Source organism: Micromys minutus (genome assembly GCF_963924665.1).
Source record: "Micromys minutus genome assembly, chromosome: 4".
In the NCBI taxonomy this organism is placed as follows: domain Eukaryota; kingdom Metazoa; phylum Chordata; class Mammalia; order Rodentia; family Muridae; genus Micromys; species Micromys minutus.
In genome coordinates this window covers 29215080-29359258 of record NC_137973.1, presented here as the reverse complement: position 1 = coordinate 29359258, position 144179 = coordinate 29215080, and the positions used below count along the sequence as shown (strand labels likewise).

At 39.7% G+C, this 144179-nt stretch overlaps 6 protein-coding genes and 6 pseudogenes across 12 annotated transcripts in view; 7 read left to right on the top strand and 5 right to left on the bottom strand.

Annotated features, from left to right (window-relative positions):
• Positions 1-15036: 15036 nt before the first annotated feature.
• Positions 15037-16149, top strand: LOC308420024 (TD and POZ domain-containing protein 4-like; the record flags this gene model as incomplete). Its single annotated transcript, XM_080915985.1, has 1 exon — positions 15037-16149. One exon carries the CDS (start codon positions 15037-15039, stop codon positions 16147-16149), a length of 1113 nt encoding a protein of 370 aa, XP_080772111.1.
• Positions 16150-28132: 11983 nt separating this feature from the next.
• LOC308420240 (chromobox protein homolog 3-like) lies at positions 28133-28683 on the bottom strand (annotated as a pseudogene). Its single transcript has one exon. The product of its transcript is annotated as a chromobox protein homolog 3-like (transcript).
• Positions 28684-29592: 909 nt separating this feature from the next.
• Positions 29593-30675, top strand: LOC308420023 (TD and POZ domain-containing protein 5-like; the record flags this gene model as incomplete). Its single annotated transcript, XM_080915984.1, has 1 exon — positions 29593-30675. One exon carries the CDS (start codon positions 29593-29595, stop codon positions 30673-30675), a length of 1083 nt encoding a protein of 360 aa, XP_080772110.1.
• A 12102-nt stretch (positions 30676-42777) lies between these two features.
• On the top strand, positions 42778-43839 carry LOC308420022 (TD and POZ domain-containing protein 2-like; the record flags this gene model as incomplete). Its single annotated transcript, XM_080915983.1, has 1 exon — positions 42778-43839. The coding sequence occupies one exon, from the start codon at positions 42778-42780 to the stop codon at positions 43837-43839; it is 1062 nt and encodes a 353-aa protein (XP_080772109.1).
• Positions 43840-57211: 13372 nt separating this feature from the next.
• On the top strand, positions 57212-59160 carry LOC308420021 (transcription initiation factor IIA subunit 2-like; annotated as a pseudogene). Its single transcript has 2 exons — positions 57212-57535; positions 58981-59160. The product of its transcript is annotated as a transcription initiation factor IIA subunit 2-like (transcript).
• A 562-nt stretch (positions 59161-59722) lies between these two features.
• LOC308420020 (transcription factor-like 5 protein) lies at positions 59723-60992 on the bottom strand (annotated as a pseudogene). Its single transcript has one exon. The product of its transcript is annotated as a transcription factor-like 5 protein (transcript).
• Positions 60993-61277: 285 nt separating this feature from the next.
• On the top strand, positions 61278-129798 carry LOC308420018 (TD and POZ domain-containing protein 5-like; the record flags this gene model as incomplete). Its single annotated transcript, XM_080915982.1, has 2 exons — positions 61278-61803; positions 129212-129798. 2 exons carry the CDS (start codon positions 61278-61280, stop codon positions 129796-129798), a joined length of 1113 nt encoding a protein of 370 aa, XP_080772108.1.
• On the top strand, positions 63444-71188 carry LOC308419565 (serine/arginine-rich splicing factor 7-like; annotated as a pseudogene). Its single transcript has 3 exons — positions 63444-63449; positions 64637-65393; positions 71161-71188. The product of its transcript is annotated as a serine/arginine-rich splicing factor 7-like (transcript).
• Positions 72378-72943, bottom strand: LOC308420235 (thioredoxin reductase-like selenoprotein T; annotated as a pseudogene). Its single transcript has one exon. The product of its transcript is annotated as a thioredoxin reductase-like selenoprotein T (transcript).
• On the bottom strand, positions 74080-129137 carry LOC308419564 (uncharacterized protein; the record flags this gene model as incomplete). Its single annotated transcript, XM_080915334.1, is given in 5 exon segments — positions 74080-74139; positions 74142-75228; positions 110761-111837; positions 113871-113944; positions 129117-129137. Coding segments are annotated over 5 exon segments (2319 nt in total).
• An 11867-nt stretch (positions 129799-141665) lies between the features above and the next one.
• LOC308420237 (chromobox protein homolog 3-like) lies at positions 141666-142217 on the bottom strand (annotated as a pseudogene). The gene has a single exon. The product of its transcript is annotated as a chromobox protein homolog 3-like (transcript).
• A 903-nt stretch (positions 142218-143120) lies between these two features.
• The window catches only part of LOC308420017 (TD and POZ domain-containing protein 5-like), a gene marked incomplete at both ends in the record, with an annotated part of 1083 nt that continues 24 nt past the window's right edge, over positions 143121-144179 (top strand). The window contains one exon of the mRNA XM_080915981.1: positions 143121-144179. This exon is cut by the window's right edge and continues 24 nt beyond it. Coding sequence (XP_080772107.1) covers positions 143121-144179 — 1059 coding nt within the window.

The following is a 144179-nucleotide window of genomic DNA, read 5'->3' as shown; positions in this document are numbered from 1 at the left end:
CTCCTATATGGTAGGCAGGATGCAGAGCCCCAAACCTCTGAATGTGGCTTTCTTCTTTCAGTAGTGTTGTTCCATTCAGACCCACAGACCTTGTGATGACTTCTCCCAATTTGGTTACTAGTCTTGTACTTCTCCCTCAGAAATTGTTCTTGGAAACCTGTTTTCAGAGTCACTTATGGGTGTGTTTTAAGAATATCCTAAATGCTTCTTAATTCAACCACTTTAGTTGTCAGGATTCACCATATCAGTACCTCATAGTCTGCATCCTCCACTGGTGAGTTCTGTCCTCTGCAGACTTGGAACTCCTATGCTTGTTCTGCTGGGGCTGAAAAGAGAGAAAAGTGGCTGTTTTCCAATGGCTGCAGCATATATTCAACAGATATCAATGATTAAGCTTTTGTTATTACTGCCCTTATGTAAAATAAGTGTAGAACTCTGCCTGTATCTCTCATCTATTCAGTTTGTGTGTTAGATATATAGTCTAAAGGACACAATAGTCCTCACAGAGATTCAATTAACTCAGCCACTACCAGCTTTCTTATAAGTCTGGCTCCAAAGGTGCTTATTCCTCAGGATAAATCAAGTGTTTCTGATTTTTGATTCATCCCTTTAACTTATTGATACTATCAGAATAAGTGACTCTTCATCATGTTCTTTTAGGTCAAGAATCAACAAATGGGACCTCATAAAGTTACAAAGCTCTGTAAGGAAAAGGACACTGTCAATAGGACAAAGTGGCAACAAACAGATTTTTACCAATCCTACATCCAACAGTGGGTTAATATTCAATATATACACAGAACCTAGATGTTAGATAGCAGAGAACCAAATAACCCTATTAAAAATTGGGTACAGAGCTAAACAAAGAATTCTCAACTAAGGATAACTGAATGGCTGAGAAGTATCAAAATGTTCAACATCCTTAGTCATTAGGGAAATGCAAATCAAACCAACCCCTAGATTCCACCTCCCCACAGTCAGAATGGCTAAGATAAAAAACTCACATGACAGTAGACGCTGGGAGGATGTAGTAAAAGATGATTACTATTTCAGTTAGCTTGTGATTACAAGCTAGTCCAACTACTGTGGAAACCAGTTCAATGATTTCTCAGAAAATTGGACATAGTACTATCTCAGGACTCAGCTATGCCACTACCCGGTTTATACCCAAAAGATGTTCCAACATACAACAAGGACACATGCTCCACTGTGTTCATAGTTCCCTTATTTATAATAGCCAGAAGCTGGAAAGAACTGAGATGTCCTTCAACATAGGAATGGATACAGAATATATGGTACATTTGCACAGTATGATACTACTTAGCTATGATAAAAAAAATGACTTCATAAAATTCTTAGGCAAGGGATGAATTAGAAAATATCCAGAATTTGGCAACCCAATCACAAAAGAACACATATGCTATGCACTTAGTGATATGTGGCCATTAGTTCCAAATCTCTGAATACCCAGGATACAGTTCATAGACCAGATGAAACTAAAGAATAAGGAAGACTAAAGTGTGTATGTATGCTTCAGTCCTTCTTAGAAGTGGAAACAAAATACTCAAAAGAATAAATAGTGAGATAAATGTGGATGCAAGACTGAAGGGAAGGCCACCCAGAAAATGCCTTACGAGGGTATCCATCCTATATATAGACACCAAATCCAGATGCTAAGGCTGATGCCAAGAAGTGCTTTGGAGCAGGAGTCTTATATGGCTGTTTCCTGGAAGGGTCTGCCAGAGCCTGACAAACACAGTTGTGGATTCTTACAGCCAACCATTGGACTGAGAACAGTGTCCCCAATATAGGAGTCAGAGAAAAGATTGGAGAAGCTGAAAGGGTTTGCAGTCTACAGTGAGAACAACACTATCAAAAAACAAGATCCTTGCCCCCACCCCGAGCTCCTAGTGACTATATAAGCAACCAAAGAGCACATATGGAGGAACCCAAGGCTCCATCCACATACATAACCAAGGTTGTCCTTGTCTGACATCAATGGGAGGAGAGGTTCTTTGCCTGTAAATGCCTGATGTCTCAGTGTAGGGGAATGCCTGGGTAGGGAATCAGAAGGGAGTGGTGGCTGGCGGGAAAGTACCTTCAGTGAAGCAGAGGGATACAATAGGAGGTTTCTGGAGAGGAAACTGGGAACAGGCATAACATTGAAATGTAAATATAAAATATCTATTAAAAATAGAATGTAGACATTTGAGAATAGCAATCAGGCTGAGTTCCAGCTAATATAACAATTGCAAAAATCAGTACTTACTTAGTCCACAAAGTTTGAGCTCTCAGCTGTTCTTCAGTATATACTGGAATCCTGTAGATGTAGTTTCTAATGCCAGTGAAGAAATGTCCTTGGTAGTAAAATGAGAACAAACAGGCAAGAACACAAAGCAGTTCCTTCTTCTATGTGCTTATATAGGCCTCCAGCAGAAGGTGTGACAGAGTTAATAGTGTGTCCTCTAGTTAAGATCTAGATTAAAGGTGTGTGTCTTTCAGCCTTAAGACTCAGATTATAGGTGTATGCTTTTCTAACCCAAGTTTGTATTTAATCTGGATCTATCTACTTCATCCTCAATGCAAAAATAAATAAATAAATAAATAAATAAATAAATAAAATAAAGGAAAGAAAAATGAAAAAAATGCCCTGCCCTCCAGTTGAGCTGGTCTTAAACTGATTCCTGCCATAATCAAACAAGGAGTGGTTTCTTGGCAGTGTGAGTGTTCACAAAATGGAGGGCAGGTAGAAGAACTCCTGCTACATGTCCAGTTTATACATCAAGTCTAATGGTCTATGTCTTTTTATTGAGGAATTGAGTCTGTTGATGCTAAGAGATATTCAGGAATAGTGATTAGTTTTTCTTGTTATTTTGTTTTTAGAGGTAGAATTATGTTTGTGTGCTTTTCTTCTTTTGGGTTTGTTGCAAGAAGATTATTTTCTTTTTTGCCCCTAGGCTGAAGTTTTCTTCCCTGTGATGGAGTTTTCCTACTATTATCTTTTGTAGGGATGGATTTGTGGACAGGTCCTGTGTAAATTTGGTTTTATCCTGGATTATCTTGGCTTCTCCATCTATGGTAATTGAGAGTTTTGCTGGATATAGTAACCTAGGCTGGCTTTGGGGTTTTTGGTGTCTGTATGACATCTGTTCAGTATCTTCTAGCTTTCATAGTCTCTATTGAGAAATGTTCTGCAATTCTGATCAGTTATCCTTTATATGTTACTTGTTCTTTCTCTCTTACTGCTTTTAGTATTCTTTCATTGTTTTGAATATTTGGCATTTTGACTAGTATTTGTCAGGAGAAATTAATTTTTGGCTACAATCTATTTGAAGTTCTTTAGGCTTCTTATATGTTTATGATTATTATTAGGTTAGGGAAGTTTTCTTCAAAATGCTGTGAAAGATACTTACTGGGCTTTAGGTTGGCATTCTGAACATGGAAGGGAGAGATTGTAGGAACATTGTCAAAAGAATGGCAATACCTTAGAGAGTCGTGATAAAGGCTCCATAAACAAAGCAAAGGCCTTTTTACCTCAAGTGCATTGTATTCTCTAGGTTGTTCTTCATGTTTATTTTTGGTATATGTAAGCACATAGCTATAGAACCTGATCTGGTGAAAGGGTATACTTAGTCCTGTTCTTAGTGTGCCCTGAATCTGCCTATGACCTCATTCTTTCTTTTATGTATTCCCAAATACAATCTATACTATGTGCCTCCCAATTGTGTTTAAATTGATCTAGTCTGAGAATGTTCTGGGAAAAGGCTGCTCTGTAGTATTTCGTATATGAGTTCTGGTGTTTATTTACATGTTTTCTGATCAAGTGTTTCTGGATCCATACTATCTTCCAAGGATCATTTCTTCTTTTGTTTCATTCTTGTATAACAATACAGTGCACCAGAAATTTATGTAACCCACACATGGAATGAACTCACTTGAAAGTGGATATTAGATGTAATGCATAGGATAATGATATGACAGAACCACAGCCTTAATATCAATGAGATCTTAAGTGTTGAATACAAGGATCATTCCAGAAAGAGACAAGGAAAGAGACTTTCTGGGACCTTGTGTAAGGTGGAAATTAATAACGCAAAGTGAGCAAATGTATTGGAAGAAGAGAGTAGGAGGAGAGATCAGCGGAATTCACAATCATTTTAGTGGTGAGAAAGAAATCCTGGGCAGTGGAAACTCCATGGAATCTACAGAGTTAAGCCTAGCAATGATCCTGAGCAGAGATATGAAGCCTGAACTAGCCATCTTCTGTAGCAAGGTAGGGCTTCTAATAGAGGGATTAGAACACCAACCCAGACCAAACAAAACCCTTAAACCTACAATCTATCCCACATGGAAGGTGTCCTAGGGTAATAATGACACAGAAGTTGTGAGAGTCGAAAACATGTGAGTGACTGGTACAACCTGAGACCCATGCTTCAAGCAGGAACCCATTCCTGGATCTGCCTGAAGGGACAGGGACTAGAGGATAGAGAGTCCAGAGACCTATGTTAGAACCAAAAACAACTGGGAAACAAGTAAATGGAGTGATTACTAATGGTTTTCGGCCACATTTACAGATGGAGCCCAGCACATACATCACCAGAGAAGCTTCATCCAGCAATGGATAGGAGCAAATGATGAGACCTACAACTAACCAAATATTAGGCAGAAGTCAGAGAATCCTGCAAAGACGGGGAGGAAGGATTTTGGGAGGTAGATGTGTCAAGGATACCACAAGTACAGAGCTCACAGAATCAACTCACCTAACCTAGTCCCATGGAAGCTCACAGAGCCTAAATGGACAATCAGAGAACTAGCATGGGTTCAGACTCTAGGCCATATGCATATATGTTATGGTTGAGTAGCTTGGTGTTCTGAGTGGGATTCCTAACAGTGGGAGAAGGGCCTGTCTTTGTTGTGGATTGCTGTTTGTATGTTCTGCCCCCTCAAAAGCACATTCAGGTACAGTCAAGTGATTTCTTAAGACTAGAGGCTGTGATTGGGCAGTGGAAATAGTGAGCAGAGCTGAATATTTTAGAGATGGGACAGACAGAGATGGAGAGGGAGAGATGAGATAGGGGGTTGAGAGAAGGTGGAGGAAAAGGTTGGACCAGAACTATGTGGCCTAAAAAAGCCAAGGGAAGTATGACTATTTTAGAAGGACAATAGAGTAATGTAGGGAACATTTGCCCCATCTAGCTTTGCAGTGTGTATCTGAGTCAGTTGAGTTTTGAGTTCTTTGTGCAGGCCTTTTGAGAGTTGAGGTTTTACTGTTATCAATCTGGCTGATAAATTATAAGCCTCTGGAGTTTTCATTTTATGGGGTTACCAGAACAGGTAGCATTGGCAAACAGCTTTCTACTAGCTAGCCAATGAGTGCAGTTTTTCTGGAAAAATCTGGGCATTTTTAGAACCTTGCTAGCCACACGAACCATGGGGTGGGTCAGACCACAGTTAGCAAGTATCTTAGTCAGTGATTCTATTTGTGTACAAACATCACAATGAAAATCAAGTTGGGGAGAAAAGTGTTTATTCAGCTTACACTTCTACATTGCTATTTATCACCAAAGGAAGTGAGGATTGGAACTCAGGCAGGTCAGGAAACAGGAGCAGACGCAGAGGCCATGGCGAGATGTTGCTTACCCATTTGCTTCCTCTGGCTTGTTCAGTTTGCTTTCTTAAAAAACCCAAGTCTACCAGCCCAGTGTTGGCACCACCCACAATGAGCTGGGTCCTCCTTTGATCATTACTTGAGAAAATTCTTTACAGCTGGATCTCATGAAGATCTTTCCTCAACTGAGGCTCTTTCTCTGTGATAACTCCAGCTTGTGTCAAGTTGACACACCAAACCAGCCAGTACACATGAGTAACCGGACATGGCATGGATTGTTTTCTATAATTACAAGATACATTTCTCTGACTCTTTGGGCTGCTTTTGGGACCTCTTCCCCTCAACAGGGTTGCTTTGCCCTGCCTTAGTACATGAATATGGGCCAGTCTTATTGTAACTCATTATGTTTGGTAGACATCCTGGTGAGGCCTGTTCTCTTCTGAACAGGAGCAAAGCAGTGGACAATGAAGAGGGAGGATTGGGGGTGGGGAAGCAACTTGGATGAAAGCAGGAAGGAAAACCTGCTGTTGGATGACATATATAAGATAAAAAAATCCTTAAAAGTGAAAATACCATTGAAAATACATTCATGTTTTAACAGACTTCTCACAAGAACACCCTACAACATTCCTGGAGGCTCAATAGAATTTCCAGAGACTACACTTTAAGACAATAAGGTCCTGAGCCCCTAAGGGCAAGGTAGAGGGCAATGGTCAAGGAATTCCAGAGGGTACTCAACTTGAGAAAAAGATTGCCAAGATTTCCCTTCTCCAGTTTGTTCCCAAAACAGTGAGGAGGAGGCTGACACCTCCACCCCAAAAGGAAACTGTTATTGCATATTTGATCATACTTTGAACACCCAAATTGTGTTGCTTACTGAAAAAAAAAAAACCTTTTTAGTTGTGGAGTGGCTCAGCTTTGGCACACACCTTTAATCACTCTGGCTGGAATACAGGCAAACTCTTACTACACACCTTTAATTCCAAACACTGAAGGTAAAGTTAGTATATAGAGTAAAGTACCAGTGTATAGAGAGAGTGAAAAATCAGAGAAGGATTAGACACGAAAGAATATGCCCAACTGTTATGAAAAGAGGGGAAAGAGAAGCTATTTAAGAGATCAGGGCAGTGAGAAAAGGAGACAAGCCAGTTTTGCTGGGATAGTGAAATGGAGAGAGGTTGAGGAGAGAGCAGGAGAGACACAGGTAAAGAAAGAACAAGACAGAGAGTGGGAAGACAGAAGATTCAAACATATTGTCAAAGTTAGTATGAGACTAAGTGAGCAATTCAAGGGGAACTGTGAAGAGCCAGACCGAATTAGATACAGTGGAGAGGAGTTTTGAGCCAGATTAAATTAGGCAGCCAGAGACCAGAAAGAACCAGAAGGTGATGGGTTTAATTAGCTGTAAGTATCAGAAGCTGAGAACATTCTAAGCCTAACATGATTTGACTCAGGCTAGAACCTTCCAGAACTAGTCCTGAGTCAGTAGACCAATGGAGAAAGCCTCAAAGAAAATAATTAGTCCATGCAAATAAAACTTTCTTTTACAGAGAAATATTTGAAAGTTGCCCGGAGGTAATTATGGCTAAGGCATCTTCAGTTCAGACATCAGTGTCCAGAAACTGAAAGATTTCAGATTTCCTTCTGTCTAGGAGTCTGGATGCGTGTGGTCACCACCAGTTGTCTGTGTAGTATCACTGTTTCTTTGTCACTCTCTCTCTCTCTCTCTCTCTCTCTCTCTCTCTCTCTCTCTCTCTCTATCTATCTATCTATCTATCTATCTATGTATCTCTCTCTCTGTATGTCTCTATCTATCATCTATCTATCTATCTATCTATCTATCTATCTATCTATCTATCATTTATCTATCTATATATATATCTGCATTTGTCAGTCTGGTTTTTATTAATGACTACTTGCTCTCTTAGGTATAAGGATGCTTCCTTCCTCTGGTGTGGTACAGAATTCTCTTGGCTCTGGAAGATCACCCATGAAATCACTCCTCCCTTCAACCTCCCTGAAAAACAACAACAAAAAAAAAAAAAAAAAAAAAAAAAAAAAAAAAAAAAAAAAAAAAACCAAAAACAAAACTTTACAGCTGTTCCCCTCTATACAGAGAGTTCATGAACTAAGCCTATAATTCCTGCCCAGGGGGATCTCAGTTCTCCTGATGCAACTTCCACCCTACAGAAGCCTGCTCCTATCAAGGCCACAAAAGAACCAGATACAGACTCACTGATGCTCATAGTTTGCAATACATCTAGCAGAGGAATCGAAATCAATTGATTGATTTATTCAATAATGAGTGATAAGCCAAATTGGACCAAACATGCAGGAAAGGTAAGAGCTGCTGATCTGATATTATTGCTGTGATTTTTCTGTGTCCTCTAGGCTCTGAGGTCTCTCTAAACATGAGAACCTGGTGAGGTGAGATATGTAGGCAGAGCTTTACATGTCATTTTACATAAGGGCACACATCACAAACCCCACTCTCTGATATCTGTTGATTATATGCTGCAACCCTTGGGAGTAAGAATACTCTCTCCCTATTCAGGACTAGCAGAGCAAGGGCTGCAGTTTCAAGTCTGAAGAGGATTTCCAAAGAGGATTTCCTGAGAGGGAAATACAGTACAAGATCACCAACCAAATTGGGAGAAGTCATCCCAAGGTCTGTGGGTGTAATTGGAATAACACAGGAAAGAAGAAAGCCACCTTCACAGGTTTGGGGCTCTGCTTCCTGTCCATCACATAGGAGTTCTTCAACTGGCCCTTCATTTTGTGATCACCCACACTTCTGACAAGTTAAGGAAAACACATCTCTCCCTATGATGTTTGAGGCAGGAATTAGTGTAAGACCAGCGCAAGGGTTAATAGTAGCTGTGCAGAGAATGACATGATCCCTTCATTTATGGAAGACTGACCACAGTAAGCCAAATACACTGATGAAGGCTACCCCTATTCCCATGTGGACTACCTCCAGTACTAATAAAGTCCAATACTGGAAGGCATACTTCTATATTTAAAAAAAATTGCTTACGTTCAGGTAGATAGATCCTGCTCATACAGACTCTTCAGGTGGAAAAACACACTCCTTTAATCTGGGTATCAAGGCAGAAAAACACAAACCTTTAATCCATATCCTGAGACTAGAAGACACACCTACAACTGGGCCATATCTTCTGCTGGAGGCCTTTATAAACATATGGAAGAAGGAAGCTTTGTGTCTTTGCCTGCTTGCTCTCAGCTTATTAGGAAGCTCATTTCTTCACTGGCATTAGAACCTTCTTCTTCAGGATTGCGGTATATACTAAAGAACTCCTGAGACTTCAAACCTTGTGGACTAAGTAAGTACTGGCTTTTGTCATTGTTGGATTAGCTGGACCTCATTCTTCAGTTTAACTTTAACTTTATATATTCTCTCTCTCTCTCTCTCTCTCTCTCTCTCTCTCTCTCTCTCTCTCTCTCTCTCTCTGTTGATGTATATAGATAGATAGGGAGGAAGTTATTCTTATGTTCATTATAGGACCTTGACTAATATAATTTATATGAAATCAGAATGTGTAACCTTTTCTAAGCTCATTCAAAGTTAGATAGAGCTTTGTACATGTACTTAGTATAGCTTTAGTATATAATCGAGGTTTTTAGAGCATAAGAAAAAAAGAAGGGGAGATGGTTAGGGAAGAGTAGAAGTAGAGAGAAGTAGAGGCAGAGAAAGAGTTGGCAAGAGATAGATATATAGAGAGATAGACATACAGACCGACAGAGAGAGAGAGAGAGAGAGAGAGAGAGAGAGAGAGAGAGAGAGAGAGAGAGAGAGACAGAGGAGACGAGAATCAGAGTTGTTGGCCAAGAACCCTGGGAGAAGGGGGGGGGAGTGGGAAAAGGAGTGAGGGAGAAATGGGTTATAGAGTCAGGGAGAGTAAGAGAAATGAAGAGATTAATAGAGTGAGAAGGGGCAAAAATCCCCTTTTATAGTGAGTCAGGCCTACCAGGCTGTTGCCAGATGTAGCCTGGAAGGAATGGTAATATTTCCTAATCTTGGATTAATTTGTAATAAAAGGAAATATTAGACAGAGACATTGGTGGGGCAGGAATAGGTTCATTATGATGTTTAGCTGCTTCCTGCAGATATAGGGAAAATGTGTCTGTTGCAGTAAATATTAAATAAAAACAAGTTTATCTATCGGCCCTGATGTCTCACTCCTCAGGCCTGACCCTGATATGGAGCCTCACGTAGACCATCCAAGCCACCACCTGGATCTCACTCTGTTCCCACAACTCCTGTCCCTTGGCCGTTTCCTACTGCATGTTCTCTGCCTCAGTCCCGGGTGTTTCTCTATCCCAAAATCCCACACAACTCTACAGCCTGATAGCTTTTCATACATGTTTATATGTTCAACACTCAATCCACAAACCCTCTACACAACAAGATTACACCAAATAGACAAAGATATAAACTGCCTTTCTATATGAGATACTAGACTTATAAAATCCTAAATATTCATAGCTATTTAATGTCAATTAACATCACCTGGGTCTAGCTGGTCCTTGGAAAACTGCATGTTGCCAAGACCTTCACCCTCCATCCTGTGACCTTCTCTGACCTCACAGCCCTCACTCTTGCCCCGCCCAGGCACTGGCTTTCCTTTATTTTACTAATTAAAATGGAAAGTTCAGGTGGAGTCAATGTGACTAGGCAGCCCTTCTTGGGGAAGCAGAATTAACATTAAAATACCAACAGCTTCAAGACAATCTACACAGGTCTTTGGGAAATCAAAGAAAATGTGGATGGAATGTTGTTCAGTCTTAAGAGAATTGGCTGTTTCCTTGCCATCCAGCAATTGCAGTACAATCTGTATTTAGAAGAAGCAGGGTGAGTTGAAGAGTCTGTGTCCGAATGTAGACTGGAGCCCTCGGTTTGCCTCTCTGGAACTGTCAGAAGTTTGATAGTATGCATAGAAATCTCACTGGTTACCATAAGCATAAAGTACATGTAGAACTGAATGTAACATGGAAACACTCAGAGGTTTTTGGTGTGTATAGATTAAACATAGTGATTTTTGAATACCAAAAATTGCCACTAGACTATATTCTTAGCTCTTGGAGTATAAATCATTTAAGGTCCAGGTGTACTACACTCTGAGAGGGTGCTAGACACTTTACTTTTCTCCTAAGAAGGACTGAGGCTTTCACTTTTTGCCCTTTAATTTTGTTGAGCAATATATGGCCTATGCGTTGTTTCTGGGCAATTCAGTGCTTTCTGGGGCTAGTATCCATTTTTCAGTGACTGCATATTTTGTCTGATCTTTTGTGACTGGGTTACCACACTCAGGATGATATTCTATAGATGCATCCACTTTCCTAGGAATTTCATAAAGTCATTGTTTCTAATAGCAGAGTAGTACTTCATTGTGTAAATATATCACATTTTTTTTTTTTAATTTAAGGACTTTATTAAAAAAAAACAAAGATAAATGTACAAATTTTAAGCATTTTTGTATAAACGTATACAAACACATTTTTGTCATTGCATGGCTTTTTTTTTATAAGGTTTGATATTGTGCATTAAGATCTTACTAGTTACAATGAGCATAAAGTACGAGTAAAACAGGATGTAACCTGGAATTAGTCAAGGTTTTCTTGGTGTGAAAGGAGTAAACATAATGTTTTTTTCTTTTCTTTCTCTCTTTTTTTGAATTTCACACAGTCTGTGGGTTGTTTCTGGCGTGTTCAGAGCTTTCTGGGATTAGTATCCAGTTATCAGTGACTGCATATTATGTCTGTTCTTTTGTAACTGGGTTATCTCACTCAGGATGATATTCTTTAGATACATCCATTTTCTTAAGAATTTCATAAAGTCATTGTTTCTGATAGTTGAGTAGTACTCCACTGTGTAAATGTACCACAATTTTTGTATCCATTCATCTACTGATGGATATCTGGGTTCTTTTCAGGTTCTGGCTATTATAAATAGAGCTGCTATAAACATTGAGGTGCATATGTCTTTGTTGTATGTTGGAGCTTTACTGGGGCATAGGCCCAGAAGTGGAATAACTGGGTCTTCAGGTAGTACTATGTCCTGTTTTCTGAGGAATCGCCAGACTGATTTCCAGAGTGGTTGTATTAGTTTTCAACCCCACCAACAGTGGAGAAGTGTTTCTCTTTCTCCACTTCCTCGCCAGCATCTGCTTTCATCTGAATTTTTGATCTTGGCCAATCTGACTGGTGTGAGGTGGAATCTCAGGGTTGTTTTGATTTGCATTTCCCTGATTGCTAATGATGTCAAGCATGCCCTTAGATGCTTCTCAGCCATTCGATATTCCTCGATTGAGAACATTTTGTTTAGCTCTGTACCCCATTTTTTAATAGGGTTGTTTGATTCTCTGGTGTCTAGCTTCTTGAGTTCATTGTATACCTTGGATATTATGCCTTTATCTGATATGGGGTTGGTAAAGATCTTCGCCCACTCTGTTGGCTGCCATTTTGTTTTTCTGACAGTGTTCTTAGCCTTGCAGAAACTTTGCAGTCTCATTTAGTCCCATTTCTCGATCCTTGGTTTTACAGCACCTGCCATTGGTGTTCTGCTCAGGAAGCTTTCCCCTGTTCCCTATGTGTACTAAGGTTTTCCCGACATTCTCATCTAATTGAGTCAGTGTACCTGGTTTAATATGGAGATCTTTGATCCACTTGCAGTAGAGCTTTTACAAAGAGATAAGAAAGGGTCTATTTTCACTCTTCTGCACGATGTGTGCCAGTTGGACCAACACCATTTGTTGAATAGGCTGTCCCTTTTCTATTGAATGTTTACAGCTACTTTGTCAAAAATCAGGTGACAATATATGTGAGGGCTCATTTCTGGATCTTCTATTTTATTCCATTGATCCACGTGCCTATTTCTGTACCAGTACAATGCAATTTTTAGCACAATTGCCTTGTAATATAGCTTGAGGTTGGGGATAGTGATTCCCCAGATATTTTCTTGTTGTTGAGGATGGATTTCACTAATCTAGGTCTTTTGTTATTCCAGATCAAATTACATATTGCTCTTTCCATCTCTATGAAGAATTGGGTTGGTGTTTTGATAGGGATTTGACTGAATCTGTAGATTGCTTTTGGCAAGATGACCATTTTTACAATGTTGATTCTTCTAATCTATGAGCATGGAGATCTTTCTATATTCTGAGATCTTCCTCGATTTCCTTCTTCAGAGATTTAAAGTTCTTGGCATACAGCTACTTCACTTGCTTAGATAGAGTCACACCAAGGTATTTCATATTATTTGTGACTATTATGAAGTGTATCTTTTCCCTAATTTCTTTCTTTGCATGTTTGTCCTCTGAGTAGAAGAAGGCTACTGATTGGTTTGAGTTAATTTTATACCCAGTCACTTTGCTGAAGTTTTTTTCATCTGTAGGAGTTCTCTGGTGGAATTTTGAGGTTACTTAAGTATACAAACATGTCATTTGCAAATAGTGATATTTGATATTTTTACTTCATTCTTTCTAATTTGTATTATTTTATATCCTTTTTCTGTCTAATTGCTCTGTCCAGGACTTCCAGTACAATGATGAATAGGTAGGGTGAGAGTTGGCAGCCTTGTTTCATCCCTGATTTTAGTGGGAATACATCAAGTTTCCCACCGTTAAGTTTGATGTTGTCTATTTGTTTGCTGCATATTGCGTTTATTATGTTTCGGTATGGGCCTTGGATTGCTGTTCTTTTCAAGACTTTTAACATGAAGGGGTGTTGAATTTTGTCAAATGCTTTTCAGCATCTAGTGAGATGACCATGTGGTTTTTTTCTTTGAGTTTGTTTATATGGTAGATTACATTGATGGATTTCTGTATATTAAAACATCCCTGCATCCCAGGGATGAAGCCTACTTGATCATGGTTAGTGACTGTATTGATGTGTTCTTGGACTTGGTTTGCAAGAATTTTGTTGAGTATTGCATCAAAGTTCATAAGTGAGATTGATCTGAAGTTCTCTTTCCTTGTGGGGTCTTTGTTGAAGAACAGCTCAACCTTCTGTGAGCAGTGCACATGCAAGGCTGAGTAAGAGAGCAAGACCTTTGGCGAACAGAGGTGGAATAAGAGCCAGGGCCTGCTTCTGTGCTCTGTCTGTCTGCCCCTCTACTCTAGAACAAGAGGGTTTGGGCCCCAAGGACTGAGTATGGCTGGGAGCCAGAAAGAAAGGGGTACATCAGAGAGAGGAGGCTAGAGTCAGTCACTGGGAAAATGGCAAGAGAAGGAAAGCCCTGTTTCTCAGTGGTTATCATACCACACTCTAGGCAGTATGTCCCTGTTCCTATGTGAGGGAGGGAGAGCAAAAAAATAAAGGGGTAAGAGAAGGAGGCTGTGATAGTGGAGCCTACTTAGAAATATTGCCATTCTTCTGGAAGGATGGAGAGAGAATTTTAAAATTCTCTATTTTTCAAGTGCCTTTAAATATCCATATAGAGTTATTGCCTAGTGGATATTGAGGCCAAAATTAGCATTAGAATTTAGATTCTTTTTGAGTGGGAGGCATCCCAGTAGGAAATCTGGGAGTGACTGTAAAGACTTACTCTGTCTAGGTTAGAGTAGATGTAATAAATTACCTCTATCAGCATGCTGTGTATAAATTACTAACTAGAAAACAGAAGGGCCAGTCACCAAGTGGTCAAGCAGGGAACTAGGGTGTTGTGAACTCAGGCCAGTTTGTAGTATGCAGAACGATTTACCCACATCACTGGTTTCAAAGCAGTGAGAAAAGGAAATGAGGCAGAGGATAGAGGAAAATCTCATTCAAGGGAAATGTCCTAAAGAAAAGTCATCAAGGAGTTCATTCATAAAGACTGTGAATGTCCTTTAGCATGAGGACACAACAGGATGGCTGCAAACTAATTACCCCTCACTTGGGACCAGGGGATATTTTCTCTGACCAGTGTGGGAGAAGGAGCTTACCAATTTGCTGGGGTATAGCGGGATAGGGCTAGGGAGCAATCTGTTCCCTAGAGTTGTTTGTTAGAGGCATTTTGTGATGAGGGTGGGAGTGGTGCTCTGGTGGGTCCATGCAGAAGTATCCTGTCTCTCTAAGATACCAACCATAGGACTGTTTTAGTATAGAATAGAGTTAAATTAGAGCATGAAAAGGGGAGAGGAGCAGGGATGAGAAATGTGGAGAGAGAGAGAGAGTGAGAAGGAGAGAGTTTTAACATGATTTAGCAGCCACAAAAGACTTACACAGTTTTCTCTAAAACTAATATTGAAGTCTAGATTAGAAATTTTAGACAGACAAGTTTTCAACATGATGGAATTGCCAATTTAAGAGAAGGTAAAATTTAAATCTAAAATTATCTATAATCGTATCTTATAGGGTAAAGAGTAAATAATTTTGAGTTCTTCCTTTCAGGTTCCATTCTGTCATCCAAGGTACCTCAAGCAGAAATGTCAGGGGACCGGGAAGCCAAGAGCTGGGACTACAGACAGAGTAGCAACCGGAAATTCTGCTATAGATGGACCATTAGCAACTATTCTTTTCTTGTTGAAGGAATGTGGGAATATATTACAAGTCCAGTGTTCTCATCAGACGCTGAAGACAAAGTGAAATGGTGTTTGAAACTATACCCAGATGGGCTTGATGAAGAAAGCAAAGGTTACCTGTCACTTCACCTGATATCGATCAGATGTGAAAAGAGCACAGTTTCAGCAAAGGTTCAAATTTGTATCTTAGATGCAAAGGGGGAAACATGCAATGTTGCAGAGACCTCAGGATTCTATAGTGTCTTGCCTAACCAAGCCTTTGGATTTAACAAGTTCATCCTTAGAGATTTCCTCTTGTCTCAAACCCATTCACTATTACTGGATGACAGACTTACCCTCCTCTGCAAGGTGAGCATGGTCCAAGACTCCTTAAGCGTTTCTGGACAGAACATAAGACTTGCAATCCATAATCCAAGGTGCACAATGGCAGGTGACCTAGGGGAGCTGTGGGAGAATTCCCTCTTCACAGACTGCTGCCTGGTGGTAGCTGGGCAGGAATTCAGGGCTCACAAGGCCATCCTAGCAGCTCGCTCTCCAGTCTTCAGAGCCATGTTTGAACATGAAATGGAAGAGAGTGTAAAGTACCGTGTTGAGATCCATGACCTGGATCCCCAAGTCTTCAAGGAGATGAAGGGCTTCATTTACACAGGGAAGGCACCATATCTCCATAGCCACTCCATGGCTACTAAATTGCTGGCTGCTGCTGACAAGTATGGCCTGGAGGGCTTGAAGTTCATTTGTGAGGATGCCCTCTGCAGGAAACTCTCGGTAGAGAATGCTGCACATACTCTCATCCTGGCTGACCTCCGTAGCATGGAACGCCTGAAGACTCAGACCCTGGATTTCATTACACTTCATGCTTCTGAGGTTTCTGATACCCTGGGGTGGAAGTCAATGGTAGAGTCCCATCCCCACTTGCTGGCTCAAGCATTCCACTCTCTGGCTTCTACAAAGAGTGTTTTCTGGACCCTCCCTTTAAAACAACTTAAGTGGTCTTTAAGACCTGGTCAGCTATGACCTATGTCTGTCTTCCAAATAACAACCAGTATTGTTCCCAGTGACTCCTGGTTAGATGGAGTGACTGCTGAAGCATTTACACTGGAGCATAAGGGAGGGGATCAAGGTGGCTCCGGGCTCACAATAGCTCTAAATAACTTGGAGTTGTGGGTGGGGGAGGGAGCAGCACTGGAGTCTGGTACATTCTACCTGACATATACCATATTGATGTTATTGCTTGACTTTTGTCTCCTGTCTTGGAATCTGGGATTCAACGTAGGTACTGGCCTGAGTGCATAGCTCAGATGGGCTTCTTCTTAGAAACCTGTCTACATTGAACTCAGTAGAACAGATGACTAGGGGCTGAGAGAAAGGAGAAATCAAACATGAATATTTAGTTTTAAGGATGGGGAAAGAAGACTTTTTGTACCCAAAAAACTGAGTTTGGTGGTATGAATATGCTTGGCCCATTGAGTATTAGGGCCAAGTATTAGGTAGTATTAGGAGGTATGGCCTATTGGAGTAGGTGTGGTTTTGATGGAGGAAGTGTCCCATTGTGGATGTGGGCTTTAATACTGCTATGCTAGCTCCCTGGAAGAAAATTTTCACCCAGAGGACTTTGTATGAAGACATAGAACTCTCAGCACTCCTGTACCATGCCTTCTTGGGTTTTCCATGTTCCAGCCTTGATGATAATGGACTGAATTTCTGAACCTGTAAGTCAGCACCAATTAAATGTTGTCCTTTTAAGAGTTGTCCTAGTCAAGGTGTTTGTTCACAGTATTAAAACCATAATTAACACAATGGCCAATATCAGCTTGACAAATCAATATCCTAATAAAATATAATATGCATATAAACATTGATATCTGTTTATTGATTTCATTGGTATTTGCCTTCAGAGGAATCAATTTTGTCTATCCAGGTTTTGGTCTGGATGAGTGGGTTGTAGGGTCTTGGGAGGCAGTATATACAGCAGGTATGAAAGTCAGCTAGTTTAGTGTAACTTTAGGGGTAGGTTTAATAGCTGGAGTAGGGGTGAGTGTTTTTTGTGGGAGGGAAGGGAAAAGGGAGGAAGTGCTAGACTCGGGAAAATTGCCTTCCAAGCTTATTAGATTAGTAAACCACTGATGGCATGTATCCAGAGAAACCAGTTCTCTGGCAAGGAAACAGAACCCTAACTGGCTTTTCTGTGACTTATTTTTGTCTCTATCCAGTTGACTAAGCACAAGGGTGATTTAGGTGACCCCATTGCTACCTTGCTCTCTGATAGAAGTTGAGGGTAAGGACAACGCCCTACTTTCCATTATCTGGCTTAAAACCCACAAAACAGCATGAAATTGGCTTAAAAGCTGACTTTTTGATCAAGGGAATCAATTTGAAGATCCAGACAAACACTCAAACAAGTATCAAGAATGTTTGTTTGGCTAAAAGCTAGAAATACGCAATGGACCATACATAGACTCTTTAACAAAATGGTGCTGGTGAAAATGGATGGCTACATGTATAAATATGCAAATATATCCATACCCATTACCCTGCACACATGAAACTCCATAAGGATCAAATACTTCAAATTAAAATCAGACAAACTGAAAAAACAAAAAGTGGAGGATAGCCTTGAACTCATTGGCACTGGAGAAAATATACTGAACAGAACATAGATAGTATTACCACTAAGACCAACATTTAGTAAGTGGGCCCTCATGAGACTGAAAAAATTTAGTAAGGCAAATGACACTGTCATTTGGACAAAGTTACAAATTGGGAAAAGATTCCATATCTGAGAGATGGTTAATATCAAAAAATGTAGTTTTTAAATCAAGAAACATAGTGTAGGTTAGTTCTCTGCTGGAGAAATGAGCCAATTAAAGTCAGATTAGATGTAAATGGCAGGCTCATTAGGAAGCAACTCTCTGAATGGTTAGTTTATTGGCCACAAGGCAGGAAGCAAGGGAAGTTCCCATGAATGAGGGATGGAGGATGAAAAAGCACATACTCTAAGGGAGGGAGGGAGAGACAGAGAGGGGGGGAGCACAAATGTCTGGGTTATACAGGAAAGAGCTCTTCTGGGGGAATGGCAGCCTAAGATCTGGCTCCACAACCAGGATCTTTATATTTATTTATTTATTTTAGATGTCAGCTCATACTATAGAATTCAACCTGGTGATAGGATATGCTGAGTCCTGTTCCCAGGGTTCCGTGAATTTGCTTATGGCCTTGTGCTTTTCTTTCATGTATTCTCAGATATAATCTACACTATGTGCCTGCCAATTGTGTTTAAATTCATGTAGTCAGAGAACACTCTGGGAAAAGGCTGCTCTGTTAATAACTAGTATATAAGTTCTGGTTTTTATTTACATATTTTCTGATCATGTGTTTCTGGATTCAAACAGCCATCCATGGATCATTACTCCCTTTGTTACATTCATATATGACAGTACTCTGGTACTAAAATAAAGTTGTATACAGCATTAGACTGTAGTCCACCACATTCTTTAAAACCCTTATTTCCAAAGACTCTCAGACAAATCTGCATAGTTCAACAACAACAACAAAAGACAGGGAAGAGGAATAATATCAGAGGAGAAGGAAGAAACTGTCTCCCAATATCTAAAGTCAGAACCAGAGTTCTGTCTCAAGAGAGAATGAATTATTCCCCCCCTTTATTCAAACTAGATACTTTTCTCATATAATATGTCCTGATATTTTCATCTCCCTCTAATTCTCCTCACCTTGATCCTTTTCCATACCTACTCCTGTTCTGTCTCTTATAAGAAAGGAACAGGCTTCTAGGAGATAACAAAATAATATAGAAGTTGAGTATGGGGAAAAACCCATCATATTGAAGTTGGAACAGGAAACAAGTGTTCTAAGAGGAGAAAAGCCAGCAAAAGAATCAGGGTCCCACTTGTTCTGACACCCAGGATTCTTATAAGATGCTCAAGGGTATAATAAATGTGCAGAGGTGCTGGCCCAGTTGAGACCTGTGTTGGCTGTTTCAGTCTCAGTGAGCTCCTATGCACCTTCCCTACTCAACTGAGAGGGTCTTTTTATACTGCTGTCCTCCATCCCTTCTTACTTCTGCACTCCTACAACCTTCTCTTCTGCAGGTGTCACTCATATCGGAGGAAGGGAACTTGATGGAGACACCCTTATAGTCTCAGTGTCTCTGTCTTTCTGTCTCTCGGTCTCTCTCTAATGTCTGATTGTGTGTCTCTGCATATATTCCCACCTGCTGCTGTAAGAAGCTTTTCTTAGATGACTAAATATTATACTCATCTATGAGTAGAACAGAGTGTCATTAGGTTGGTCTTATTGATACGTTTGAAAACAAAGACCTGTAGTATTTGGTTGTATCTTAGGTTTCTGGGCTATCTGGTCTCTGGTTCTTGGTTACCAAAGCACTGTTGAGTTTGGGTTCTGACTATGGAGTGAGCCATATCAAATCAATCATTAGCTGGGTACTCTCAGAAGTATTGGGGCACTATTGCCCTAGGGTATTTTGTGGGCAAGACAAATTGTAGGTCAAAGTTTTTGGTGTTTATGTTTCTCTTTTGGTAGTCTACAGAGTACCTTCCTGTACCAAAGACACTTGAGCATAGGGGGACAACTTCATTAAGACACTAGCAAGAATTCATGTAAAATTTTTTCTGTGTGTGTGTTTTTTTTGACATTGGTCCCGGCAGTCAGTTTGCAAAGAGCACTTCATTGTCTTAGTGATATCCTGGATCATTGGTAAGCTTCCTTGGGAGTCTCTTGATTATACAACTCAACTAAATGCAACCCAGTCACAGTACTGGACACCTCTTTTGGTCACAACAGATGTCCAATTCAGATTCCTTATCCATGATTATTAGGAGATCTCATTAGAATCACTTTGGTATATTTTAGGAAGTTTGCACTGAACTATGTTTTAAAATCATCTATCAAATGCTTAAATAACTCACTCATTTACTTAATTGCCAATTACTACATATATGACAATATATACCAATTTATCTTTCTGGGTCTGATTTAGCTAACTTAGGATAAATTTTTTTTCTGGTATCATCCATTTGGAAATTTTATGATGTCAATTTTTCAATTTTAGTGGATATTCTCTTTATTTACACTTCAAATGTTATATCCTCCCCCCACACTCCACTCCATCCTCCCCCTCAACTTGCTTCCATGAAGGTGCTTCCTCTCCTAAACACCCTCAGGTCCTCAGGGCCTTGCCTGGTTGATATTGTTGTTTTTCCCATGAGATTGCAAACCCTTCCAGAGCTTTCAGTCATTTCTCTAGCTCTTTCACTGGGGTCCCCATGTTCAGTCCAGTGTCTAGCTGCAATCATCCTCCTTCTGTATCTATATGACTCTGGCAGAGACTCTAAGGAGACATCCATATCTGGTTCCTTCCTGTAAACAACACTTCTTGGAATCAGCACTAAAAAGTGCTTGGGTTTGGTGGCTGCATATGGGGCGGTTCTCCATGTGAGGCAGTTTCTGTAGATCTTTTATCTAATCCTTGCTCCTCTATTTAACCGTGTATTTCACACCATTAGTGTTTTCTTCTCTCTTACAAGAATACGTCAGGCATCCACTTTCTTGCCTTCTTTGTCTTCTTCTTCTTCTTCTTCGTCTTCTTCTTCGTCTTCTTCTTCTTCTTCTTCTTCTTCTTCTTCTTCTTCTTCTTCTTCTTCTTCTTCTTCTTCTTCTTCTTCTTCTTCTTCTTCTTCTTCTTCTTCTTCCTCTTCTTCTTCTTCTTCGCTTCATATTTTTTCTGGATGATTTCTTGGGTATTTTGAGCTTTGGGGGCTAGTATCTGTTTACAAGTGAATATATACCATGGGTGCTCTTTTGTGACTGGGTTACCTCACTCAGGAAAGTAACTTCAAGTTCTATCCATTTGCCTAAAAACTTGTTTTTAATAGCTGATTAGTATTCCATTGTGTATATGTACCACAATTTCTGTATCCATTTGTCTGTTGACAGACATCTGGGTTCTTTCCAGCTTCTGGCTACTATAAAGAAGGCTGCTGTGAACATGGTTGAGCATGGTCCTTGTTAGATGTTGGAGCTACTTTTGGGTTTATGCCCAGAAGTAGTATAGCTGAGTTCTCAGGTAGTACTGTGCCCAATTTTCTGAGGAACCAACAGACTGATCTCCAGCGTAGTTGTGCCAGCCTATAACCCCACCAAGAGTGGAGGAGTGTTCCTCTTTCTCCACATCCTTGGCAGCTTCTGCATCACCTAAGTTTTGATCTTAGACATTCTGACTGGTTTGAGGTGGAATCTTAGGCATGTTTTGATTTGCATTTCCCTGATAACTGGGGATGTTAAACATATCTTTATGTGCTGGCAGAATTTTGGGGGTCACTTAAGTATACTATTATATTATGTGCAAATAGTGATACATTGACTTCTTCCTTCCCAATTTGTATAACTTTGACATCTTTTTGTTATTTTATTGCTCTGGATAGTACTTATAGTACTATTTTGAATAGGTAAGAAGAGAGTGGACAGCCTTAACTTGAAAGACCCCCTCCTGCTATAGTTGCAGTAATGCCATTTTGTGCTAAGCCCAGAACAGGCAGGGATAGAAAAATACTAAAACAAAAGTGAGCCAGAGGACAGCCTAGTCCCTGTCAAAACAAGATATCTGTGGTTGACCACCTGGACCAGGGTAAAGACACAATATTTTAAAGACACAATATTTTGCCATACGTGCTGAGAAAAGGACAAAAAACAGCACCCTGTCCCAGAGGAGGGGCCAAGGCCACCCTTTCTGAAGAACTTGAGGCTTGTCCCCAGCTCACCCTGGTTTCATTTAAATTAACCAATTAAAACCCTGTTGCTATGCTTCTGCTTCTGTACCTTGCTTCTGCCCCCCAAGCCCTATAAAAAGGGGACTGCCCTTTGTCCGGCGTGCAAGTCCTCCGAGAGACTGTGTGCCCACAGGTACCTGTGTAAATAAACCTCTTGCTACTTGCATCTGAAGTGAGTTGTCTTGCTGTTCCTTTGGACGGGTCTCTTCAGACGGAAGATACCCTCCGGGCGTCTTTCAAACTAGTTTCTGGTTTTAGTGGGATTGCTTCAAGTTTCTACCATTTAGTTTGATGTTGGCCTCTGCTTTGCTGTATATTGCTTTTACTATGTTTAAGTATAGCCTTGAATTCCTGACCTTTCCAAGATTTTTGACATAAAATGTTATTGAATTTAGTCAAGTGCTTTCTCAGCATCTAGAGAGATAATCAAATGACTTTTTTTTTTCTTTGAGTTTGTTTATATAGTAGGTAACATTGATGGATTTCCATGGAGTGAACCGGCTTGCATCCCTGGGACGAAGCCTACTGGAATATGGTGAATGATTGTTTTGATGTGTTCTTGGACTTAGTTTGCAAAACTTTTACTGAGTAATTTTCATCAATGTTCATGAGGGAAATCCGTCTAAAGTTCTCTTTCTTTGTAGGGTTTTGTGTGTTTTAGGTGTGAGTATAATTGTGGCTTCGAAGAATGAGTTGGGTAGTATTCCCTCTGTTTCTATTTAGTGGAGTAGTTTGGAGAGTACTGGTATTAGAAGAAGCAGATACACCCTAGAGGAGTAGACTGCAGGAAATAACTGAAATCAAGGAAGATGAAATAAAAAGAAATATAAAAACAATCACAAAAACTAGGAGCTGGTTCTTTGAGAAAATTAACAAGATTTACAAACCCTTAGCCAGATTAAATGGAGGGCACAGAGAGAGTATCCAACCTAAGAAAATCAGGACTTTTTTTCAATTTAATTGGATATTCTCTGTATTTACATTTCAAATGTTACACCCCCAGCTCCTTTCCCTCCTCCCACTCAAGTTGCATGCAGGTGCTTCTTTTCCCAATCACCCTTGCTCTCTACCTCAGTGCCTTGGCTGGTTGATGATGTTGTTCTTCTCATGACATTGCAAACCTTTCACCTCTTACAATCCTTTCTCTAGCTCTTTCATTGCTGTCCCCAAGTTCAGTCTGATGTTTAGCTGCAAGCATCCTCATCTGTATCCACACTCAAAAAAAAAAAAAAAAAAAAAAAAAAAAAAAAACCTGGAAAATCTAAAGATATGGCAAATTTTCTAAACAGATACCAGGTGCCAGAGTTAACTCAGGATTAAGTAAACAATCTAAACAAGATATAAAAAAAAAGTTTTTAGGGGCTCTGAGACTTTTCCAAAATACCAATTTTTGAGAGAGTAAACAAGGACAGAATTTACTGGCTGATAGCCACAAGGTCTCATAGAAAAGTCAGAATATACATCATCATCAGCCTAAATCTCTCAAAGTTTTAAAATATATAAAGAAGTTTCTAAAAATGTAAAATCAAAGTCTTAATGGACAGGTCAGGCTATGCTGACTAAACTGAGTTAAGATAAAACAATTTTTGGAAAATGACCTTCTACCCCTCCTGGTGATAAATTTCAAGAAAACCCACCAGGAGTCAGCCTGACCTTGCCCAACCACCTAGTTCCTCCCACTCCCTCACAGGGACTTTCACCTTGGCCCTTTTCCCCAAGGCCAAGCACAGAACAAGATAAAGGAATGACTAACTAAGCCAAGAACAGCCCCTTGAGTGGGGCTACCCAATGCCTGATCCTATGTCCTAAGATCCACCAATGAGAGTAAGCAAATTGCTCTGTGGCTGAAATCGGCCAGCTGCAAAGAATAAAAAAATCTGTGCCTTTTGTATTTGGGGCTGACTCTCCCTGTGAGGATGAGCAACTCCAAGTACATGGAATAAAAACCTCTTGTTATTACAGCGGTCTATCATTTAATTGTGTTCTGTGTGTCGAGTTCCTGAGGGTCTTGAAACATAAACAGGAACCATAACCCCTAAGGAAATAGAAGCACTCTACAAAAGCATCCCAACCAAAAGAAGCCCAGTACCAGATGGGTTTAGTGCAGAATTCTATTAAACCTTCATAGAAAACCTAATAGCAATACTCTCTAAATTATTCCACAAAATAGAAACAGCAGAACACTACCCAACACATTTCTCTAAGCCACAATTATTCTCATTTCTAAATCATACAAAAACCCTAAAAAGAAAGAAAAGTTTAGATAATTTTCCCTCATGAACCTTGATGCAAAAATTCTCAATAAAATCCCTGTGAAAACACATTAAAATAATTCACAATGATCAAGTAGGCTTCATTCTAGCAATGCAAGAATGGTTCGTAGTATTCATAGGGACAGGCAGGCGATCAATGGAAGAGAGCTGAGGTCCCAGATATGAACCCATACACCTATGGTCACTACATCTTTGACAAAGGAGCTAAAAACTTTCAATGAAAAAGAATACTTTATTCACTAAATGGTGCTGGTTCAACTGGCAGTAAGCATTTAGAAGAATGCAAACCGATCCTTTCATATCTCCTTGTACAAATCTTAAGTCCAGTGGATCAAAGCTATCCACATAAAACCAGGTACATTTGTGATAGGTATTCTTCTGGTCTGTACTAACCATGGATTTAAGTAACATTCAAAACTACAGGGCAACATCTTTTAAAATTATTTTGCTTAAGTTGAAGTACATACAGGTCAAATACAGAAATGTACACACCTTTAATCTGAGTCCTGAGGCAGAAAGACACACCTTTAATCCAAATTTTGAGACTAGGTGATACACCCTCAAATGTAACATACCTTTTGCTAGAGGCCTATATAAGCACACAGAAGGAAAGAAGCTTTGTGTCTTTGCCTGCTTTCTCTCCTCTTGCTAGCAAGCCCACTTCTTCACTGGCAATAGAATCCACTTCTTCAGATTTCCTGTATATACCAGAGGCTTCAAACCTCCTGGACTAAGTAAGTACCAGCTTTAGCCATTGTTATATCATCTGGTTGTTAGCTTGCATGTTATTCTCATATATCCTTCTTCTATTTATTTAAAGGAATTTATACTCTACATTCTCTACAGGACCCTGACTAATACAATACACTTGAGATGAAAATGTATAAAAATGTATAAAAAATAAGGTATTCAAGGAAGTCCTGAAAGTGTCATCCCTGACTTCCAAGTACCTCAAAGTCACTTTGATAAATTGCTGTCTAACAGTGCATAGAGATCTGATACATACAATTTAAAGGAAAGAGATCAGAAAGTAGATTGGTATACCTTTGACTTCCTTTTGCTGTCTAGTTGCTTTAGCTTGGACTTCCAGTACTATTTTTAATAGGTTGGGAGATAGGGAGCATGCTTGTCTAGTCCCTTATTTTCATGGAACTGCTTCAAGTTTCTCATCATTTAGTTTGATGTTGGCTACTGTTCTTTGCTTTACTATGTGTAGGTATTGACATTGAACTCCTCATTTTTCCAAAGCTTTTAACATGAAGGAGCATTAATTCTGTCATGTGCATTCTCAGCATCTAATGAGATATCTTGTGCTTTTTTTTTCTTTGAGTTTGTTTGTATGGTGGATTGTGTTGATGAATCTCCATATATTGAATCATCCCTGCATCCCTGGAGTGAAGCTTAGAGATCTTTCTGAAGTGTTCTTGTATTTGGTTTGTAAGAATTTTGTTGAGTATTTTTGTATTAATGATCATGAGGAAAATTGGTCTGAAATTCTCTTTTTTTTTTAGGGTCTTTGGTTGGTTTAGGTATGAGCATAATAGTGGCTCCGAAGAATGAGTCGGGTCCTGTTCCTTCTGTTAGTATTTTGTATAGTAGTTAGGAGAATATTGATATTAGGTCTGCTATGAAGGTCTGATAAAATCCTGCACTGAACCCATCTGGTTCTGGGCTTTCTTTTTGGATGGGAAGCTTTTAATGACTGGTTCTATTTCTTTAGGAGTTTTGGAACTCTTTAGATGGGTCATCTGGTCCTGATTTAACTTTGTTACTTGGTATCTTTCTAGAAATTTGTCCATTGCATCTAGATTTTCGAGTTTTTTTGAGGCTTTTTGTATAGGCTTTTGTAGTAGGATCTGCTGATTTCTTGAATTTCATCAGATTATGTTGTTATGTCTCCCCTATCATTTCTGAATTTGTCATTTTGGATACTCTCTATGTTCCCTCTAGTTAGTCTGGCTATAGGTTTATCAATCTTGTTAATTTTCTAAAAGGATGAGCTCCTGGTTTTGTTGATTCTTTGTACAATTATTTTTGTTTCAATTGGGTTAATTTCAGCCCTGAGGTTTTAAATTTCCTGCCATCTACTCCTCTTGGGTCTGCTTTTTTTTGTTCTTAGAGGTTTCAGGTGTGGTCAAGCTACTAGTGTATGCTCTCTCCAGTTTCTTTTTGGAGGCACTCAGAGATATGAGTTTTCATCTTAGTACTGCTTTCATTGTATCTCACAAATTTGGTATGTTGTACCTTCTTCATTTTTGTTTACTTTTTAAAAATCCTTAATTTCTTTCTTACTTGACCTTGTTATCTTTGAGTAGAGCATTGTTCAGCTTCCTCGTGTATGTGGACTTTTTGTTGTTTTTGTTATTAAAAACCAGCTTCAGTCCATGGTTTTCTGAAAGTATGCATGGAAGCATTTTGAATTTCTAATATCTGTTGAAGCCCGTTTTGTCACAACTATGTGGTCAGTTTTGGAAAAGTTACCATGAGGTTTTGAGAGGAAGGTATAGTCTTTTGTTTTATAATAATAAGTTCTAGAGATATCCTGGATAATCAGGATCTTTTGTGTTAGGACCTTTTTGATTTTTGCTATTTCTCTGACTATTCTTTCAATGTTTCCTATGTTATCTTTTGCCCATGATATCTTCTTTTCCATCCCTTGTATTCTGTTGGTGATGCTTGCATCTATGACTCCTGATCTGTTTCCTAGGTTTTCTTTTTTTAAACGGAATATAAAACTACTTATTAACCACTGTTCACCATTATTTACAATAAAGTAAGTATATAGCTGGATGACATTCTGAAACTACAAAGTTACTCTTCTGGGTCATTGAACCAGATCCCAAATATTGAAAAGATTGATCCTACCAGTAAGGAATGAGTCAGGGTAAAGAAAAAGCATGCAGGTCATTCATTGATATTAGCAAATATTGTTCACTCACTTAGTCAGCAGGTCTTAAACTGCCACATCAGCTCCAACCTGGATTCTATTTCCACATAAACAGATTCCATGAATCATAACCTTTTTGTAAAGATTTTAAATTTCAGCCAAGGAATGCTGGTTCATCAGTGGAACCTTTACAGACTGCCTGACCAGGCCCTGCCTCTAAACCAGCTGACCTCTTAAATCAGAGCTCTAAAGTGCTGGGATTAAAGGTGTGTACCACCACACTTGACCCAAGCCTTGTTACTGAATCACACTTCTACTTTGTCTAATTCCATTTTCTGAAGGGGGAGTTGATTTGGACAACATTCTGTAAATAAACTACTGTATTTACTTGATAATACATCAATTCTCATGTGGTTCCTTTTAAACTCTCCAATAATTTTGACCCTGCTTAATCTGAAAGGTTATGGTTTAGGAACATATCCACAATGGTGGAATCTCATCAACTTGTGTTTTCTTCAGTTGTTTTGAGTATTAAAAACAATACAAAATAAACAAGTTATGTGTTTTAGGTACATACCACATAAGAAAAACAACAGCAACAAAAACCAGAATGGTCCTTCTTTGTCCCAGTTAAAAATAAGTTCAGACATTAGTAATGACTGTAAAATTTCCTCAGTGTTTAAGAAAAGCTATTCTTCAAAGCAGAAGAAATACAAAATGGTATCAAATATTCTATTGTTAAAGGAAGTCACTACAGAAAGATCTTACTTAGTCAAATGAATCAGTGCAGAACAAAACACAAAAATATCCCAACTACAGCCAATACTTTCAAAACCAGCATATCAAACTTTATTTTCATTAGAATGCTATTTTTTTATACTAGTAATTCAAAACCAAAACCCAAGACAGAAGACACACACACACACATATATATGTATGTATGTATATGTATATATACATGTATACACACACACACACACACACACACACACACACATACATACATACATACATACATACATAAATACATACAATTACTGTGCTTCATCTTCAGGACAAGAATTCGAAGTCAGCCTCTCCTTGTAGAAGGCACTGACAACCTGAGGACACACCATATTTTTTACAGAGCCAGAACCTAGTCAGCCTCATCTGAGTCCTTCCATTTAACGAGAAACATTAACTCTCCACTGCTGTCTGTGGCACCAGTTATTCATTCAGGATCCAGACTCTGGTAGAGCTCCCTGGTTTGTCAGCAGCATCTTTTCCTCTTTTGATTTGCCATCATCAAATTCACTGTCAGATGAAGATTTCGGTTTTGTACCATCTTTTTTTTTTTACCAGCTTTTTGAGAATTGAGAAATGCTTCAATTAATTCTGGACAATCTATTTTTTCTTCTGGTTCCCAAGTATTGTCAGCATCTATGAACCCCTCCTACTTCAGGAAGTACTCCACCTTCCCATCCATTACAGGACAGTTCATTATTTTTTCTACCACAAATGCTTCAGGCTCTGCCTCTTCAACTTTTTTACTCTTTCCATTCTGTTTCTTTCCCATTTTTTGCAATGTAGTTTTATTGGAGGACATTTTTAAAATTAATTTATTGGAGAATTGAAGAGTTCACTGCTCACATGTTCAGGGCCGTGGATCCTGCAGTCTCCTGCCTGAGCGCTTCAGTCCAGCCAAATCCTAAAGGAGGCAGCCCGGGCGGGCAACTCCATTTCTAAGTTTTCTGTTTCCTCGGTTTTCTCTATTTATGATTTCTTTATTGTTTCTACTTCCATTTTCAATTCCTGTTTGGTTGTGTTTACCTATAGCTATTTAAGTGATTTTTGTGTTTTCCCTTTAAGGGCATCTACTTGTTTATATGAGTTCTGTAATTCTTTATGGAAGTCACTTATGTGTTTCTCAAGAATCTCCATCATCAAGTATGATTTCAAATCCATATGTTGGTTTTCTGGTGTATTGGAATATCAACTCCTTGCTGTGGCGGGAGAACTGGTTTCTGCTGTTGCCAGGTTGTCTTAGTTTCCATTGCTTAGGTTTTTGAGCTTGTCTCTTGCCATTTCATTATGTTTGTTATCTGTGATGTTAGGTGATCTTCTTGTCTGTGACTGGTGCTTGTCTTTCCTGTTGGTCTGAAGGGCCTGTGGGCTCAAGAGAGGATCTGCTCCTGGGTGTGCGGCTCTCTGCAGGCAGGCAATGAGTTCTGATGGCCATGACCAGGCTCTGTCTCTGGGTCAAACAGAACAGATCCATTCTCCACAGCACTATGCCACCAGAGCCTAGAGAGTTCCGGTGGTCTCTCCCTGGATAGTGGGGGTTGGGTAGAGGAGGCTCACTTGTGGGATCAGGTGGAAGGGTGCTTCTGATGCTCTTCTGGTCAGCGGACAACGGGCAGGCCCTTACTCCTAATGGCAGTCAGCTGGCTCTATTTCTGAACTACTAGTACTTATTTTCAGATCAACTTTAACCTCCAACCTATTTCCACCAGAAATGCCAGGGTACCTGGATGCCAAGAGCTGTGGCTACACACATGTCTGCTTTCAGAATTTCTGCTATAATTGGACCATTAGCAAGTTTTCGTTTTACATGGATGGAATTTGGAAAAAGATTTTAAGCCCGGTGTTCTCATTAGAGGACAGTGACCAAGAGGCATGGCGTTTGAAGGTACACCCAAATGGTGTTGATGAAGAAAGCCAAGATTACCTGTCAGTTTACCTGTGGCTGCTCAAGGGTTCAAAGAGCCCAGTTTGGGCAAAGTTTCAGTTCTGGATCACAAATGCCCAAGGAGAAATATGTCAAAATATGAAGAGCCACAATATTGTTAGCTTTTGTCAAAACCAACAGCGGGGATTCAAAACGTTTATTAAGCGAGATATCCTCCTCTCCCATCATCACCGGCTTCTCCCTGAAGACAAGCTCACCCTCTGCTGCCAGTTGAGTGTAGTAAGAAACTTCTTCAGCATGCCTGGACAGAACATGACACCTGCAAACAAGGATACAATGCACGTGTTGACAGATGACCTAGGAGAGCTGTGGGAAAACTCCCTCTTCACCGACTGCTGCCTGGTGGTAGCTGGGCAGAAATTCAGGGCTCACAAGGCCATCCTAGCAGCTCGCTCTCCAGTCTTCAGAGCCATGTTTGAACATGAAATAAAGGAGAGCCTAAAGGACCAAATTGAGATCCATGACCTGGATCCCCAAGTCTTCAAGGAGATGATGGCCTTTATTTACATAGGGAAGGCACCACACCTCCACAGCCACTCCATGACAGTTGGTGTACTGGCAGCTGCTGATAAGTATGGTCTGGAGGGCTTGAAGGTCATATGTGAGAATGTCCTCTGCAAGAGCCTTTCTTTGGAGAATGCTGCAAACTATCTCATCCTGGCTGACCTCCATAACACACAGCAGCTGAAGATTCAGGCCCTAGATTTCATTATACATCATGCTTTTGAGGTCTCTGAGACACCAGGGTGGAAGTCAATGGTGTTTTCACATCCCCAGTTGGTGGCAGAAGCCTTCCACTTCCTGGCTTCTGCACAAAGTGCTTTGTTGGAGCCCCCCTCAAATGCCTAAAGCAATTTTAGGAGCTGGACAGCTGTGAGCTATACCTGTCTTCCAACAGCCACAACCTGTATTGTTTCCAATGACTTTGGGTTAGACTTGAGTATTGCTGGACCATTTACAGTGTATCTGGGGGAAGACAGCATTGTGGTACAAGATTTAAAACAGCTGTAATGCACCTGCCGAAGTGCTGGAGCCAAGTACTGCTTAGTTTGGGTTCATACTGCGGCATCATCTCTCCCATCACATCCTGCCCCTGCTGCCAAGACTCTGGAGCCTTCCAGAAACAGTTTTTCCAGATGCTCTCTCCTGGAATACTGCAACATCAAAGAATGGACTGAGACAGACTGGAAATCCCAGACTGAATTTTCTTTTTTTGTCATTTGTAGTTAAAAAAATGTAAAGTTAACTAGGAAGTTATCTGTAGTTTAAATTCAGAAAACCAAACTACTGGTGCTGTGAAGATTTGGGTTGAATTGGGGTGGAACTGATTTGAATCTCTGTCTCTGACAAATCTCTAATCTACTGGGCTGAAGATTTCTCTGGATTATAAGGACTGGGTTCTTTCTGTTCTGTAAGTGTCAAAGAAACTAAAGGAAGCAATTTACCTTTAGCAACAGCACCGATTATAGGAGTAGCATTTAAAGCAACTGATTTGCCTCTACTTTTAGCGCCCCATTTTATAGCTCCACTGGACCCCAATAATTTATGCAGGACAAATCTTTGTCCTGACTCCCAAGCAAGTGCCTCTCTTAATTTTCATTTGCTGCTAGCTTTCTGTCTTAAGAATCATTAATCACAAAGAACTTGGGTGTTTTAGTGTGAGTCTCGCACCTAAGGTGGGCCCGTTTCATTAATTGTTCCAATAAACTGAGATATAGTGTGCATAATGCAATGGTGCAATAAAAAAGTAAAACAGCTGTAATAAGTTAAAATGGCAGGTGGGGCAAGGACAGCACTGGAGCCTGGACTGTTTGCTTGACATCTACCTTATCGATTTTTTTTTCATGATGATGATTTGGAAACTGGGATTCAATTTTGGTTCTGGCCCTAAGTACAGTCCAACTAAGTATTTTTAGAAGCCTGTCTCCATTGGACTGAGTAGAACAGATGAATGGGGCCAGACAAAGGAGAAATCAATCATTAATTCTTACTTTTCAGAGAAGGAGAAGGCAATAAAGATATTATCTTTAAAGACTCACAGTTTTTGGGAACTCAGTTGCAAAAGCAATTACTGCTGTCTGAGAGACCCCAGGCTCAGGTCCCAGCACACACCAGAGTGTTTTAACCACCTGTAACTGATAATCCAGAGGATCCGAGGCCCTCCTCTTGTCTCCATCTTCAAATACAACTCTGTAGACAAAAAATTTACCTAATAAAACATAATATGAGTAAAACTTTTGAAATCTGTCTATGGATTCCAGAAATGTTTATGTTCAGAGAGGTGACAGGTAGTCCAATCAGCCAAGCTCATCTGTGGATGTCTGTGCAGAACCCCTGCTGTCCTTCCAAAATTAGAAACTCTTGGTCTTTTTTCTTACCATGTAATGTTGGCATATTAGATCTCCACCATCACACTTTTATGATGACTGAGAAAAGTAGGAAAAGCAGAGGGTTTACTGGTTCTGAGACACAAGTGTTTGTGGGTCAAGGCATGCACCAATCTTTTATCTGTTTGGAAAACAAAAGGAATTGATCCATTCCAGATTCACACTCCTTAGGCCAAACTTTCGAATGCTGTGACCCCTTAATACTATTATTCATGTTGTGGTCACACAGAAACATTAAATTACTTTCTGGCTACTTTATAACTGTAATGTAGCTACAGAATATCTGCTATTCAACCAGTATGGAAGGGCCATTAGACTAAAAAAGGGATGGAAATGCACAGGTTGGGAAACATGGCTCCAGGCCATGCCTGACAGCAAACCAGGTAGACTGCTTATAGATCTTCTCTTTCTTCAGTAAGAGAATTCCAAAATCTCAACACCACCACTGTGGGATTCACTGTGTCACCTAGAGTCCACCTGGAAAGTCCAGGAGAGGGCTGCAACTTGTCCCTAGATGGCCTGGCTAAGAGCCTCACATATCCTCCCCTTTTCATTGGAGATTTTAATTTCAATCTTAAAATTTTAAGTCAGCTTGGTTTAATTGTTTATATTGCTGTCTAAGCACCATAACAGGGACTCTACTTATGTGTTCTTGATAAAAGTTAGCAAGAGACTTAAAATGCAAGTCCTGAAGGTTAAGAGCAACGAGAAAATGATCAAAGGCTCAGAATTGAAACAAAAGTCATCCCCTGCTGTAAAAACAATAGGTCTATCTCTCTCTTGTTCAGTAGCTGTACCTCTGCCAGGAAGGTGAGTGAATCCTGAAGATGGGAGGATTCCCATCTTTTATACTCTGGATATCAAGGACTATGGCTGCAAGCAAACTGGAGTAGTGGTTGTCAGTGAGGCCATTCTCCTTTTTAACTCTCCTAGGCTGGATCTCAGAAGCATACTCAGGGTTAAGGTTGTAATTGATTCTCTCTTTCTCCAGGTTAGACCCTGTCCCTCTTATAGAATCTCAAAGATCCCAGAGTCCTCATGAGATAAGAGCCAAGGCATCAATTGAACAAAAACACAAAAACACTTTGTCTGATTCAGGACCTGAAGATGTTCTCAAGGGGTCAATCTTGAATAGCAAGCCCACCAGGTATCATCAGGGGGAATCAAATACCCATCTGGTCAATCATATTCATGAGTAGAGTTACAAAGAATCTTTTTTCTCTGGGAGGACAGTGCCTATGCATAGTCCTTCTGTTAGTATCTTAGTGGGAATATCCAATGTGTCTAAACTAGCAGCCATTTTATGCAAATCAGGAGTTAATGTGGGCTACCAGGTGTAAGCAGGGGTTTCTGTTGAGGTAGATCATACTACATCTCTGATGGCTGATGAGACCACACAGTTGAGTCTATCAGGGGCATGGGTTTTGGCACAGAATGGGGGGGGGGCTAATGTACAGTACCATGAGAAGGGGGGCCTACATTATTGAAGTCTCTGTTGATTTTCAGCTTATGGGTTTTGCTGTGTTTTGGGCTGTCCAAATTTGAGGTCCTGGTGAGCTTCTGAGTCAGGGGCAGGCTTCAAGGGGTGATCCTGTTTACCTTGATTGCCACTGGAGTAGCCAACAGGAGAAAAGAGGGTCCTTTCCTTCATGGCTCGAGTTTCTCAGTACGGTGTTGTCCTGTTTAGACTGAGTCTCTAACCTGGAACTGATGGGATGTCTTAGGAGTCTCAAGCTCATAGGTAGCTGCCAGCTGTGACCATCTTTCTCTCTGCACCACATGCAGACCTTTTAGCCTAGCATATAAATTATTATTATTATTATTACTTCTATTATTACAATCAGCCACTCATTATTTACCTCTCAGAGATCTTAAACTGGCCGGTAGTCATTGTTTCTAGGTTCCTGAGCTGGTAGGAGAGGTGTGTTCCAGGCTGATTGGTACTTATGCAGAACACCGCATTGGAATGGCACGATGATGTGTGGCTTGATTCTGTCTCAGACCTTCTTTGATATGCGATACTGATGCACCACTACCATGCAGGCCCGGGGACTCAGTCCTATATGGACTGGGGACAGGTTCTTAGATTCCCCCATTCCTGCATTTACAGCCCAGGCTTTGGATTTGCCTTTAGAGTGTCCTTAAGCTTTTCATATTTAAAGGTTAATTTCACTTCTCCAAGAAGTTCTGTCTAGTATTATACTCAGGACTTTATCAAAACCTTCTCATTTTAATTAGTAAAATAAAGGCGAGGGCCAGTGTTTGGGCAGGGTAAAAGGGGAGGAGGAGAGAGAGAAGGTCAGAGGTCAGAGGATGAGGAGGACCAAGAGAAAAGTTTGAATATGGGACTCGGGAAGGATGAATTAGATCCAGGTGGGCTTAATTGGCATTAGATAGCTATGAACATTTTTAGGACTTTATTGGTCTTATTCTCATATAAAAGAGCAGTTTGTATCTTTGTATATTGGATATAATCTTATTGACTAGAATGTTTGTGGGTTGAATGTATAAAGTTGTATAAAAAGCTATTAGGCCTTAGAGTTGTGTTTTTGTTGGGATTTGGGGTAAAGAATCACCCAAGGCAGAGACAGTAGGGCAGGTGGTGTAAACCGCCAGGGAAGAGAGTTTTTTGGACTGAGTGAGACCATGGTGGCAACTTGGACCGAGAAACAGAGTCCGTGTGTGAAGCTCCATACTAGAAATGTTGCCTGAGAAGTGAATCCATAGGGCCAATGAGGAGATAAATAATTTTTTACAAAATATTTACTGCAACATACGTCTGTAACCAAAAATCTGAGGCAGGCCTTTTTGCTCAAAGAGTTGATACTCATCCTCCAACTGGATGGTTAGGACATGTATGGGTTCCCCTTTTGACCCTCTAACCTGTGATCCATCAGGATGAAAGTGTATTTGTGTACCTATCTTAGTCAGGAGGTCTCTGTCAAACGAGGGGCAGGAACAGTTTGGCATGACTATGAATGAGGGCGATACCTGGCCCACTCTGAGATCCACAGATCTTCCAGTAGACCATAAATATTGTTTGGTCCTGGTATGCCCTTGAACCCAAGACTTTTTGTTTGACCTGGGTCCCTCAGTTCCTAGCAAGACAGAGGACTGAGCCCCTGTATCTACAAGGAACAGGATAGGTTTCTCTTCTAATTTTAAGGTTACCCTGAACTTGGGGTGGGGGTCTGAACCCTATCTCCATTATTCACTCCCACACTGCATGGCCAATATCTTAGTACTCAGGGATTCTTTTTGAGGATCACAGGCCCCACTTTTCTTCATTTGTGGGCAATATCTTGCCCAGTGGCATTTTTTTTTATAGTAAGCACATTGATTCTTGTCAACAGGCTCCTTCCTAGTCCCAGACTTTGTTCATATTTTTCTGTCCATCACTACTGTGGCCAGAATCCTCTGTATATTCCTTTCCTGTCTCTTCTTCTGCTCTCCTTCCCCACCTTACATTTTTCCTTTTTCTTTCTGTGCTTCTTCTCTTCCTTTGTCTCCCTGTTAAGGTAAACTTTCTCAATAACCTGCACTAAATCCCTCAATGACTTATCTCATAGTCTGTCTAGCCTCTGAACCTTTTTTTTTCCCTGACACCTGTACTTGTCTATAAAAGGCATAGTCACAATAGGCTTGTCATCATTGCTGCTGGGGTCATAGGGTGCATATTGGAGGGATGCCCCCATGAGCTGCTCTAGAATGTTAAGGGTAACTTGCGTGGTCTTTGCTTTACCTCACATATCTTTGTCCAATTTGTGGGTCATTCTGCAACCCCCTTGAGATCTGATGTAGAGTTTCAAGCGCTCCTTACCTTCTGGCGAATTGAAGTCCAGCTAATTGAAGTCAGGGGAATGTCACTGAAATAATATCTAGACTTCTGACAAGATAGAGTGACAGAGCATTGGTTACAGAGCATATCATAACTTAATGACAGTAGCAAAAGTCATTACGTTGACAGTTTTTTAAAAGTAGATGTACTGGCTGGTTTTGTGTCAACTTGACATAAGCTGGAACCATCACAGAGAAAGGAGCCTCAGTTGAGGAAATGCCTCTATGAGATCCAGCTGTAAGACATTTTCTCAACTAAAGGCAACTTCAAGGGGGAGGGCCCAACCCATTGTGGGTGGTGCCATCCCTGAGCTGGTAGACATGGATTCCATAAAAAAGCAGGCTGAGCAAGCCTGGGGTAGCAAGCAAGTAAGTAACATCTCTCCATGGCCCCTGATTCAGCTCCTGCTTCTCGATCCTGCCCACGATCTGATTCAGACTTCCTTTGGTGATAATGTGGAAATGTGAGATTAATGAAATAGCTGTGATTTTTAGCTTTCAGCCAGTGCTACCCTACCCCTCGTTGGGGAATTGAGCCCATACCACTCCTTTAACCCCCCAACCCCCAAGTGGAAACTCTCTTCCCTGGCAGTCAGGGCCAATATGCACACTTGGCTCCTTACTGTGCCACTGACTCCAGGTTGTACAATGGATGGGTCCAGCTAACTACCTAGCTCTGCGCTGCACTGATCCACAGTGGCTCTGTCCAGAGCAGCTGTATGGGTCCACAACCAAAGACAGCAGGGACCTGCAGTTCTTTTCTTCTTTCTTTCTTTCTTTCTTTCTTTCTTTCTTTCTTTCATTCATTCTTTCTTCCTTTCTTTTCTTTCTTTCTTTCTTTTTTTTCTTTCTTTTTTAAGCGAAAGCTGGTCTTTCTGGAGTTTGAGCTGAGAAGGCAGGCTTGGCCCAGTGCCCATACATGGGAAAGCAAATCTTACAGAAGCCCAGCAGGACATAATGGGGAAGGCCAGATCCCCTCCTTATGCTGAGAACCAGGAGTGGAGGGTCCACAGCCATGCAGCATCAGTGAGGGAAGGAGAGAGGGAGTCTACAATACAAGGGAGTGCCTGCTTATTGACCATATAGAACAGACTGACTAGTTTACTCTTTTTTTCCTAACTTTTCTCTAACAGGTAACTAGGATGGTGAACAGAGTAGATTCAGTCTGTCCCATGTCAAAAAATAAGTGTATGTCTCCCCTCCCCCACACACACCAGAACCAGAAACAAAAATCCCTGGCATCTGGCCAACAGACTCCACAGGAGATAATCAAAGAAACTTGGCCACGGCCTTCTTGCCAGTGTACCCAGATCCCAGAGTTTTGGAACACAGTAAAAGCAGTTCAAAGTGGCAATTTCATAGCAATAAGTGACTACATAAAACACTGGAGAGATCTCATACTAACAACTTAAAAGCACACCTAAAAGTTCTATGTCAAAGAGACAAAAAACCAACCAACCAAACAAACAACAAAACAACCAAACAAAAACCCCACTCACTCAAAGGAGGATACAGACAGAATTAATCAAACTCAAGGTGTAAATCAATAAAGTAGAAACAAAGAAACAATACATAGGACCAATAAAACAGATTTGATTCTTTGAGAATGTCAGTAAGATCAGCCAACCCTTATCCAAATTAACTAAAAATTGGTGAGAGTAGATACAAATTAACAAAATTAGAAACAAGAAAACTGGATAGAACAACTGACACCAAACAAATCCAGATAATCCTGAGGACACATTTAATAACATGCATTCCACTAAATTGAAATCTCTAAAAGAATGAATTATTTCCTCAATAGGGACAACCTACCATAATCAAATTAAGTAAACATGAGAAGTTTAAACAGACTTATATCCCCTGGTGAAATTGAACCTGCCTTTAAAATTCACTCCCCCACATGGGGAAAAAAATCTGAGGGTAAGTTATCTTTAGCACAGAATTCTACAACCATTTCACAAAGGAGTTAATATCAGTACTCCCCGAATTATTCCACAAAATGGAAATAGAGGAAACATTTCTTCATACAATGTAGAGGAACACAGTAACCCTGATATCCAAATCACACAAAGATCCAGCAAAGCAAGAGGATTAGAAACCTATTTTCTTTATGAACACAAATGCAAATTCAATTAATAGAATATTCACAAACCAAATCCAAGATGACATCAAGAAGATGAATTCAGTTTCCTTGCAGAGATACACTGCTTGTTCTTCAGACAAAAATCAATACACGCAATGCACCATATAAACACACTGAAAGAAATACAAACATAATGATCTGATTACATGCAGAAAAGGCTTTTCACAAAAATCCAGCAACCCTTAATAACAAACGTCCTGGAGGGATTAGGGTTACAGGGTGTGGTGGCTATTCCTGGTTGTCAACATGACTATATCTGGAATGAACCACAATCCAGAATTGGGAGGCTCACCTTTGATCCTGATCTTGAGGCATAGAGGCTATGGATCTTAGGAAACTGAGGCAAGGAGATCTCTGAGCTCAGGGTCATCTGAGACTAAGAAAGTCCCAGATCTGGGTGTGGTGGTATGAAACTTTAATCTGGGACACACCTTTAATCTGGGACACACCTTCCATTGGAGACCTACATAAGGGCATTGGAAGAAGGAAGGCTCATTCTCTGTGCCTGCTTGCCTAGTGTGACTGAGCATCTTCTACATCCTTCTTCTTAGACAAACAGCTGCTGCCAACCATTGCTGGGGACTTGGACTACAGACTGTAAGTCACCAATAAATTTGCTTACTATTTAGAGACTAACCATAAGTTCTGTGACTCTAGAGAACCCGGACCAATAGAGAAGTTGGTACCAGGGGTAGTTCTAGAGGAGCAAGCATATAAGGAAGAATCTGGAATTGGCTTAATAATTCACCAGCACCTTCAACTACTGAAACCTCTCCAGATGCTCCTTGATCTGTTAAACCAGTTAGCCTTGGTCCTGGCAGGGTTTGCTGGGAGAGGTCTTTCCTTCACCCATGGGTTTCTGCCAGGTTTTCTTGATACTAGTGCTGTCATGGCTGGAGGTCTGGATCTGGTTGCAAGGTGGCTGGATTGATCCAAACGTGGATAATCTAGTCCAAGGCAGCTCAAAGGTGGTCCCATCCTCCGGGTCATTCTATTCAAAGCTGAAGATTTCTTGATTTTGAGGTGCCAAGAACAGGCAGGAGAAAGAATCTTTCATGTTTAAAACTGTGTACCAAAGTCTGGAAATTGAAAAAGAACTCAACATAGTGTAGGGGTCAGGCACTATAGGGTGGATGTCAGCTGCTCAACAGTTTACCTCCTACCTCTAGTAAATTCTGGACTATGTGATAATTGTTAGTGGCCAGCTTCTTAACTGGCAGGAGCTGTTTGTTCCAGGCCAAACAGCACTTATGCAACACCCCAAGCTGGAGGAGCCTGGAGATGTGTGACTTATCTCCTTCTTGTGCCTCCTGAGACATAGTACCCTATGTCAGAGAGAAACTGGCATAGCCTGTACCTTGAGTCTAACACCATGGGGCGATGGCACTTTGCTTTGCTCATCTCTGCTGCTTCCACCCAGGCTGAGAGGAATGTTTCCAAACACCTAGTCAACTTCTCGTTTGGAGTAAAGGTGTCTGTCATCTTTTTGTGGGCAGATAAGGTTTTCCTATGGTATTGCTTCAGTGCCATCTTAGCTAAAGCATGTCACATGACTGGCTGTAGTTTCAGTGCCACCTTAATGACAGTCCCTTAATCACATTTGTTATAGGCAGTTTCTACCTCTCTACCTCCTCAATTTACTACATCCTGATTTAGATTCTCTCATTTCTGTCTTGCCTTGGTGAATAATAATTTTAATATTAATTTAAAGATTATAACAGTAAAAAGTTAAAGATCACTGCCTCAAGTTAATTGACTCAGATATGTTTAATAGATAATTGCTTTCAGTCTTTTCAGAAATCTGCTTAATGTAACTTTTAATGTTTAAGCTTATTTTGAGAGACAGAAACTCCCAAAGCATAACAGTTACAATCCAAACCACAAGGTCTTAAAGAAGATATAGTCACAGTGACAAAACTTTACAGATAACTACTGAGAAACAGTGCTCCACTGCATTACCTCGGTGCTCAGACTTGGCATACACTGTTGTCAATCTGAGGATACCAAGAGAGTTAAATGTCTCATAATGCCTAAGATAAGGCTGAAGGACTCTTGCCAGCCTTACATCCACCTGCCCGCAGCCAAACCAGTCCAGGTTCCAGCTTCCTGCCACAGGTCAAAGCTAGGCTGAGTTCCATTCTCCACCCACAGGACCATTCTTGAGTAGAAAATTCTCAGATTCAACTGGCTGAGTCTTTCTAGCCAATAGAATTAAAGCTCAACATCCTTAGCCAATAAGGTGGTGAATTCTGTCCTCTTCAAACTTGGAATTGTGTTGCTTACCCTTGGTCCTGAAAAGCAACAAATTTTGCTATTTTCCAAGGGCTACAGCTTATGTTCAACAGATATTAAAGATTAGGGTTTTTTTTATTACTGTCCTTATGTAAAATGAAGTGTAAAACTCTGCCTACATCTTGAACTTCTACAATTCTTCATGTCTTCACAGTCTAGAGGGCACAGTAACAACTACAGTGAATCAATCGGATCTGCCTCTCCCTGATTTCCTCTAGATCTGGCCCCAATGTTTATTCCTAGGAAAAATTAAACATTCATTCTGAAATTTGACTCCTTCATTAGACTTATTGCTAATATTAGCACCAGGGCCTCTTCATCATGTTCTTGTAAGACCTTGGTTGGATGAACCACAGAATAACATCAGAGACTTCAAAAGACTAGTATCACAACTTTCACAGTTTCTGGATTCTTCTGTCTAAACTGCTGTCTAAACTAAAGATGCCTATACCAAACTTACCTCCAGAGCAGTTGATTTTCTAACAGGTTTATTGTAAAAGTAACTATTGTTCATCTATTCATTGACATCTCTGAGGCTTTCTTCCTCCACATGCCATCACATACCTAGTGTAGAAGCTTCTATGCCTAAAATGATTTTAGACTCTGAGATTTATAGCTGAATGAAATCAATTCCTAGTTATCTTTTTATTTAGATATGTGTTTATTATATATAGGTACGTTATAGTTGTTTTCAGACCCTTCAGAATAATGCCTCAGATCTTATTACAGATGGTTGTAATTTTCTGTGTGGTTGCTGAAATTAAGCTCTGGAAGAGTAGTCAGTGCGATTAACCACTGAGCCATCTCTCCAGCCCTCCCTTCCTACTTCTTTCTGAGCTTTGGCTGGCTGATTTAAATCTCCTTTCCAATGTGACTAATACAATCTGGGTTATTTAATTTTTTTCTGAAGTGCTCTGCTTGTATTCTTAGTAACTTTGACCATCTGTTACAATCTTCTGGCTCCTTCTCCTTTTCTGAATCATTCTTTCTCTTATGTGTCTTCATTGTTCTCCCTCAAACATGTGTCTGAAAAAACTCTCTTGGTAAAACTGACTCCTCTTTTCTGTTTCTCTCTGCAGTGGCTTTTTGTCCTCACTGTTTATTTTATTTATTCACACCCCAAATGTTTGTACATCCCAGTACCCCTCTCTTCTCTCCTTTGCTTCTAAGGGGGTATGTAGTGTCAGGGAAATGTTAGTGGTCCCTGAGAAAAAAAGAAGAACCACTCAGACCCCCACTGCTCACACCCCAGGGCACCACTTTAGGGAACGTGGTTTTGGTAGTGGAGGTGACCTGAATAGGTGTCTGGACTATCTATGGGCTTAGGTAACATACAAAACTGTAGAAAAGGTCTTTAAAATTTTTTGGGCTTAAGTTGAAGTAAACAGATCCTGTTTGGATAAAGAAAAACACACACATTTAATATGAGTCTTGAGGCAGGGAAACACAAACATTATCACAAATTTGGGACTAAGTGACACACCTTAACTGGATCACACCTTCTGTCAAAGGCATATATAACCACATAGAAGAAGGAATCAGTGTTTTTGCATGCTTGCTCTAATCTTACTAACAAGCCCATTTCTTTATTGTCATTAGAATACACTTCATCAGGATCCCAGCATATACTGAATTTCACCCAAGACTTCAATACAATTAAGTGCTGTCTTTAGTCTTAAGACTTCACCTTTCAGGTTTTTCTCATTGATCCACTATATATTCATAAAAAAATTCATTCTGTATTTACTCTAAAGAACCCTGAGTAATATAAGAAATATCTGAATAAAAACGTATGAAAATTTTCAAACTCTACCAAAGGTAAACTCTACCAAAGTTGGATAAAGTAGCCATCACTGGTGGTCATTAACCTAAGATTCAATAAACACACACAGAATAACACAGACTTAGAGTTGAGGAAGAAAGACAGACACATACACAAACACACAGAGATACACACACACACACACACACACACACACACACACACACACACACAGAGAGAGAGAGAGAGAGAGAGAGAGAGAGAGAGAATAAGAGATAGCAACATAAATAGAGTGACACACAGAGAGTTTCTCCAATCACTACCCATCTTTATTGTCTTCAGTAGAACAAATATTGAAGCCTAAAGAAAAAAGTACATAGAAATACAATTTTCTGACATCATATCTGGTGAAATTTAGGAGAATTTGAAACTAACATCTAAAGTGTATCTATAATTGTATCCTATGGGATATAATTCTTGTTCTTGTTTTCAGATCAACTTTAACCTCCAAACTGCCTCCTGCAAAAATGTCAGGGAAACTGGAAGCCAAGTGCTGGGGTTGCACAGATATCAGTGTTCACAAATTGTGCTACGAGTGGACCATTACCAACTTTTCATTTTTCATGGGGGAAATTCGGAAAAAGATTACAAGCCCAGCGTTCTCATTAGAGGTCAATGAGAAAAAAGTGACATGGTGTCTGAGAGTACATCCAAATGGGATTGATGAAGAAAGCAAGGATTACCTGTCAGTTTACCTGATGTTGCTCAGTCGTCCAGATCGCCCAATTTGGGCCAAGTTTCAGTTTTGGATAATAAATGACCAAGGAGAGAAATGTCAAAGTAGGAAGAGCGCCAGTGTCTTCAGCTTTATTCAAAACCAAGACTGGGGATTCAAAAAGTTCATCCTTCAAGATTTCCTCCTCTCCCAGCATAGATGTCTTCTCCCTGAAGACCATCTCACCCTCTGCTGTGAGGTGAGCATAGTAGGAAAGTTCTTAAGCATGCCTGGACAAAACAGGCCACCTGCAATCAAAGATCCAAGGCACATGTTGACAGATGATCTAGGGGAGTTGTGGGAGAAGTCCCTCTTCACAGACTGCAGCCTGGTAGTAGCTGGCCAGGAATTCAGGGCTCACAAGGCTATTGTAGCAGCTCGCTCTCCAGTTTTCAGAGCCATGTTTGAACATGAGATGGAGGAGAGGCTAAAGAACAGAGTTGAGATCCATGACCTGGATCCCAGAGTCTTCAAAGAGATGATGGGATTTATTTACACAGGGAAGGCACCACACCTCCATTGCCACTCCTTGGCCACTGGTGTCCTAGCAGCTGCTGACAAGTATTGCTTGCAGGACTTGAAGGTCATGTGCGAGGATGCCCTCTGCAGGAACCTCTCTGTGAAGAATGCTGCACACACACTCATCCTTGCTGACCTCTACTGCACAGAGAAGCTGAAGACTCAGGCCTTGGTTTTCATTAGAATTCATGCTTCTGAGGTCTGTGAGACCTTGGGGTGGCAGTTGGTGGTGGAGTCACATCCCCACTTGGTGGCTCAAGCATTCCATTCAGAAGCTTCTACACAAAGTGTTTAGTTGCTCAAATGCATATAATGTTTTTAAAGAGCTGCATAGGTATGACCTACATGTCTTCCAATAGCAACAACCAGCATTGTTACCTGTGACTTCTGTTTGGATAATGGTATGGCTGGAACATTTACATTGAATCTGGGGAAAGACAGCATGGTGGCTCAGGGTTCAAAACAGCTGCTATATGATAAATGTTATAAGTTATGTTAGAATGGTGGGTGGAAGAAGGGTAGCACTGGAATCTGGGACACTTTATTTGACATCTACCCTGCTGATGGTCTTGTCTAATGTCCTGAAAACTGGGATAAAACTGGCCTGATCCACAGCCCAACTGAGTTTTTTTTTTTTTTTTTTTTTTTTTGAGTAACTTCTCTGCATTGGACTGAGTATAATAGATGATGTAACATGTGTATTATTTTAGATGTACATCTTTTAACTAACTATGTGTGATATCTTCAAATAAATATCTTTTCTTCCAACATTCTAATTTCTCTCATGTTGATTTCCACTTGCCTTTTTGCTCTAATTAAAGTTTTAATTGTTTTATTCAGTAGCTAAAGGAGTGAAAAATCATGACTTGCTTTGATTTTTGTAAACTGGGCTTTGAGTTTCTTTCCAGTTAACTTTATGTTGATTATGGGCTTGTTATATACTACCATAACTATATTTATGTATATCAGCTATTTGCCAATATCTTGAGAACAAAAAGGGGTGCCTTTTAAAAAACATTGCCTGAACCAGGGTTAATGATCATGTTTTCCAGGTTTTGTTTGTTTAGTTTTGTTTTGATTTTGTATTTATTCCATTTCAGTTGGTTTCCGTGGTCAATTATATTTTTTAATATTTTTATTTTTATATATTGAAGCATCCCTACATATCTTGAGACAAAGCCTACTTTTGTTGTAAATGATATTTTAATGTGTTCATGAAATCTGTTTGCAAGTATTTAATGAATATTTTTGTATTAAAGACTATAAGGGAAAATGATCCATGGTTTGGGTATCAGTGTTACTGTAGTCTCATAAAAGAAATTGAGCAATGATCCTTTTGTTTTTACATTTAAATAATTTGAAGCAAAAACTCCTTCTGGGATTTTGTTTAAAAATTATCATGTCCTGGGCCTGTTTTAATGGGGAGATATTTAGTGGTTGATGTTCTTTTACTGATAATCTGCCACTATCACTGTATGAGGCCACCATGCAATTTAAACAGGAGTAGTGTTTCCCTTGCAAACTGTGCCTTTGATTTGGTGCATACACATGGTGAGATTTGAAATGTCAGCTTGGGACCTTTTTCTTTGAGTATGTAATGCCCCTGCCTATCTTTTCTGATTAGTTTTCTGTAAAATTATGTTTGATTATATCTTAGAATTTCTATAGTATCTTGCCTCTTAGGTCCATTTGCTTGGAAAATTATTTTTCTAAGCTGTTACTCTGAGATGCTCTCTATTCTTCAGTTGATTTAGATTCCTTGGATCAGCAGAAGGATGGAACCTTTTTTTCCATGTACTCTGTTACTTTGTGTCTTTATTGGGAAATCAAAACTGCTGATAATGAGAGCTATTAATGGCCAGTAGTTGTTGATACCTTGTATCTTGTTATACTTTTTTGAGTGGTGGTGGAATGTTGATATATCATTGCTATGTGATGTGATGTGGTGTGTGTGTGTGTGTGTGTGTGTGTGTGTGTGTTTCTTTCATGATTTACTCAAGCAATGAACAGTGACTTTCACTAATATAAGGATTCCTCCCTACCTACCTTAAATTTTTGTTCACACCTGTTTTGGGGGACTGAAATCATTTTGGCTCTTTCATGTCATTCCTCTATCAAGAATCCACTTGTAATTTTTCTTTTGTCCCAGGATGTTGACCCACTCTGACAGAGATATTACTTAGCCACTATATACTGGTGTTGTTACTGTTGAAAAACCAACACCTGCCATGTCTTTGTTTTGGACAACTTGGACAGGTTGTGATTATTCTTGATAATGCATTTTAATATTTTTGAGGGGTAGTCTTTAGTTTTTGGTTTGTTTCTGTTATTTAAGGAATGTTAATCTTTTTTCTATTGCTATAACTAACCATGCCCCAATGTATATATGGCTCTACTAGCTATATATGGGTTTAGTTTACCTATTTTTACTTCTGCCTCAATACCCATCTTGCACTTTTTTAAAGTTACAATTTTTAGAAGTAGACTAGTTACTTCATAAGCCAGACTCTCTGACTGCCAGGAGTTTGATGGTCCTATTTTTTAGATCTTCTCCTCTGTTTAATAAACATTCAATCTCAATGTTGTTTCTTTGTATTTTTTACCTTTGGCCTCTGCTCATTTATAACAGTTTGCTAAACTATTTGTTTTCTAGTCTGTCGTAATTTCTGTTTTAGCTACTGGAGCAGGTTTGACATTGGTAATCTCCAGAGCTAGTCTTTTAAAATTAAAAAAAATATCTTTGTGACTGTGTTTCTCTGATCATAACAGGTAATGATTGAAGTTAATATGTAGAATGCCATCTAGGGCATTATCTGATTGCAGAGTTGTGTTCCCTATTTTTTTTTTTTTCATCTGCATTTATTAGTCCAATGCCAGATTTCCTCACCTTCAGCATGTTCCAAAGGCTCAGGTCTTTTCTTTGGATCATTTCTAAGAAAACAAAAGTAGAACAAAAACAATGTTTCTAGGGATGCCTTGCTTATAGTCCTTGCTAACCACAATTAAACCATCTGTCATTTTTAACTTTACAACTATATTTAGAAATGTATTGTATCAAATTAGCACAATAACAATGCTATCTTACATCATCAGTGTCTCTAATTCATTCCTCTATTGGAGCTGAAATTGCCTGTAAAGATCTAATAACATTTATTGTGTTCTGAATTAACATTTTTAAAAGCCAAGGAACCAATCAACATTTAAAAAAATCTTGAATCAATTTAAATTTATGTCACCTGATATTTTACTCACAGCTGAATTCAATTTTGTCAAAAATCAAAGTTTTTCTTGGGGAAGGGCATGTTTAATTTTAGTAAATAATACAGACCTTTTTCCTGACTCTTCAATCTTGTCCTAAACCTTTAAAGCTGTTAAACTTCATAGTCTTAGTTTCTGTTGCCCAGAACTAGAAAGTCCAAAACATGTCAACTGCAGGAAAAAAAAAAACTACCTCTCATAGGAACTGCCAGCAGCTGCACCCAACTGGGCCTAAGCCAAACCTAAACCCCAAACGATTAATCAGAAATTCCCTAAAAGACCCCAAATTTTCTCAGAATCTTGACCAATCCCAAATTTACCCAGAGCACTGGAGACAGATCCAACTAACTGTTCAAGGGAAAGTAACATAAATGCCACCCACTCCCACCCTAGCAGGTTTTAAATTAACCCTGTAAAGTGCATACCTTTGTCTTAACCGCTGTTGTATGCCAGACCCCTGAATGCTGCATGTCTGCGACATAACATTTGGGTATGGGATATTGTTCTTCAATGAATTTTGAACCCTTATATTTGGGGGGTCATTTGTTATTTGCTGAAAACCTCTGACCCAAATTGTTGAGATTTTTCTTTTCTTTTCTTTACTGATCTGTAAGTTTGTTTCTTGTTTTGTCAATTGTCAATTTTGAGTTTTCTTATTCTGGTTCAATCTAGAGTCCAAGAGGGACAGATTAGGCATGGTTTCTGGTAGCATGCCTGGGACTATGGAGGACAAACCTAAACCTCTTCTGTAAAACTTGGTAGTGCTCATCTGATTTCTGAATCAGATGTGTGTTTGTGGACCTTTCTTGCACAGGAAGAAAGACCATCAAAAACAGCCTTTTCTTTTTGGTTTTGCTATCCTGGGAACATTATTCTGTGTTTGTCTGTGTGTATTTTATTTATGGTTTCTGTCTTTCTGTGTCTGTACTTTTCTCTGTGTGTTTTTTTCTGTGGTTTTTGTTCCTGTGTATAATATTCTTGATCCCTAAGATGGTACAGGCACAGAGTACCTCACTGGTTTGGTTCTCAGACATTTCAAAGATTTCCTCTAAGTTGTAGGAGATTCAAGTTTGGTTATTATTCCCAGCAAACAAACCATCTGTTGTAGGAATAAATAGTCCACTTATGAAGAACTATAGCATGAGGAGGGAACTTTGCATCCCCCTAACAATCTACAAGGTGAAAGTAATTGTGTATGAGGCCAAGATCAACCTGTACAAACTGTAGACAAAGGAGGATCACCTGACCACACTGACTTCCCTGACTCACATTAATAGCTCAACTCACACTCAGGCTGTACTGCCCAGAGGCTTGATTCTTCTATGAACTTCCTCCTTCAGTCTTCTGAACAACAAAATGTACTTCTGAAATAGTTTATGTCTGATGTATCATTGGCCAATGTTCACCTTTAAAATTGGAAGCTGTAACACCCTCAACCCCATTATCAAAGACTCTCACCTCTTATAGGTCTTTTAATTTCAATCATGCTGACCCCTCAACCTACCTGGGATAACTGTCAGCAACTGCTCCAGGTTCTCCTCACAACAGAAGAGATAATAGGGAGATGCTCCTAATTTGGTTCAGGGACCACATGGACTGCCCACCCAAGTCCAGGCTATTATCAATCAGCCTTAACTTTGACTGTACCCAGCTGGGATTTCTATAGCATTGAAGATGTGAGAGGCTGTGGGAGTATACCACAAGATTCTGTTCAGTGGGCCTCGGAGAAGCTGCTAGCTAGTTGGCTACAAATTTATCTAAGGAAAACCAGGTATAATAATGAGAGCACTAGAGAATATTTAGAAAGAGTGTTTTGAAGCCTATAGGACATACACTCCCTTTGACCCGGAAACAAGAGAAAATATTCAGTGGCAAACATGGCTTTTCTTTTTGTTTTTAAATTAAATTGAACAACTTTAAAAAACAAAGAGAAATGTACAGATTTTAAGCATTTTTGCATAAAAGTATGAATACATTTTTGTCAGTACTTGATTTTTTAAAGGTATGATAGTATGCATTAAAATCTTATTAGTTACAATAAGCATAAAGTAAATGTAAAACAAGATGTAACCTGGAAATAGTCAAAGTTTTCTTGGTGTGTAAAAACTAAGCATAATGGTTTTTCATTTTCTTTCTTTTCTTTGGCATTTGTTTTTCTTGAACTTCATATAGTCTGTGAGTTTTTTCTGGGGTGTTCAGAGCTTTCTTGGGTTAGAATTCAATTATCAGTGACAGCATATTATGTCTGTTCTTTTGTGACTGGGTTATATCACTCAGGATGATATTCTCTATTTTCTTAAGATGCATCCATTTTCTTAAGAATTTCATTAAGCCATTGTTTCTGATAGGTGAGTAGTACTCCATTGTGTAAATGTACCACAATTTTTGTATCCATTCATCTACTGAAGAACATCTGGGTTCTTTTCAGCTACTGACTATTATAAATAGAGCTGCAATGAACATTGTTTTGCATGTATCTTTGTTCTACATTGTAGCTTCTCTGGGGTATATGCCCAGAAGTGGAATAACTGGGTCTTCAGGTAGTACTATGTCCAATTTACTGAGAGATCACCAGACTGATTTCCAGAGTGGTTGTACCAGTTTACAACCCCACCAACAGTGGAAAAGTGTTCCTCTTTGTCCACATCCTTGCCAGCATCTGCTGTCATCTGAATTTTAAACATGGCTATTTTTAAACAAACCTCCGCTGATATTTGTCAGGATCTTCAGTGCCTGGATGTTTTTTCTTGTAAGGAACTTCCTTTAAGTTCATATAGGAATTACTATATGACTGAGTGCCTTGGGGATCAACGGCACTCACTGAGCCATGGATAACCCAAAAGTTAAGGGGAAAGTCTGGGCACAGGGGTAAAACATTGTGTTTGGAAACAGGCACTTCTTTTAATTTCAAATAAATCACCATAGATACAGGGGCAATGGGCACCAAGATCTATTCTTGGACTAACCAAATAAAGATGAACTTGGTATTAGGACAGTTGCCCACTCATTCATGGTTGTCTATGGGTGCTCACACTCCCTAATGGGAACATTTACTCACCAAAGTGGATCCCAAATACATTTTGACTCACAGGGAGTTAAATGATTGCATATAAATAACTCAATACATGCTCTCACTTTGGCGACTGAATGAAGGTACAAATTATTCCTTTAACCCAGCCACAAATCGAAGCTTCTCTTTACCTGTAGAGGTTCATGGAAGAAATACGTGAGGTCTGGGACAAAAAGAACCCAGTGGGACTTGTTCATTATCAATCCTCAGTTATGGTGCACCTGAAGCCATCCCAGTCTGAATCAGAAAATACCCAATGTACAGAGAGGCCCGAATGGGGATTACCCTAGTAGCTTGCCTAAATTGGAGACATGTCAGGAGTCCATATGACATGTGCTACAGGAGCTGAGTCAGTTGGGCAACCAAATGTATGCTAAGAAGTGTCAGGTTGTCAACTTGAAATGACCTACCTGGGGTACATACTCAAGGGGTGGGGCAATACACTGTCAGACGCCCAGATACAATCCATCCTTTATTTGCCGGTTCTATAAGTTCTGAGGCAAGTATAGGAATTTCTGAGATCTGTCGGGTTTTGCAGATTCATGGTTTCAGGGTTCTCTGAGATAGTCAAACCAATATATGAGGTCACTAAAGGACAGGAAGTTAAGATAGAATAGACCACTGAGATAGACATTGATTTTAAGACTTTGAAAAAAGCATTGTTGGAGGCACTGGCTCTTGCCATTCTGAACATAAACTGTCCTACCAGTACACTGATGAAAGATAAAGGATAGTAAAGATGGTGCTCACCAAAAATTGAGCCCATGGAATAGACCAGTGGCATATTTATCAAAAATGTTGATAATGGTTGTCCAATTCCAGATTGATGAAGTTGCAGGTACTACTTTTGAATTCCCTCACAAAAGATATAACCCATCATATGACCTAAATGAAGTCCCCATGCTATCTGACCTATCCTCAAATATACAGTATAATTTCTTATTGATTTGTGGCATGGAAAGAACGTCAGGCCAGTCTTGACTGACATACTCAGCCAAGATGTAGAGTGCACCATCTTTATGGCAGCAGCTTCATCCAGGACAGAATCAGATATGCAGTGTTGGCAGTGGTAAATTTGGACTCTGTTGTTTGGGCCCCTCCTGTACTGTCAGGCACTTCAGCCCAAAAGACTGTGTTGACAGCTCCACCTCAGGTTTTGAAGTTGACAGAGGGGTTTACAACCAACATTCGTACTGACAGCAGATATGCCTTTGCCACATCTCATGTATATAAGTCCATATATCAAGAGAGAAGATCAGTGACTGCTGAAGGAAATACTATCAATATAAGAAAGAAATACTTGCTTTTCTGGAGGTATTATGGTTTTCTCTCAAAGTGGCCAAAATTCCTTGCCCTGGGCATCAAAAATGAATATGAGGATAGCTGAAGGAAACAGAGAAGGTAATAGAGCCACAGAGAGGCCAGCCAAGCTTCCACCACAAACAGCCTGGAAGCCTTGCCACATCTGAGCTCCCCAGCCATCCCTAAATATGCTACTGAATAGTAACAAGATCAAAACAAATGCAGTGAAATTTACAGAATTAACTGATGGTTCCTTACCTTTGAGAGCCTTATCATCCTATCTAAAGAGTTTGCTAAACTATTCATCCATTAGATTTATCAAGCTTCATACATGGGTCCTTCAAAATTAAAGCCATTGCTACCAGGGAAGGATCCAACATATGTTACTCATGACAATTGATGAATCAGGCAGCCTCACACTTCCCACCTGCCAGACTGTGAACACCTCAGTCCTTAAGCAAGGAGCACCAGGAAGTAAACTTAGGGGCCAACCATCAGGGGCTAATTGATCATATAGAAATATATCCAGGAATGTGCTCATTTCTTGAATTTACAGGTAGGAAAAGTGAGTATTTTATCTGGTTTAAATATATAAGATGTGTGGTCACTTCATGTTTGATTTTGACTGGTTTTAAAAGGTATAAATGTGCTCTGAATAACTTGGTCTTACAATATTGGCCTATATCCAATTGAGTATGAATACAAATTTGCAACTTTGGTAACAAAAGTTTGTTTAAAACTAGTAAGTTGGTTGGAATCATCCTAAAGAGCAACAGGTGGCATGATCCAAGTGGTTTCTTATGTAGGGAACCTAAAGGAGCATTACAGCCTAGCTTAATGTTTCAGCTACCATTCCAGACAAAAATTATCATAGGTTTAAAAGATTGTTTTTATACTCATTTTTTTTTTTACATCCTCATGATTGTAAAGGGTTTGTTTGCTTTTGGCTTGTCTGCTTGTGGTTTTGAAGAGCCCTTAAAGCAATGAGTGGCATTGTAAAGCTTTGCCTCAGGGAAGGGTTGATAGTGTTTTTTTTTTGTTTTCTGCTGCCTTGATGGCTGTACATTGAGACTTAAAATCCTCAATGTTTACTGTTGTAGACGCTTTGTTAGTTAAACAGTCCCTATTCAGATTGTGGCATAAAAGATTCATAAAGATAATTTACTTATTTAATGTGATTTTCGAAAATCATCAGATGTTAGCTGGCTAGAACCTCACCTTAAGTTCACCAGATAAGTTATCAAACCATTGTCTGTTCTTCTCAAGGGATGCAAATCCTAGTCCCTCTACAGTTTACTGAGAGGTGAAGGGTTTTGCAGAGAATATAGAGGAAGGAATTAGTTAACAGAAGATATTATATAGATTATAATTAATTGTTGGATGTCTGTATTTTTGCCTTATACCCACAGCAGTCTTTTTCAAAAGGAATCATTAATTTGAATTCACCTTTCTTTCTAGTTAAGTAAATTCTTAATATCCTTTGCTGTGTTAATATAGAACTGTATTATAGATGATTATTTTTAAAGGGAAATGTCTTAACCTGATGATATGTTTGTTCCATATTCTGAGCAGCAATTAAATTGGTTATTGCTAGATACTGATGTTTGGCTTATTGCATGTGCTAACTTTTCAGGTAACAATTAATAAATCATTATCTACAAAACAAGTGGTTAAAGTTCGTTTCTTTATGTATGTTTTATATTTCCTTTAAATTTATGCATGCATCCCATAGATAATGCAATCGATGTATTTCTAGATGTTTCATCTATGGGAAAGCAGTATATACAATTGGATCACATGTTCATTCTCCTGAGTTGCTGCCTTCTGCAGCATAGATTATGTGCTTTAGCCACTGTTTTTAAATGTTGAAAAAATTAATTGAACTTTAAATTTATATACCTATAGCCAATATATATAGATAAATGTTTGCACCAATAGATATAGTTAATGTTTTATAATTGCTTAAATTTGTTCCTTATTTAGAAATTGCTAATTCTTGAGTTTTGCAATTGTTTATGCAAATACAACTTAATTTAAGAGAATGTACTGTTTCATCTTTTCTGGTGTATTTAAGAGATACTGGATTGCCTAGGTCCCTTAAAAAAGGCAGTGCCACTGCAGATTTGTATACCAGGCAGATTATAATCTTATTTTTTTGCTATAAAAATGCAAATGGCCTAAAACAACAATTTGAAACATGTAGAGAATATCCATGTTAAATTGTAAAAATTTGTCGTGAATGTCCTCAGTGTCTTCCTACACCACACATTGGTGTTAATCCTTGAGGACTTGTACCTAACCCATTATGACAAATAGATATTCCTCATATTTATGGTTTTATAAAATTAAAATATTTATTGAAATATTAACACATTTTCAGCTATCTAGTTGCAACTGTTTTAACATGAAAAGCAACTAAATATGTATAGCCTCTGGACAATTGTCTTTAAGAGTAACACTGATCTCATCTCTGATAGACAAATTGCAGCTCAAGCCAGAGATTGTTTACAAAAGGTCCAAAAAGTATTGGAAGGTGTTTTATGGTCACTTAAATTGTATAGATTGTCCAATACATATTCAATTATTGGTATTCCATCTGATCACACTCCAACAAGAGAGAGAGGAAGGGCCTCTTTTATGGGTACATTTACGAGCCTTACCTTTGAAAATTGTTGTTTCTTAACCCAACCTGTTATTAAATTAATAATTTTAATCCTTTCATTTAATTGGATATGCATTCAATCAGGAATGGTTAATTTGAATTAACCAGCACTGTAGCCAAGCTGTCAGCTGACAGACTAGCAGTAAGCAACCCTATAGGTAGAGCTAGGTGGAGCTTGTATAAATTAGGTGACCAGAGAATGGAAAACCCAGGGGGGGGGGTGGAGGGTGCTGCTAGACCTAAGACACACAATCCACAGGAGCTGCACTGATTATTCTAAGACAGGTAAGAGCAAGTGCTGATGCCTTGTGAGCCTAAGTCAAGTCCCTAACTTTAAAAAATACCTTTGGGAGAACTATTGTTATTATACTAACCCTCATCCGAATAGGGTTAGCTAGACTGCCTGCTTGCATGCCTTGACTGTGAGAGAGATACATACCCCCTTTTGCTATGATAATTGTCCCAGTGACAAGTCTATTCCTTACCTGGTCTTCCTGTTTCCAGTTGCTCCAGGTTACAATATGTCACCCTAGGGGGTGACTCTTCTACCCATCAGCTAGGGAAATTGCATAACTCCTTTGTAATTACCTAAGTGCACATACTGAGACTGGATTCACTCATAAGAGACTGCAGTTCAAGGTGGAGTAAACTTTCTGGTAACACAAATAGTGGAGTTTTGTCTTTCTTTCAAACCCTTAGGCCTTGTCCCACTTCAGAGTAGCTGTTTGTGGTGCAGGCACCTCATAGGAAGACAGACAATTTGTTCTTATGTTGTTTACCTGTTAGGACATAGCAGGCTACATTTATATTTTCTAGATAGAAATGTTTCATATTAATAAAATGCCAGCATGTGTTTACTCTTTTAAACATTATATCAATGTTGGATATATCTACTGATAATTTTACTTTCATTTTCAAACTTACATCTTTAACCTGTGAATAGTTTTTTCTTTCTTTTTTCTTTTTCTTTTTCTTTCTTTCTTTTTTTTTTTTTTTTTTTTTTTTCAGATCTCGAAGGCTGCCTGCAAATTTTCATTCCTATATCTTTTTTTGTTTATACTATACTGAAGCTTAAATAGAAGGAAGGCCAAAATGTGGATGCCTCAGTTTTCCTTAGAAAAAAAAAGCAAAACTTTCATGGGAGGAAATGCAAGGTTAAATAGAGGAACAGGTATTGAAGAAAAGATCACACAGAAGCTGCCTAACATTGGGACCCACCACATATGCAGTCACCAAATCCAAGCACAATTGCTGATCCCAAAAAGTACTTACTGTCAGGAGCCAGATAGAGATGCCTACTCTTGGACTATGCTAGAGTATTATGGATACAGCTGAGCATGCTTTCAGCTAACCATTGGTCTGAAATTGGGTATCCCAATGAGGTTGCTAAAGAAAGTACCTAAAAAGCTGAAAGAGGTTGCAACCTGATGGGAAAAACAACATCATCAACCAACCAAACCCTCCAAAATTCCCATGGAGTAAAACACCAACCTTTGAGAGACCTATTGATCCAGTTGCATATGTAGCTGAAGATAGCAATGTCTGCCACCAATGTAAGAAGTGAGAAGAGGCTTTTGTCCCAGGAAGAGAATATTTTCCCAAGGTAGTAGAATGCCAAGACAATGAGGTGGAGCATGTGATCAGGATCTAGTGCCCCTTTGTGAAGGTAAATGGAGGGGAGGGGATGGGAGCAGGGCAGGCTAAAAGGATCACATCTCAAATGTCAATACAGAGTATCTGATGATAAAAAAAGAGAATGAACATGTGTTCAAATTACATATACTGCCTTCTCATTATATGAGCCGTGTATAAATACAGCGAGTGAACTATCTATGGGCAGCATGCATAAATTTACAGAAAATGCAAAAGCATGCATAAAGAAAAAAATTTGAACCACTTGTCTTTTGGATAATGATTATCAAGTTTGCCTGAAAAGTTTGCACACACAATAGGCCGAGTATCAGTATTTTGCAATAACCAATTGCTGTTTGGAATAAGGAAGAAATACCTCTTCATATTCTTTTCAAAATACTTTTATGATTCTATCCTAAAATTCTATGTTAATGTGGGAACAGTTTCATAATAGGGTATTTAAACTTTACTTGAAGGGGAAGAAAAATGAATCTACATTAATCATCTCTTTTGGCAGATGACTGTTGTAGGTGCAAAGCAATCCAGAATTTATAAAGATCTTGGACAAATGTAAAGAGGAGAATAGGTCCATGTTTGGTAGTACATGTCTTTAATCAAAACATTCAGAAGACAGAGGATACAGATTTTGAACTACAATGCCACTTTACAGAACAAGTTCTAAGAAATCTAAGCCAAGGCAGTGAAAGATGTAATAGAAAAAAGGAGACATGTTCCAGTCCCAGTAAGCATCAGTTGTGAGTAGCTTGGCCCATGTTGCTCTTTGTTCGAGTCATGTTTTGATGAAGATTCAGAACTATTGGCTCTTCCAGCACCAAGCCTTACTGCATGATGGCATGCTTCTGACCATGGTGATAATGGACTAAACCTCCAATGGGGCAAGCCAGCCTCAACTAAATGTTTGCCATAAGAATTACTTTGTACTGAACCAAAATGCTATTTTTTAAATTTTTTCTAGCAATTCTTAAAAGGTTGTATGTTTCTGAGTATGTAAACTTTGTCTCTAGAGCACTGTCTCTCAACACGGAAGCACAGTAGAATCACTTGGGAACTTATATAAAGGAAAAACAATTCCTGAGGCTTTGCAGAGTCACCCTTCTTGCCAATGCCTAGAAATGCTTGTTGAAAAGAGCCTGATATGGATGTATCTTGAGAAACTCTGCCAGAGCCTTACTGGTACAAATGAGAATGTTTGCAGCTAACCATTGGATTGAACATGGAGAACCTAATAGAGGAGTTAAGGAAAGAACTGAAGGACCTGAAGTGGTTTGTAACCCCAGAGGAAAAAAAAAACAATATTAACCAAAAAGACATCCCCTCCCCCCACACACCTAGAGCACTCAGAGACTTCACCACCAAACAATCAGCACACATAGAGGGACTCATGGCTGTAGCTGCATATGTCTCGGAGGATGGCATTGTCTGGCATCAATAGGAGGAGATACTCTTGGTCCTGTGAAGGCTCATTTTCTCAGTGTATGGGAATTCCTGCATGTTGGGGTGGTAATGGTTGGGTTGAAGTTGGAGCATCCTTAGAGAAGAAGCGGAGGGAACAGGGGGTATGGGAGAAAGGGGAAAGAGGATAATATTAGAAATATAATTACATAAAATATTTAATAAAAAAAGAATCAGGTTTTCCTCTTCTGAGGAGAAGGGTGAAGAAGGCTCCCCAACTCAGGACATCAATGCAAGCCTGAAGAAAAAGCAATTGCCTTCTTTTAAGCCATGGCATATAAGCTATGCAGAAATAAAACTTTGGAAATCAGTCTTCAAGAGAGCCTTAATGAACTCATACAGTCTGAACAGATCACCCCCTATCTTGCCCTTCCAGTTCTACTTCCATTTGACAAAGCTAAAAATTCAGCATTGGCTCAGATTCAGCAACAGAGTCATTTCTAGGGGCTCTCTAAATACAGATTCTGTGATAATATTTGGACTTTTGTATTGCATGATGTTAAATATAAACAGGTGACAGTGGATAAAGTGAAAATTGTAGCCTGTGATGGTAAAAATACTGGCACCAATACTATCGAACAAATAGAGAAATGGGTCTTTTTGATGCTCTCTTCTGTAGATATCACAGTTTTAGAAGGAACAGATAGAAGAGACTTTAAACAATTTATTCTCATGGTGCAAAATGACAACATTGTGCTTAATATACTACCCAAGAGTCCCACTGATAGAAGCATGAGATCCTGTTCTTTTAAGGGACCTTTAGTACTCATAATAAGGAAATGGAACTTTTTAAAAAAATGACAAATCAAATGTGGTAGCCTTCATAAGAATAAGACTCTCTGTGTGACTTGCAGTTAGTCTGTCTAAGGCTTTGAAAATCTTGTTGATTTTCTCAAAGAACAAGCTCTTGGTTTTGTTGATTCTCTGTGCAGTTCTTTGGTTTCTATTTGGATGATTTCAGCTGTGAGTTTGACTATTTCCTGCCCTCTACTCCTCTTGGGTGTATCTTCTTCATTTTGTTCTAGAGGTTTCAGGTGTGCTGTCAAGGTGTTACTGAATGCTTTCTCCAGTTTCTTTTTTGAAGCACTTAGAGTTATGAGTTTTTCTCTTACCACTGCTTTCATTGCATTCCATAAGTTTGAGTTGGTTGTGTATTCATTTTCATATATTCTAAAATGTCTTTAATTTCTTTTTTTTTGACCAAGCTATCACTGAATAGAGCATTGTTAATCTTCCATGTGTATGTGGGCTTTTTGTTGCTTTTGTTGTTATTGAAGACCAGTCTTAGTCCATGGTGATCTGATAGGATGCATGGGAGAATTTTGATCTTCTTATATCACTTGAGGCCTGTTTTGTGATGCTCTATATGGTCAGTTTTGGAGAAGGTGTCCCCAAAAACCTGAGTCTTGATACAGTCTCTAGGGTAATCCCCAGTACATGACTTTCAGCAGGAGCCAATTATCTTACAGGTCAGAGTCCCTTTCAATTAGATGCTTGTACATTTATCACCCACTTGCTCCTTAGTATAAAGACTTTCACCAGTAGAAATTTGAGGCTCTCCCACCCCCCAAAAAATCAGTACTGCATGTCATAACTAGATTGGAAAGGGAAGTGAGATGAGTGGAATGAAGACACTGCTATGAGTTTCCTCGGATCTGATCCTGTCTGTGTTTTGGGAGGATCACTGATATTTCTCTGGTACTACAAAAGTTATTTTGAGGCCAAGCTGAGCAATTCAGGAAAAGCTGAAATAACCCAGATTCAATCAGTAACAGCTCATAGGAGTTTTAAGTCATCCAGCCAGAGCTCAGAATAAACTAGGAAGGAGTGAGTTTATTCAGCTAAATGTCTCGATGACTAAAATGATCTAGGCCTAGAAAAGATTTTCCAGAGGCATTCCAGGCCTAGGTTGGCTGGTAGAGGTTGAAAGTACCAAAGATGACAATAAATAGAGGTGAACAATATTACTTTTATAATAAATACATTAAATTCAACTTCTCTGTCAATTCTGGAGGTAAGTCTGGTTAATGTATCTTCAGGTTAGATTCCAGTGTCCAGAAAATGTGAAAGATATTATTCAAGACTTTCCAGGACTCAGAACTGAGGCTTGGGTTTCTCCCACGAAGGTCTTGAAAAAAGGAGAAACAGTCAGTGATGTACCACCTGTGCCCGGAGAATTCTCGATGGTCTCTCCATGGATAGTCAGTGGGGAGAGATAGTGGCTGTCCACCAGTGTGCTCAGGTGGGAGAGAGTGCTTCTGAGGCTCCTCAGCTCTCTGTAGGCAGGCCCCGAGTCTTTTTTTTTTTTTTTTTTTTTTTTTTTTTTTTTTTTTTTTTTTCATTTTTGCTATTCTTGCTTTCATTTCTTTCAAAGTATTTTTTTTTCCTTCCCTGGGGCTTCATAAACACTAAGCAAGTACTCTGCTACGAAACTACATCTGCTGACCTTACCAAGTCCGTGGAGGAAAAAATCATGTCCTGAATGCTGTTCAGACCCAACATAACAGACTGTGCACAACAGGTACAATTTGGTATTTGACAATTGAACTTAACAGTCATATATTTCATAAGCATATCGTGAAAGTCCTGGTTGTGACTATGACTTCAATAAATGACATCAGCAGGGAGAACTCCCTTCATACTAGACTTCACTTCTGGCCTCAGAACCCAGGATACCCAGCGCAGTCTAGCAAGAGGGATCAGAGGCAACACTGACAAATAACAGAAAATTCTCAAGCTCTGCCCACCTGCTCAGTCACCACAGCAAGAGAATCCACATTTTCACTGAGCAAACTGAGGAATACCAAAGTCCACTTCACGAACACTCACCTTTTTAAGAGAATCCCCATGTCTTTCCTGAATGTACTTGAGGAATGCTGTGGTCCACTGAAGGGTTGTTGCTTTATCTGTCTCTGCATTGCAGAATGGAACTAAAAGATTCAGCTCATCACAGCAAATGCGGATTCTGTGCCTTCTATCTCGTTCCATTCGGTTATGTCTCTCGTGAAGCTGAGACCATCCTCCCTGGGGTCCGCTCTGAGTCTGCTCCCCCAAGTTTGACTGTGAGGACTCTGAAGACTGCCAGGTGCCCCGTGAGGCTGCAGCGCCTTCGCCCACGTTCTGAATCTCTCCAAGGGCTCCTCGCTCCACGCCTGTGTCCAGCTGGAGGATTCTACTCTGATTCCGCTTATTGATAGCTTGCTTACATAGCACTTCTTCTCCTACTTTAATCCAAACCTGCTCCAGCAAGGCTTTGTTTCTATCCCCTCCTGTTTGTTTGGTGGACTCAATCTCTTACTGGTAACAGAAAGAAAATGCTCTAGGCAGTCCAATATCCTGGTGCTTGGCAGCTTCCAGTATAGAACATGAGTTACTAGAACTCTGAGTCTGTCCCAGGCTGGCGTTCCCACCCGTGGAGCAGGCACTTGTAAACAGTGGGTAGGTGAACTGCAAAGCAGTGGTGGCAGCAGCAGTTTTATTTTTCACTAAGGTCGTACATTTTGTTGCTGGTGAAGAGGAACATTCATTAATTCAGATGGATGTCGAATAAGAGTTACCAAATTGTTGAGCGCCACGCCCGACTCAGCGGGCTCCGCACCGCGCGGCATGGGGGGCTTTGCCTGCACACTGTTGAAGCGGTCCTCCAGGCGGATGCGTACAGTCTGCTTGGCCCGGACCTCGGGTGCGCCTTCGGGCCCCGCGCCGCCCGCGCCTTCCTTGGCCGCGCCGTCTGCCCGCGTCCGCGTCCAGTCCGCACCACCAGGCGTCTTCTCCCTCGCGCCCGCCTCGCCAAGCAGCATCATACGCAGCTCCTGGAAATCTATGTGGCCCAGGCACGGCGCGCCGGCCGCCAGCGGCGGGCACAGCACTGGATACACCAGCAGCCGGAGTGCAGGCGCGCCTCGAGCTCGCCTTCAGCCGCATCCATGTGTGAATAGAGAATGTGCTGCAGCTGCGTGTACTCCACTTCCCTCATCTCCACCAGGCTCAGGTGCCTGGTCGTGAACCTCAGCCCTGGCTCTCCCAAAACTGTGTCCCCGCCGCCCGCGCCCTAGGGGCCCGCCTCGCCGCCCGTCACGCCCTCCTCAGGCGGCAGCTCCCGCGCCCAGGGCCCGACATGCCAGCGCGGCGTGGCCCAACGACGGGGCGCCGGCACCGGGAAGGCGACACGGATATGGGCGGGCGACGAGGAGGGGTGGCGGCCTCCTCAGACTTTGCGCCGGCCACCGCCAGCTCACCAATGAGGGAGGGAAACTGCTCAGGCCCTGAGTAGTACTCAGGACTACTAGTTCTTATTTTCAGATCCACTTTAACCTCCAATCTTCTTCAAGCAGAAATGCCAGGGGACCTGGATCCCAATAGCTGTGGCTACACACATATCTGTGTTCATGAATTCGGCTACAAATGTACTATTAGCAACTATTCATTTTGCATGGATGGAATTTGGACAAACTCTGCAAGCCCTGTGTTCTCATTAGAGGACACGGACCAAGAAGCATGGTGTTTGAAGGAACACGCAAATGGTTTTGACGAAGAAAGTAAAGATTACCGGTCAGTTTACCTGACACTGCTCAGGTGCCCAAATAGCCCAATTTGGGCCAAGTTTCAGTTCTGTATCACAAATGCCCAAGGAGAGAAATTCCAAAGTAGGATGAGGTCTAACATTATATGCTTTCGGCAAAACCAACACCGAGGACACAAAAAGTTTATTCACGGAGATTTCCTTCTCTCCTATCATCAGTGTTTTCGCCCTGAAAACCAACTCACCCTCTGCTTCCGGTTGAGCATAGTAGGAAACTTCTTTAGCATGCCTGGACAGAACATGATTCCTGCAAACAAGGATACAAAGCACATGTTGACTGATGACATGTGGACTGAGCAGAACAGATGACTGGAGCCAGAGCAAAGTAGTAATTGCACATGAATGCTTACTCTTCATAGAAGGAGAGGCAATAAGACATTTCTAAAGACTCAATTTGTGGAAACTCAGGTGCCAAAGCAATCACTGCTATCTGAGAGGCCTCTGGTTCAGTTCCCAGCCCCCACTGGAGAGTTTTTAACCACCTGTAACCGGTATTCCAGAGGATCTGAGACTCTCCTCTGTTCCCCATGGTCACAAACAACTCCATAGACAAAAAATTCACTTAATAAAAAATAATAAAAGTAAAACTTTTGAAATCAGTCTGTGGATTCCAGAAATGTTTATGATCAGAGAGGTCACAGGTAGTCCAATCAGCCAAGCTCATGTGTGGATGTCTGTGCAGAAAGAACCCTTGATGTCCCACCAACATTAGAAAATTTTAGTCTTTTTTTTTTTTGCATATAGTGTTGGCACATTAGATCTCCACCATCACACTTTTATGATGGCTAGAAGAGTAGGCAAAAGCAGAGGGTGTCTAATTCTGAGACAGAAGTCTTTGTGGGTCAAGACATCCAAACATTTTTATCTGTTTTAAAAACAGAAGGAATTGATTATTTTCAAATTCATAAGTCTTAGGCCAAACTTCTTATGCTCTGACCCTTAATACAATTATTCAAGTTGTGATCGACCACAAATATTTAATTATTCTCTGTCTACTTCATAACTATAATATAGCTACAGAATATCTGACATTCAACCACTATGAAAGGGCCATTTGACTGAAAGGAGATAAAAATGCACACTTTGAGATACATGGCTTTAGGTCATGATTGGGAACAAATCAGGTAGACTGCTTACAGATAGTCTCTTACTTCAGTAAGAGAATTCCAAAATCTGAATTCCACCTCTGTGTCACTTAGAGATGACTCCTGAAGAACGATAGGATAAATCACCATCTTCAGGTGTTAGTAGAAGACACGTGTAAGGAATAACTGGATTTAATTAAAATTATATTGTTATTATCATAATTATTAAGTACCATAATATTCTTTGTACTCGTAACAAGCTTTAGAAATTGCTGGGCACTGTGGGTATTTGTTTTTATTGCTTTTTTGTTTTTATTGCTTTTTTGTTTTTATTTGATATTTTATCTATTTACCACTGTTATGTTCTTTCTTCACTTGCCCATTTCCCCTCCACCATTCTTCTGTTTTGTTGAAGATACTTTTATTGCCATCCACTCACTCACACCTCAACAACCTGGCATTTAACTACACTGGGGAAAGAAGCCTTCACAGGATCTAGGGCTGTTCCTCCTATTGATGTCATCCTCTGTACATATGTGGCTGGAGCCATGTGTCTCTCCATGTGTACTCTTTGATTGTTGGTTTAGTCCCTGGGAATTCTGAGGGGTCTTGTTGGTTGATATTGTTGTTCTTCCTATGGGGTTGTAAACCCCTGAAGCTCTTTAAGTCCTTGATGTAACTCTGTCATTGTGGCCCATGTGATCAGTTCGATGGTTGGTGCAAGTATTCTCATGTGTATAGGCAAGGCTCTGTGAGAGCCTCTCTGGAGATATCCATATCAGACTCATGGTATTTGGGCCTTTTCCCAGTGGTTATAGTTGTACACAGCTGACTTATGAAGGTAAAGGTATTTTTTTTAGGTAAACAGAAAGGGTGATGTGTAGATTTACCTTAAGGCAATACATGATTGGACAGTAGAAAAGTAGGGAAGGACTAGGAAAGCAGAAGAGGAAGTGGTAGGCTGAGATCACAGGAAGAGTGGAAGACAGATTCATATGTTTCTCTTGACACATATCTAGCTTTATGAAGTTGTCATGATTTAATCTAAGGGTTTGTAATAGGTCTAATTTATCTCCTATAGATGGTGAGTTTATATCTTTGTCCATTCCTTTAATTCTTATTGTGTAAAGGGTTTATGGATTGAGATTTTAACATATAAACATGTTTGATAAGTTTATAGATATAAGTGTTTTTTTTCCCGGGCTGTGGAGAATGTGAGATACTTTTCAGCTGGTAGAGTAGTAGTTGGTGGGAGTGGTTCCATCGTGCTGGCCTGTGGCTTTTGTAGAACTAGCAACCACAGCTCTACTCTGGAGTATCTCCTACAGAGAGACACCTAGCAGGACTGGTAGCAGCAGATTACTTTTAAATATTTACCTACAACACATGTTTTCATATAGTCTTTCACCAAAAGGTGTAGCACAGATTAATGGTGTATTTTATTTCACAATATCTGGATCACTAGTGGGAGTTCCTACATCAAAGCACTAGATTACAAAGAGATTTAAATACTAAAAACCAGTCAGTAAAAGTTGCATATGTCTGTTCTCCATTTTTTAAATAATAATTAAATCCAGATACCCTCAAACTTTTTACCAAGAATAGCCATCACAGTCCATGAGGACTACCATTCAATTTAAGCTGGAGCAGTGTTTTCCTTGCAAACTTAGGTGCCATTGGTCTTGGGGCACACATGGTACGAGTTAAAATGTCAGTTTGGGGCATTCTGGCCCAGCAAGAGGGCTGGGTCACTGACATTAAGACTCAGGACCTACCTGCAGATGGCTGAGACCCCAGAACTGTCTTATAATCACTCTTCTGCCTGAGCCCATAGGAAGATTGCCACATACCATTCAGGATCCAAATAACAGGAAATAAAAATCACTGTTACATAATTTCTCTGAAAATTAATGGACTCAACTCCCCAATAAAAAGACATAGACTGGTCATGCCGCCGGGATCATTCACAGAGGAGTTTTATCAGCCGCTTCTCTCCCTGCTACTTGCTCTGTGAGTCTTGCAAGCTAGAGCCGAGTATGCCGGCCGGCCATCCTGTCATGTTACGGGCTGTATGGAGGAGAAACCAAGGTGTATTTTGGCAATCTGGGTACTGTTGCTGGTAAAGGAGAATTAGGAAGGGCATTCAGTTACTATGGGCTCTTAAGAACTGTATGAATTGCCAGAAATCCTCCAGGATTTGCCTTTGTGGAATTTGGAGACCCAAGAGATGCGGAGGATGCTGTTCAAGGATTGGATGGGAAAGTGATTCTTGGTTCTCGAGTGAAGGTTGAATTATCAACAGGCATGCCTCAGAGATCTACTTTTAATAGGCCATCTGCGCGCCGTCCCTTTAATCCTAATGTTAGATGTTATGCATATGGTAAAAAGGGACATTATACTTATGACTGTCATCACTATAGCCTATGAAGAAGAAGCAGTTCATGATCTAGTTCACATTCCTGATCCAGCTGAAGGCGATATTTCGCTCATGCAGTAGGAGCCATGGAAGGAGGTCAAGATCACCATCTCCTCGGGGATCCAGGTCTGTGTCTTTTCCTAGATCAAGTTCAGCTTCACTCAGAAGATCTAGGTTCGGTTCTATAATACGATTGAAGTATTTCCAATTCCGCTCAAGGTCAAGATCTAGATCCAGGTCTATTTCACCACCAAGAAGCAGCCGATCACAATCCAGATCTCCATCTCCTAAAAGAAGTCGTTCCTCATCAGGAAGTCCACACCGAATTGCAAGTCCAGAAAGAATGGACTTAAGGTCTCAAGTTCAATGGTTAGGGAAAAGTTATTTTGTTTACATTGTTATAAGGGGTTTTATTATGTCTGTAATGTGTAACCTAGTAAGAATCATCAACCATCTAATAAAAATGGATCTGGATTATTACTCTGTGAATTTCACAGCAGTAAATATTGTTTTTCTTGACTGTATTAACACATTTTGGCCTGAAAATGTGGGTTTTTATTTGACACATTTAAATAAAATGTTTCGAACTAAAAAAAAAAAAAAAAAAAAAAAAAAAGACATAGACTATCAGGCCTGATACATAAACAGGTTCTAGCATTTTGCTGCCAGCAGGAAACTCATCTCAGAGAAAAAAAGACACTACCTCAGGGTAAAAGGCTGAGAAAAAACTTCCAAGTAAATGGGCCCATGAAACAAGCTGGAGTAGCTATTCTAATGTCTAATAAAATAGATTTTTCAAACAAAAGTTATCAATAGAGTTAAGGAAGCATACTTTTTACTCATCACTGGAAAATTCCATCAAGACGAACTGTCAATCTTGAACATCTATGCCTTAAATACAAGAGCACCCACATTTATAAAAGAAATCTTATTAAAGTTCAAAGCATAAATTACACAATGTACAATAAGAGTGTGAGACTTTAACACCCCACACTCATCAATGGACATAACATGGATACAGAAACTGAACATAGACACCACACAACTAGCAGAGGTTATGAACCAACTGGATTTAACAGAGATCTACAGGACATTTCATCAAAAAATACAGAATTTATGTAATTCTCATCACATCATGGTACCTTCTCCAAAACTGACCATACATTTGGTCACAAAACAGACCTCAAGAGATACAAGAAGATCAAAGTATTCCTATACATTCTATCAGATTACCATGGACTAAGGCTTGTCTTTAATGACAAAAATAAACAAAACCAAAACAAACAAAAGCTTCCATACACATGGAAGCTGAACAATGCTCTGCACAATGATAACATGGCCAAGAAATAAATTTAAAAACATATGGATTTTTTAGAATTTAACAAAAATGACACCACTAAATAACCAAACTTTTGGGATGTAATGAAGCAGTACTGAGAGGCATACTCATGGCTCTGAGTCCCTCCAAAAAGAAGCTGGAGAGCACAAACACTAGCAGCTTGATAGCACAGCAGAAAGTCCTTGAACAAAAAAAAGCAGACACACCCATGAAGAGTATACTGCAGGAAATGATCAAACTCAGAGCATAAATCAACAAAATAGAGACAAAAAGAACTATACAAGGAATCAATGAAACCAAGAGCTGTTTTTTTTTTTTTTTTTGTTTTGTTTTGTTTTTTTGTTATTTTTATTTTTGAGAAAATCATCAAGATCAATAAACCATTATTCAGATTAACTAGAGGGCACAGAAAGAGACTCCAAATTAAGAAAATCAGAAATGATGGGGGAGACATAACAACAGAAACTGAGAAAATGCAAGAAATAATCAGATCCTACTACAAATGCTTATACTCAACAAAACTGGAAAATCTGGAGGAAATGAATAAATTTCTAGAGAGATGCCAGTTACCAAAGTTAAATGAGGATGAGATAAACCATCTAAAAAGTCCCATAACAAATAAAGGAATAGAAGAAGTCATCAAAGGATCCCAATCAAAAAAATCCCAGGACCAGATGGGTTTAGTTGAGAAATCTATCAAACTTTTATAGAAGACTTAATACCTATACTCTCCAAACTATTCCACAAAATAGAAACAGAAGAAACACTACCCAACTCCTTCTTCAAAATTACAATTATGCTGATACCTAAACCACACAAAGACACCACAAAGGAACAGAACTTCAGAACATTTTCTCTCATGAACACCGATGCAAAAATACTCAATAAAATTCTTACAAACTGAAACCAAATACACATGTAAAACATCATCCACAATGACTGTGTAGGGTTTATCCCAGGGATGCAGGAATGGTTCACCATATGGAAATCTATCAAAGTAATCCACCATATAAACAAACTCAAAGAGAAACACCACATGATCCTCTCACAAGACACTGAGAAAGCATTAGACAAAATTCAACACCCTTTTATAATAAAAGTCTTGGAAAGATGAGTAATCCAAAGCCCATAACTTAACATAGTAAATGCAATGTACAGCAAACCAATAGCCAACATCAAACTAAATGGAGAGAAACTTGAAGCAATCCCATTAAAATCTGGACTAGACCAGGCTGCCCACTGTTCCCCTACCTATTCAATATAGGAAGTCCTGGCCAGAACAATTAGGCAACAAAAAGAAATCAAATGGATTCATATCAGATAGGAAAGAAGTCCAAATAACACTATTTGCAGATGATATGATAGTATACTTAAGTGACTCCAAAATATCACCTGAGATCTTTTTTCCTTAATATTTATTTTAGAAAAATCATAGAAAAATGTACAGATTATTAAAAGGATTTTAGTGTAAATACATAGAAAAATATTTTTGTCAGTACTTGATTTTTTTAAATGTTTGATAGAATGCAGAGAAATCTTACTATGTACAAAGATCATAAAGTATATGTAAAAGAAGATATAACATGGAAATAGTCAATGTTTACTTGATGGGTAAAGATTGAACATAATAATTTTTATTTACCAAAAACTGCCATAAGGCTTTCTTCTTAGCTCTTGAGTTATTAATGATTTAAGGTCTAGGTGTACATAATTTTGTGAGGGTGCTATAGACTTAATGATTTTTTATTGTGAATAACTGAGGCTTCTAATTTTTGGTCGTTTTTTTTTTTTTTTTTTTTTTTTTTTTTTTTTTTTTTGATATGATCTGTGAGTTGTTTCTTGGGTATTCAGAGCTATCTGGGGCTAGTAACCAATCATCAGTGACTGCCTATTGTGTCTGTTCTTTTGTGACTGGGTTACCTCAGTAAGGATGATATTCTCTAGATTTATCTGTATTTTTCCACCATTCTCTCCTTTGTTCTGTCCTTTGTCAACAGCCTGGGATCCAAACACATGCTTCCAATTCATTTGCCTCTGAGATTGACCTTAGTTTTTCTAAGGATAAATGTGTGTGTGAGTGTATGTGTGTGTGCAGGGGAGGGCTTTAGGGAGCAGTTGATCTGGCTAGAGTCTACATCACTCTCTCCTGTGGAGGTGGGGTTTGGGGCATGGCTAGTGTTTTGCACAGATGCCTAATAGTGGTGTGTCCAGGAAAAGTGGATTTACAATCTGATTTCAGAAAGCACCTACTGGTTCATGATGATTTGCATAACCATTCTTCAGTGCTTCTACTGATCTCACAGCATTTACCTTTGTGTTTTGTATTTACAGCATTTACCTATCTGCCCCACGATTTTAGTTGCATTTCTTTAAGTTTCTCTCCATTTTAGTTGATGTTGGCTATAGAATTGCTCTAAGTTGCTTTCATTACAGTCATTTACATTCCTTGTGTCTCTTCAGTCTTTTGTCATATGTATCAATGATTTTCACCAAGGCTTTTTCTAAATCTAATGAGATGATTGTGGCTTTTGACTTTCAGTTTGTTCATAGGGAAGATTGTAGTATTAGTGTTGAAGATCCTATGCCAAATGCTCCAGCTCATCTTATACCAAGAATGGTAGATAATACTATAGAATGAACAGCAAAACTTTTTACACTGTGAGCTGGAAATCTGTTGGCATAAGCACCTTCTTTTCTTTTATACCCTCTTAATACCATATTATAGCCTGAATCCCTTCTGGTGACTTATTCTCTTTTTTTCAATGAAGACAAGTGTCAGTTTGTTATGAAGTTAGTATTTATTAGAGAAACAGTGTTTTCTGCATTTCTAACTTGCTTGAAGAAATCGATTTAAACCAGGGTTCCAGTAGATGGAGCCTGTGCTTTCATAATCCCACTGTGCACAGTAGTAGCCCGAGGCTCCATCCCAGTCTCTCTGATGGGCCTGATAGTATGCGTGAACACAAACATATTGATTTAGGATGTATTTTTCTCTCCTAGGGATCTAACTGGTGATACAACAAATTTTCCACATCAAAGTATTAAGTATATCAAATGTCTTAGTCAGGATAAGGGTACCTATTCCTGCACAAAGATCATGATCAAGAAGTATGTTGGGGAGAAAGGGTTTATTCAGCTTACACTTCCCCATGCTGTTTTTCACCAAACGTATTGAGGACTGAACATCAAGCAGGTCAGGAAGCAGGAGGTGGAGTCGGGGCCATGGGGGAATGTTACTTACAGGCTCATTTCCCCTCATTTTTTCAGCTTGCTTTATTATAGAACCAAGATCTACCAGCCCAGTGATGGCAGCACCCACAATGGGATAGGTGCTTCCCACTTGATCACTAGTTTAGAAAATGCCTTACAGCTGGATCTCATGGAGGCATTTCCTCAACTGAGGCTTTTTTCTGGGATAACTCTAGCTTGTGTTAAGTTGACATAAAATCAGCCAGTACAATTGACCCCTTCTCAATTTGACACACAAACATATGACTATTAATCCTCAACCCTTACTTTCCTGTTCTCTGCGAAGATCTAAATAACAATTTTTTCCTTTCACATTGGCTTAGTTATTTTCACAATACCACTAAGAAGTCCCAAATCTTTACAATTCTTTACCTGCTCTCATTTATTTAAAAAAGGCCCCTAGAATATCAAATTATGTTTAAAAAATTTAACTGAAATTATTTAAGTTATGACAATGATAGAATGTGCCAGTCAATCAAAATTCCAAACTATTAAACCTCTGAATTAAGAATGAACCATGACTGGATCTCACCCTGTTTCACAGCTCTGCCAGCTGAGCACCTATCACTAATGCTAGTGCTCGGCCATGCCATTCACATTCTGATAGCATGTGTCTATATTTGACACGCTGAGGTGTAAAGCAATGTCTTACCAACTTTTTATTTCTGCAAAAATCCTCACACAATGGCAACTGTGTTGAAAACTCCAGTAAAACTAGCAGGCCTGTGATAGATCCACGATCATCTTGTTAACAGAGCACAGATATTTTGTAACTATACAATTTATAAGAAACTAATAAATTTTGAAATATTTGTAATATAATGAAGTTATAAATAGTTTATCTTCTTCTTTTCCTTATATATTTCTATTTTCATGCACCTCATTTATCTGTCTAGTAGACTATTAAACTCTGGATTTAAATATGACTAAGCATAAAATAAAAGAGATGAGTGTGACTGTCTAAGCCAGTAAAAGCTACTAACTTGGAGACAAATTCAACCTAAGGCAAACATTGAGAAAGCTGGATTTGCCATTGGGTTCTTCATAGTTCGATCTGTCAAGTATACATGGACATCCATGGCTGAAATTATGAACTTCTATGTGCCATAAAGCTAACTCCATCACAAATGGAATGTCTACTACTTGAAAAAAGGCCCCTCCAATGTTAAACTTTGCAGGATGTGGAGTCTGAAATGGTAGGCAACCATATTAGCAAGGTTTTAAGACCTAGTCAACATACACATATATGTGGAATTTCCATTTAAATTACAATGTCTATACCAAAAGAACCTAGGCTAGCTGTGCTACAGTGCTAACCAAAAGGTACCATTCCATCCGTTCAATCACTAGACTGTTTTCCTGTCATCTGAAGGCAATGGCAGACTCCACTTTGGGCTGTAAGAGGCTCTGCCTGGATGCACACAGGGTGCATCCAGTGGTCAAGCTGCTCTCAGCATCAAGTCCCCACGCTGTGTCCCTTAAGCTCATAACCTCCACTCACAACCAGGTCATAGCGGCCTCTTCCACTTTACCCTTCTGTTGCCACAGGTGCTATGTAACTGCTACTCAAAACTAGTCTCTAGTTCCGGAAAATCATTCTTATTGTCTTTGTCAACTCTAAGTTTCTTTTTAGAATTCTGGAACAATATGAAAACATTAAAAATATTTTAATTTTGTCTTTCAAATACAATAAAATTCGGATATATGATGTTTTAAGATAATTCAATTACTAGATGAATGATCTCCATTTACATAATACATACTTTGTAAAGAGGTTTCATTGAATTGCTCTTTAGTGAGGTGAGTTTCAACTCTTCTAAAACAGTAAATTAGCTCATTACTTGTGTGTAAATCTGAAGTGTGTCTGTTAGGACATTATCTTTTAAGTCAAAAACAAATAAATTAGGCAGATGTTTATTTAAAACAATGCTAACAGATACACTGAGCAATAAACTTTTTCATTTAACTTAATGTCTGCTCAGTTTCTTAAAATTAGTTTAGTATAAAGAGCCCATTAATTAACTCATTAGATTGGTCAAGGCAGGGCATTTGAACTAGAATATAGGATTTTTAAAGCAGTTGGTTTTGCTGTTCTTGATAATCAATCTCTCTTTCCCTCTCTCACTCTCTCTCTCTCACACACATGCATGCGCACCACACTTGCTAGGCAACATACACACACACACACACACACACACACACACACAAACACACATAGTATTCTGGATATTGGATTTCCTCCCATAATCCTGTATAATTTACTGTTCGCAATCTTCAGTGTTTTCAAAACTATGTATTAAACATGGCCAATTAGATCTATCTGAGGAACTCTTAAAAATTATTTGGGAACTTCAGTTCAGAAAACTGATGATTAACTATTTAAAAAATGAAAATTCATATAAAAACACAACCGACTTAACACAGGTGTTGAAAAAAAAACTCAAGTTGTAACTCAATTCTGTACTTTCTCAAACATGACGGAAAAAGAATTACAAGTAGTAATACTATGTAAGAAGAAACTATTAACAGTGGGCTTGGGGTGCTACACAGTATCACTGCACTACAAGTATGTGCAGAATTCAGCATGTGCCAGCATGGAAAACTGTCTTGCACTGAGGTTTTCCAAGAGGTACAATGAACCTGCCAAGAAACATCTGGTCTGTACTAATAGCTTGCTGTCTTCAGTACAGGCCTTCATAATGTCAGCCACGCTGCTCTTGCAAAATCCCTTAGTGTAAAAGAGTTTTCAGTGCTGATAGGCAGGACTATGATCGATGATGTGGAATTGAATCCAATGCACATTGAGTTTCATTTCATTGTCAAGAATCTGAACAAGTTGTTGCCTTGTTGGAAGATGTTCAGACTCCAGCTTAGACCACACTGGCACCTCATTTAAAGTTATCTCAAATGCACCTGTTTACATATACTGGTTCTCAATCATGTTGCTCAAGGTGAAAACCATTATACATGCATAAGCCTTATTTTCTTTGTCCCACTGCCAGATGTTAGGAGCTTGCATGCTGAAAAAAGCAAAAGGATCTTTGTCAACTACTATTAAGCCTATTAATACTAGTTTGAAGTGTCTATAAATTGGTTGAGGAAGATAATTCTCCCCTTCAATGTGGATGTCTGGATACCGCTGGCTAGTAACCCGAATGTACTCCTCAAAAACCTGCCTGTACCCTCAGGATACACAAATCTGGAACTTGAGCAGCAGCCCCGTGGCATACTGCATCCTTAATCTCTTGCTGGGCACGCTGCCCAGGTTGGCAGAGGCCTCGCTGCTGACCACCGCCAACACCACCACCAGCAGAAGCAGCAAGAGCCTCATCTTAACTGAGACAGCCTCTCCGGCCGCTTCAGACCAAGACTGCAGCCCAAAACCTTAAATAACATTTTTTTTTAATTGAATAATCTTTGTGTTTACAATTCAGGTGTTATCCCCTTTCCACCAATCCCCTCCCCCTCCTACTGCCTCCTTGAAGGTGCTCCCTCTACCAAACTCCCTCTTCTACCTCATCATTTCCCTACACTGGGAAAGGAACCTTTGCTGGCTCAAAGTCCTCTATCACTGATGCCAGAGAATGATATCCTCTGCTACCTATGCACCTAAAGCCACAGATCTCTTTAACAACACTTTAGTTAGTGTTTTAGTCCCTGGGAGCTGCGGTGTGTTTGGTTAGTTAATAATTTTATTTTTCCCATGAGGTTGTAGACCCTGTCAGCTCCTTCCACCCTTTCTGTGTTTCCTTTATTGAGGTCCCTGTGTTCAATCTAGTGATTAGCTGCAAGCATCTTCCTCTGTATCAGTCTGTCTCTGGCTGCATATGTGGGTGAGCCCCCAGGTGAGGCAGTGTCTGGATTGTCTTTTCTTCAATCCTTGCTCCTCTATTTGTCCCATTATTTCCTCCCGTGAGTTTTGTTCTCCCTTCTAAGAAAGACTGAGGCATCCACCTGTTGGACTTCATTCTCTTTGAGCCTCATAATTTCTGTTAATTATTTCTTGGGTACAATTTAAATCTTATTTAGAGCAATAAGGCAACTGACAATAAAAAGGACAAACACTGGAAAGTTGGAAGAAAGCATATTTATTTGCAGATAATACACATAAGTTAGGTCAAATATTGTAAATGTAATATAGTAAACACGAATTAGGTCTTCTGTTCTGCTCAATCAAATGCAGACAAGTCTCTCCAAAAATAAATCAGTTGGGTTGTGCTTCAGGACAGTTGAATTCTAGTTTCCAAGACATCAGACAAGAATATTAACAGGGTAGATGTCAAGAAGTGTCTGATACTTCAATGCTGCACTTCCTTCAGCCACCATTTTAACATATTACAAGTATTTTATTGTGAGTCACCATGTTGCCTTTCCCCAGATTCACTGCAGATGTTCCAGTCATACCACTGTCTAAACATAAATCATTGGTAACAACACTAGTTGTGGCTGTTGGAAGACCGGTGTGGCTCACCGATGTCCAGCTCTTAACATTGCTTTAGGCGTTTGCATGGGGGCTCCAAGGAAACACTCTGTGCAGAAGCCAGTGATTGGAATTCTTGAGACACCAAGTAGGCATGTGACTCCACCATTGACTTCCAGCCTGAGGTCTCAGAGACCGTAGAAGCATGAAGTGTAATAAAATCCAGGGCCTGAGTCTTTAGGTGTTTTGTGCTGTGGAGGTCAGCCAGGATGAGAGTGTGTGCAGCATTCTCCACAGAGAGGTTCTTGCAGAGGGCATCCTCACACAAGTCCTTCAAGTCCTCCAGTCCATACCTGTCAGCAGCTGCCAGGACACCAGTAGCCACCGAGTGGTTGTTGAGGTGTGGGGCCTTCCCTGTGTAAATGAAGCCCATCATCTCCTTGAACACTTGAACATCCAAGTCATGGATCTTAACTCGGTTCGTTAGCCTCTCTTCCATTTCATGTTCAAACATGGCTCTGAAGACTGGAGAGCGAGCAGCTAGGATGGCCTTGTGAGCCCTGAATTCCTGGCCAGCTACCACCAGGCAGCAGTCTGTGAAGAGGGAATTCTCCCACAGTTTTCCTAGGTCATCTGACAACATATGGCTTGGATTGTTGATTGCAGGTGGCCTGTTCTGTCCAGGAATGCTAAAGAATTTTTCTACTACACTGACCTTGCAGCACAGGGTGAGCCGGTCTTCAGGAAGAAGCCAATGCTGCTGGGAGAGAAGTAAATCTCGAAGGATGAACTTTTTGAATCCCCTTCCTTCGTTTTTTAGAAAGCTGAAGACACTGGAGCTTTCCCTAGTTAGATATTTCTCTCCTTGGGCATTTATGATCCAGAACTGGAACTTTGCCCAAACTGGGCTATCTGGACAGCTGAGCAACATCAGGTAAACTGACAGGTAATCTTTGCTTTTTTCATCAATACCATCTGGACGTATTCTCAAACACCATTCCACTTCTTTCTCATTGACCTCTAATGAGAACGTTGGGCTTGAAATTGTTTGCTGAATTCCCTTCATGCAAAATGAAAAGTTGGTAATGGTCCACTTATAGCAGACTTTCTTAATACTGATATCAGTGCAGCCCCAGCGCTGGGCTTCCAGTTGCCCTGACATTTCTGCTGGAGGTAGTTTGGAGGTTAACGTTGATCTGAAAAGAAGAACTTGAATTATATCCTGTAGGATAAGTAGTATAGATACACTTTCCATTTTACTTTCAATTTCTCCTAAATTTCACCAGCTATGATCTCAAAAGCTGACCCGAAAAACAAGGTTTTTTTGGGGGGGGGGGTTAGACTTTTTCAAAACTCCCCAATTCAATGTGAGACCCTAAAGACACAGAAATGGTTAAAATCAGATCTCATCAGTCATCACAAGACTATGAGATCCTGCTTGTGCCTGACAAATAAAAACAATGGCCCAGAGTAATTATCGGAGAAAAAAAAACCCCATAGAGTATACTGATTAATAGCCACCTGGCTTTCTAGAAAGCCCTAAAAAGGATCCTGACACATGCCATAGTTAACTCATGCTCTAATCACCCAGTTTTGAGAAACAAAACAAGGACAAAACCCCTCAATGTTTTAAAATATATAAACAAGTTTCTGAAAATATAAAAACAACGTTTTAGTAGACAGGTCAATCTATATTGACCAAGCTGAGTTAAGAAAAAACAAAAATGACTGCTTTAGGGACAGTTCCCCTACCCCTCCCTGTACTGAATTTCAAGGAGAATGCAAATTGTCCACAACCTTACTGCAAATGTTTCTCCCCCACCCCCATGTTTCCTCCTCCTTCCTCTCCTTTTTCTAAAAATTATACTGCTGACCAATGGTAAAATAGTACTTCACAGCCCTCACATAAAAGTATAAAAGATGTATACTTTTTGAGTTTGGGGTTGCTCATCCTCACAGGAAGAGCAACCCCATGTACATGGAAATAAACATCTTGCCATTGCAGTGGTCTATGGTTTAATTGTGTTCTGTGGGTTGCACTCCTGAGCTAAGACTGCTTGGGTTCTTACAACAAAACATTTACTTCTTTGTACTTTTTAGGTTTCAATATTTATTCTACTTAAGACAATACAGACCAGTAGTGGTTGGTGAAACTCTATCTTTGTCTCTCTCTTTCTCTATCCATGTCTCTGCCTCTCTGTCTGTGTTTCTGTGTCTCTTTCTGTGTGTGTTTCTGTGTGTGTCTCTCTCTCTACCCCCACTCTGTGTCTGTGTTCTTCTCTGTGTTTATTGAATCTTAGGTCAATGGTACCTAGTTTTGGCTATTTTATCCATCTTTGGAAGAACTTGGAAAAATTTTTATGTTCCTATTCAAATAGGTATTAGTCAGCATCCTGTGGAATAAATACAGAATGAGTTTCGATCTATAGAGTGGAAAACAAGAAAAATCTGAAAGGTGAAGTCCTAAGACTAAAGCCAGTACTTACTTATTTGAGTAGGTTTGAAATCTCAAGTGCTTTTCAGTATATACCGGAATCCTGTAGACGTAGGTTCTTCCAGTGAAGAAATGGGCTTGCTAATAAGATGAGAGCAAGCAGACAAAGACTCAGAGCTTCCTTCTTCTGTGTGCTTATATAGGCCTCCAGAGGAAGGTGTGATCCAGTTAAGGGTGTGTCACCTAATCTCAAAATCTGGATTAAAGGTGTGTGTTTTCCTGCCTCAAGGCACAGATTAAAGGTGTGTGTTTTTTCTGTATTCAAACTGGATCTATCTACTTCAACTTAAGCCAAAAAATTTAAGAGACCTGTTTTCCAGTTTTGTTTGTTACCTAAGTCCTTAGGTAGTCCAGACAGTTAGATATTGAGGGCTCCTCTACTACCAAAACCATGCTTCTTTAAGGTGGTACACTGAGATGGGGGATGCAGGGGTCTCAGTGGCTCCCCCTCCCCATTTTTTTTGGGCAGGTATCACTAACCTTTCCCTGACACCTCATACTTCCTCAGAAGCAAAGGCCAAGCAGAGCAGTTCATGAAAAAAATGAAAGAACCAAGATTTAATCAGTTACACTGGAGAGGATTTTATAGTAATAAATTGTAAAAAAAGAACTAGGAAGGAGTGAGCCCATTTAGCTATGAACCCAAGATTCTAAAATCATTTTAGGCCTAGAATAGATTTTACAGAGGCTAGGCTCTTCTGGGACTATGCATAGGTTGGCATGTGAAGGAAGAAAGCCTCAGATATGTCAATAAATAGATGACCAATAGTTACTTTTACAATAAACATATTAGAAAATCAACTGCTCTGTCACCTCTGGAGGTAAGTCTGGTAAAAGCATCTTCAGTTTAGAAACCAATTTAGACACCAGGATCCTGAAACTGTGAAAGATTTGATTCTAGTCTTTTTAGGACTGTGATGTAAGCCTGGGTTTCATCCAACCAAGGTCATACAAGACCCTGATGAAGTGACCCTGATGCTAATAGTAGCAATAATTCTAAGGGAGGTATCAAAACTCAAAACCAATTGATTAATTTATCCTGAGGGAAAAGCAGCATTGCAGCCAGACACACAGGAGAGCTGGGAGTGGCTGAGCTGATTGAATCACTGTAGTTATGAATGTGTCCTCTAGACTGTAGGACTAAGACGAAAAACTCTAGAGATGAGAGATGTAGGCAGAATATTACATTTCATTTTATATAAGGGCAGTAATAACAAAGCCTAATCATTGATATCTTCTGGGTACATGCTACAGCCCTTGGGAAACAGCAAATTTTCTCTATTTTCAGGACTTACAGAGTAAGTGTGGCAGTTTCAAATCTGAAGAGGTCAGAACTCTCCAGTGGATGATGCAGTCTATGAAATATTGATAAGCTAAATCTTGCCAAATAAAATGATTGAATTGAGAAGCATTTAGGATATTCTTGAACCACACCCTTATGTGACCCTGAAAAGAATTTCCAAGGAGGGTTTCCTGAGGGGAATTTCAAGACGACCACCAAATTAGGAGGAGTCATCACAAAGTCTGTGGTTCTGTACTGAATGAAACTCCAGAAAGAAGAAAGCCATCTTCAAAGGTTTGGGACTCTGCTTCCTCTCCCCCTCCCCCCATATAGGAGCTCTTCCACTTGGCCTCCATTTTGTGAGCACTCAGACTTCAGACAAAATAAGGACAAAACCTCCTTCCTGCCTATGTTTATGGCAGGAATCAGTATAAGGCCAGCACAAGAAAAATACCAGCTGTGCAGAGATTGACTTGGTCCCTTCATTTATGGAAGATTGACCCCAGTAAGCAAAGGGCACTGGTGATAGCTCTTCTTCCTGTGTGGAGTACAGTGGATTTAAGTAACTTACAAAACTGGAGGTCAAGCCTTTCAAATGTTTTTGACTTATGTTGAAGTATTTAGATACAGTTCAAATACAGACACTTCTAATAGAAAAGCTTTGATATGAGTCTTTTAAATTTTATTTTTAAATTGGATATTATCTGTATTTACATTTCAAATGCTATACACTTTTCCCTCTCTCCTATGCCCCCTCCCCCTCCTCTTGCTTTCATGAAAGTACTTGCTCTCCCAACCACTCTCTCCATCTCAGTGCCTTGGCAATCCTCTACTCTGGGTAAATGCACCTTCACTGGACCATTAATGGCAGACAATGCTATCCTCTGCTCCATATGCAACCAGAGCCATGGGTCTCTCCAGGTGTGCTCACTGGTTGGTGTTTTAGTCCCTAGGAGTTCTGGAGGGTTTGGTCAGTTGATAATGTTCTTCCCATGGGGTTGCAAACACTTTCAGCTCCTTCAGTCCTTTCTCTAGCTCCTTCATTTGGGTCCCTGTGTTTAGTCCAATGGATATCTGCAAGCATCCTCACATGTATCTGTATGACTCTGGCAGAGCTTCTGAGGAGGCATCAATAGCTGGCTCCTGCCAGTAAGCACTTTTTAGTATCAGCAATGTTCCTTGAGTTTGCTGACTGTATATGGGGTGCATTCCCAGGTAAGGCAGTCCCTGATTAAATTTGCTAAATACAGATTCCGCAATAATGTTTGGACTTTTGTAATGCATGATGTTGAATTCAGAGGGGCAATAGTAGATAAAGCGAAAATTGTAGCCTGTGATGATAAATACACTGGGTATATATATATTCCCCAAGAGTCCCACAGGTAGAAGCATGTGACTCTCTGTTCTTTTAAGTAACCTTTAGTACACAGTATAAGGAAATGCAACATTTTTAAGAATATGACAAATCAAAAGTGGTTGTCTTCATAAGAATAAGAGTCTATCTGCCCTCCAGTTAATCTGTCTAAATGTTTATCTATCTTGTTGATTCTCTCAAAAAACCAGCTCTTGGCTTAGTTGATTCTTTGTATAGTTTTTTGGTTTCTATTTGGTTGATTTCAGCTTTGAATTTGGTAATTTCCTACCATCTATTCTTCTTGGGTGTATCTGCTTCATTTTGTTCTAGAGCTTTCAGGTGTGCTGTCAAGGTGTCAGTGAATGATCTCTCCAGTTTCTTTTTGTTTATAGAAAGTATCATTTCTTTTTTTTAATTGAACAAGTTTATTTTACAAAACAAAGATAAATGTACAGATTTTAAGAGCATATTTGCATAAAAGTATATGAATACATTTTATCAGTACTTGATATATCTTAAACTTTATTTTAATAAACAAAGATAAAAGAAAAAATTTTAAACATTTTTGCATAAATGTATACAAATATAATTGTGTCAGTGCTTGGCTTTTTTTCTTTTTTTTAAGTTTTGATACTCTGAATTAAGGACTTACTAGTTACAATGAGCAAAAAGTACATGTAAAACAGGATGAAACCCGGAATTAGTCAACGCTAGTCAAAGCTTTCTTGGTGTGTAAGGATTGAGCATGACATTTTTTTTTGTTTTTTGTTTTTTGTTTTGTTTTGTTTTGTTTTTTTTTTCTTGAACTTCACACAGTCTGTGAATTGTTTCTGGGGCAGTCCGAGCCTCTGGGATTAGCATCCCGAGCCTCTGGGATTAGCATCCCAATATCAGTGACTGCATATTATGTCTGTTCTTTGTGACTGGGTTATCTCACTCAGGATGATATTTTCTAGATGCATCCATTTTCTTAAGAATTTGGTTAAGTCATTGTTTCTGATGGCTGAGTAGTACTCCGTTGTGTAAATATAACACAATTTTTGTATCCATTCATCTACTGAAGGACACTTGGGTTGTTTCCAGCTTCTGGCTATTATAAATAGAGCTGCTGTGAACATTGTGGTGCATGTATCTTTGTTGTATATTGGAGTGTCTCTGGGGTATATGCCCAGAAGTGGAATAGCTGGATCTTCAGGTAAGTACTTGATATTTTTAAAGTTTGATAGTATACCTCAAAATCTGACTAGTTACAATGAGCATATAATTCATGTAAAATAAGATGTAACTTGGAAACAGTCAAAGTTTTCTTGGTGTGTAAAGATCAAGCATAATAATTTTTCTTTTCTTTTCTTTTTTTCTTTGGCCGTTGTTTTTCTTGAACGTCATATAGTCTGTAAGTTGTTTCTGGGGTGTTCAGAGCTTTTTGGGGTTAGTGTCCAATTATCAGTTACTGCATATTGTGTCTTTTCTTTTGTGACTGGGTTACCTCACTCAGAATGATATTCTCTAGATGCATCCATTTTCTTAAGAATTTCCTAAGGTCATTGTTTCTGATAGCTGAGTAGTACTCCATTGTATAAATGTACCACAATTTTTGTATCCATTCATCTACTGAAGGACATCTGGGTTCTTTCCAGCTTCTGGCTATTATAAATAGGGCTGCTATGAACATTGTGGTGGATGTGTCTCTGTTGTATGTTGGAGCATCTCTGGGGTGTATGCCCAGAACTGGAATAACTGGGTCTTCAGGTTGTACAATGTCCAATTTTCTGAGGAATCACCAGACTGATTTCCAGAGTGGTTGTACCAGTTTACAACCCAACCAACTGTGGAGAAGTGTTCCTCTTTTTTCTGCATCCTCGTCAGCATCTGCTGTTATCTGAATTTTTGATCTTAGCCATTCTGGCTGGTGTGAGGTGGAATCTCAGGGTTGTTTTGATTTGCATTTCCTTGATGGCTAAGGATGTGGAGCACTTCCTTAGATGCTTCTCTGCCATTCGATATTTCTTGATTGAGAACTTTTTGTTTAGCTCTGTACCCCAATTTTTAATAGCACTGTTTGATTATCTGGTGTCTAACTTCTAAGTTCTTTGTATACCTTGGATATTAGGCTTCTATCAGATGTGGGGTTGTTAAAGATCTTTCCTCAATCTGTTGGCTGCTGTGTATAATCACAGACAACAGATGGCAAGAGGAAATCAAAAGAACTTACCCCAGGAAAACCAAGACAACCTGGCAAAACCAGAACCCAGGTCTCCCCTCACAGCAAACAGTGGAATGCCAAACACTCCAGAAAAAAAAGAGTCAGACCTGAAATCATACCTCAAGATGATGATAGAGATCCTTAAACAAGAACGGGAGGAAAAGCATAATGAAATAGAAGCTTTTTTTAATTTAAAAACTTTATTTTACAATACAAAGATAAATGTACAAATTTTCAGCATTTTTTGCATAAAAGTATACCAGAACATTTTTAAGGTTGTAATTAAGTATTTGTGGGTACATATACATAGTCACACCTGAAATCATACCTCAAGATGATGATAGAGATCCTTAAAAAAGAACAGGAGGAAAAGCGTAAAGAAACAGAAGCTTTTAAAGAGGAAACAAGAAAAACACTCAAAGAAATCAAAGAACTAGAGGAAAACAGAACCAAAGAGATGAAGGCATTGATGAAGGAATTTAAAATGGAAATGGAAACAATACAGAAAACAGTAAAAGAGACAACCCTGTAGGTAGAAAACCTAAAAAAAAATTAGTAGTCACAGATGCAAACATCTCTCCAGTTTCTTTTTGGCAGTGCTCAGAGTTATGAGTTTTTCTCTTAGCATTGCTTTCATTGCATTCCATGTGTTTGGGTTGGTGGTGCACTCATTTTTATAAATTCTAAAATGTCTTTAATTTCTTTCTGTCTTTATTCTTTGACCAAGCTATCACTGAATAGAGCATTGTTAAGCTTCCATGTGTATGTGGGTTGTTTGTTGCTTTTGTTGTTATTGAAGACCAGTCTTAGTCCGTGGTGATCTGATAGGATGCATGGGAGCATTTTGATCTTCTTAAATCTGTTGAGGCCTGTTTTGTGATGCACTATATGGTCAATTTTGGAGAATGTGCCTTGAGGTGCTGGGAAGAAAGTGTGTTCTTTTGTTCTTGGTAAAGCTAGATGATCTTGTTTTCTCTTAGTGGAGCTTGTCTCCCCTGTGGATTGTGTTCTAGAGGGAGATTGCTCCTGGGTGTTCTGCTCTCTGGGTAGCCTGTGAGTTCCAAAGGCAGTGCCCAGTCCAGATGCAAGTGGACTTGGTCTGGAAGTGTCTGTTTCCAGGTAGCACCACTCCCTGCACCATGTACTCTGAGAGTACTGGGCTGTCCCTCCCAGGATAGACAGTGGGAAGAGAATTTGGACATGACCCTGCACTCAGGAGTGAGAGTCCTACTGTGTTTCTATCAGATGCCCAGCAAGTCCTGATGAAACTGAGTCAGGTCTGCCCTTGGGCTGGGAGTGTGCACTCCCAGGAAGCACCTTCACTTGTGCCCTGTGAGTTCCAGGTGGCTTCTTCCTCTATAGACAGTGGGGAGGGAACATGAATTCACCTCTGCTCTGGGAGTAAGAGCCATTCTGTGGCTCTTCAGAGTGCTCAACAACCTGTGGGCAGACCACCATTCCTAACTGGTGTTCAGCTCTTTATGAGCAGTCTGTGAGATCTGATGGCAATGGGCAGGAACTAGCAGAGCTTGCAGATTAAGACTCCTCACCTCTGTAGGGGAGTGCTCCTGCATATTCACTGGGCACTCAGTTCTCTGCATTAGGCAGAGAGTCCTGATGACTGTTTCTGATCTTCCTGTGACTCTGGGCTGAGAGAGAGAATGGACCAGTCAGATCTCAGACTGTACTGTGATCCCTGCTCCCCTCAAGAGTTTCCAGAGATCCTCCCCCAGACAATCAGTGGAGAGAGAGTTTGGGTTCACCAGTGGGTTCATTGGGTAAAGCTTTCCTGTGACTCCCCTGGGTGCTCATTCCTCTGCAGGCATTCCTGATGGCAGTGTGGCTGACAACATACTTTGTCTTTGATCGATATATCCTTAGATTGAGAGTAGTTCTCATAACTCTTTTAGAAATGTGATACCTGTGACAAAACATCTTTAAGGAAATAATATATGGAAATTACCAAATTTGTTGGTGTGTTTCTATCAATATGTGAATTATAACAAACATATCAAACCCATGCATGTGTCCCTAGAGGACACAGAAATGAAACAAAAACCCAGAATCTCTTAGAGTACCTGAAATATACAAATTCTTGAGCCTATGAAAAGAAGGACTTCTTACTATGCCAACTACAGGTGGCCTCCCTAGACCTAGGGGACTCAGGACCTGGTGTCAGTTAGTCAATAGCCAGTCTGTCATCAACTGCTAGCATTCCCCTCTCCTCTTGTTCACACATTAGTGCAGGAATGACATCCTGGTTAGAGAGGATGCCAGAAGATTCATTACCAGGCTCTCTTCTTGAATGCCTCCAGAATAACATTTCAGCTCCTCTGCTGTCTGAACCTGAGCTTGATCAATGGCTACATGACTTATTTGTTTTTGCAGAGGAACATTGTTAACCTATAACAACAGTCTCATTTAGAATGGACTGAGGTATGCTGGGGCAGCAGTGGTCCCAAGCACTAAGATTTATGGGTGGAGTAACTCCTGACAGAAATGTCAGCTCAGAAAGATGAACTGAAAGCTCTCACCAAGGGATTAGAGATGACAAAACCTAAGAGACACAGATAGCCAGTGTCCCTTTGCTACTGCTCATAACCTTGGGGCTATTTTATGGAAAGAGAACTTCTGACTACAGAAGGAAGGATTAACTCCTATCCAGAGGGTAACAAGACCACCCCCTGGTGGTCCTAAAATTGGACCTCTCTTCTTCTTGATTGTCCTAGACCTAGGATATTTCATATTCTCTGACCAGAGAGAAAATGTGATCTGGGCTAAAATCCTGCCCATTTCTCAGTGTCATAATAGTTTATGGAGAGCAGATGAGTAGAAACTAATTGCACCAGTGAAAATATGTATTGAAAACAATCCATCATTTTTCACACATGGAACCCTGGAACATGCAGGACTTAGTCTGCCAGTCTCACATCAATTTTAGAAATACCAATTTGAAAATAGCTGAAGTTATTAAAAATAGCTAGCAGGACTGTCAGTTGACCAATGTGGCTGCCAATGACAAAAAACCCAGTACTCAAAACCACAGCACCAAGCCAGGAGACTTTCAGGACATAGATTTCACAGAGGTAAAACTAAGAAAATTCTGATACAAATATTTGAAAATACTTATAGACAAATTTTCAGGATAGAATTGTGAGGTTCAATTTGGACCTTTACCTGGACCTCCTTAAATGAGAGTCTCAGAGACAGTGACACATACAAAAGTAGAAGGAGGTTAATTATTCGAACATGTCAGGATCATTCATTTCCAGGGTAAGCTGACTCTGAGCCTATTCTATCAGGGGATTATATACCTTCAATTTGGGCAGAAATTGCATAATGATCAGTAGACAGGGTACTTGCATATTTGGTGGAAAGAAAAACTGTCAAACCAATTCAGTGTGCCATTCAGAAATGTTCAAGGGAGAGTAGGTTGGGAGTCACAGGAAGCTTTGTTTGAGAGTTTGGCTTGCAGCTGTTCCAGGAACTAAACTCACAATTCTTTTTCTTCCTAGAAGGGAGGGGTCTTTGTGCTCAGAGATTTCTTTGGCATATTCCTACTGGACTTAGATTGATCACAATTCTGGCTTTTTCAGACTGAGACTTCCACAACTAGGCTTGAGACTGTGGAGACAGTCACCAAGAAATTACTAAATAATTTCTCACAAGGTATGGTTTCTCTAAGCTCATAGGATCAGATAATAGACCTACATTTGCATCCCAGGTTAGTTAGAGGTTAGCTAATATTTGGGCTTTGACTGGAAATTCCATTGTGCTTATAGACCTCAGAGCTCAGGACAGGTATAAAAGATAATAGAACCCTAAAAGAAACCTTAACTACATTGAGCTTAGAGGCTGATGGTGACTGACTGACTCTTCTCTGCTTCTTTCTTTACAGAGTACAGAACACACATTTTAGATAGGACTCACCCTTTTGAAGCTATATTTGGTTCACCTAATGACAAAAGTTATTACATAATCTCTAGGGTGTCCAGAGGTTACACAAAGCAGTTTGGCTTAAATTTTGTACATCCATAACACAGGACCACCTCTGGAGCTCCACCCACTTTATCCCAGATATTGGAGAATTCAACCTCAAAACTCCCTCCTATCTCCCATTGATGGGCTCCTACCCTTGCCTCAGGGACAGCACAAAGAGGTAGCCTTTTTGCTATTTCCATGAAGCTTCAGAAAGACCTTGTAGGGCCTTACAGTCACAAGAGAAAAAAGAAGGGAGATGAGAGGCCAAAACTTTTAAATACAGACTTCATTTTTAAAGAACTTTACCTACATTTGAATTCAGGTGAACTAACAGGCTGCTACCTAGCATTACTTAACCAGTTGCCCCCAAAATCTCTAGGGTTAACACAGTCTCTAGGCTAATCCCCAACATATGAATTTCAGCAGGAGCCAATTATCTTAAAGGCCAGAGTAGCTTTCAACTAAACCTTTATACATTTACCACTCACTTGCTCCTTAGTAAAAAGACTTTCACAAGTAGATATTTGGGGCTTTCCCATCCCCCCCCCAAAAAAAAACCAGTCCAGCATGTCAGTCATAACTGGTTGGGAAAGGGGAGTGAGATACTCGAATTAAGACACTGCTATGAGTTGCATCAGATCTGATCCTGTCTGTGTTTTCAGAGGATCACTGATATCTCCTTGGTACTACAAAAATTAGTATGAAGCCAAGCAGAGCAATTAAGGAAAAACTGAAAGAACCCAGATTGAATTAGTTACAGCTGGTAGGAGTTTTGGGTTACCCAGCTAGAGCTCAGAAAAAAAATGAGGAAGGAGTGAGTTCATCCAGCTATGTCTCATTGTCTAAAAGGGTCTAGGCCTAGAAAAGATTTTCCAGAGGTTTTCAGGGCCTAGGTTGGGCCTAGGTTGGCAGGCAGAGGTTGAAAGAGCCAGAGCTGACAGCAAGTAAAGATGAACAATATTACTTTTACAATTATTTTGCTTGTGTTGAAGCAGTTTCAGTTCAAATACAGAAATGCACACACCTTCAATCTGAGTCCTGAGGCAGGAAAACACACACCTTTAATTCAGATTTTGAGACTAAGTGACATACACTTTTTGGATTACACCTTCTGCTGGAGGCCTATGTAAATTTACAGAAGCAGGAAGCTTTGTCTTTGCCTGCTTGGTATCTTCTTGGTAGCACTTATTCGCTGGCAATAGAACCTACATTTTCATATTTACTGTATATCCCAACTAGCACCAGTGATGTCATACCTCGTGGAATAAGTAAGTATAGCCTTCAGCCATTGCTGTATTATCTGGACCTGAGCCTGTACCTTATTCTCATATATCCTCTTTCTATTTCCTTAGCGAAATTGATACTGCATATTTTGTACAGGACCCTGACTAATACAACACACTTGAGATGAAAATCTGTAAAATTTTACAAAATCTGCCAAAGTTAGATAGAACAGCTAAAACTTGTTAAAATACACTTACCTAAATACACAGACCTAAAATCATACCTCAAGACGATGATAGCGATCCTTAAACAAGAATGGGAGGAAAAGCAAAAAGAATCAGAAGCTTTTAAAGAGGAAACAAGAAAAATACTCAAAGAACTAGAGGAAAACAGAACCAAAGAGATGAGGGAATGGAAGAAGGAATTTAAAACGGAAATTGACACAATAAAGAAAACACTAAAAGAGATAACCCTAGAGGTAGAACACTTTAAAAAGAAATCAGGAGTCACAGAAGCAAGCATTTCCAATAGACTACAAGAGATGGAAGAGAGAATCTCGGGGGCAAAGACAACATTGTAAACATACACAAAACAGCCAGAGAAGATGCAAAAACCAAAAAGCCTCTAACCCAAAATGTCCACGAAATCCAGGACACAATGAGAAGAACAAACCTAAGGACAGTAGGAATAGAAGAGGGAGAAGAATATCAACCAAGAGGCACAGTAAATATCTTCAACAAAATTGTAGAAGAAAAGTTTCCTACCCTTAAGAATTAGATTACCATGAGCATAAAAGATGCCTACAGAACTCCAAATAGGTTGGACCAGAAAAGAAATTCCTCCCGACACATAATAGTCAAAACACCAAGTGCCCAAAGGAAAGAAAGAATACTAAAAGCAGTAAGAGAAAAAGGTCATGTAACATATAAAGGCAGACCAATCAGAATCACACCCAATTTCTCAACAGAGATTATGAAAGCTAGAAGAGCCTGGACAGACATCATGCAGAACCAGAGAGAGCACAAGTGCCAGCCCAAGCTACTATCCTCAGCAGAACTCTCAATCACCATAGATGGAAAGACTAAGATATTCCAAGACAAAACAAAATTTACACAGTATATGACCACAAACCCAGCACTACAACAAATTATAGGTGGAAAACCCAACACAATGAGGGGAACTACCTCATAGTAAAATCAAGTAAACTCCTAAGCAAGAAAAACAAAACAAGAAAGACACACAGGCAAAATTCAACCTACAAAAACAATAATAGCAGGAAACAGCAGCCACTATTCCTTGATATCTATTAACATAAAGGGACTCAACTCCCCAACAAAAAGATATAGGCTATCAGAGTGGATATATAAACAAAACCCAGCATTTTGCTGCATATAGGAAACTCATCTCAGAGACAGAGACAGACAGTATCTCAGAATAAAAGGTTGGAAAAAAACCTTCCAAACAAATGGCCCCAAGAATCAAGCTGGAGTGGCTATTCTATTATCAAATAAAGTAGATTTTCAACACAAAGTTATCAAAAAAGATAAGGAAGGACACTTTTTACTCATTACAAGGGGAAACCTGAAAGGAGGAACTCTAGATCCTTAACATATATGCTCCAAATACAAAAGCACCAATATTCATAAAAGAAACCCTACTAAAGCTCAAAAAATACATTTTACCCCACACAATAATAGTGGGAGAGTATAGTACCCCACTCTCACCAATGGACAGATCATGGAAACAGAAAATGAACAAGGACACTTCAAAACTAACAGAGTCTATGAACCAACTGTAATTGATAGATATCTGTAGTACATATCATCTTAAAACAAAAGAATACACCTTCTCAGCACCTCACGGCACCTTCTCAAAAATTGAGCACATAATTGGATACAGAACGAGCCTCTATTGATACACAAAGATAGAAATTCTCTCATGCATCCTTTCAGATCACCATCATCTAAGGCTGGTCTTTAATAACAACAAAGACAACAAAAAACCCATATACACATGGAAACTAAACAATGCTGTATTAAATGATAGAAGGGTCAAAGAAGAAATTAAGATAAAAAATTAAGGATTTTCTAGAATTCAATGAAAATGATAACACGACATATCCAAACCTATGGGATGCAATGAAAGCAGTATTGAGAGGAACCTCATAGCTCTGAGTGTTTCCAAAAAGAAACTGGAGAAAGCAAACACTAGCAATCTGACAGTACAGTTCAAGCTCTAGAACAAAAGCAAGCAGATACACCCAGGAGGAGTAGACAGCAAGAAATAATCAAACATAGTGCAGAAATAGACCAAATAGAAACAAAAAGAACCATCCAAAGAATCAACAATACCAAGAGTTGGTTCTTTGAGAAAATTAACAAGATTGATAAACCCTTAGCCAGACTAACTAGAGGGCAAAGAGAGAGTATCCAAATTAACAAAATCAGAAAGGAAAGTGGAGAAATAATGACTGAAACTGAAGAAATTCAAGAAATCATCAGATCCTACTACAAAAGCCTATACTCAACAAAGCAGGAAAATCTGGAGGAAATGGATGAATTCCTAGACAGATACAAGATACCAAAGTTAAACCAGGACCAGGTAAACCATCTAAATAATCCCATAACACCTAAAGATATAGAGGCAGTCATCAAAAGCCTCCCAACCAAAAAAAGCCCAGGTCCAGATGGGTTCAGTGCAGAATTTTCTCAGACAGTTATTGGTGACATAATACCAATAGTCTTTAAATTATTCCACAAAATAGATTCAGATAGAACACTACCTAACTCATTTTTTGAGGCTACATTAACCCTAGTCCCTAAACCACACAATGACACTACAAGGAAGAGAACTTAAGATCAATCTCACTTATGAACATCGATGCAAAAATACTCAACAAATCCTTGCAAACAAAATCCAAGAACACATCAAAATGATCATTTACTATGATCAAGTTCGCTTCATCCCTTGGATGCAGTGATGGTTTCATATAAAAAATCCATCAATGTAATCTATCATATAAACAAACTCAAAGAAAAAAACCACATGGTCATCTCACTAGATGCTGAGAAAGCATTTGACAAAATTCAAAACCCCTTCATGTTAAAAGTCTTGGAAAGAGCAGGAATCCAAGGCCCGTACCTAAACATAATAAAAGCAATATACAGCAAACCAACTGACAACATCAAACTTAATGGTCAGAAACTTGAAGAAATCCCACTAAAATCAGAGACTTGACAAGTCTGCTTACTTTCACCCTACCTATTAAACATAGTACCAGAAGTCCTGGCGAAAGCAATTAGACAGGAAAAGGAAATCAAAGGGATACAAATTGGAAAGGAAGAAGTAAAAACATCACTATTTGCAGATGACATAATAGTGTACTTAAGCAACCCCACAAATTCCACCAGAGAACTCCTACAGCTGATAAAGTTTAGCAAAGTGGCTGGATATAAAATTAACTCAATTAGGGAAAAGATACCCTTCACAATAGTTACAAAAACTGTAAAATACCTTGGTGTGACTCTAACTAAGGAAGTGAAGGACCTGTATGACAAGAACTTCAACCCTTTAAAGAAGGAAATCGAGGAAGATCTCAGAAAATGAGTAGATCTCCCATGCTCATGTATTGGAAGGATCAATATTTTAAAAATGGCCATCTTACCAAAAGCAATCTACAGATTCACTGCAATCCCCATCAAAATTCCAACCCAGTTCTTCATTGAGTTGGAAAGAGCAATGTGCAATTTCATCTGGAATAACAAAAGACCTAGAAGAGCGATATTCATCCTCAACAACAAGAAAACATCTGTGGGAATCACTATTCCTGTCCTCAAGCTATATTACAAGGCAATTGTGCTGAAAACTGCATGGTACTGGTACAGTAATAGGCATGGTGATCAATGGAATAGAATAGGAGATCTAGAAATGAGTCCTCACATAAATGGTCACCTGATTTTTTACAAAGGATCTGTAAACATTCAATGGAGAAAGGACAGCCTATTCTACAAATGGTGTTAGTCCAAGTGGCACTGAGCATGCAGAAGAATGAAAACAGACCCTTTTTTATTTCCTTGTACAAAGCTCGAGTGCAAGTGGATCAAAGATCTCCACATTAAACCAGGTACACTGAAACTATTAGATGAGAAAGTAGGGAAAATCTTAGAAGTCATAGGCACAGGAGAAAATTTCCTGAACAGAACACCAATGGCTTGAGCTCTAAGGTCAAAGATTGACAAATGGGACTTAATGAGATTGCAAATTTTCTGTAATGCTAAAGACACTGTCAAGAAAACAAAACGATAGCCAACAGAGTGGGAAATGATCTTTACCAACCCCACATCAGATAGAGGCCTAATATACAAGGTCTACAAAGAACTCAAAAAGCTAGACACCAGAGAATCAAACAATCCTATTAAAAATGGGGTGCAGAGTTAAACAAGAAGTTCTCAATCGAGGAAAAGCGAATGGCTGAGAAACATCTAAGGAAGTGCTAGACATTCTTAGCCATCAGGGAAATGCAAATCAAAACAACCTAGAGATTCCACCTCACACCCTTCAGATTGGCCGAGATCCAAAACTCAGATGACAGCAGATGCTGGCGAGGATGTGGAGAAAGAGGAACACTTCTCCACTGTTGGTGGGGTTGTAAACTGGTACAACAACTATGGAAACCAGTCTGGCAATTTCTCAGAAAATTTGACATAGTACTACTTGAAGTTCCAGCTATTTCACTTCTGGGCATATTCCCCAGAGACACTCCAATATACAACAAAGATGCATGCACCACAATGTTTATAGCAGCTCTATTTATAATAGCCAGAAGCTGGAAAGAACCCAGATGTCCTTCAGTAGATGAATGGATACAAAAATTGTGGTACATTTACACCTTGGAGTACTACTCACTATTAGAAACAATGATTTTTTAAATGAAATTATTAAGAGAAAGGATGCATCTAGAGAATATCATCCTGAGTGATATAACCCAGTCACAAAAGAACAGACATAATATGCAGTCACCGATAATGGGACACTAACCCTAGAAAGCTCAGAACACCCTAGAAACAAGTCACATACTTTGTGAAGTTCAAGAAAAAAAAAAAAAAAAAAAAAAAAAAAAAAGCAGGTCAGCTTTTCACCCTGCGTATTCTTTAGCTCAGCTACCCTGATTTATGTGATTGCTTTGCTTTGGCTGTGATCTGCGAATGCTGTCTTTATTTTATGTTTGTTGACCAAGATCTTACTTTCAAGACAACAACTATGCTTTTCATTTTGTTTCAGCTTTTAACAGTGTTCTTATATTTTAAAGGCCCTGTACTCTGATTAGCTTTTAATTTTCATCAAACTCCCCTAATTTCGCACCTGTTTTTGTTCAAAGGGGTTTCTGATAAAGAACACAATTAAGAACTCAGACATAGAGAAACAAATTATGCATTTTAACTATTTGTCTGAACCTTCTAGATGTGTATTAAATAAATAAAGGAAAAAAAGAGACTGTCTTTAACAACTTTCATTAAGCTGAGTTGCATAGGAAAACTCTGCAAAGGTTGATGTAACCTTGGAATTTACATCACATCCTTTTGTCTGTAGATTTTTCCATTGGTTTCATATGGGAACACATATCTGTTTTGCCCTCACATTCTGGAGCATGATGCTATTTTATAAATTGAGTAAATGTGTATTTGGCTTTACGTATACTCATCTTTACCGATATAAATCAAAGAAAGCGTTGTCACAAAATCATCTGTTCCCTCCTCACATCTCCAGATGTAATCATCCTGGAAGGAGCCCAGGAAGAGGTATGTTTTGACATTTCAGAATGATGTCAGAGAAAATGATTCCACACATGGGCATAACTGTCCTCTCAAATTTTCAAGACACAAATAGGCATTCTTTCTCATTTTAACATGTATACTTTTTCTGTTTTAGAAATATTTATATGCGGAATATTCATCCTATGAATATTCTTTTCACATTCAGGAAACCTGACAAATGAATTCTTGCTTGGACTTCATCTTCCCCAAATTTTGTGTTTTCACCACTTGACTCAAAACAATAAAACATTCTTCAAGCTCCTAAAAAAAATTCTGGTGTAATTCTGATTGGTCTACTTTTACATGTTACTTGATTTTTTTCCCCTTATAGATTTTAGGATACTTTCTATGTTTTGAATATTCTGTGTTTTGACTATTATTTGTCTGGAGGAGTTTCTTTTCTGGTGCAATTCATTTGGAGTTTTCTAGGCTTCTTTTAAGCTCATGGTCATCTAGTTCTTAAGGGTAGGGAAGTTTTCTTCCATGATTATGTTGAAGGTATTTACTATGCCTTTTAGTTGGGAGTCTTCACCCTCTCCCACACCTATTATCCTTAGGTTTGGTCTTTCATTGTGTTCTGGATATTTTGTATGTTTTGGGTTAGGATCTTTTTGGTTTTTATATGTTTTCTGCCTATTGTGTCAATATTTTCTATGGTATATTCTGCCATTAAGATCCTTGCTTCTATCTTGTTTAGTCTGTCGGTGATGCTTGCATCTATGATTCCTGATTTCTTTCTAAGGTTTTCTATTTCCAGGGTTGTCTCTTTTGTAATTTCTTTGTTGTTTCTATTTTTGTTTTTAATTCCTTCACCTGTTTGATTGTGTTTTCCTGTGGTTCTTTGAGTGATAGTTTGTTTCCTATTGAAAGGTTTCTATTTGTTTATGAGTGTTTTTGTAATTGTTTAAGGGAGTTTTTTATGTGGTTCTTGAAGATCTCCATGATTTTCATGAAATATGATTTCAAGTCTAAGTCTTGTTTTTCTGTTGTGTTTGGCAATCCACTACTTGCTGTCATGAGAGAGCTTGGATCAGGTGTTGCCAGGTGGTCTTAGTTTCCATTGCTTAGGCTCTTTTGCTTTCCTCTTGCAATCTTGTTATCTATAGGTGATATTATTGTCTCCTACAGGAGACTGTTTGTCCTGTGGGTCTGAGGGCCAGTGGACTGAGGAAAGAGATTGCTTCTGGGTACTTGGCACTGTGCATGCAAGCAGTGCATTCTGATGGAGGTGATTCTGTTCTGGTTTTTGTGGGGTCAGGTTGGAGACCTCTTGTGAGGCTGTTCTGGGAGTTCAGCCATCTGTGGCCTATTCCTGAATCTTGAGTGATATCTGTCCTCTGAGAGCTCCAGTCATTCCCTCCTGGGACAGCTGGTAGGGTGTGTGGCAAGCTCCCTGTGGGCTCAGGTTCAAGAGCACTTGCAAGGGTGTTCTGGGGTCTCAACCATCTGTGAGCAGGCCTTGAGTCTTGATGGTGGTCACCTGGCCCTCTCACTGGGCCAGAAAGAACCCAGTCTTAGAATGCACCACCCTATCTACCCTCTGAGGTAACCAGGCATTGCCTCAGTGGACAGCTGGTGGCCCTATGTGGCAGGCTTAGGGCTTACCGTGGGCTCAGGTGGGAGAGCAATTGCCCTTGTTCTGGCGTCTCAGCAGTCTGCAGGTGGGTCCTGATTCTTTTACAGTATAATTTCTTATAGAAAAAGGTGACATTAAAAGACAGTTAAGATGCTGTTGTTTCTCACACACCTTTGCAAAACCTGGGACATAGTGCCTGTTGTTGGGAGACACAATGACATATGGGAAACCTACTTTTTCCAGGATGAAAGACTATCCTAGAAGCCCACAGTCATCGGTTCTCAGAGAAAACAATGGCTTGTAATAGGCAGATATCTAGTGATTACATAGATTTGAAGGACATTAATGTTGTAAATCTAAACCAATGAGGCTGTTGCACGTCTGGAAGATATTGTAGTAATAACAGATTCTGTGTTGAGTTGGATAACTTCGAATTTGTCCTGTGTTATTTGACTCTCATTCTGTGGATCCTTAACCATGCTTGAATTTTTTTTTTAAATTTAACTTTGGTGTCGTCTGTCCACTTTGAGAAATGTTACAAGGTACTGCCATGTGAAACAGGAATCATGGTTCATTTGTGATTCCTGGAATCTCCTCCTGGAGAATTCAATGAATCCTTTTTTGACTTATCAGTAGTATAAACAAATGAGAGCAAGATGCATGCAACATAAATACCTTCTCCTCATTCTTGTCTTTTTCTTCTTCATTCTACTTTTTCTCCCCCACCTCATACTAGAGACTGATCAAGGCATTCCTAGGCAAGGAGATTTACTGAAGGATAGATCCTTAGCAAGACTACTTTCTCAGAAACACCTGCAGCATTCTAACTCTTTTAGAATCACATTTCCCAAACACTATGCATCTTTCATGAAAGGAACTCTAATTCATGGCCATCGTGGATGCTGATTAGATGACTACTAATGACATGTCAGGTAAAACACAGGAACACAGTAATGAAGATGTCACTAAAAAAGACAACATGGAGAGAACTCTGTTACTTCCTGTTCAATTTCCATATCAGGTGAGAACTGTTCCTAAAAGGACTTTGCATTAAGAAAATTAAAAATGAAATTTGATACAGCACAGTTTACAGAACTGTAGATAAGGGATTCTGGGAAGATGGTAGCAGCATGCTGCTGACAATATCCTAAAACGAAGGCCTGTGCTGAAAATGAGTATGCTAGTCAGAGCCTAAGCTGGTCCATATGGGAACTTCTAGGTTAGGACATAGATAGTGACAAACTGTCAAAAAATCATGAATAGAATCATGAAAACCCGTTTAATCCCTGCTAAATTATTTTAGACCACAAAAGCTATAGAGAGTGAGCTAGACTTTCAGAGTTGTTTCTTCATCCCTAAGAAAGTAGCTGGGGTGGACTGAGAAAATGGCTCACAGGAAAAGCTGCTGAATACCTTTCCAGTTCCTGGCATGCACAGGATCTCTCTCAGCAGTCTGTAACTTCAGTTCCCGGAGATCTAACAGATTCCTTGGCATTTGAGGGCACCATATGCACATTCTACACAAGCACAAATAAAAATTTAAAGCAGTAACTGTCAAGATGATGGTTTAGGGGAAAGGAGAGTTACTGCTCCTAAGGGTGTGGTGGCTTGAAGATTCAACACATACATTCTATATCCACCATTGATAAGTATATACAGAGCACAAACTGAACCAAGTGGATTATGAAAAATTAATTTGCACTTGGCATGGTGGTGAACTTGGGAGGCAAAGGCAGACAACTCAAGGCCATCATTGTTTACAAAGTTTGGCCAGAACTGCTAGATTACAGAGAAAACTTTGTTTTAGAAAAAGACATAATGAATAAATAAGATCCTGATGTTCATATGAGTAGAGGGTGGAAATTGAAGAGTTAAGGGAGGGGTTATGTGAACAGGATCAGATAAAACTTTATTTATTGTAAAATTTCCCAAATACTATTGAAAATATAGTGCTTCAAAAGTTTTAAACTATAACCAAAGAAGAAAGATTTAAACATGATGTTATTTATAGAGTTTGTTCATCTTCTGTCTTTATCTTGCAAGGTCCTCAATAAACCACCGAACTGACTACTCAGTATTTACAAAGGAATAGATGTTATGACCCACTAAAGATGTCAGAAGTAGAAACCATGCCCTCTGCAGGGACCTCTCTTGGTGGAGGCTGCTGCACACACTCCCATCGTCACCTGCACAGTGCACAGCAACTGAAAACTCAGGCACTGGATTTTATTACCACGTATGCTTCCATGATCTCCAGGACTTCAGATAAGGAGTCAATGGTGGGGCCCTATTTCCACTTGCTGGCTGAAGCATACCACTCTCTATCTTCTACAAAGGATCCTTTCCTGAAGCACCACTACAAATACCCAAAGAGATCTTAGGGCATACTCAGCTGCTCAATTCCACATTTCTGCAGAAGCAGCAGTGTTGCTTTTCTGACTGGGATAGACAGTGGGATATGTGGAGCTTTTACAGTCTGTGGAAAATCATTGTGGTCCAGGCATTTCTTCAGCTGTAAGTACTTAAGGGAAGGTGGAAAAGGCTAGCTTTAGCAGTAAGCTACCTGTTATCTACATTGCTGTAAACAGGTTTCATTTTGTCTTCCCCTTGTGAAGGCTGGATAAAGCACCAGAACAGACTCATCAGCTGTGACACAGAGACACACTAATACAGATGATGTTAAGAGAAGAAACTCTTGAGTGGAACTGTCTGTACTTTTTACTCGGTTTTCATACTGGACAAAAAGTGCTGTTTTAGTTAAGAAAAATGAAGTATTTATATACTGGTAAATGCACACATCTGTAGGCAGGGAATTCTGGGACTCAGTGGTGATCAATCAAAGGCCTCAGGGGTCTCTGATACCCACTGAATATTTAAGGCGTCTTTATTTTCTGCACAATTGTCTGTATATGTGTGTGTACTTTCATGTAAGCATGTTTGAATCTTGCAAGAGACAAAAATCAGTGTCCCCCTACATGCTAGGCTATCTCTCTACATTGTCACTATCTTTCTCCCTTACTCTCTTCTTTTTCTGCCTTCTTCTTCTTTAGCCTCCCATAAAGACCTGGACCCACCAAGGAGTCAGTACATCTCACTGTGTTTCTGTGATAGATGTTCAAATTGGTAGTTCACCCCATATTTAATTGAGAGATGTAAATTTATAATATAATTTATGAAAGACCAAAGTGTAGCTGTGGTGATTTCTTCTCCATTGCTGTGAAGAAATGCCATTATCCAAAGCAACTTGAAAAACAAAGGTTTTGATACAGCTTCCAGCTTACATTCAGTAATGAGGGAAGTCTGGGCAGAAACTTAACCAACACAAAAACTAAAGTAGAGGCACTGAGCAGTGCTGCTTACTGGGTTGCCTTTTTTTTTTTTTTTTTTTTTTTTTTTTTTTAGTCTAGGACCACCTGCCAAAAGGTGACAATGCCCCCAATAGGCTGAGCACTTCCATAGCAATCATTAATCAAGAAAATGCTGTAGGAAGGTGTGTTGGTCCATGCATTTAATCCCAGCACTCATGAGGCAGAGGCAGATACTGATCTGTAGTTTAGAGGCCAGATTGGTCTACATAGTGATTTCTAGGATAACCCCACCTATCCACCTATGTATAGATAGCCTGAATTAAAAGAAAAAAAAAAAGCAAAGCAACAGGTCCAGGCCCAAAGTGGGATCCAGTCCAAGTGGAGAGACTCCATGGCCTGACACTATTACTGAGGGTATGGAGTGCCCACACAAAGGAACTTATCATGACTGTCCTCTGAAAGACCCAATAAGCAGCTGAAAGAGTCAAATGCAGATATTCACACCAAACCAATGGACTGAACTTGATGACCCTTATGGTTAAATTATGGAAAAGCTAAAAGAAGCAGAGGATATGGGCAGCCCTGTAGGAAAGCATTCCTGTAAGAGGACAAGCAGTCTCAATTAATCTGGACGACCGAGATCTCTCAGACTCTGGATCACCAACAAGATAGCATCCACTAGGTGATATGAGGCCCCCAACACTTATAAAGTAGAGGATTGCTGGGTGTGAGTTCATTCAGAGAAGATACACTTAATTCTCAAGAGACTGGAGGTTCCAGGGAGTGGGGAGGTCTGAAGGGGCAGGAGTGGGTGTCAGTGGAAGCATTTCTGTGGAGACAAGTCAGGGACATAGGGGATATGGAACAGTCAAAAGGTAGACCTGGAGGAGGATAAATCTAGACTCTAAAAAAATTAAATAGACTTAAAAAAAGAAAAGAAAAACAAAACAAAAATAAGTGGAGGGGTACAGGGAAGATAATGCCTCAGAGACTCCCCTACAGATAATCTGATGGAAGCATTTTTCAAATGAGGTTCCCTTCTCCAGATGACCATGGCTTGTGTAAAGTTCACAGGAAATCCACTAGCACAGCTCTTAGAGAACAGGGTTATTTTAATAACTGCTCAATAACACACTGCAGTTTAGAGCACTGACTGTTTTTCCACAAGAATGAAGTTCAGTTCACAGGACTATAATGGACACTCTTAACTGTTTTTTCTCTATTTCTAGGGCATCCTACACCCTCTTCTGGATTCCTCTGGTACATGGCACAGGGTTGCTACACAAATATAAATTAGAGAAAACAATAAAATAAATAAATAAATAAATAATCAAAAGAAAGTTCAGTAATTTTTCCTAGCTCTTTGCACATCTGTGAAAATGTAATTTTCCAGTCAAAGTCTAATGGCAGGTGGGAAGTCAGCTTTTTCTGGCTTGTCTCTTGTTCTTTGATGGCCAACACAAATTGGACTTTCTTATTAACAAGTTAAAAGAGATGGAGTTGGAGGTACAGTAGGATGTACTGAGGAAGAACGTGAATAAATAGGGACAAAATGTATTGTGTCTATCAGTGAAATTCTCAAAGAATTAGTGTATATAATGTTGTTTCATCTAAAGATAAAGGGAGAAGGAATATGTTTGGTGGATATGTAGTCAGGTATAGGAGAAGGGGGTGCCTCCACAGGTCCATGCTGAGGCATTCATTCCTCCTGAGAAACCAACCACACAACAAAAGTACAGAATATAATATATTCAGGGCATAGTGAGGGGAGTTGAGAGGGTAGTAGAGACTAAGAAAGGCAGAGAGAGAGAAAGAAAGTAGAGAGAGAGACAGAGACAGACACAGTGAGAGACAGAGAGACACACAGAGAGAGAGAGAGAGAGAGAGAGAGAGGAAGAAGAGGAATAAGGCCATGAGCATGGGAAGAGAGATGGGGGAGGGGAGTGGGGAAAGGGGAAGGAGGGAGAGGACAGAACTAGATCAAGAAGGCAAGAGAGAGTAGAGGGGGGAAAGCAGTCCCTTTTATAGTGAGGCAGGCACACTTGGCTGTTGCCATGTAACTGTGATGTGGAGCTTAGACAAAATGCTAACATATGGAAGAAAAGTAATCTAAACAACCAACAAAAATCAGACAGGATATTATGAATAAAGTCTGCTCTTCCACTGTCCATGAATACAGAAGTAGGGAACAGGCACACCAGAAGAGGGCATTAGATCCCTTACAGATGGTTGTGAGCCACCATGTGGTTGCTGGAAATTGAACTTAGGACCCCTGGAAGAGCAGTCAGTGATCTTAACTACTGAGCCATTTCTCAGCCCAAAAAGATTAGTTCTAACATTTGTATTGAAAATAAAATCAAGATATCAAGCAGATAATGCAAAAAAAAAAAAAAAAAAAAAAAAAAAAGCAAAACAGGGAATTATTTTGTTATCACAATGTGATATAAAATTCCCAGCCCAGATTGCCCTGCTGATTCCATTTGGCTTGCTCTTAAGTAGGAGAGACAAACCAATTACTCTAGATTAGCTCTTCGTCCTACAGGCACTAACTTCTACACATTCATTTAATCTTTTAGGAGTTATAAGTAATTAGGATTTTCTAGGAAGACATAGAAGCAAATGTAAAATGTAAAAATTGAACTCCAATTCTCGAGTCTTAAGCAGGATCTGAACACATTGCACTGTTCTAAAGGCCCAAAGCACCTGAATCTTTCAATAATTATTTTCCTTCTTTATTACTATTTCCTGTTTGTTTCCTTTTTTTCTTTAATTATTTGAGAAGGATTTTCTCTGGTCAAGTGAAAATCAACCTTCCAAATGCTGTTTCTTTAATATTGTTATTCATGGTGGGTAAAATCCAACCATAAAAATATTTTATTGCTAATCTGTAACTATAATTTTGCTGTTACAAATTATAATGTAAATATTTAACATGCAGGATATATGATATTTGACCCTTTTTCAAAATTGAGAACCACAAATTGAGAAACTCTTCTTTCGTCCATGTTGTCCTCAGTTTCATTCTGAAGTACAGGATGGTCTTGAACTTTCCTATCTATTTCTAAGAGCTTGAGACAAGAAGGTTGTTTCATTTTCTAAGTGGACAATGGCATCACAGGAGTCCTTATAATGGGAGGAAAAATGGAAAGAGGCAGAGAAAGGACAGCAGCCAAGGCTTTCATGAGTCTGGCTGGGATCCCAAGCTAGGCAGTGTGGCACCATCTAGAGGCTGAAAAGGACAACAGTCTCCAGTATACTGCTGAGATCTCCATGAGACACCTGAATCTCTGCCTTTAGTCCTATGCATTATGAGAAATAACTAAGCTTGTCAGCTTTTTACCTTGGCAACATTATCGGACTAACTGTTCTCTTTTGTCTTTTTGTTCAGTGCAGTGTGGTGAGAATATATTCATCAACATGGTCAATAAAATCTGTGACTCTTCCTTGGTATTTAAGCAGTGACACCACAACAGCATTTCCAAAGAAATGGAGGAAACTGTTTTAAAAATAAAGATAGAATATACGATATGGTTAAGATAATAGGGATTTAAGAACTGAAATGTCAGAATAACACAAAGGGCACACAAGAGGGCATGTAAGAATGTGAGAATCTGCTGTTGCTACAGATACATCTCCCTAAAACCTGGTAATTAGTCACAAGTGTCAGGATAGTACACTTGAAAGGTCAGTTTAGGTGCACATGTCATCTTCGAAGACTGACAGTTTCTCAAAACAACAAGAACAACCACCAAAACAACCAAACTACAAAACCAGTATTCTGTGTTTTAGCTATTTGTCATGAGTCCACAAGTGCACAATGTTGCTTTTCAGTGTCAGTCACAATGTTATGCAGGGTTGTCTGGAGTGACAGTCACAGTGAATTTTCTCTTGAATTAGACAACTGCAAACCTTGTCTGAAGTCTTTGGCTTCTCCAGTGTCTCCTTCACTGCCCTGGAATTTCATTCACTGAAAGTTTGTATTATTGACTTATTTATAGACATTACAAGAAGGTGCCAGTGAAACTGAGGTTGCTATTCACTGTGGCACCTAGAGTTCTCTTATGAAAAACTATGGGGCAAATATAAATCTAAAGGAGTCAATTGTAGGAACAGGTAAGGGCCAGGTGCATTCAACTAAATTAATTATATTCTATTAATTATATTATTTCTATTATGATATAAATAATACTATTCTAGAACCTGAAAACAGGTTTTGTGCCTGCTGGGCAACATGCTTTAATGCTGGTCCATGTATCCTTAGATTGAGAGTAGTTCTCATAACGCTTAGAAGTGTGACACCTGTGACACAACATTTTTAAGGAAATACATGCGAATGTATGAATGTTCCCAACCTTTGCTGGTGAATTACAAGGAAGACAAAATTCATAATAAATTATGTCCCACCAATTTAAGATTCCACTAAGACAAAGTTCATTTAAGGGACAAGGGACATAATAAAAAGCAGAGAAGTAACATAAATTATTGTGTATTTATTCAATTACTCTATGAGAACAAAATTTCCTACGAATATATTGATTAGGAAAAAGAACCATAACTAGTATACAGCTTGGTGTATATTTCTCTACGTTAGAGGTTCTGGGAAGTTAGCACCCAAGGTGGAATAACATGGATACTGAATCTCCCTGAATCTATACAGGAAGCACACAAACAGCTTCCTCATGGACTGAGGCTGACCTTGTTCCCCACAGTTCATATGGTGAACTCTGTCTCCTAAGGTGATGTTAAGCAAGACAAGTCTCAACGGGGTAATGTGCAGAGTGAAAGACATTAGAAGACTCCATCTAAAATGGCATGCCTTTGTCAAACCCTCCCCTCAAGGTTCAGGGAACTAAGAAGGAAAGGAGGAAGAAAGATTGTGAGAGCCAGGGAGGATAGATGACCAAAGAAAACAGTTCCTTTCTGAGAGAACAAGACTGAGTCATATATGAACTCACAGAGTCTGTGGCAGCATGCAAGGGGCCAGACCAGGTGTCAGAGCTGGAGCAGTGAATTGGACACAATCTCCTATCCATGACTAAGATGCTCTCTCCAACTCATACCTGTCTGTAAAGAAAAAAAAAAAGATTTTTTCCAACAGACTTTCCCTGGTTAAATAAATAAATGACATTTAAGAGTAGGCCCCATATGAAGTTGATGACCTACACAAAAAAGCTGAAAGATAGTTTTTTCTTACCTCTCAGTTTTTTGCTTGGTCATTTTCTTTCTGTCTAGACATTTTGCTTGTATGTTTTGGTTCATGATTTTGCATTTTATTGGATTTGTGTGTTTGTGTGTGAGTGCATGTATGTGTCATGTGCTTTTTCTTTGTTTTTTTTCATGCTGGTTTTGTTTGTCTGCATGTCATGTAACTGAAAGAAGTGAGAACCGTGCATTTGGGTGAGTAGGGCATTTGTATAAGTAGGGAGTTGGGAGGGGCTGGAAGAAGCTGGGGGAAGGCAAATCTTAATATATTATATGAAAAAATTATATTCAATAAAAAGGAAAAAAAGTTGGGCCTTTGTAAGGTAATTTGGCTGTATGGTAATCCTCAGGGATAAGGAAGTACTCTTATATAAAAATTCCATCCAGGAAACCCAACACACTTCAGATAGAGCAAGGATTTGGAGAAAAAGAACAACACGATTGACCCTGGGTTTGGGGCCAGGTGTGGCTATTTGAGCTACTATCACAGAGACAAAGAGGAGGAAGGACGTGAAAAAATGATTGCCAATTGGCTCTTCTACCATTATATCTCTTATAGAAGGTGCCATTTATGAAGAATTGCATGTGCCAGGATCTTGATCCTTCTTGTCCCTCAGATTGTAGGAATAAATTCCATGGTTTATAAATTATACAGTGTAATGTAATTTATTTTACAAGGAAAGTATGTCATCTTAGTTCCAGTAAGACAAGATAGAGCTAGAGAGCAGGTCCAAAAGACTGCAAACATTTGCAATAGAGAAGATAATAAAATACTTCCATGGACTCCCAACTTAATATTAGGAATAGTCAGGATCCAGACTGGAGACAACTGAGTGTTGGAAGATGTAGAAACAATAGCATCAGAGGCTGAAATTTTCATTCCATGGATCAAAGGTACAAAGATGAACCTAGAATTAGAGATTGTGCTCTGCTAGCTCTGTGCCCCAGAAGCTCTCAGAATTCACTTGTCAGTTTCGCCTTTAACATAGCCTCATGCTGAGAACAACCACAGGTGTGTAACCAGAACCAAGTGTGACAGGGTCTGAAGAGATGACTGTACTGGCTGCCATTCAGTAGAATCCGGGTTTTATTCCTAGTATCCAAAGGCAATTCTCAACCATCTGGATGCCAGTTTCATGTAATCTAGCGTCCTCTTTTGGTTTCTGTTGAGAGACCAAATCTTTTAAGTTCAGACTCCATTTTAGAGAACTTGTGTTCAGGTAAACTAACAGGCCAGTACATAGTATTAGTTTCTAAGTTTCCCCCAACAAAACCCAAGCCTAGCTCCAGTTTTTAGGCTGACCCAACAAGTCCTGGCCTCCAGGTTCATCCTCTCCAACAAATCCAGCATTTCCAGATTAATCCCTAACATCCCTCCCCTGCCTAACAACTACCAATGCAGAGGGAAGCAGAAGTCAAGTTTATGGTTTGACTCCTAGCATCAGTCAACTAAGTTAAAGGCCATAGTAGCTTTCCAGTTAGATGCTTGAGAGGCTAGAACCACTCAATGCTTCTCCCATGCCCCCTGACCCCAGTTTGTTGTGTTCTATAAAAGCTTACTCAAATGGATGTTCTGAGCTCTTCTCTACCAAAACAGTTCACTGCTTGTTGACAGTACACTGAGAGTGAGCAAGCTCAAACAAAGGCCTGATGTGATTTCCATTATTTGCTCCTGTTGGGTTCCTAACAAACTTTCCTGGTCCCACAGAACACCCAGCCAGAGCTCAGGAAAGAAAGAAAATGTTGCTACCATCTCTGACCAGCAGAAAAGGAGCAACAACACTGCATTCTTCTCAAAGAGGTTTATTCAGGAAACTTACAGCATGCAAGTGAAAATCTTTCTGTCCCTTTCTGTCTCTGTTTCTCTTTCTCTCTCTCTGTTTCTCTTTCTCTCCCAAGCACAGTCCCTTTTATCCTCTCTCAACTCCACCTCCTCAGTCCATGCTGCGTGGCTGCAGTTCATAGGTCTGTGTCATCTGGCCTGATCTAGAGTCAAGGGTGCTCCTGCACAGCTTGCTCAGTGGGAGTGGCTAATCTCGGCGGTGGGGGGGGGGGGCTGGAGGAAGTCAGGTGCTAGTCACAAGACTAGGCCGGAGACCCAATCGCCATCTTTGAACTGCCGCCACACCTGCTCTCCACAAGAAAAAAAGAAAAAAGGAAAAAAAAACAAAAAAAAAAAAAAAAAAAAAAAAAACAGTAAGGGTTAACCTTACTAAGGTTTAATCTCAAAAGCTGAAAATGTTCTAGGCCCACATTAAATATTTTGGAGGACAAGAGCTTCCAAGACTAGGCCTAGGTTGCTATGTGAAGGCAGAAAGCCTCAGAGATGACAATAAATACTTATGAATAATAGTTACGTTTGCCTTCAAGATGTTAGAAAGTAAACTGTTCTTTCACCTCTGCAGGTCAGTCATGTTAAAGCAACTTTAGTTTAGATACCAGTACCCAGAGTTGTGAAAAATTTCCCTCTTCTCTACAGTCTCATCTGTGGTAGCAACCACAGGTTGTGTGTATAGTCTCTCACTCAGTCAGTCAGTCTGTATGTCTGTCTGTTTATCTTTCTCTGTCTCTCTGCATCTTCCTCTGTCTCTGTCTCTCTCTTTCTCTCTTTGTGTGTGTGTGTATGTGTGTGTGCCTCTATGAACTTCTCTCAGTTTATTCTCTTGAAATGGATAGTTGCTTTGTCTGATGTGAGGACCTTCCCAGGTTCAAGACCAGTCTGCCTCCTGTTTGGTACAAAATCACTTTGGGTTGGCAAGCGTACCCACACAATCACACCAGTGCCCAACACAAAGTCCTAAGCCTGTGCCACTCTGTTAGTCAGATTTGTTGAGCAATGCCTATGATTCCTGCCCAGGAGGTCTTAGTTCTGTGAGAAGTAACTATCATCTTCCAGGAACTAAGAAAGAACAATTTTAGAACACCTTTCCGACAAAGAGTTTGTGCAGTTATCACCTAAAGGCATTTCAAATGTCACATTTGGCCTGGGCTTCTAATGAAGAGTCAGTGATGCTAATAGTAGCAATAAGTCTGAGAAAGGAATCAAAAATCAAAATCAAATGATTGGTTTATCCTGTATTGAGCCAAAAGCAGTACTAGAGCCAGACACACAGGAGAACAGGGAGTGGCTGATATAGCCTGATACAGTAGTTACTTCTGTGTCCTCTAGACTGTAGGCTTAAGACATAAAGAACTGGAGAGATGAGAGATGTAGGCAGAGTTTCACACTTCCTTTTATATAAGGGCAGTAAAAACAAACTCTAATCTTTGATATCTGTTGAATATATGCTGCAGCCCTTGTAAAACAGCAAAATCTCTCCCTTTTCAGGACCAGCAGAGTAAGCATAACAAGTTCCAAGTCTGCAGAGAACAGAACTCACCAGTGGAGGATAGAGATGATGAGGAATTGAAAAACTGAACCCACCAATTAAAGTGGTTGGATTGAGAAGCATCTAGGATATTCTTAAAGTACACCCTTAATGACTCTGAAAAAGGATTTCCAAGAAGATTTCCTGTGAGTGAAGTACAAGACCACCGACCATATGGGGAGGAGTTTGATAAGGTCTATGGGTTTAATTGGAATGACATAAAGGAAATAACAAAGCCATCTTCAGAGATTTGGGGCTCTGCTTTCTGCCCACCATGTAAGAACTCTTCACCTACCATTCTTTTTATGAACCCCAGACTTCTAACAAGTAAGGAAAATGCTGCTTCCCTGATCATGTTTATGACAGAAATTAGTTTAAGACAAGCACAAGGGTAAATGATATGTGTGCAAGAGATTGACATGGTCCCTTCATTTATGGAAGTTTGATCCCAGTTACCAAAGTACACTGGTGATGGTTCTTCCTGTTCCTATCTGGACTACCTGTGGACTTAAATCCCAAAAGGGAAGGCATACCTTTATAAATGTTTTTAAGTAGTTAGATCCAGTTCAAATATTTTTCAGGTAGAAAAACATACACCCACACACCTTTAATCTGAGATTTGAGGCAGAAAAACACAAACTTGTAATCCAGATCTTGAGACTAGAAAACACATCCTTATCTGGAGCTACACCTTCTTCTGGAGGCCTATATAAGCACATGGAAGAAGGAAAATCTGTGTGTTTGCCTGCTTACTTTCATTTTGCTAGCAACTGTGTTTCTTCACTGACATTAGAACCTACTTGAGAATTTCAGTGTGTACTGAAGTGTAAGTTGTCTTTATGTAGGTGAAGGCAAGCATAAGATAAAACAAGGCCAGTCATTGGACGAGAAGGAAGGGTAGGTGGAAACAAAGTTTTTGGAAAGGGAGAAGCCAGAGCTGGGAGGAGGAGGAGAAGATGGAGAATGAGGAGGATGTCCCCGACCCATGTGGCTACCAATTCAAGAACCTAGCCAGAGGTAGTGTGGATTTTTAAAATTACACAGAACAGATTCCAGTGTTGCCTTCAGACAAGTCAATTTTAGTCCATCCAGCTCTTGATCTGTGTGCCTGGGGAGTACGGTCTGAAAAGGCAGTGAACACATAGGTGTAAAATTCTGCTAATCTAATGAAATATCTGGGCTAGCTTTTATACCTGGTGTATGGGAGAGGGTGGTTTGGGGAAAGGACAAAGGGAAGAAGTACTGAAGTGGTGACAAATGCCTTCGAACCTTATCAGTTAGATTAATAGACTGCTGATCACATTATTCCTGAGAAGCCAGTTCTATGGCAAAGAAACAAAACTCTAACTGGCTTTATCATGAATCATCTTTATTTCTATGTAGTGGAGTAAGAATAAGTCTGATTTGGGTAGAGAGTGGACCCATTTTTGCCATATTCTCTGATAAAAGAATAGCATATGGGCAATGTTATACTGCCCATTATCCAGCTTGGGAACCCTCAAAATGTATGGAATTGGCATAAAACAGACTTTTTGATCAATGGAATCAAACTGAAGACCCAGACATAAATCCACACAAATATCAGTATTGAATTTTGGTTTCAAAATGCCAGAAATACATATTGAATCTCTTTAACAAATGGTGCAGGTAAAACTAAATGATTGTATGTACACTGTAAAAAAAGAAAAAAAAAAAAAAAAAAAAGAAAGAAAGAAAAAGGAAGTCGGGAATAGCACTGGAGAAGCCTTTCTGAGCAGAACATTGATAACGATAACATAAAGACCAACATTTAGTAAGTGGGACCTCATGAGACTGAAAAACTTCTGTAAGGAAAAAACACTGTCATTTGGACGAAGAAGCAGCTTAGAAAATGAGAAAAGATTTTACCAATTCTACATCTGACTGAGGGCTAATATCTAAAATGTATTTTTTTACATAAAAAACCTGATAACTGGTTATTTCTTTACTGGTGAAAAGAGATGATTCAATCCAGAGTAGAATATATTAAAATCAGGGTTACTGGGAAGTTTCTGTCAGGCTCCAAGTTCACTGGCACAAAGAAAGGAGGCCAGGGATGTTGACATTGATAGGGGTAGGTAAGGAGAAGGAATGGGCACATGTGCCAGAAGGAGAAAGAGGAAGGAGAGGAAGGGGAATAGAGACGGGGGAGGGAGAGAGGGAAAGGAGAGTGCTCAATAATATCTGATATATATATAGCCTCTGGGGAAAGGGCAGCCTATTCCTTGGGCTGGTAAATACAAGGTTCCAGTCCTGTATGTTAGGTAGTGACTGAGGGATGCTGGAAGAACCTGGGCCGGGTTTGTTTTCTATGTAAAATATACACTTCAGTTCTTTTCCTCAGAATCTGAAAGCAAACAATATAAAAAACAAAACAAAACAACCCCTGGATTCTGGTATCGGCCTGAGCCCAGAGCTGAACCAGTGCCAGAGCAATCTGGACTCAGACCCCACTGATAGAAAGCCAATCTCACAGGAGTGCTGACACATTTGAGAGCCAAGGTGAGACCACCACTGCTCAAATTTCTGGCCCAAGAGGAACATACCCCCCCCCCCCCCCGCCTGGCCCAGAGCCTTCAGGACACAGGAACCAAGAAGCAGTATGGGACAGGATCTTTCTGCTTTAAGTCTGTACCCTGTGCAGACCCTGTGCCACAGCTCTCTTTACCCAGACCGTCTGGGAGGTTGCTATCCCCCAGTAGTGTTGATACACAGGCTTACTTGAGGGTCAAGCCACTGTCAGAATCAGCAAGAGCAGCTAACAGCAGAAGTAAGCAGATGGCTAGAGGCAAGAACAAGTTCCTAATCAACAGAAACCAAGTTCAAAGGGCAGAACTCAGTTCTGCAACCACAGCAAGTCCTCTATATCCCAACCCACCAGAGAAAGCAAGATATTGATTTAAAATCACAACTCATAATGGTGTTAGAGGAGGTTAAGAAGGTCATAAATAACTCCCTTAAAGAAATACAAGACAACACAAGGAAACAAGTAGAAGCCCTTAAAGAGAAAACACAAAAATAAACCAAACAGGTGAAGGAATTGAACAAAACTACCCAAAATCTAAAAATGGAAATAGAAACAATAAAGAAAACAAAGAGACAACACTGGAGATAGAAAATCTAGGAAACAGATCAGGAGTCATAGATGTAAACATCACCAACAGAATACAAGAGACCAAAGTGAGCATCTCAGGGTCAGAAGATACCATAGGAAACATTGACACAACAGCTCGAGGCACTGATGCTGTGGGCAAGATACAAGCAAAAAGTTTGAACCTCGTGATCCCCTTCCCTGCACCCAGCCATGATTCTCAGGTGGGCAGAGATGTGGGCAGCACCTAACAGCTGGTACAGAACCCATCCCTCAAATCCCTGCCTAGTCACAGCATCTTCTGACCATGGGCAACAGCCAAGTCTGAAAGAAGAGTCTCAGCACTAGTTCAATACTTTTGATCCAGACTATCTTGTTGCATTCAATATTTGCATGTAAAGGTGTTTGGGAAAGATGTAGATAGTTACATACTCTGTTGACACTCTGCCACTATGACAAGTGAATATAAGATGGGGAGCTGGAAAATATGGAGGAACAGTGCTGTAATTATATGGGGGAGAGAGGCAGAACTGCAAATGGGATGGAGGTGACAGTTATGAGTAAAGGCTGTGTTGGGTGGGGAACATGTGTGCCCTAAACAAAGGCACCTAAGTTGGCAAAGGAAACACTACCCCAGTTCAAATCACATGGTCTTCGTACACTGAAAGTGGCAGACAACCATAAAATAGTAGCAGCCATTTAAAATCTGTCCATCAAAAAAATAAAATAAAAAATAGAGAGAAGGGCCAGATGTTTTTCACGCAAAATTCTACCAGCCATTTCAAGAGGAGTTACTGCCTATACTCCTTAAATTACTTCACAAAATAAAAACAGAAGGAACTTTGCCAAATTTATTTTGTGAAATTACAGTTGCACTGATTCCCAAACCACAGTTCAGTTTCATTTATGGACTCTGATGCAAAAATACACATTCAATAATTGCAAACAGATTTTAAGAAAACATTAAAGCGATCATTTACAACAAAAAATAGGTTTTGTCTCACTATGTGTAGAAATGCTTCAATATAAAAAATAAAAAAATATAAGTGTCCACATAAACCAACTGAAAGAGAAAAACAAACAAGAAGGAAAACAAAACAATCATTCAAATGAGTCCAGGCAACGTCTTTAAAACGGCATTCCTTCTTGTGAGACTGGGCACAGGTGGTATACCTAAATATATTTATGGTAGTATAGAACAAGCCCATAGTCAACATCAAATTAAATGGGAAAAAGTCAAAACTCTTGTACAGAACCCAATAGCAAGTCATGATTTCTCACTCTCTTAAAAATATTAAATGAAACTATTAAAGTCTTAGAGCATTAAAACAGCTCCCAATCAACAGGATAAATACTAGAAAGCTGGAAGAAAAAATATTTAATTTAAACAATACACATAAGTTGGGTGAAAAATTATATATCTACATTAGTACACATGTTTGATCATCTATTCTGCTCAGTCCAATGCAGAGAAATTTCTCCAAAAAGGCTCAGCTGGGCTGTGCTTCAGGCAAGTTGAATACCAGTTTCTAAGGCATTAGACATCAGGGTAAATGTCAAGGAGAGTGTTGCAGATTTCAGTGCTGCCCTTCCTTCATCCACCATATTAACGTATCACAGGTGTTTTAGCCTGAGCCACCATACTGCCTTTCCCACTGTAAATGTTCTAGCCATACCACTGTCTAACCAGAAGTCACTGGTAACAACAGTGGTTGTTGCTGTTGGAAGACAGGTGTAGGTCATGTCTGTCCAGCTCTGAAAATCACTTTAGTTGTTTTAGTTACAATTATAATTAAACTCTCTGGGTAGAAGACACTGAGTGGAATGCTTGAGCCACCAAGTGAGGATGTGACTTTGAAATTATCTTCCACGCCAAGGTCTCAGAGACCTCAGATTCATGAAGTGCAATGAAATCCAGGGTCTGAGTCTTCAGGTGCTCTGTTCTGTGGAGGTGAGCCAGGATGAGAATATGTGCAGCATTCTCCACAGAGAGGTTCCTGCAGAGGACATCCTCACACATGACCTTCAAGCCCTCCAGTCCATACTTGTCAGCAGCAGCTAGCACACCAACTGCCATGGAGTGGCTATAAAGGTGTGGTGCCACCTTCCCTGTGTAAATGAAGCCCATTATCTCCTTGAAGACTCCGGGATCCAGATCATGGATCTCAAAATGGTTCTTTATGCTCTCCTCCATTTCATGTTCAAACATGGCTCTGAAGACTGGAGAGCGAGCTGCTAGGATGGCCTTGTGAGCCCTGAATTCCTGCCCAGCTACCAGCAGGCAGCAGTCTGTGAGAAGGGACTTCTCCCATAGCTCCCCTAGGGCATCTGTCAACATGTGCCTTGGATCCTTGATTTCAGGTGCCCTGTTCTGTCCAGGCATGCTAACAGAGGCTCCTACTATGCTCAACTGGCAGCAGAGGGTGAGCCGGTCTTCAGGAAGAAGACAATGTTGATGGGAGAGAAGAAAGTCTCGAAGTATAAACTTATCGAATCCCCCAGTTTCATATTGCAGAAACCTCATGGTACCGGGGCTCTTCATCGTTTGACATTTCTCTCCTTTGGCATTTATGATCCAGAACTGGAACTTTCCCCAAACTGGACTCTCTGGACAGCTGAGCAGTACCACGTAAACTGACAGATAATCTTTGCTTTCTACATCAATCCCATTTGGGTGCACTCTCAAACACCATCCCAGTTCCTTACCATTGACCTCTAATGAGAACACTGGGCTTGTAATCTTTTTCTGAATTCCCTCCATGCAAAAGGAAAAGTTGGTAATGTTCCACTCATAGCAGAATTTCAGAACATTGATATGTGTATAGCCCCAGCTCATGACTTCCAGGTCCTCAAACATTTCTTCTTGAGGTTCTTTGGAGGTTAAAGTTGATCTGAAAGAAGAACTAGAAGTTATTTACTCTTCATCTTAAAGGATACAATTACAAGTACACTTTAGATGTTAGTTTCAATTTCTTCTAAATTGCCCCCTCTATGATCTTGGATACTTGTATTTTCCTGCAATTTTCTTTCTAGGTTTCAACATTTGTTCTTCTAAAAACAATACAGGTTCATAGTGACTGTTAAAACTCTCTGTCTGTCTCTCTATGTTTCTCTCTGTTTCTCTGTCTCTCTCACTTTCTCTCTCTTCTCTCTCTCTCTCTCTCTCTCTCTCTCTCTCTCTCTCTCTCTCTCTCTCTCTCTCTCTCTCTCGTGTGTGTGTGTATGTGTATATATAATCTATAAACTATATACTAATCAATAAAAATTTCTATTCTACACTCTGGCTGGTCCCAGAGTTGAAGGGATGACTCAGCGCTGACCTTCCAGGCCACCCCTCCCACCTTCACCATGTCTGGTTCTAACCAACATATCCTGGCTCTCATTTCAGAAAACACAGAAGTTATTATATCATACTTTGAATGAGCTTGAAAATTGTTATACATTCTAATTTAAGTATATTGTATTATTTAGGGATTTGTAAAGAAAATCCAGAATAAATTCCTCTATATTAGTAGAAAGTGGATATTTGGGAAAAAAATACATAAGAATGAGATCCAGCTAATCCAACAATGGCAAAAGTCAGTACTCACTTAGTCAACAAGTTTTAAGGCTCAGATGTTTCTAAGTATATATATGGGAATTCTGAAGAAGTAGGCTCTAATGTTAGTGAAGAAATATGCTTGCTAGTAAGATGAAAGCAAACAGGCAAAGACACAAAGCTTCCTTCTATGTGTTTATATAAACTTCTAGCAGAAGGTGTGGCCCAGTTGAAGGTGTCCAGGGATGTAGATTAAAGGTGTATGTTTTTCTGCCTCAAGACTCAGGTGTATATTTTTCCACCTGAAGAGTCTGTATGAACAGGATCTATCTACTTCAACTTAAGCAGAAAAAAAAAAGAGTAAAAGTTATCAATCCAGTTTTTGGCTTTCCTTAGTTCTGGAGGTAACTCAGATCAGGATAGGAGAAATGGGGTTAGGGGGCTGGAGAGATGGCTCAGTGGTTAGAGCACTGACTGCTCTTCCATAGATCCTGAGTTCCATTCCCAGCAATCACATGGTGGCTCACAACCATCTGTAATGGGATCTTATGGTCTGTCTGAAAATAGCTACAGTATACTCACATAAAATAAATAAATAAATCTTAAAAAAAGAAAGACATCACTAGGCTATGTTTACTGTGGTCAAACATCCATAAAAGAAGGGATCAAGACAATGTCTGCACATCTATTCTTTACCTTTGTGCTGCACTTACACTAAGGTGTGGCCCAGTTAAGGGTGTGTCTTCTAGTCTCAAATCTGGATTAAAGGTGTGTTTTCCTGCCCCAAGACTCAGATTAAAGGCGTGTGTTTTTCTACCCAAAGAGTCTATATTTGAACTGGACATACTTACTACAACTTAAGCCAAAAAAAAATTTTTAAAATCTTGCACTAGTTTTGTAAGTTACCTAAGTCCACAGGTAGACCAGACAGGAAGAATATCTATCAGCAGTGCGCTTTGCTTACTGGGGTCAATCTTCCATAAATGAAGGGACCTTGTCAATCTTTGTATGGTGATTATTCATCTTTGTGCTGCTCTTGCACTGATTCCTGCCATAAAACATGATCAGGGAGGGAGTGTTGTCCTTAACTTTTGAGAAGTCTTAGTGTTTACAAAATGGAGGGCAGTTAGAAGAGCTCCTATATGGTAGGCAGGATGCAGAGCCCCAAACCTCTGAATGTGGCTTTCTTCTTTCAGTAGTGTTGTTCCATTCAGACCCACAGACCTTGTGATGACTTCTCCCAATTTGGTTACTAGTCTTGTACTTCTCCCTCAGAAATTGTTCTTGGAAACCTGTTTTCAGAGTCACTTATGGGTGTGTTTTAAGAATATCCTAAATGCTTCTTAATTCAACCACTTTAGTTGTCAGGATTCACCATATCAGTACCTCATAGTCTGCATCCTCCACTGGTGAGTTCTGTCCTCTGCAGACTTGGAACTCCTATGCTTGTTCTGCTGGGGCTGAAAAGAGAGAAAAGTGGCTGTTTTCCAATGGCTGCAGCATATATTCAACAGATATCAATGATTAAGCTTTTGTTATTACTGCCCTTATGTAAAATAAGTGTAGAACTCTGCCTGTATCTCTCATCTATTCAGTTTGTGTGTTAGATATATAGTCTAAAGGACACAATAGTCCTCACAGAGATTCAATTAACTCAGCCACTACCAGCTTTCTTATAAGTCTGGCTCCAAAGGTGCTTATTCCTCAGGATAAATCAAGTGTTTCTGATTTTTGATTCATCCCTTTAACTTATTGATACTATCAGAATAAGTGACTCTTCATCATGTTCTTTTAGGTCAAGAATCAACAAATGGGACCTCATAAAGTTACAAAGCTCTGTAAGGAAAAGGACACTGTCAATAGGACAAAGTGGCAACAAACAGATTTTTACCAATCCTACATCCAACAGTGGGTTAATATTCAATATATACACAGAACCTAGATGTTAGATAGCAGAGAACCAAATAACCCTATTAAAAATTGGTACAGAGCTAAACAAAGAATTCTCAACTAAGGAAAACTGAATGGCTGAGAAGTCTCAAAATGTTCAACATCCTTAGTCATTAGGGAAATGCAAATCAAACCAACCCCTAGATTTCACCTCCCCACAGTCAGAATGGCTAAGATAAAAAACTCACATGACAGTAGACGCTGGGAGGATGTCGTAAAAGATGATTACTATTTCAGTGAGCTTGTGATTACAAGCTAGTCCAACTACTGTGGAAACCAGTCCAATGATTTCTCAGAAAATTGGACATAGTACTATCTCAGGACTCAGGTATGCCACTCCCCGGTTTATACCCAAAAGATGTTCCAACATACAACAAGGGCACATGCTCCACTGTGTTCATAGTTCCCTTATTTATAATAGCCAGAATCTGGAAAGAACTGAGATGTCCTTCAACATAGGAATGGATACAGAATATATGGTACATTTGCACAGTATGATACTACTTAGCTATTATAAAAAAATGACTTCATAAAATTCTTAGGCAAGGGATGAATTAGAAAATATCCAGAATTTGGCAACCCAATCACAAAAGAACACATATGCTATGCACTTAGTGATATGTGGCCATTAGTTCCAAATCTCTGAATACCCAGGATACAGTTCATAGACCGGATGAAACTAAAGAATAAGGAAGACTAAAGTGTGTATGTATGCTTCAGTCCTTCTTAGAAGTGGAAACAAAATACTCAAAAGAATAAATAGTGAGATAAATGTGGATGCGAGACTGAAGGGAAGGCCACCCAGAGAATGCCTTACGAGGGTATCCATCCTATATATAGACACCAAATCCAGATGCTAAGGCTGATGCCAAGTGCTTTTGAGCAGGAGTCTTATATGGCTGTTTCCTGGAAGGGTCTTCCAGAGCCTGACAAACACAGTTGTGGATTCTTACAGCCAACCATTGGACTGAGAACAGTGTCCCCTATATAGGAGTTAGAGAAAAGATTGGAGAAGCTGAAAGGGTTTGCAGTCTACAGTGAGAACAACACTATCAAAAAACAAGATCCTTGACCCCACCCCGAGCTCCTAGTGACTATATAAGCAGCCAAAGAGCACATATGGAGGAACCCAAGGCTCCATCCACATACATAACCAAGGTTGTCCTTGTCTGACATCAATGGGAGGAGAGGTTCTTTGCCTGTTAAAGGCCTGATGTCTCAGTGAAGCAGAGGGATACAATAGGTTTCTGGAGAGGAAACTGGGAACAGGGATAACATTGAAATGTAAATATAAAATATCTATTAAAAATAGAATGTAGACATTTGAGAATAGCAACCAGGCTGAGTTCTAGCTAATATAACAATTGCAAAAGTCAGTACTTACTTAGTCCACAAAGTTTGAGCTCTCAGCTGTTCTTCAGTATATACTGGAATCCTGTAGATGTAGGTTCTAATGCCAGTGAAGAAATGTACTTGCTAGTAAGATGAGAACAAACAGGCAAGAATACAAAGCACTTCCTTCTTCTATGTGCTTATATAGTCCTCCAGCAGAAGGTGTGACAGAGTTAATAGTGTGTCCTCTAGTCAAGATCTAGATTAAAGGTGTGTGTCTTTCGGCTTTAAGACTCAGATTATAGGTGTATGCTTTCCTAACCAAAGTTTGTATTTAAACTGGATCTATCTACTTCATCTTAAGTGCAAAAAAAAAAAAAAAAAAAAAAAAAAAAAAAAAAAAAAGGAAAGAAAAATGAAAAAAAAGCCCTGCCCTGCAGTTGAGCTGGTCTTAAACTGATTCCTGCCATAATCAGAGAAGGAGTGTTTTCTTGGCAGTCTGAGTGTTCACAAAATGGAGGGCAGGTAGAAGAACTCCCGTTACATGTCCAGTTTATATATCAAGTCTAATGGTCTATGTCTTTTTATTGAGGAATTGAGTCTGTTGCTAAGAGATATTCAGGAATAGTGATTGGTTTTTCTTGTTATTTTGTTGTTAGAGGTAGAATTATGTTTGTGTGCTTTTCTTCTTTTGGGTTCATTGCAAGAAAATTATTTTCTTTTTTGCCCCTAGGCTGAAGTTTTCTTCCCTGTTATGGAGTTTTCCTACTATTATCTTTTGTAGGGATGGATTTGTGGACAGGTCCTGTGTAAATTTGGTTTTAACCTGGATTATCTTGGCTTCTCCATCTATGGTAATTGAGAGTTTTGCTGGATATAGTAACCTAGGCTGGCTTTGGGGTTTTTGGTGTCTGTATGACATCTGTTCAGCATCTTCTAGCTTTATAGTCTCTATTGAGAAGTGTGGTGCAATTCTGATCAGTTATCCTTTATATGTTACTTGTTCTTTATCTCTTCCTGCTTTTAGTATTCTTTCATTGTTTTGAATATTTGGCGTTTTGACTGGTATTTCTCAGGAGAAATTTATTTTTGGCTCCAATCTATTTGAAGTTCTTTAGGCTTTATATGTATATGATCATCATTAGGTTAGGGAAGATTTCTTCAAAATGCTGTGAAAGATACTGGGCTTTTAGTTGGCATTCTGAACATGGAAGGGAGAGATTGTAGGAACATTGTCAAAAGAATGGCATGTGGTGAGCAATACCTTAGAGAGTCATTATAAATGCTCCAGAAACAAAGCAAAGGCCTTTTTACCTCAAGTGCATTGCATTCTCTAGGTTGTTCTTCATGTTTATTTTTGGTATATGTAAGCACATAGCTATAGAACCTGATCTGGTTAAAGGGTATACTTAGTCCTGTTCTTAGTGTGCCCTGAATCTGCCTATGACCTTATTCTTTCTTTTATGTATTCCCAAATACAATTATACTATGTGCCTCCCAATTGTGTTTAAATTGATCTAGTCTGAGAATGTTCTGGGAAAAGGCTGCTCTGTAGTATTTAGTATATGAGTTCTGGTGTTTATTTACATGTTTTCTGATCATTTGTTTCTGGATTCATACTATCTTCCAAGGATCATTTCTTCTTTTGTTTCATTCTTGTATAACAATACAGTGCACCAGAAATTGATGTAACCCACACATAGAATGAACTCACTTGAAAGTGGATATTAGATGTAAAGCATAGGATAATCATACGTCAGAGCCACAGCCTTAATACCAAGGAGATCTCAAGTGTTGAATACAAGCATCATTCCAGAAAGAGACAGGAGAAGAGACTTTCTGGGGCCTGGTTTAATGTGGAAATTAATAACGCAAAGTGAGGAAATGTATTGGAAGAAGAGAGTAGGAGGAGAGAGATCAGTGGGATTCACAATCATTTTAGTGGTGAGAAAGAAATCCTGGGCAGTGGAAACTCCATGGAATCTACAGAGTTAAGCCTAGCAATGATCCTGAGCAGAGATATGAAACCTGAACTAGCCATCTTCTGTAGCAAGGTAGGGCTTCTAATAGAGGGATTAGAACACCAACCCAGACCAAACAAAACCCTTAAACCTACAATCTATCCCACATGGAAGGTGTCCTAGGGTAATAATGACACAGAAATTGTGAGAATCAAAAACTTGTGAGTGACTGGTACAACCTGAGACCCATGCCTCAAGCAGGAACCCATTCCTGGATCTGCCTGAAGGGACAGGGACTAGAGGATAGAGAGTCCAGAGACCTATGTTAGAACCAAAAACAACTGGGAAACAAGTAAATGGAGTGATTACTAATGGTTTTCAGCCACATTTACAGATAGGAGCCCAGCACATACATCACCAGAGAAGCTTCATCCAGCAATGGATAGGAGCAAATGATGAGACCTACAAGCAACCAAATATTAGGCAGAAGTCAGAGAATCCTGCAAAGCCTGGAGGAAGGATTTTGGGAGGTAGATGTGTCAAGGATACCACAAGTACAGAGCTCACGGAATCAACTCACCTAACCTAGACCCATGGAAGCTCACAGAGCCTAAATGGACAATCAGAGAACTAGCATGGGTTCAGACTCTAGGCCATATGCATATATGTTATGGTTGAGTAGCTTGGTGTTCTGAGTGGAATTCCTAACAGTGGGAGAAGGGCCTGTCTTTGTTGTGGATTGCTGTTTGTATGTTCTGCCCCCTCAAAAGCACATTCAGGTACAGTCAAGTGATTTCTTAAGACTAGAGGCTGTGATTGGGCAGTGGAAATAGTGAGCAGAGCTGAATATTTTAGAGATGGGACAGACAGAGATGGAGAGGGAGAGATGAGATAGGGGGTTGAGAGAAGGTGGAGGAAAAGGTTGGACCAGAACCATTTGGCCTAAAAAAGCCAAGGGAAGTATGACTATTTTAGAAGGACAATAGAGTAATGTAGGGAACATTTGCCCCATCTAGGTTTGCAGTGTGTATCTGAGTCAGTTGAGTTTTGAGTTCTTTGTGCAGGTCTTTTGAGAGTTGAGGTTTTACTGTTATCAATCTGGCTGATAAATTATAAGCCTCTGGAGTTTTCATTTTTATGGGGTTACCAGAACAGGTAGCATTGGCAAACAGCTTTCTACTAGCTAGCCAATGAGTGCAGTTTTTCTGGAAAAATCTGGGCATTTTTAGAACCTTGCTAGCCACACAAACCGTGGGGTGGGTGAGACCACAGTTAGCAAGTATCTTAGTCAGTGATTCTATTTGTGTACAAACATCACAATGAAAATCAGGTTGGGGAGAAAAGTGTTTATTCAGCTTACACTTCTACATTGCTATTTATCACCAAAGGAAGTGAGGATTGGAACTCAGGCAGGTCAGGAAACAGGAGCAGACGCAGAGGCCATGGCGAGATGTTGCTTACCCATTTGCTTCCTCTGGCTTGTTCAGTTTGCTTTCTTAAAAAACCCAAGTCTACCAGCCCAGTGTTGGCACCACCCACAATGAGCTGGGTCCTCCTTTGATCATTACTTGAGAAAATTCTTTACAGCTGGATCTCATGAAGATCTTTCCTCACCTGAGGCTCTTTCTCTGTGATAACTCCAGCTTGTGTCAAGTTGACACACAAAACCAGCCAGTACAGATGAGTAACCGGACATGGCATGGATTGTTTTCTATAATTACAAGATACATTTCTCTGACTCTTTGGGCTGCTTTTGGGACCTCTTCCCCTCAACAGGGTTGCTTTGCCCTGCCTTAGTACATGAACATGGGCCAGTCTTATTGTAACTCATTATGTTTGGTAGACATCCTGGTGAGGCCTGTTCTCTTCTGAACAGGAGCAAAGCAGTGGACAATGAAGAGGGAGTATTGGGGGTGGGGAAGCAACTTGGATGAAAGCAGGAAGGAAAACCTGCTGTTGGATGACATATATAAGATAAAAAAATTTTTAAAAGTGAAAATACCATTGAAAATACATTCATGTTTTAACAGACTTCTCACAAGAACACCCTACAACATTCCTGGAGGCTCAATAGAATTTCCAGAGACTACACTTTAAGACAATAAGGTCCTGAGCCCCTAAGGGCAAGGTAGAGGGCAATGGTCAAGGAATTCCAGAGGGTACTCAACTTGAGAAAAAGATTGCCAAGATTTCCCTTCTCCAGTTTGTTCCCAAAACAGTGAGGAGGAGGCTGACATCTCCACCCCAAAAGGAAACTGTTATTGCATATTTGATCATACTTTGAACACCCAAATTGTGTTGCTTACTGTAAAAAAAAAAAAAAACCTTTTTAGTTGTGGAGTGGCTCAGCTTTGGCACACACCTTTAATCACTCTGGCTGGAATACAGGCAAACTCTTACTACACACCTTTAATTCCAAACACTGAAGGTAAAGTTAGTATATAGAATAAAGTACCAGTGTACAGAGAGAGTGAAAAATCAGAGAAGGATTAGACAGGAAAGAATATGCCCAACTGTTATGAAAAGAGGGCAAAGAGAAGCTATTTAAGAGATCAGGGCAGTGAGAAAAGGAGAGAAGCCAGTTTTGCTGGGATAGGGAAATGGAGAGAGGTTGAGGAGAGAGCAGGAGAGACACAGGTAAAGAAAGAACAAGACAGAGAGTGGGAAGACAGAAGATTCAAACATATTGTCAAAGTTAGTATGAGACTAAGTGAGCAATTCAAGGGGAACTGTGAAGAGCCAGACCGAATTAGATACAGTGGAGAGGAGTTTTGAGCCAGATTAAATTAGGCAGCCAGAGACGAGAAAGAACCAGAAGGTGATGGGTTTAATTAGCTGTGAGTATCAGAAGCTGAGAACATTCTAAGCCTAACATGATTTGACTCAGGCTAGAACCTTCCAGAACTAGTCCTGAGTCAGTAGACCAATGGAGAAAGCCTCAAAGAAAATAATTAGTTCATGCAAATAAAACTTTCTTTTACAGAGAAATATTTGAAAGTTGCCCGGAGGTAATTATGGCTAAGGCATCTTCAGTTCAGACATCAGTGTCCAGAAACTGAAAGATATCAGATTTCCTTCTGTCCAGGAGTCTGGATGTGTGTGGTCACCAGTAGTTGTCTGTGTAGTATCACTGTTTCTCTGTGTCACTGTCTCTCTCTCTCTCTCTCTCTCTCTCTCTCTCTCTCTCTCTCTCTCTCTCTCTCTCTCTCTCCCTCCCTCCCTCCCTCCCTCCCTCTCCCTCCCTCCCTCCCTCCCTCCCTCTCCCTCCCTCCCTCCTCTCTCTCTCTCTCTCTCTCTCTCTCTCTCTCTCTCTCTCTCTCTCTCTCTCTCTCTCTCCGTCTCTCTCTCTCTCTCCCTCTCCCTCTCTCTCTGTGTATGTCTCTATCTATCTATCTATCTATCTATCATTTATCTATCTATCTATATATATATATATATCTGCATTTGTCAGTCTGGCTTTTATTAATGACTACTTGCTTCTTAGGTATAAGGATGCTTCCTTCCTCTGGTGTGGTACAGAATTCTTTTGACTCTGGAAGATCACCCATGAAATCACTCCTCCCTTCCACCTCCCTGAAAAACACAAAAAACAAACAAACAAACAAAAAAAAAAAACAAAAAAAAAAACTTTACAGCTGTTCCCCTCTATACTGAGAGTTCATGAACTAAGCCTATAATTCCTGCCCAGGGGGATCTCAGTTCTCCTGATGCAACTTCCACCCTACAGAAGCCTGCTCCTATCAAGGCCACAAAAGAACCAGATACAGACTCACTGATGCTCATAGTTTGCAATACATCTAGCAGAGGAATCAAAATCAATTGATTGATTTATTCAATAATGAGTGATAAGCCAAATTGGACCAAACATGCAGGAAAGGTAAGAGCTGCTGATCTGATATTATTGCTGTGATTTTTCTGTGTCCTCTAGGCTCTGAGGTCTCTCTAAACATGAGAACCTGGTGAGGTGAGATATGTAGGCAGAGCTTTACATGTCACTTTACATAAGAACAGACATCACAAACCCCACTCTCTGATATCTGTTGATTATATGCTGCAGCCCTTGGGAGTAAGAATACTCTCTCCCTATTCAGGACTAGCAGAGCAAGGGCTGCAGTTTCAAGTCTGAAGAGGATTTCCAAAGAGGATTTCCTGAGAGGGAAATACAGTACAAGATCACCAACCAAATTGGGAGAAGTCATCCCAAGGTCTGTGGGTGTAATTGGAATAACACAGGAAAGAAGAAAGCCACCTTCACAGGTTTGGGGCTCTGCTTCCTGTCCATCACATAGGAGTTCTTCAACTGGCCCTTCATTTTGTGATCACCCACACTTCTGACAAGTTAAGGAAAACACATCTCTCCCTATGATGTTTGAGGCAGGAATTAGTGTAAGACCAGCGCAAGGGTTAATAGTAGCTGTGCAGAGAATGACATGATCCCTTCATTTATGGAAGACTGACCACAGTAAGCCAAATACACTGATGAAGGCTACCCCTATTCCCATGTGGACTACCTCCAGTACTAATAAAGTCCAATACTGGAAGGCATACTTCTATATTTAAAAAAAATTGCTTACGTTCAGGTAGATAGATCCTGCTCATACAGACTCTTCAGGTGGAAAAACACACTCCTTTAATCTGGGTATCAAGGCAGAAAAACACAAACCTTTAATCCATATCCTGAGACTAGAAGACACACCTACAACTGGGCCATATCTTCTGCTGGAGGCCTTTATAAACATATGGAAGAAGGAAGCTTTGTGTCTTTGCCTGCTTGCTCTCAGCTTATTAGGAAGCTCATTTCTTCACTGGCATTAGAACCTTCTTCTTCAGGATTGCGGTATATACTAAAGAACTCCTGAGACTTCAAACCTTGTGGACTAAGTAAGTACTGGCTTTTGTCATTGTTGGATTAGCTGGACCTCATTCTTCAGTTTAACTTTATATATTCTCTCTCTCTCTCTCTCTCTCTCTCTCTCTCTCTCTCTCTCTCTCTCTCTCTCTCTCTCTCTCTTTCTCTCTCTCTCACTTGATGTATATAGATAGATAGGGAGGAAGTTATTCTTATGTTCATTATAGGACCTTGACTAATATAATTTATATGAAATCAGAATGTGTAACCTTTTCTAAGCTCATTCAAAGTTAGATAGAGCTTTGTACATGTACTTAGTATAGCTTTAGTATATAATCGAGGTTTTTAGAGCATAAGAAAAAAAGAAGGGGAGATGGTTAGGGAAGAGTAGAAGTAGAGAGAAGTAGAGGCAGAGAAAGAGTTGGCAAGAGATAGATATATAGAGAGATAGACATACAGACTGACAGACAGAGAGAGAGAGAGAGAGAGAGAGAGAGAGAGAGGAGACGAGAATCAGAGTTGTTGGCCAAGAACACGGGGAGAAGGGGGGGAGTGGGAAGGGGAGTGAGGGAGAAATGGGTTATAGAGTCAGGGAGAGTAAGAGAAATTAAGAGATTAATGGAGTGAGAAGGGGCAAACATCCCCTTTTATAGTGAGTCAGGCCTACCAGGCTGTTGCCAGATGTAGCCTGGAAGGAATGGTAATATTTCCTAATCTTGGATTAATTTGTATAAAAGGAAAAATTAGACAGAGACATTGGTGGGGCAGGAATAGGTTCATTATGATGTTTAGCTGCTTCCTGCAGATATAGGGAAAATGTGTCTGTTGCAGTAAATATTAAATAAAAACAAGTTTATCTATCGGCCCTGATGTCTCACTCCTCAGGACTGACCCTGATATGGAGCCTCAGGTAGACCATCCAAGCCACCACCTGGATCTCACTCTGTTCCCATAACTCCTGTCCCTTGGCCGTTTCCTACTGCATGTTCTCTGCCTCAGTCCCGGTGTTTCTCTATCCCAAAATCCCACACAACTCTACAGCCTGATAGCTTTTCATACATGTTTATATGTTCAACACTCAATCCACAAACCCTCTACACAACAAGATTACACCAAATAGACAAAGATATAAACTGCCTTTCTATATGAGATACTAGACTTATAAAATCCTTAATATTCATAGCTATTTAATGTCAATTAACATCACCTGGGTCTAGCTGGTCCTTGGGAAACTGCAAGTTGCCAAGACCTTCACCCTCCATCCTGTGACCTTCTCTGACCTCACAGCCCGAACTCTTGCCCCACCCAGGCACTGGCTTTCCTTTATTTTACTAATTAAAATGGGAAGTTCAGGTGGAGTCAATGTGAATAGGCAGCCAGCCCTTCTTTGGGAAGCAGAATTAACATTAAAATACCAACAGCTTCAAGACAATCTACACGTGTCTTTGGGAAATTGAAAAAATGTGGATGGAATGTTGTTCAGTCTTAAGAGAATTGGCTGTTTCCTTGCCATCCAGCAATTGCAGTACAATCTGTATTTAGAAGAAGCAGGGTGGGTTGAAGAGTCTGTGTCCGAATGTAGACTGGAGCCCTCGGTTTGCTTCTCTGGAGGTGTCAGAAGTTTGATAGTATGCATAGAAATCTCACTAGTTACCATAAGCATAAAGTACATGTAGAACTGAATGTAACATGGAAACACTCAGAGGTTTTTGGTGTGTATAGATTAAACATAGTGATTTTTGAATACCAAAAATTGCCACTAGACTATATTCTTTGCTCTTGGAGTATAAATGATTTAAGGTCCAGGTGTACTACACTCTGAGAAGGTGCTAGACACTTTACTTTTCTCCTAAGAAGGACTGAGGCTTTCACTTTTTGCCCTTTAATTTTGTTGAGCAATATATGGCCTATGCGTTGTTTCTGGGCTATTCAGTGCTTTCTGGGGCTAGTATCCAATTTTCAGTGACTGCATATTTTGTCTGTTCTTTTGTGACTGGGTTACCTCACTCAGGATGATATTCTATAGATGCATCCACTTTCCTGGGAATTTCATAAAGTCATTGTTTCTAATAGCGGAGTAGTACTCCATTGTGTAAATATATCACATTTTTTTTAAATTGAAGAACTTTATTTTAAAAAAACAAAGATAAATGCACAAATTTTAAGCATTTTTGCATAAATATATACAAACACATTTTTGTCATCGCATGGCTTTTTTTTTTATAAGGTTTGATATTGTGCATTAAGATCTTACTAGTTACAATGAGCATAAAGTACGTGTAAAACTGGATGTAACCTGGAATTAGTCAAGGTTTTCTTGGTGTGTAAGGAGTAAACATAATGTTTTTTTCTTTTCTTTCTCTCTCTCTCTTTTTTTTTTTTTTTTGAACTTCACACAGTGTGTGGGTTGTTTCCGGGGTGTTCAGAGCTTTCTGGGATTAATATCCAGTTATCAGTGACTGCATATTATGTCTGTTCTTTTGTGACTGGGTTATCACACTCAGGATGATATTCTTTAGATACATCCATTTTCTTAAGAATTTCATAAAGTCATTGTTTCTGATAGTTGAGTAGTAATCCACTGTGTAAATGTACCACAATTTTTGTATCCATTCATCTACTGGTGGATATCTGGGTTCTTTTCAGGTTCTGGCTGTTATAAATAGAGCTGCTATAATCATTGAGGTGCATATGTCTTTGTTGTATGTTGGAGCTTTACTGGGGCATAGGCCCAGAAGTGGAATAACTGGGTCTTCAGGTAGTACTATGTCCAGTTTTCTGAGGAATCGCCAGACTGATTTCCAGAGTGGTTGTATTAGTTTGCAACCCCACCAACAGTGGAGAAGTGTTCCTCTTTCTCCACTTCCTCGCCAGCATCTGCTTTCATCTGAATTTTTGATCTTGGCCAATCTGACTGGTGTGAGGTGGAATCTCAGGATTGTTTTGATTTGCATTTTCCTGATTGCTAATGATGTCAAGCATGTCCTTAGATGCTTCTCAGCCATTCGATATTTCTCGATTGAGAACGTTTTGTTTAGCTCTGTAACCCATTTTTTAATAGGGTTGTTTGATTCTCTGGTGTCTAGCTACTTGAGTTCTTTGTATACCTTGGATATTATGCCTTTATCTGATGTGGGGTTGGTAAAGATCTTCTCCCACTCTGTTGGCTGCCATTTTGTTTTTCTGACAGAGTTCTTAGCCTTACAGAAACTTTGCAGTCTCATTTAGTCCCATTTCTCGATCTTTGGTCTTACAGCACCTGCCGTTGGTGTTCTGCTCAGGAAGCTTTCCCCTGTTCCCTATGTGTACTAAGGTTTACCCGACATTCTCATCTAATTGAGTCAGTGTACCTGGTTTAATGTGGAGATCTTTGATCCACTTGCAGTTGAGCTTTGTACAAAGAGATAAGAAAGGATCTATTTTCACTCTTCTGCATGATGTGTGCCAGTTGGACCAACACCATTTGTTGAATAGGCTGTCCTTTTTCTATTGAATGTTTACAGCTACATTATCAAAAATCAGGTGACCATATATGTGAGGGCTCATTTCTGGATCTTCTATATTATTCCACTGATCCAGGTGCTTATTTCTGTACCAGTACCATGCAATTTTTAGCACATTTGCCTTGTAATATAGCTTGAGGTTGGGGATAGTGATTCCCCAGATATTTTCTTGTTGTTGAGGATGGATTTCACTAATCTAGGTATTTTGTTATTCTAGATCAAATTACCCATTGCTCTTTCCAACTCTATGAAGAATTGGGTTGGTGTTTTGATAGGGATTTGACTGAATCTGTAGATTGCTTTTGGCAAGATGACCATTTTTACAATGTTGATTCTTCTAATCTATGAGCATGGAGATCTTTCCATATTGTGAGATCTTCCTCGATTTCCTTCTTCAGAGATTTGAAGTTCTTGTCATACAACTACTTCACTTGCTTAGATAGAGTCACACCAAGGTATTTCATATTATTTGTGACTATTGTGAAGTGTATCTTTTCCCTAATTTCTTTCTTTGCATGTTTGTCCTCTGAGTAGAAGAAGGCTACTGATTTGTTTGAGTTAATTTTATACCCAGTCACTTTGCTGAAGTTGTTTTTCATCTGTAGGAGTAGTCTGGTGGAATTTTTGAGGTCACTTAAGTATACAAACATGTCATTTTCAAATAGTGATATTTTTACTTCATTCTTTCTAATTTGTATTATTTTTATATCCTTTTTCTCTCTAATTGCTCTGTCCAGGACTTCCAGTACAATGATGAATAGGTAGGGTGAGAGTTGGCAGCCTTGTTTCATCCCTGATTTTAGTGGGAATGCTTCAAGTTTCCCACTGTTAAGTTTGATGTTGTCTATTTGTTTGGTGCATATTGCGTTTATTATGTTTCGGTATGGGCCTTGGATTGCTGTTCTTTTCAAGACTTTTAACATGAAGGGGAGTTGAATTTTGTCAAATGCTTTTCAGCATCTAGTGAGATGACCATGTGGTTTTTTTCTTTGAGTTTGTTTATATGGTAGATTACATTGATGGATTTCTGTATATTAAAACATCCCTGCATCCCAGGGATGAAGCCTACTTGATCATGGTTAGTGACTGTATTGATGTGTTCTTGGACTTGGTTTGCAAGAATTTTGTTGAGTATTGCATCAATGTTCATAAGTGAGATTGATCTGAAGTTCTCTTTCCTTGTGGGGTCTTTGTTGAAGAACAGCTCAACCTTCTGTGAGCAGTGCACAAGCAAGGCTGAGTAAGAGAGCAAGACCTTTGGCGAACAGAGGTGAAATAAGAGCCAGGGCCTGCTTCTGTGCTCTGTCTGTCTGCACCTCTACTCTAGAACAAGAGGGTTTGGGCCCCAAGGACTGAGTATGGCTGGGAGCCAGAAAGAAAGGGGTACATCAGAGAGAGGAGGCTAGAGTCAGTCACTGGGAAAATGGCAAGAGAAGGATAGCCCTGTTTCTCAGTGGTTATCATACCACACTCTAGGCAGCATGTCCCTGTTCCTATGTGAGGGAGGGAGAGCAAAAAAATAAAGGGGTAAGAGAAGGAGGCTGTGATAGTGGAGCCTAAGTAGAAATATTGCCATTCTTCTGGAAGGATGGAGAGAGAATTTTAAAATTCTCTATTTTTCAAGTGTCTTTAAATATCCATATAGAGTTATTGCCTAGTGGATATTGAGGCCAAAATTAGCATTAGAATTTAGATTCTTTTTGAGTGGGAGGCATCCCAGTAGGAAATCTGGGAGTGACTGTAAAGACATACTCTGTCTAGGTTAGAGTTAAAGTAATAAATTACCTCTATCAGCATGCTGTGTATAAATTAATAACTAGAAAACAGAAGGGCCAGATCACCAAGTGGTCAAGCAGGGAACTAGGGTGTTGTGAACTCAGGCCAGTTTGTAGTATGCAGAACGATTTACCCACATCACTGGTTTCAAAGCAGTGAGAAAAAGAAATGAGGCAGAGGATAGAGGAAAATCTCATTCAAGGGAAATGTCCTAAAGAAAAGTCATCAAGGAGTTCATTCATAAAGACTGAATGTCCTTTAGCACGAGGACACAACAGGATGGCTGCAAACTAATTACCCCTTACTTGGGACCAGGGGATATTTTCTCTGACCAGTGTGGGAGAAGGAGCTTACCAATTTGCTGGGTAATAGCGGGATAGGGCTAGGGAGCAATCTGTTCCCTAGAGTTGTTTGTTAGAGGCATTTTGTGATGAGGGTGGGAGTGGTACTCTGGTGGGTCCATGCAGAAGTATCCTGTCTCTCTGAGATACCAACCATAGGACTGTTTTAGTATAGAATAGAGTTAAATTAGAGCATGGAAAGGGGAGATGAGCAGGGATGAGAAATGTGGAGAGAGAGAGTGAAAAGGAGAGAGTTTTAACATGATTTAGCAGCCACAAAAGACTTACACAGTTTTCTCTAAAACTAATATTGAAGTCATTAGAAATTTTAGACAGACAAGTTTTCAACATGATGGAATTGCCAATTTAAGAGAAGGTAAAATTTAAATCTAAAATTATCTATAATCGTATCTTATAGGGTAAAGAGTAAATAATTTTGAGTTCTTCCTTTCAGGTTCCATTCTTTCATCCAAGGTACCTCAAGCAGAAATGTCAGGGGACCGGGAAGCCAAGAGCTGGGACTACAGACAGAGTAGCAACCGGAAATTCTGCTATAGATGGACCATTAGCAACTACTCTTTTCTTGTTGAAGGAATGTCGGAATATATTACAAGTCCAGTGTTCTCATCAGACGCTGAAGACAAAGTGAAATGGTGTTTGAAACTATACCCAGATGGGCTTGATGAAGAAAGCAAAGGTTACCTGTCACTTCACCTGATATCGATCAGATGTGAAAAGAGCACAGTTTCAGCAAAGGTTCAAATTTGTATCTTAAATGCAAAGGGGGAAACATGCAATGTTGCAGAGACCTCAGGATTGTATAATGTCTTGCCTAACCAAGCCTTTGGATTTAACAAGTTCATCCTTAGAGATTTCCTCTTGTCTCAAACCCATTCACTATTACTGGATGACAGACTTACCCTCCTCTGCAAGGTGAGCATGGTCCAAGACTCCTTAAGGGTTTCTGGACAGAATATAAGACTTGCAATCCATAATCCAAGGTGCACAATGGCAGATGACCTAGGGGAGCTGTGGGAGAATTCCCTCTTCACAGACTGTTGCCTGGTGGTAGCTGGGCAGGAATTCAGGGCTCACAAAGCCATCCTAGCTGCTCTCTCTCCAGTGTTCAGAGCCATGTTTGAACATGAAATGGAGGAGAGTGTAAAGTACCGTGTTGAGATCCATGACCTGGATCCCCAAGTCTTCAAGGAGATGACGGGCTTCATTTACACAGGGAAGGCACCATATCTCCATAGCCATTCCATGGCTACTAAATTGCTGGCTGCTGCTGACAAGTATGGCCTGGAGGGCTTGAAGTTCATTTGTGAGGATGCCCTCTGCAGGAAGCTCTCGGTAGATAATGCTGCACACACTCTCATCCTGGCTGACCTCCATAGCATGGAACGCCTGAAGACTCAGACCCTGGATTTCATTACACTTCATGCTTCTGAGGTTTCTGATACCCTGGGGTGGAAGTCAATGGTAGAGTCCCATCCCCACTTGCTGGCTCAAGCATTCCACTCTCTGGCTTCTACAAAGAGTGTTTTCTGGACCCTCCCTTTAAAACAACTTAAGTGGTCTTTAAGACCTGGTCAGCTATGACCTATGTCTGTCTTCCAAATAACAACCAGTATTGTTCCCAGTGACTCCTGGTTAGATGGAGTGACTGCTGAAGCATTTACACTGGAGCATAAGGGAGGGGATCAAGGTGGCTCCGGGCTCACAATAGCTCTAAATAACTTGGAGTTGTGGGTGGGGGAGGGAGCAGCACTGGAGTCTGGTACATTCTACCTGACATATACCATATTGATGTTATTGTTTCACTTTTGTCTCCTGTCTTAAAATCTGGGATTCAACGTAGGTACTGGCCTGAGTGCATAGCTCAGATGGGCTTCTTCTTAGAAACCTGTCTACATTGAACTCAGTAGAACAGATGACTAGGGGCTGAGAGAAAGGAGAAATCAAACATGAATATTTAGTTTTAAGGATGGGGAAAGAAGACCTTTTGTACCCAAAAAACTGAGTTTGGTGGTATGAATATGCTTGGCCCATTGAGTATTAGGGCCAAGTATTAGGTAGCATTAGGAGGTATGGCCTATTGGAGTAGGTGTGGTTTTGATGGAGGAAGTGTCCCATTGTGGATGTGGGCTTTAATACTGCTATGCTAGCTCCCTGGAAAACAATTTTCAACCAGAGGACTTTGTATGAAGACATAGAACTCTCAGCACTCCTGTACCATGCCTTCTTGGGTTTTCCATGTTCCAGCCTTGATGATAATGGACTGAATTTCTGAACCTGTAAGTCAGCACCAATTAAATGTTGTCCTTTTAAGAGTTGTCCTAGTCAAGGTGTTTGTTCACAGTATTAAAACCATAATTAACACAATGGCCAATATCAGCTTGACAAATCAATATCCTAATAAAATATAATATGCATATAAACATTGATATCTGTTTATTGATTTCATTGGTATTTGCCTTCAGAGGAATCAATTTTGTCTATCCAGCTTTTGGTCTGGATGAGTGGGTTGTAGGGTCTTGGGAGGCAGTATATACAGCAGGTATGAAAGTCAGCTAGTTTAGTGTAACTCTAGGGGTAGGTTTAATAGCTGGAGTAGGGGTGAGTGTTTTTTGTGGGAGGGAAGGGAAAAGGGAGGAAGTGCTAGACTCGGGAAAATTGCCTTCCAAGCTTATTAGATTAGTAAACCTCTGATGGCATGTATCCAGAGAAACCAGTTCTCTGGCAAGGAAACAGAACCCTAACTGGCTTTTCTGTGACTTATTTTTGTCTCTATCCAGTTGACTAAGCACAAGGCTGATTTAGGTGACCCCATTGCTACCTTGCTCTCTGATAGAAGTCCAGGGTAAGGACAATGCCCTACTTTCCATTATCTGGCTTAAAACCCACAAAACAGCATGAAATTGGCTTAAAAGCTGACTTTTTGATCAAGGGAATCAATTTGAAGATCCAGACAAACACTCAAACAAGTATCAAGAATGTTTGTTTTGCTAAAAGCTAGAAATACGCAATGGACCATACATAGACTCTTTAACAAAATGGTGCTGGTGAAAATGGATGGCTACATGTATAAATATGCAAATATATCCATACCTATTATCCTGCACACATGAAACTCCATAAGGATCAAATACTTCAAATTAAAATCAGACAAACTGAAAAAACAAAAAGTGGAGGATAGCCTTGAACTCATTGGCACTGGAGAAGATATACTGAACAGAACATAGATAGTATTACCACTAAGATCAACATTTAGTAAGTGGGCCCTCATGAGACTGAAAATATTTTGTAAGGCAAATGACACTGTCATTTGGACAAAGTTACAAAATGGGAAAAGATTCCATATCTGAGAGATGGTTAATATCAAAAAATGTTGTTTTTATATCAAGAAACATGGTGTAGGTTAGTTCTCTGCTGGAGAAATGAGCCAATTCAAGTCAGATTAGATGTAAATCGCAGGATCATTGGGAAGCCACTCTCTGAATGGTTAGTTTATTGGCCACAAGGCAGGAAGCAAGGGAAGTTCCCATGAATGAGGGATGGAGGATGAAAAAGCACATACTCTAAGGGAGGGAGGGAGAGACAGAGAGGGGGGGAGCACAAATGTCTGGGTTATACAGGAAAGAGCTCTTCTGAGGGAATGGCAGCCTAAGATCTGGCTCCACAACCAGGATCTTTATATTTATTTATTTATTTTAGATGTCAGCTCATACAATAGAATTCAACTTGGTGAAAGGATATGCTGAGTCCTGTTCCCAGGGTTCCGTGAATTTGCTTATGGCCTTGTACTTTTCTTTCATGTATTCTCAGATATAATCTACACTATGTGCCTGCCAAATGTGTTTAAATTCATGTAGTCAGAGAACACTCTGGGAAAAGGCTGCTCTGTTAATAACTAGTATATAAGTTCTGGTTTTTATTTACATATTTTCTAATCATGTGTTTCTGGAATCAAACAGCCATTAATGGATCATTACTCCCATTGTTACATTCATATATGACAGTACTCTGGTACTAAAATAAAGTTGTATACAGCATTAGACTGTAGTCCACCACATTCTTTAAAATCCTTATTTCCAAAGACTCTCAGACAAATCTGCATAGTTCAACAACAACAACAACAAAAGACAGGGAAGAGGAATAATATCAGAGGAAGAAGGAAGGAACTGTCTCCCAATATCTAAAGTCAGAACCAGAGTTCTGTCTCAAGAGAGAATGAATTATTCCCCCCTTTATTCAAACTAGATACTTTTCTCATATAAAAGTCCTGATATTTTCATCTCCCTCTAATTCTCCTCACCTTGATCCTTTTCCATACCTACTCCTGTTCTGTCTCTTATAAGCAAGGAACAGGCTTCTAGGAGATAACAAAATAATATAGAAGTTGAATGTGATGAAAAACCCATCGTATTGAACTTGGAACAGGAAACAAGAGTTCCAAGAGGAGAAAAGCCAGCAAAAGAATCAGGGTCCCGTAGTTCTGACACCCAGGGTTTTTATAAGATGCTAAAGGTTATAATAAATATGCAGAGGTGCTGGCCCAGTTGAGACCTGTGTTGGTTGTTTCAGTCTCAGTGAGCTCCTATGCACCTTTCCTACTCAACTGAGAGGGTCTTGTTGTACTGCTGTCCTCCATCCCCTCTTACTTCTGCACTCCTACAACCTTCTCTTCTGTGGGTGTCACTCATATCGGAGGAAGGGAACTTGATGGAGACACCCTTATAGTCTCAGTGTCTCTGTCTTTCTGTCTCTCGGTCTCTAATGTCTGATTGTGTGTCTCTGCATATATTCCCACCTGCTGCTGTAAGAAGCTTCTCTTAGATGACTAAATATTATATTCATCTATGAGTAGAACAGAGTGTCATTACGTTGGTCTTATTTGAAAACAAAGACCTGTAGTATTTGGTTGTATCTTAGGTTTCTGGGCTATCTGGTCTCTGGTTCTTGGTTACCAAAGCACTGTTGAGTTTGGGTTCTGACTATGGAGTGAGCCATATCCAATCAACCATTAGCTGGGTACTCTCAGAAGTATTGGGGCACTATTGCCCTAGGGTATATTGTGGGCAACACAAATTGTAGGTCAAAGTTTTTGGTGTTTATGTTTCTCTTTTGGTAGTCTACAGAGTACCTTCCTGTACCAAAGACACTTGAGCATAGAGGGATGACTTCATTAAGACACTAGCAAGAATTCATGTAAATTTTTTTCTGTGTGTGTTTTTTTTTTTGACATTGGTGCCTGGCAGTCAGTTTGCAAAGAGCACTTCATTGTCTTAGTGATATCCTGGATCATTGGTAAGCTTCCTTCGGAGTCTCTTGATTATACAACTCAACTAAACGGAACCCAGTCACAGTACTGGACACCTCTTTTGGTAACAACAGATGTCCAGTTCAGATTCCTTATCCATGATTATTAGGAGATCTCATTAGAATCACTTTGGTATATTTTAGGAAGTTTGCACTGAACTATGTTTTAAAATCATCTATCAAATGCTTAAATAACTCACTCATTTACTTAATTGCCAATTACTACATATATGACAATATATACCAATTTATCTTTCTGGGTCTGATTTAGCTAACTTAGGATAAATTTTTTTTTTTCTGGTATCATCCATTTGGAAACTTTAGATGTCAATTTTTCAATTTTAGTGGATATTCTCTTTATTTACACTTCAAATGTTATACCCTCCCCCCACACTCCACTCCATCCTCCCCCTCAACTTGCTTCCATGAAGGTGCTTCCTCTCCTAAACACCCTCAGGTCCTCAGGGCCTTGCCTGGTTGATATTGTTTTTCCCATGAGATTGCAAACCCTTCCAGAGCTTTCAGTCATTTCTCTAGCTCTTTCACTGGGGTCCCCATGTTCAGTCCAATGCCTAGCTGCAAGCATCCTTCTGTATCTATATGACTCTGGCAAAGACTCTAAGGAGACATCCATATCTGGTTCCTTCCTGTAAACAACACTTCTTGGAATCAGCACTAAAAAGTGCTTGGGTTTGGTGGCTGCATATGGGGCGGTTCTCCATGTGAGGCAGTTTCTGTAGATCTTTTATCTAATCCTTGCTCCTCTATTTAACCGTGTATTTCACACCATTAGTGTTTTCTTCTCTCTTACAAGAATACCTGAGGCATCCACTTTCTTGCCTTCTTCGTCTTCTTCTTTGTCTTCTTCTTCATCTTCTTCTTCTTCTTCTTCTTCTTCTTCTTCTTCTTCTTCGCTTCATATTTTTTCTGGATGATTTCTTGGGTATTTTGAGCTTTGGGGGCTAGTATCTATTTACAAGTGAATATATACCATGGGTGCTCTTTTGTGACTGGGTTACCTCACTCAGGAAAGTAACTTCAAGTTCCATCCATTTGCTTAAAAACTTGTTTTTAATAGCTGATTAGTATTCCATTGTGTATATGTACCACAATTTCTGTATCAGTTTGTCTGTTGACAGACATCTGGGTTCTTTCCAGCTTCTGGCTACTATAAAGAAGGCTGCTGTGAACATGGTTGAGCATGGTCCTTGTTAGATGTTGGAGCTACTTTTGGGTTTATGCCCAGAAGTAGTATAGCTGAGTTCTCAGGTAGTACTGTGCCCAATTTTCTGAGGAACGAACAGACTGATCTCCAGCGTAGTTGTGCCAGCCTATAACCCCACCAAGAGTGGAGGAGTGTTCCTCTTTCTCCACATCCTTGGCAGCTTCTGCATCACCTAATTTTTGATCTTAGACATTCTGACTGGTTTGAGGTGGAATCTTAGGCATGTTTTGATTTGCATTTCCCTGATAACTGGGGATGTTAAACATATCTTTATGTGCTGGCAGAATTTTGGGGGTCACTTAAGTATACTATTATATTATGTGCAAATAGTGATATGTTGACTTCTTCCTTCCCAATTTGTATAACTTTGACATCTTTTTGTTATTTTATTGCTCTGGATAGTACTTATAGTACTATTTTGAATAGGTAAGAAGAGAGTGGACAGCCTTAACTTGAAAGACCCCCTCCTGCTATAGTTGCAGTAATGCCATTTTGTGCTAAGCCCAGAACAGGCAGGGATAGAAAAATACTAAAACAAAAGTGAGCCAGAGGACAGCCCAGTCCCTGTCAAAACAAGATATCTGTGGTTGACCACCTGACACAATATTTTAAAGACACAATATTTTGCCATACGTGCTGAGACAAGGATGAAAAACAGCACCCTGTCCCAGAGGAGGGGCCAAGGCCACCCTTTCCGAAGAACTTGAGGCTTGTCCCCAGCTCACCCTGGTTTCATTTAAATTAACCAATTAAAACCCTGTTGCTATGCTTCTGCTTCTGTACCTTGCTTCTGCCCCCCAAGCCCTATAAAAAGGGGACTGCCCTTTGTCCGGCGCGCAGGTCCTCCGCGAGACTGTGTGCCCACAGGTACCTGTGTAAATAAACCTCTTGCTACTTGCATCTGAAGTGAGTTGTCTTGCTGTTCCTTGGGATGGGTCTCTTCAGACGGAAGATACCCTCCGGGCGTCTTTCAAACTAGTTTCTGGTTTTAGTGGGATTGCTTCAAGTTTCTACCATTTAGTTTGATGTTGGCCTCTGCTTTGCTGTATATTGCTTTTACTATGTTTAAGTATAGCCTTGAATTCCTGACCTTTCCAAGATTTTTGACATAAAATGATATTGAATTTAGTCAAATGCTTTCTCAGCATCTAGAGAGATAATCAAATTACTTTTTTTTTCTTTGAGTTTGTTTATATAGTAGGTGACTTTGATGGATTTCCATAGAGTGAACCGGCTTGCATCCTTGGAACGAAGCCTACTGGAATATGGTGAATGATTGTTTTGATGTGTTCTTGGACTTAGTTTGCAAAACTTTTACTGAGTAATTTTCATCAATGTTCATGAGGGAAATCGGTCTAAAGTTCTCTTTCTTGTAGGGTTTTGTGTGTTTTAGGTGTGAGTATAATTGTGGCTTCGAAGAATGAGTTGGGTAGTATTCCCTCTGTTTCTATTTAGTGGAGTAGTTTGGAGAGTACTGGTATTAGAAGAAGCAGATACACCCTAGAGGAGTAGACTGCAGGAAATAACTGAAATCAAGGAAGATGAAATAAAAAGAAATATAAAAACAATCACAAAAACTAGGAGCTGGTTCTTTGAGAAAATTAACAAGATTTACAAACTCTTAGCCAGATTAAATGGAGGGCACAGAGAGAGTATCCAACCTAAGAAAATCAGGACTTTTTTTCAATTTAATTGGATATTCTCTGTATTTACATTTCAAATGTTATACCCCTAGCTCCTTTCCCTCCTCCCACTCAAGTTGCATGCAGGTGCTTCTTTTCCCAATCACCCTTGCTCTCTACCTCAGTGCCTTGGCTGGTTAATGATGTTGTTCTTCTCATGACATTGCAAACCTTTCACCTCTTACAATCCTTTCTCTAGCTCTTTCATTGCTGTCCCCAAGTTCAGTCTGATGTTTAGCTGCAAGCATCCTCATCTGTATCCATACTCAAAAAAAAAAAAAAAAAAAAAAAAAAAAAAAAAAACCTGGAAAATCTAAAGATATGGCAAATTTTCTAAACAGATACCAGGTGCCAGAGTTAACTCAGGATTAAATAAACAATCTAAACAAGATATAAAAAAAAAGTTTTTAGGGGCTCTGAGACTTTTCCAAAATACCAATTTTTGAGAGAGTAAACGAGGACAGAATTTACTGGCTTATAGCCACAAGGTCTCATAGAAAAGTCAGAATATACATCATCATCAGCCTAAATCTCTCAAAGTTTTAAAATATATAAAGAAGTTTCTAAAAATGTAAAATCAAAGTCTTAATGGACAGGTCAGGCTATGCTGACTAAACTGAGTTAAGATAAAACAATTCTTGGAAAATGACCTTCTACCCCTCCTGGTGATAAATTTGTAGAAAACCCACCAGGAGTCAGCCTGACCTTGCCCAACCACCTAGTTCCTCCCACTCCCTCACAGGGACTTTCACCTTGGCCCTTTTCCCCAAGGCCAAGCACAGAACAAGATAAAGGAATGACTAACTAAGCCAAGAACAGCCCCTTGAGTGGGGCTACCCAATGCCTGATCCTATGTCCTAAGATCCACCAATGAGAGTAAGCAAATTGCTCTGTTGCTGAAATCTGCCAGCTGCAAAGAATAAAAAAATCTGTGCCTTTTGTATTTGGGGCTGACTCTCCCTGTGAGGATGAGCAACTCCAAGTACATGGAATAAAAACCTCTTGTTATTACAGCGGTCTATCATTTAATTGTGTTCTGTGTGTCGAGTTCCTGAGGGTCTTGAAACATAAACAGGAACCATAACCCCTAAGGAAATAGAAGCACTCTACAAAAGCATCCCAACCAAAAGAAGCCCAGTACCAGATGGGTTTAGTGCAGAATTCTATTAAACCTTCATAGAAAACCTAATAGCAATACTCTCTAAATTATTCCACAAAATAGAAACAGCAGAACACTACCCAACACATTTCTCTAAGCCACAATTATTCTCATTTCTAAATCATACAAAAACCCTAAAAAGAAAGAAAAGTTTAGATAATTTTCCCTCATGAACCTTGATGCAAAAATTCTCAATAAAATCCCTGTGAAAACACATTAAAATAATTCACAATGATCAAGTAGGCTTCATTCTAGCAATGCAAGAATGGTTCGTAGTATTCATAGGGACAGGCAGGTGATCAATGGAAGAGAGCTGAAGTCCCAGATATGAACCCCTACACCTATGGTCACTACATCTTTGACAAAGGAGCTAAAGACTTTCAATGAAAAAGAATACTTTATTCACTAAATGGTGCTGGTTCAACTGGCAGTAAGCATTTAGAAGAATGCAAACCGATCCTTTCATATCTCCTTGTACAAATCTTAAGTCCAGTTGGATCAAAGCCATCCACATAAAACCAGGTACATTTGTGATAGGTATTCTTCTGGTCTGTACTAACCATGGATTTAAGTAACATTCAAAACTACAGGGCAACATCTTTTTAAATTATTTTTCTTAAGCTGAAGTACATACAGGTCAAATACAGAAATGTACACACCTTTAATCTGAGTCCTGAGGCAGAAAGACACACCTTTAATCCAAATTTTGAGACTAGGTGATACACCCTCAAATGTAGCATACCTTTTGCTAGAGGCCTATATAAGCACACAGAAGGAAAGAAGCTTTGTGTCTTTGCCTGCTTTCTCTCCTCTTGCTAGCAAGCCCACTTCTTCACTGGCAATAGAACCCACTTCTTCAGATTTTCTGTATATACCAGAGGCTTCAAACCTCCTGGACTAAGTAAGTACCAGCTTTAGCCATTGTTATATCATCTGGTTGTTAGCTTGCATGTTATTCTCATATATCCTTCTTCTATTTATTTAAAGAATTTATACTCTACAGTCTCTACAGGACCCTGACTAATACAATACACTTAAGATGAAAATGTATAAAAATGTATAAAAAATAAGGTATTCAAGGAAGTCCTGAAAGTGTCATCCCTGACTTCCAAGTACCTCAAAGTCACTTTGATAAATTGCTGTCTAACAGTGCATAGAGATCTGATACATACAATTTAAAGGAAAGAGATCAGAAAGTAGATTGGTATACCTTTGACTTCCTTTTGCTGTCTAGTTGCTTTAGCTTGGACTTCCAGTACTATTTTTAATAGGTTGGGAGATAGGGAGCATGCTTGTCTAGTCCCTTATTTTAATGGAACAGCTTCAAGTTTCTCATCATTTAGTTTGATGTTGGCTACTGTTCTTTGCTTTACTATGTGTAGGTATGGACATTGAACTCCTCATTTTTCCAAAGCTTTTAACATGAAGGAGCATTAATTCTGTCATGTGCATTCTCAGCATCTAATGAGATATCTTGTGCTTTTTTTTCTTTGAGTTTGTTTGTATGGTGGATTGTGTTGATGAATCTCCATATATTGAACCATCCCTGCATCCCTGGAGTGAAGCTTAGAGATCTTTCTGAAGTGTTCTTGTATTTGGTTTATAAGAATTTTATTGAGTATTTTTGTATTAATGATCATGAGGAAAATTGGTCTGAAATTCTCTTTTTTTTTGGTAGGGTCTTTGGTTGGTTTAGGTATGAGCATAATAGTGGCTCCGAAGAATGAGTCGGGTCCTGTTCCTTCTGTTAGTATTTTGTATAGTAGTTAGGAGAGTATTGATATTAGGTCTGCTATGAAGGTCTGATAAAATCCTGCACTGAACCCATCTGGTTCTGGGCTTTCTTTTTGATGGGAAGCTTTTAATGACTGGTTCTATTTCTTTAGGAGTTTTGGAACTCTTTAGATGGGTCATCTGGTCCTGATTTAACTTTGTTACTTGGTATCTTTCTAGAAATTTGTCCATTGCATCTTGATTTTCCAGTTTTGTTGAGGCTTTATGTATAGGCTTTTGTAGTAGGATCTGCTGATTTCTTGAATTTCATCAGATTATGTTGTTATGTCTCCCCTATCATTTCTGAATTTGTCATTTTGGATACTCTCTATGTTCCCTCTAGTTAGTCTGGCTATAGGTTTATCAATCTTGTTAATTTTCTCAAAGGATGAGCTCCTGGTTTTGTTGATTCTTTGTACAATTATTTTTGTTTCAATTGGGTTAATTTCAGCCCTGAGGTTTTAAATTTCCTGCCATCTACTCCTCTTGGGTCTGCTTCTTTTTGTTCTTAGAGGTTTCAGGTGTGGTCAAGCTACTAGTGTATGCTCTCTCCAGTTTCTTTTTGTAGGCACTCAGAGACATGAGTTTTCATCTTAGTACTGCTTTCATTGTATCTCACAAGTTTGGTATGTTGTACCTTCTTCATTTTTGTTTACTTTTTAAAACTCCTTAATTTCTTTCTTACTTGACCTTGTTATCTTTGAGTAGAGCATTGTTCAGCTTCCTCGTGTATGTGGACTTTTTGTTGTTTTTGTTATTAAAAACCAGCCTCAGTCCATGGTTTTCTGAAAGTATGCATGGAAGCATTTTGAATTTCTAATATCTGTTGAAGCCCGTTTTGTCACAACTATGTGGTCAGTTTTGGAAAAGTTACCATGAGGTTTTGAGAGGAAGGTATAGTCTTTTGTTTTATAATAATAAGTTCTAGAGATATCCTGGATAACCAGGATCTTTTGCGTTAGGACCTTTTTGATTTTTGCTATTTCTCTGACTATTCTTTCAATGTTTCCTATGTTATCTTCTGCCCATGATATCTTCTTTTCCATCTCTTGTATTCTGTTGGTGATGCTTGCATCTATGACTCCTGATCTGTTTCCTAGGTTTTCTTTTTTTAAACGGAATATAAAACTACTTATTAACCACTGTTCACCATTATTTACAATAAAGTAAGTATATAGCTGGATGACATTCTGAAACTACAAAGTTACTCTTCTGGGTCATTGAACCAGATCCCAAATATTGAAAAGATTGATCCTACCAGTAAGGAATGAGTCAGGGTAAAGAAAAAGCATGCAGGTCATTCATTGATATTAGCAAATATTGTTCACTCACTTAGTCAGCAGGTCTTAAACTGCCACATCAGCTCCAACCTGGATTCTATTTCCACATAAACAGATTCCATGAATCATAACCTTTTTGTAAAGATTTTAAATTTCAGCCAAGGAATGCTGGTTCATCAGTGGAACCTTTACAGACTGCCTGACCAGGCCCTGCCTCTAAACCAGCTGACCTCTTAAATCAGAGCTCTAAAGTGCTGGGATTAAAGGTGTGTACCACCACACTTGACCCAAGTCTTGTTACTGAATCACACTTCTACTTTGTCTAATTCCATTTTCTGAAGGGGGAGTTATTTGGACAACATTCTGTAAATAAACTACTGTATTTACATGATAATACATCAATTCTCATGTGGTTGCTTTTAAACTCTCCAATAATTTTGACCCTGCTTAATCTGAAAGGTTATGGTTTAGGAAAATATCCACAATGGTGGAATCTCATCAACTTGTGTTTTCTTCAGTTGTTTTGAGTATTAAAAACAATACAAAATAAACAAGTTATGTGTTTTAGGTACATACCACATAAGAAAAACAACAGCAACAAAAACCAGAATGGTCCTTCTTTGTCCCAGTTAAAAATAAGTTCAGACATTAGTAATGACTGTAAAATTTCCTCAGTGTTTTAGAAAAGCTATTCTTCAAAGCAGAGGAAATCCAAATGGTATCAAATATTCTATTGTTAAAGGAAGTCACTACAGAAAGATCTTACTTAGTCAAATGAATCAGTGCAGAACAAAACACAAAAATATCCCAACTACAGCCAATACTTTCAAAACCAGCATATCAAACTTTATTTTCATTAGAATGCTATTTTTCCACACTAGTAATTCAAAACCAAAACCCAAGACAGAAGACACACACACACACACACATATATATGTATGTATGTATATGTATATGTACATGTATACACACACACACACACACACACACACACACACACACATACATACATACATACATACATACAATTACTGTGCTTCATGTTCAGGACAAGAATTCGAAGTCAGCCTCTCCTTGTAGAAGGCACTGACAACCTGAGGACACACCATATTTTTTTACAGAGCCAGAACCTAGTCAGCCTCATCTGAGTCCTTCCATTTAACGAGAAACATTAACTCTCCACTGCTGTCTGTGGCACCAGTTATTCGTTCAGGATCCAGACTCTGGTAGAGCTCCCTGGTTTGTCAGCAGCATCTCTTTTCCTCTTTTGATTTGCCATCATCAAATTCACTGTCAGATGAAGATTTCGGTTTTGTACCATCTTTTTTTTTACCAGCTTTTTGAGAATTGAGAAATGCTTCAATTAATTCTGGACAATCTAATTTTTCTTCTGGTTTCCAAGTATTGTCAGCATCTGTGAACCCCTCCTACTTCAGGAAGTACTCCACCTTCCCATTCACTCCAGGACAGTTCAGTATTTTTTCTACCACAAATGCTTCAGGCTCTGCTTCTTCAACTTTTTTACTCTTTCCATTCTGTTTCTTTCCCATTTTTTGCAATGTAGTTTTATTGAAGGACATTTTTAAAATTAATTTATTGGAGAATTGAAGAGTTCACTGCTCACATGTTCAGGGCCGTGGATCCTGGAGTCTCCTCCCTGCGCGCTTCAGTCCAGCCACATCCTAAAGGAGGCAGCCCGGGCGGGCAACTCCATTTCTAGGTTTTCTGTTTCCTTGGTTTTCTCTATTTATGATTTCTTTATTGTTTCTACTTCCATTTTCAATTCCTGTTTGGTTGTGTTTACCTATAGCTATTTAAGTGATTTTTGTGTTTTCCCTTTAAGGGCATCTACTTGTTTATATGAGTTCTGTAATTCTTTATGGAAGTCACTTATGTGTTTCTCAAGGATCTCCATCATCAAGTATGATTTCAAGTCCATATGTTGGTTTTCTGGTGTATTGGAATATCAACTCCTTGCTGTGGCGGGAGAACTGGTTTCTGCTGTTGCCAGGTTGTCTTAGTTTCCATTGCTTAGGTTTTAGAGCTTGTCTCTTGCAAGTATGTTTGTTATCTGTGATGTTAGGTGATCTTCTTGTCTGTGACTGGTGCTTGTCTTTCCTGTTGGTCTGAAGGGCCTGTGGGCTCAGGAGAGGATCTGCTCCTGGGTGTGCGGCTCTCTGCAGGCAGGCAATGAGTTCTGATGGCCATGACCAGGCTCTGTCTCTGGGTCAGACAGAACAGATCCATTCTCAACAGCACTATGCCACCAGAGCCTAGAGAGTTCCGGTGGTCTCTCACTGGATAGTGGGGTTGGGTAGAGGAGGCACACTTGTGGGATCAGGTGGAAGGGTGCTTCTGATGCTCTTCTGGTCAGCAGACAACGGGCAGGCCCTTACTCCTAATGGCAGTCAGCTGGCTCTATTTCTGAACTACTAGTACTTATTTTCAGATCAACTTTAACCTCCAACCTATTTCCACCAGAAATGCCAGGGTACCTGGATGCCAAGAGCTGTGGCTACACACATGTCTGCTTTCAGAATTTCTGCTATAATTGGACCATTAGCAAGTTTTCGTTTTACATGGATGGAATTTGGAAAAAGATTTTAAGCCCGGTGTTCTCATTAGAGGACAGTGACCAAGAGGCATGGCGTTTGAAGGTACACCCAAATGGTGTTGATGAAGAAAGCCAAGATTACCTGTCAGTTTACCTGTGGCTGCTCAAGGGTTCAAAGAGCCCAGTTTGGGCAAAGTTTCAGTTCTGGATCACAAATGCCCAAGGAGAAATATGTCAAAATATGAAGAGCCACAATATTGTTAGCTTTTGTCAAAACCAACAGCGGGGATTCAAAACGTTTATTAAGCGAGATATCCTCCTCTCCCATCATCACCGGCTTCTCCCTGAAGACAAGCTCACCCTCTGCTGCCAGTTGAGCGTAGTAAGAAACTACTTCAGCATGCCTGGACAGAACATGACACCTGCAAACAAGGATACAATGCACGTGTTGACAGATGACCTAGGAGAGCTGTGGGAAAACTCCCTCTTCACCGACTGCTGCCTGGTGGTAGCTGGGCAGAAATTCAGGGCTCACAAGGCCATCCTAGCAGCTCGCTCTCCAGTCTTCAGAGCCATGTTTGGACATGAAATGGAGGAGAGCCTAAAGGACCAAATTGAGATCCATGACCTGGATCCCCAAGTCTTCAAGGAGATGATGGCCTTTATTTACATAGGGAAGGCACCACACCTCCACAGCCACTCCATGACAGTTGGTGTACTGGCAGCTGCTGATAAGTATGGTCTGGAGGGCTTGAAGGTCATATGTGAGAATGTCCTCTGCAAGAGCCTTTCTTTGGAGAATGCTGCAAACTATCTCATCCTGGCTGACCTCCATAACACACAGCAGCTGAAGATTCAGGCCCTAGATTTCATTATACATCATGCTTTTGAGGTCTCTGAGACACCAGGGTGGAAGTCAATGGTGTTTTCACATCCCCAGTTGGTGGCAGAAGCCTTCCACTTCCTGGCTTCTGCACAAAGTGCTTTG